This window comes from Eumetopias jubatus, unplaced genomic scaffold, assembly GCF_037043125.1.
Source record: "Eumetopias jubatus isolate StellerSeaLion01/CBP00866 unplaced genomic scaffold, mEumJub1_p1.0 scaffold_3, whole genome shotgun sequence".
In the NCBI taxonomy this organism is placed as follows: Eukaryota; Metazoa; Chordata; class Mammalia; order Carnivora; family Otariidae; genus Eumetopias; species Eumetopias jubatus.
The window spans coordinates 33,430,571-33,545,213 of NW_028274809.1; the positions used below are offsets into that span (position 1 = coordinate 33,430,571).

Consider the following 114,643-nt stretch of genomic DNA (forward strand, 5'->3'; position numbering starts at 1 on the left):
TGTAAGACTGATGAATCACAGATGTGTACCCCTGAAAGAAATAATACATTTTATGTTGATAAAAAACAAGAAAAAAAGAATAAAGGGTAAAAAATGAAAAAAAAAGAAGATACAAATGTAGTGCTCCAAAGGGGTACTTGTACCCCAATGTTTAGAGCAGCTATGTCCACAATAGCCAAACTATGGAAAGAACCCAGATGTCCATCGACAGATGAATGGATAAAGAAGATGTGGTTCATATATACAATGGAATATTACTCAGCTATCAAAAGGATGAATACTTACCATTTACTTCGATGTGGATGAAACTGGAGGGTATTATGCTGAGCGACATAAGTCAATCAGAGAAAGACAATTATATGGTTTCACTCATATGTGGAATATAAGAAATGGTGCAGAGGATCATAGGGGAAGGGAGGGAAAACTGGGAAGAAATCAGAGGTAGACAAACTATGAGAGATTCTTAACTATAGGAAACAAACTGAGGGTTGCCGGAGGGGAGGTGAGTGGGGGGGATGGGGTAACTTGGTGATGGGCAATTAAGGAGGCCACGTAATGTGATGAGCACTGGGTGTTATACGCAACTGATGAATTACTGAACTCTACATCTGAAACTAAGGATGCACTATATGTTGGCTAATTGAATTGAAATTAAAAAAAAAAAAATTCTAGAAACATATACTTACCAAAACTAAAGCAGGAAGAAATAGAAAATTTGAACAGACCAATTACCAGCAATGAAACTGAATCAGTAATTTGAAGTCTCCCAAAAAACAAAGGTCCAGGACCAGACACCTTCACTGGCAAATTCTAACAAACATATAAAGAAGAGTTAATACTTATTTTTCTCAAACTAGTCCAAAAAATACAAGAGGAAGGAAAACTTACAAATTCATTCTATGAGGACAGTATCACCCTGATACCAAAACTAGATAAAGACACCACAAAAAAGGTAACTATGGGACAATATCGCTCATGAATTAAAGTTGCAAAAATCCTCAACAAAACAGTAGCAAGTCAAATGCAACAATACATTAAAAAATCATACACCATAATCAAGTGGGATTTTATTCTCAGGTTGCAACGGTGTTTCAATATTTGCAAATCACTCAACATGATACATCACATAAACAAGAGAAAGAATAAAAATGATACAGTCATTTCAACAGATGCAGGAAAAAGCATTTGACGAAGTACAACATCCATTCATGACAAAAACCCTGAACAAAGTGTAGAGGGAACATACTTCAAAATAATAAAGGCCATATATGAAAAACTAAGTTAAAATCATACTCAATGGTGAAAAACAACTTTTCCCCTAAGGTCAGGAACAAGACAAAGATATCCACTGTCACCACTTTAATTCAACATAGTATTAGCCACAGCAATCAGACAACAAAAAGAAAAGGCATCCAAATTGGTAAGAAAGTAAAACTTTCACTATTTGCAGATAACATGATACTAAATATATATATATAAAACCCTAAAGACTTCCCCAAAACTCTATTAGAACTGATAAATGAATTTGGTAAAGTCATAGGATACAAAATCAATGTACAGAAATCTGTTGCATTTCTACACTAATAGTGAAACAGTAAGAAGTGAAATTAAGAAAACAATCCCATTTACAATTGCACTGAAAACAACAAAATATCTAGGAATAAACTTAACCAAAGAGGTGAATGACCTGTACTCTGAAAACTATGAAACACTAATGAAAGAAATTCCATGTTTATGGGTTGGAAGAACAAATATTGTTAAAATGTCTATACCACCCAAAGCAATCTATAGATTTAATGCAATCCCTATCAAAATACCAACAGCATTTTTCAAAGAACTAACAAATAATCCTATAATTTGTATGGAACCACAAAAGACCTTGAATAGCCAAAGTAATCTGGAAAAAGAAAAAACTGGAGGTATCACAATTCCAAATTTCAAGTTACATTACAAAGTGGTAGTAATTAAAACAATATGGTACTCATAAAAAAACAGATCAATGGAATAGAACAGAAAACCCACAATTATTTGATCATTAATCTTTGACAAAGGAGGAATGAATATACAATGGGAAAAAGTCTCTTCAACAAATGGTCTTGGGGAAACTTGCAGCAACATGCAAAAAAAGAAACAGGACTACTTTCTTACACCATACACAAAAATAAACTAAAAATGGATTAAATGTGAGACCTGAAGCCATAAAAATACTTGAAAAGAACACAGGCAGTAATCTCAAGGACAATGATCATAGCAACACTTTTCTAGATATATCTCCTGAGGCAAGGGAAATGAAAACTACTGGAACTATATCAAAATAGAAAGTTTCTACACAGGACAGGACACAGTCAACTAAGTTAAAAGGCAACCTACTGAATGGGAGAAGATATCTGCAAATGTCATATCCGATAAAGGGTTAGTATCCAAAATATACAAAGAACTTACAAAACTCAATACCCACAAATAATCCAATTTAAAAATGGGCAGATACATAACAGACATTTCTTTTTTTTTTTTAAGATTTTATTTATTAGAGAGAGAGAGCGCGTGAGCAGGGAGAGGGGGAGAGGAAGACAGAGAAGCAGACTCCCCGCTGAGCAGGGAGCCCGATGTGGGGCTGGGTCCCGGGACTCCAGGATCATGACCTGAGCCGAAGGCAGCTGCTTAACGACTGAGCCACCCAGGGACCCCGTAACAGACATTTCTCCAAAGAAAACATCCAGATGGCCAACAGACACATGGAAAAAGGCTCAACATCACTCATCATCAGGGAAATGTAAATCCAAACCACAATGAGATGCCATCTCACATTTGTCAGAATGACTAAAATAAAAAACACAAGAAACAAACATCCTTGGCAAGGATGTGGGAAAAAAAGGAACCCCTCTGCCCTGCTGGTGGGACTGCAAACTGGTGCAGCCACCGTGGAAGACAGTATGGGGGTTCCTCAAAAAATTAAAAATAGGGGGCGCCTGGGTGGCTCAGTCAGTTAAACATCTGCCTTCAGCTCAGGTCATGATCCTGGGATCCTGGGATCGAGCCCCACGTCTGGCTGCTCAGCGGAGAGCCTCCTTCTCCCTCTCCCTCTGCCTGCCACTCTGCCTACTTGTGCTCTCGCTCTGTCAAATAAATAAAATCTTTAAAAAAAATTAAAAACAGAACTACCGTATGATCCAGTAATCACACTACTGTGTATTTACCCTAAAAATACAAAAACACTAATTCAAAGAGATACATACACCCCGATGTTTATAGCAAGCATTATTAACAATAGCCAAACCATGGAAGCAGCCCAAGTATTCATCAATAGATGAATGGATAAGGAAGATGTGGTATATATGTGTCCGTGTGTGTACACAATGGAACATTATTCAGCCATAAAAAAAGAATGAACTCGCCATTTGCAACAACAATGCGTGGAGCTAGAGAGTATAATTCTAAGTGAAATAAATCCGTCGGAGAAAGACAAATACTGTATGATCTCCCTTATATGTGGAATTTAAGAAACAAATGATCAAAAGGGAAAAAAGATAAACCAAGAAACAGGGGCTTAACTACAGAGAACTGATGGCTACCAGAAGGAATGTGGGTGGGAAGAATGGGGGAAATAGGACATGGGGATTAAGGAGTACATGTATTGTGATTGATTAAATAAATAAATAAATAAATAAATAAATAAAAATCAGTTTCTTCCTCGAAGATCAGGTTAAAAGAAAATCCACCAAAAATGTGATCGAAGTCAGCTCTGCCTCTCTAAAAGTTGTGCTCCCCAAGTTAAAAATATTTCTCTGGAACTTCTGCAGCTATGCAACATAAAACTAACAGCTTGAGGATGTATGTCAGTAACTTCTCTGGTAAGGAACTGGTGTCTAACTAGCATACTTTCTCTTCACCGTCTGAACCAAGCTGCCAGTAGCTGAAGTAATGAAGAAGATGGCAAAGGAAACAAGGCAATGGCTCAATGGCACGTAATCTGCAATGATGCTGAACACCTAATTTAATGTCACTGTAATGGAGGAAGTAGCAGTAAGGCTTTGTGTTTGAGTCCTACAGTCAGACTTGGTTCAAACCCAGACTTTGACATTTCCTGGATGGCCATGAAGAGCTCCTCTAATTCCAATCTGGTCATCTATAAGATAGTAAAAGTAGCAGTGTTTGGCTTTATAGGGTTATTGTAAAGATTAGGGTAAATGGTTATCATATAAGGTGCCTGGTACTGGGTAAGCTATCAATAGAGTTACCTATTTTTAAGATGATTTCAGCTCAATATCCTTGACTATACAGTTGTCCCTCAAACAATGCAGGGTGGTTAGCCAATCCCCCCAACACACAGTTGAAAGTCCGAGTGTAACTTCTGATTCCCCCAAAACTGAATTACTAATAGCCTACTATTGACCAGAAGGCTTACCAATAACACATTTTGTATGTATATTATATACTGCATTCTTAGAATGAAGCTGGAGAAATGAAAACATTAAGAGATAAGATACATTTATAGTACTGTGCTATAATTTATTGATATGTGTTTACAAGTTCAATCAACTGTCAGCACCTACATCAATAGTCTTATACAAGACACTGTAGATGCCCTGTATTACTAACACCAGACATCAAAAATGAAGATAATGTGAAAAAGAAATTTATATTTACTCAAAGGCATAACAATTCATGCACTGATAATGAAGCCTCAGTCTGATTGCTCCACAGTGGCCTGGCCTGTACACTAATGAATGGATTGTTCTATTTTTATGGCACACATTAAGTAGGAGTGTCATTCATAATATGATACTGGAAACAGTACTTTTTAAAAAATACCACTTCCCTGTGATGACAGGCTGACACAGTTGCTCCAATATGCTCCAGTATGAGACGCATACTGTATGGTAATGTAATTCTTGAAAACAATGTTAAAAAGCAAAACTAACACATTAATTTTATATTAAATATCACTCACCTTCTGCCTCTGTAAGGACAGGCTAGCCACTTGAAGTCTTGCACATGACGTTCTACACAATGAATACTTAGGCAATATGACGATGCCACAAAAATCTCATGCAGTTCCTGCCATACAATTACTAGGTTTTCACATGAAGATACAACATACACAACAGTTAAGTTTATTAACAGCATGCCCTACTGATTAGTTACTATTAAGTGGAAGCATCATAAAGGTCTTCATCCTCACCCTCACGTTGACAGGGGAGCAGGGGGAGGGGCTGATCTCAGGTCTCGGGGGCGGCAGAGGAGGGACAACGAGGCGGGGGGGCAGGTGCACTCAGCGCCAACTTTATGGAAATACACTGTCATTTCTGATTTTGCTTTTCCGTTTCTCTAAAAATATTTCTATTTGGTATCAAGGCTCCTTCCACCATCTGCTTTAGTTTCAGTGCCTGTATCACAAAAGGTCGTCTTGAATAAGTAGAACCCTTCTGCTACATTGTCGAATGTCGATTTGTCTTCTGGCGCTGCTGCTTCTACATCTCCTTCCTCATGGTCTGGCACTAGTTCGGAGGCACTCCTCTCCCTCAGATCTTTCATTAATTCCTCTCGCGTGGTGTCTTTTAGCTCTTTAATTTCTCCAGGATCCATCTGTTGAAACTCTTCACACACACACTTTTGCCACATCCACAATCTCTCATTATTTCCTTGATTGACTGTCCTAAGTCCTGTGAAGTCATATGCAACAGGTAGACACAATTTTCTCCAGTAGGAATTTATTCTTTTGGGTTTCATGGCTTTCACAGCTTTTTCTGTAACAGTGATGCCATCCATCTTCAGTGGTATAACCCTTCAAGCCTTTCATGATGTTCTGTTGGGGTTCTCTTCCATGGCGTTGACAATGTTTTCCATTCAGTACAGTGTGTAATGAGTCTTAGAAGTCCCTTGGGATGCCCAGGTGGCTCAGTGGGTCAAGCGTCTGCCTTCGGTTCAGGTCACGATCTCAGGGTCCTGGGATCGAGCCCCACATCGTGCTCCCTGCTGAGCGGAGAGCCTTCTTCTCCCTCTCTCTCTGCTGCCCTCCCTGCTCTCCAGCATATCTCGCTCTCTGACAAATAAAATCTTTTTAAAAAAAAAAAATGTCCCTACAGGCTGAATTAGAGACACTGTGTTTGGAGGCAAGACCACTTTTATGTCTTTGGTGCTGAACTCATGGGGTCTTATGGTGGTGAAGGCATTGTCCAATATCAAAAGAACTTTAAAAGGCAGTCCCTCATTGGCAAGGGACTTCCTGACTTCAGGGACAAAGCATGAGTGGAACCAATCCAAAAAGAGTTCTCATTGTCCAAACCTTCTTGTTGCACAACCGGAAGACTGGCTGCTATTTATCTTTTCCCTTGATTGGGGATTAGCAGCTTTATAGAGAAGGGCAATCCTTATCATAAATCCAACTACATTTGCACAAAAAAGTGGAATTAGCTTATCTCTTTCTGTCTTCAATCCTGGTGCTCACTTTTCTTCCTATTAAATGTCTTTTAATGGCATTTCCCCCCCAAGAAGAGGGGACTTTCATCTGCATTAAAAACCTGTTCAGGCAGATATCCTTTCTCATCGATTATTTTCTTAATGATGTCTGGGAACTCATCTGCTGCCTCTTGGTCATCGGAAGTGTTCTGTTATCTTGACATTTTTTAAGCCAAACCACTTCCTAAAATTATCAAACCATCCTTTCCTGCCATTAAATTCTCCAGCTTTGGATCCTTCATTTTCTTTTTGCTTTGACATATAATAACTTCAGGTTTTCTCATATTAGTCTATAGGTATGCCTTTCTTACAGCAATTCTGCACCCACATAAAAGCTGCGTTTTTAATACAAGATGAAAAGGTGTTTTGCAAGGTTTTCATGCCTGCTGATGTAGCTACAATGGCTTCACGTCTTTTTTTTTTCCAGTGGTCCGTATACTGTATTAATTTATCTTGAAATGGTTGCTACTACAGCTTCAGATCTCAATCTACGGTACATTACCAAGCAATTCTACTTTTTTTTCTTTGCTTCTTGGGAGAAATTCCAGCATATCTAGTGGCACTTTGTATGGGTCCCATGGTGTTACTCAAGGTTTATGGTATTGCACTAAACATGAAAAATACATGAGAACTGCAAGATCACTTTTTACTGCCATATGCAATTTACTGGAAAGATGAACTGTTCGTGATGATTAGTGTCACAGAGCATTTTAAGAGGATACTTTCAACACTTGAGCTTACTGCAATAGGAACAGGTATATATGAAAAGTTACTATAGCAATACACTATGTACTAAAGTAAATTTTATGCAGTTATGATTTTATACTGCATCTTTACACTTGTTTACATTTCTCTTGACTACAAATGGCACCATGTATGGTTGTGTGTGCAACTAAGTTTTGATAAATTTTAACTTACAATAGATTTGTGTATATTTGATGGTAGCAAATGATAAAATAGACTATCTACATATATTTTATGCATTCATCAGATACCTTTCATAATTTTTTTATAATTCTAAGCTATGCAGTTCATCTGTGAGATTTTTCAAACTGTCAAAAATCTTTAAAAATTTTTCCAATATTTATTGAAAAAAACCTGTGTTGTTCAAGGGTTAATTGCATTATAACTTTATAAGCTAAAATGAATTACATGGGACCATTTCCTAAGATTGAAAACTTTTGGCTTTCTTAAGGCATGAATAAACTTAACTAACAAAATATAAAGGAGATAACAAGTGTTTGCTTCCAGTTTTTTAAGTTAAGCTATTTTAATTCAGTAGTCACTTACCGGGCGGCACTATTCCCTTCATCTCACCAATAAGAAAACTGAAGCTCAGAAAGGTGACATCTTTGCTCAAGATCCGATGACCTGAGCTTTGCAAATTGTGGCCCTAAATTCAAGGCTTTTTCTGCACCTCCTCTGAATTATCCCAATGATCTCAAAAATAACTTTGGAGAAAAATAACATGGAGAAGACTCCATGAGAGTCATCTATAAAACATAATGACTTAGCAAAACTAATCCATACTAGTGTACAAAATCAAACAAGGAGTATATGGAGGTGAATTCTCAGTTTGAGGAAGATGCGAACTGCAGAAAAGACGAGTATTTTATTTCTACAAAACCAGCAATTTGGAGATACTTATTAAAGGGAATTAGAAACAATGCCTTAAAGACTCTAGTCTCATCTCTGTGTTAAGATACCAAACCAACCCAAAGGCATATAAACAAAAGCTGTATTGGGACGCCTGGGTGGCTCAGTCAGTTAAGTCTCTGCCTTTGGCCCAGGTCATGATCCCAGGGTCCTAGGATCGAGTCCCGCATCGGTCTCCCTGCTCAGCGGGGAGTCTGCTTCTCCCTCCTTGCTGCCCAGCCTGCTTGTGCTCTGACAAATATTAATAAAATCTTAAGAAAACAAAAGCTGTATCTAAAGCAGTATTTTTCAAATCATTTTGATTCCGACTCACAAGATTTTACTTTACAACCTAATGTGTATCTATGTCTAGCAAAAGTTTTACACACAAATAATACTCTCCTTTACGTATGAATACTTTTTTCCTATTCTGCTTCATTAAAAAAAAACAAAATATTGGCTAGACCCATTACATTCATTTCAAGACCCAGTTTGAAAAACACTAAACCAAAGAGATACAAAGGCTATTTGTATTATCGCACCATGCTCTAGAAGCTTAAAATAAATTTATTTTAAAAGCACATCTTATCTTAGCAAGGAAAACAACTGATATTGATATATTGGCAGGGAACTGCTATGAAGAGGATACTGTATCTCACACCCAACCACTGAAAAGCAATTGAAGGAGAAAAGATTATAGACCTAAAAAGTTTTGTGTGTGTGGTATATTTAATGAATCAAAGAAAAAAAAATCAAATAAATGGGAGAAGAGAGGAACACCCAACTTGAGACCTAAATTTTCTCCTCTTGGGGTGACTTGGTGGCGCAGTCGGTTAAGCAACCGACTCTTGGTTTCAGATAGTGATCTCAGGGTCATGAGATCTCTCCCTCTCCCTCTGCCCCCTCTCCATGCTTGCCAGCTCTCTCTTGCTCTACTAAAATAAACAAATCTTTAAAAAAAATAAATTTTCTCCTTTCAAACTCTTTAAAGTTGGAGGGGAAAGACTAAGAGAAAAAAAAATGGAAGATTTGGAACCAATTTGAGATTTTCTTTGCATTTGATGCTATGTTACATTGTAATGTAAATATACATTCATTAGCTATCCCCAAATTCTAGTCAATTTTCCCCCCCCAAATAGTTTTTAGAATTTCTTACAATGTAATTTGATGACCACTTTTTATGACTGACTGCTGTCGTGACTTTTACTTTCTGTTATATATACACCGTATGCAACCTTCATTGGGGGCATATCTAACTAGTTCTGTGCATACTGACTAAACCCCTGAGCCTAAACAACTACCTTGCATGTATAAACCACTGTATATATGGAAGAACATGGCTGATTTAGAAGTGAATTACCAAACAAAAGGAAAAAATCCTCTATGTGTACCTCAGGATAAAATTAAATGACTGTACCAGCTAAATGTCTAACTATGAAGTAATGAATTACTTATAAACATGTATTATCTTTCAGTGTGTTTATCACTTACCACAAGGTACTTTAAGTTCCAGAACAAGTAAAGAGAAGCAAGCAAGTAACAACTGACAATATTATATATCCTGCTACTTAGACACACTCATTTTTCTATACATTTGTGAAAAGGAATATACTATTTATAAGTTATTTCAGGCTAGGGTGTCTGAAAAGAAAATGTGAAAAGAGGCAACAGCATTCATAAAAGTACACGAGAAAAAAAACTCTCAAGAAGAACAGACTTTATTTTTAACATAAAAGTTCTATTTTCTTGTGAGGCAGCAATAAGTGTCAGTGTCAGATACAGGGAATACATAAGTACATAATAACAATATTTATCACCATTGGAAATGCTGTTTTTTGGGAGATTTTTGTTAGAAAAACAAAATTTTTAAAAATTGCATCTTAAAAAGATTTACACAGCTTAAACAGAGATGAAAGATACAGACTTCAAAAAAAAACATAAATTATATTCAACAGGATTGTATAAACAAAATATTGTTCAGGGCTGCTCTGCTTATCATTAATTTAAGCAGAGCAAAACTTAAACCTTAAAGTGCGAAGTATTCTTAGCTTTTTTTAATGCAAATTCAGCACTTCCACTGGTCCGGTTTTGAGACATCAAAATTCCAAGCATTAAGGAATGAATCTTAAGTTTAGAATAGTAAACTGAATTCAGTAATGGCAATTTTTCTTTTATTTCCTTTAACAGAAGAAAATCTTGACAACCCAGTCCTAATCTCGGACATACAGAAGGCTATAAATTCTGCCCTTTTTTAAAATATCTCTTTTCCAGTAAAAGCCAACCATTAAAAAGAAAAAAAGGGGGGGGGGAACGCCTTTCTTGTTGCCAGTTACTCCACAGTTAGCAGTAGCACCTTCTAAAAGGCTGATTTGGCTTAAGTAGTAAGAAATATTTTAAACAAAATGAAGACTCTAGTTCAAAAATAATTTTGGCATCCATGCTCATCGTATTAACCAAAGAGGCAGAACAGGTATTTTAAAAATATAACTGCTAACAAAAGCCATGACAAGTAATAGACTTAGTCATGATCAGAAACAATAATGTTCTATGTTTTCATCATCACAAGGAAGAAATCAAGAGTAAAAAATAACTTAAGAAACTTAAGACGAAGTAAATAGCCAGAGAACAGCTCCTTTTGCCAAAATATACATGTCACCTATTTCTTTTACTGCAATGGAAGTAAATTTATTTAAAACTTTTAAAAATTTAAATTATATTCCCATTGAAGCTATTCTAATTTAACTTCTGTACAGTTTTCTACAGAATAACAAGATAATTATGGAATGTAGTTTTAGAAAATATTCTTTTGAAAGTAGATCCATTTTTTTAAAAAAATCAGCCATCTGTGAACTAAGGGTTAAGCAAAAGAGCTGAATGGACCTATGGTTAATATTTTTTCAGGACTGCAATAAAGCTCATATGCTTAAAAATTAGCCCTTTGGCACTGGCAGTTAGAGTTGTTTGTACCTTGTACCTTTTTGTCTTTCTTTCAAATCTCAGGCTCTATTTCTCCCAAACCCAAGGGATATGTTTGGTTGCCATACAATTAATTTACCTGCAAATTCACATTCTCCTTACAACCAAACATTAAAAGTTCCACTTATAAGACTATGTAAATAATAACTCTTAAACTTGTTCTCCCATTCTGGTTTTAAATTACTTTAGATTAAGGATATATGAAATTCTACAGAAAGATGTGAATTACACAAATATACACAACAGAGTAAAGGGAAAAGCTGTTTATAAAGTGGCATTTTAGTTATAAAATACCCTTGTGATTTACAGGAATGGACAGAAGAAAGTGTAAGGTAAAGAAAAGAACAGATTTAATGGAATTCAAGTAATCAAAAAACTGAGGGTTTTTTAAAACTTGTTTTTAACTTTCTCCTCCTCCCATTCATACCAACTCTCCTGACGAGTTTTACCTTTTCTTCTGTACTTTTGATAGAGCAGTTCTCAGTGGTGAAATGGTAAAGTCAAGACACGTAACAAATAAGGCAAAGAATCAAGGTTCTCAAGAAACCAACCAACCAGAAAATTTAGATCCTGAAAAACTGAGTTTTACTGATTGAGAAGCCACAATGTACTAATTCCAAGTAAATTAGTTTTGGATGGAGAAGGTACCAAAATTCATCAGTGCTACCAGCTGAAACCTGACAGACTTATTCAAATGTTTGAATTTATCTAATTTGCCTAAATACATCTCCATTTTAAACTTCACAGGACATAATTTTAATTATTTGCATGTTTTAAAGGTGCATGAGTATAAGAAGTCCTTTCAAAAGATTTATTGCTACCACTAGGTTTCCTCTGATGGTGTATGTCCGAACAAACTGACATATTAAACCTTCTAAACTGTATCCTCTTTACAAGTATTTAAACTTTTTTCTCCCTATAATACGTATAGGAACATTAAATTATTGCATCATAGGTAGTATATGAAGATCTTAGAAGGATGCTTTTTATCAATACTGTTTGCAGAAACTCATTTTTAAAAAGAGTGCTCCTCAATTTCACTACCACAGACACAAACAGGAAATACTGTTGTCGTGATACCGGCAGTGACTGTATTGAGATGAGCCAAAATCCAAAACTGTATGGATTTTTCAAAGATCCCTGTTGTTTATATGCTCCAAAGCTCTCCTGGCCTGTCTTCCCCACTGTGTGGAATGCTGGAGGAAAACCAGCAAAATCTGTAAGCAACGTATCTCAGTGCCAACCACCATAAAGAAAATGTCAGTCGCAAGATTCTGTGACTACAGATTGCTATTCAATGGATTACACTCCTGGCAAACTACTAACCCTGACCAATTCCACAAGACAACAACATCACAAAAGCAAAGGAGGAAATCCATGCACAGTCATTTTAGGACCTCTTGGAACTATGATACAGTGATGATAAAGGGAGATCATGGGATAAGTATTTTGTAGAAAACCAAAGGGGCTCCTTACTCCTAGCTAGCAATCAACACTGGGTAGTTTCCTTTTGGCTCACTGACTTTTCAACCAAGTTCCAATGATGGGTGAGAACATATTAAAGCACTTGTCTCCAGACTATAATTTTTCTGACCACATGGTGAAATGTGTACAGGTATAGTGAAGAAAACAGCAGTTTACAAGTATTTCACCCAAAGCACAAACTTCTGACATCAAAAAACATAAATCACATAATGTACTAATATTTAATATTGCTTTTTATCTCTTGTTATATATTTGTTCAATGCATTTACCTATCAATTCTTGTTTGGGAGAAGAACATAGTCATGAGATTAAGATTGCTGGGAAAATGTCAACAATCCCTTTGGTCCCAAAGCTGAAAACAGCTGAGAAAAGCACACACCTAGAAAGGGAAACAAGAAACAAGGGGCCACCAAAGAATCTTTGAACATCCTGTTTGCTCCGTTTCAGAAAATGTAACATTGGTATTATAAAATAGTCATTTTCATATAAAAGATGGTTCTTGCAGCATCATTCATGTCTCCCTTCAGGAATTATGTTTGCAGGGATCAGTTGTTTGTTTTTTTTTAAGAAGTTTAATTTGAAAACAAAAAACGATGTGATATTGGCCCTCCAAAAGTAAATAATGAGACCTTTCTTGTTTCAACCGGTGCTTTAAGAAAAAGCAGGCTAAGCAATGAGGACTGGCCTTCATGAGTGAGCAAAGCCATCAGAGGGCGCTGCCTTCTTCCAGAAGTCACACTGTGACTCGTCACCGCAGAAAGCTGGAGCACTTCACAGCCAACTGGGAGCGTGTGATGCCTTCACAATGAAATGATCTGAGGAGGTTCTCAGTTGCCCAGAAAAACGGCCACACTGCCCTGTGACCTATCCTTCAGCTTCCTCAATGGGTTCTGGTGGTGGGAGTAGAGAGGCTGATGGCATGACTGTACTCGTTCCTCGAGAGACTCGGTCTTGCTCTGTGTTTGTAGACAGGGAAGCCACAGCAATAGGCTGCAGCAGAGTGGTGGTCATACCAGTGGTAACTGTCAGACTGTGACCAGAGCCCTTGAGGGTGAGATCTGGTGTGGGAAGGAGTGGCTTGAGGATGCTGACGAGGCAGAAGGCAGAACCGCTTTTAGGAATGAAATTCACTTTGTTTTTGTCAGGACAGTAAAAGGCTGGGATTTCATGGAGTTGTTTTGGCCTAGGCACAGAACAGACAACCCGGTAGTTTTAAGTCACAGATCACCGGAAGTAAGTTCTTTTATTATTTTTTTTTCTAAACAGATATGTTATAGATACATGAATACAAAACTCAAATTATATCAAAAGCTTCAAATGCTATGGGCCCAAGTGGAATGAGACACATAATTCAAAATATGTATCTTAGAATGCCAAAAGGACATCATTCATCTTTGCTGCTTTCAATTCCCTGGAGAGCCCGGTACACCACACAGGGGACTCAGGCTGATGACCACTGCATCTCAATGAAGATCTAAGACAGCCATTAGGAATAAAGAATTTCCTAAAGCAAAAGAAATTCTAGATGTTTAAAGACAAAAATTTGTTCCACTACTACAATTTTTCCAAAGCCTATACTATCTTGAAAGGAATGACATACAATATCCATCTTTGCTAAATTCCACCAGTGCATGACTAAACTTTGGCAGGCATGAGTTTTCTCTTCAAGTGTGCTTAAAAATCTCTTGGACTGAAAGAAATTTTTTGAATTAACCATGATGGTTTTCTGAGAAACATAATGGAAATGTAAAATCAAAATAAAACTAATCACTGTCCCTTCCTGTTCCCAGGTACTCCTGAAAATTAACTCAAAATGTTTGGAAATGGATACTAGTATTAATGGTATTCTATGAAACTAAAGATATTAAAAAATTAAATTGTTAAAGTAACATGGAAGTGACACAAAATTAAAAAGAAATTAAGGTGGGAGAACCTAAGTAAATCAAGATTCAGATAGGAAAAGGTAATATGATCATATGATAAAAGTATGGTTCTCATGTCTCCTAATGAAATTTAAAAAATTAAAATTCAAGTGTGCCAAGTCTGCACTGGATAGATTCTGGGGACCCAAAAATGAAACAATCTATAAGGAGACAGATTAAATATGTAGTTCTTAGGGGGAGGGAGATACTGAGAATAGAACTGTATTTCAATATAATTAATCCCATTTGTAATCTTACATGTTTTCTGCATTTAAAACATTATTCAGAGAAGTTATGAATTACTTCAAGCATCCCTAATCTTGGTCACACTGCCAAAGGTGCCCACAGCACAAAAAAAGGTCAAGAACTCCTATCAAGGGTCTGACAGATGTGATAAAAATGGCTTATAAAAGGTTTAAAAATAGCACAGGGGAGTGGATAACCTGTGGCACAGAGGAAGAGGGAGAATTTGGTAGAAAGAAGGCTTACAAGGGAAGTAACATCTGAGCTGGGTTGTAAAAAATTAATAAACAGGGGCACCTGGGTGGCTCAGTCGGTTAAGCATCTGCCTTTGGCCCAGGTCATGATCCCAGGGTCCTGGGAGCACGTCCCACATGGAGCTCCTTGCTCAGTGGGGAGTCTGCTTCTCCCTCTGCCTGCCAATCCCCCTGCTTGTGCTAACAAACGAATAAATAAAATCTTAAAATAAAAAAGAAATGAATAAACAACAGACCTGGGGAATGGGAATGGTGCCCCCCGCCCAAAAAAGCTCCAAGTAGACAATGTTTTTGGTGGGCAGATTTTATTAATAGTGAGTACTACCCAAGGACAGCTTTGACAAATACAATAATTTAAGAACAAAGAAATCATTTAACTGATGTTTTACTTGTGCACTGTTCCAATACACAATGGAAACATCAAGTACTTTTAGGGCTACAAGTGTATTTGGATAGATTAGTGATAAGAAGGGCACACATTCCTCTATTTTTACTATATGAGAGTACGGTTTTCAATTCCTTAAAGAAGATAGGAGGTCAAGGTTAGGTTTCTATAATTAGAAAATGCTTGAATTTTCTTCTGAAGGTGCAATTATTAGAAATAACTTTCATTTTTAGGGGAAAAAGGCCAATCCTCCTTAATTAATTTTTGGGGGGTTATCTTGTTAAAAATTACTTAATTTCCTTACTGCTTTCATTAAAATAGATCTCACACAAAATAATATAAACAGTAATAAGTAACTAGCACCAAGATCAAACAAAACTTAAGTAACAGTAAAAAGCACCAAACTTCCCCCCAAAAAACCCCCCAAAAAAACAAAAAACCTTCCTTAATGTCTCGTCTTCCAGTGGCCACCCCAACCTAGCAAGAGGAATCACTCCTAATCCCTAACATTTTTCTAGATGCATACTACCCAAGAAACATATTAACCACCACTGGAGTGGAAGATCGGTATATACTTATGTTAATTGAAGCTGCAAGAACTAATACTACTTCAAAGCTTTCTTCAACTTAATAACCATAAATAGAAAAAAAAATCTCAGAATTTTAAATTTTTATTTTTCCTGAAGAAATTATTCCAAAAGGATTGTGTCTCAAAGTGGATATAACTGTTTGCAAGCTAACTTTCTGAAAAACTGATGGATGGGCTGCATAGTAATTCTAGGTATTCTTATACTGATGCAAAGAATTCTTTCCTGTCTTTTTTTAAAGGCTTGTGTATTTTTTTTAATGCAGGCATAAATTATCAGCCAAGAAAATGGTGGGTCCAAGTTACTTATAATCGAAAGGAGGGAGACAAGGAGGGTCATGTTATATTTTTAATAATACCTCTATACTGCAAAGAGGCCATAATATCTAGGACTCTAAGGTAACTGAGGCCAAGGAATTCATTAGTTTGGAGGAAGAAATAACATATTTGACTTTCTTTAAAAAAGGACTAAGTACAAACGATATGGCTATGGTATGTACTGTATCACAAAGAATATAGAGACAAAGTACAAAATGTGGTTTAAATTCTGGGTCTAAATTCAACCACCTATTTTCTTTCAGGTAAATAAACGTGCATTTCTAGAAACCAGAGATCAACCCTCCAATCTCCAGGTCAGGTCAGAGTTACTGCTTTTAGACCAGAAGAGTTAAAAATATTCTAGAAGAATGATTAGATAAGCCTAAAATTTTTAATTAGGACCAACAATCTATGTGTGTTTGTTGCTAGTGTGCCCAGTGGGTTTTGCTCTCATTTTGACAGAGGTAGGGCAAAAGAGACTAATTTTTTTAGACCTTAAATAATTTGTTTTATTGGCAGAAAGTTAAAATTACTTCTAAGGAATCCATTCTTGGGTTACTGCTGTTCATTTGTTTTTGAAACATAATGAAAATGCTTAAAAAAGAGTAAGTTTTTGTATGCTACACATCCTATATATCAGTATAATGTATAACAAACTATGTATATTTTATTTTTGTTTTAAAGATTTTATTTATTTGACAGAGAGACACAGCCAGAGAGGGAATACAAGCAGGGGAGTGGGAGTGGGAGAAGCAGGCTCCCGGCCGAGCAGGGAGCCGGATGCAGGGCTCGATCCCAGGACCCTGGGATCATGACCTGAGCCAAAGGCAGACACTTAATGACTGAGCCACCCAGGCGCCCCTAACTATGTACATTTTAAAAAGAGTAAGTTTACCTTCTAATAACAGATGGATATGCCATAAACCATGTAAGATGTTAGGGTTTACCTTCTATTTCTTTGATCTAGCTATCCCCATCCATATACACACACAACTCTATCCATTTTTCCCTCCCTTTAGATACAAATAATGTAGCAGTATATACATAGTTCAGACATTAAGTCCTGAGAAATTTTCCAAATGCAAGAGTTTAAGGCAGATACCACAGGACACCAACCTATACAACAAATATTCACTCAAAGTCATTTATAAAAGGAATTCAAACTGCTTTTGAGCGAATCAACGATTTCTCTGCATTTGGACAATCTTTTTTTTAAAAGATTTTATTTATTTATTCAGAGAAAGAGAGTGAGCACACGAGCACAAGCGGGGGGGCGGAGGGGGCAGAGGGAGAGAGAATCCCAAGCAGACTCCGTGCTGAGTGTGAGCCCCATATGGGGCTTGACCCCAAGACCCAGAGATCATGACCTCAGTTGAAATCAAGAGTCGGGTGCTTAACTGACTGAACTACCCAGGCACCCCCGCATTTGGGCAATTTTAACTACCAATGAGTAAATCAATGAGCTCAACTCCAAAAAGGTCCATTTAGACCATTTGATTTTTACTTAGTAGAATGATTCCACGTCTTAAGAACTCTCATGGAAAAGTCCAAGCCAGCATCTGCAAATTGGGCATAAAAAATATGAGGTATTTGTTAGAGATGCATAGTCCAGGTCCTACCTCCATATTTATGCATTAGGCCTGGGATGGGAGCTGGGAATCTGCAGTTCCAACTCATACCCCAGATGATGATGATTCAGGGAGTCCGTGGAACAGATCTGGAGAAATTCCGCTTGTACCAGTCAAGCTTTTAGACTAACATAGTAGGCATGGGGGGGGGGGGGCGGGGAAGCAGTTGCTAAAACGGAGTTTTCAATTACTGTCACAAAAGCAGATAGGAGACTGACATCTGGGATTTCCTAGTATAGAAATTAAGGGAATTCAAAAACAATGCTCTTTGTGTGGCAAAATTATTCAGAATTCAGGTTAAAGGAAACACTGACAGGAGGAACACACAGAAGAACAAAAGGATGTCATATTTCAAAACGATTCCAAGATGTTCATAAAGGAGGAAAAAGATCAATGACGTGAGTCAGACAAGGCTGGACAATCTTCACATTGTGTTTCAGGTTTCACAAGCGAGAAAAAGCCAGAAGGTGACTCTTAAGATGTGCAGCCATAATGAGACTGGAAGGGGAGGGCTCAGTACTACCATCACACCCCCAAATAATGTTCATTACCTCATCTGCTATCTCACACATACCTACAATCCTGTAGCCATCACTTACAAAGCCAGGGGGCATGGCTACTGAAAATACTAAGGCTAATTCTGAGCAAATTTTGAGTCTAAAATTATAGTACTTCCCTAGAGTACCAGTCAGCAGAAATATGAGCAAAGGAGATCACATACCAACAGTACTAGACACTATTTAAAATCCTGCTTCTTACATTACCTTCATCACAGTAACCTGATTCTACAAAGTTGTAGAATTCTATTTCCAATACGGACAAAATACTTCTAATACCGTTTAAAGAACTAAAGACCAAAAGTACATAAAATCTGAAGGGAATTCAATCTGTGAAAGAAGGAAACCACACTAGGTGAGATCCATGGTCTACCTTGAATAAAAATACTGCTAAATTCAATGTGTGAAGTTGACTGTATACAGATTCAAAAATAACAGCCACAGAGGACACATTGGGGACAAGGGAGGAAACGTGAAAAACAACTGGATATTAGTTGATATTAAGCATTGCTGTTAATTTTCTTTGGCGTGATAATGATTTTGTGGTTATGTAGGAGTACTATGGTTACTTTTAGGAAACAAATATTAAATTGTAGTTACGGTTAAGTGTCACGATGTCTGCAACTTATTTCCACACACTTCAGCAAAAACTACCACCACCATGCACAGACAAAGCACATATTAACAGAAAGTTAACTACGGAATCCAGGTTGTGGATATATAGGAGTGATCACTGTACTCCAACTTACTTGAAAATTCTCATAATAAAAGTTATTTCAGGGGATACTTACGAGCATTCCTCAAAGACTTTGACTCTTTCACAGCCCTCAGGAGGTTCCCTTTTGAACATATAACTGTTGTTAGGTTTTGGTGAGGTTGCATATTTGGGCAAAGGAGAGTTGTTCCCATTCTCTGCAAAAAATGGCATGCTGGATTACTAAGAAATACTACCACATAAATGCAGTCATACTAAATTTTAATTTTACATGGCCTCCCCCAACACCACGAACTACTTGAGGGTAAGAACAGTGCGTTACTCATCAACACCACCCCCCAAGATCTGGCACAATACCTGCTAAAGAGCAGATAATTAATGTTTGCTAAATAAATGCATAAACAAAAAAATTTTATTTCTTTTCCACTTGCAATTACTACAGCTTAGGTCTATCTCACTTAATTCATGGCACTTAACACTGATATCTTGCTCCCTTATTTCTTTTTTTTTTTTTAAAGATTTTATTTATTTATTTTACAGGGAGACACACAGCTAGAGAGGGAACACAAGCACGGGCGTGGGAGAGGGAGAAGCAGGCTCCCCACTGAGCAGGGAGCCTGATGTGGGGCTCGATCCCAGGACCCTGGGATCATGACCTGAGCCGAAGGCAGACGCTTAACGACTGAGCCACCCAGGCGCCCCTTGCTCCCTTATTTCTGATATATACCCAGCAATCAGACTCAAATGCCAGTTCCTTTCTTCCCAGTAAATGTAACTGAGATGGCTCTTCACTGGTTGCTTATCATTTACTCCCGGCCCACCCTTCAGAATTTCTCAATTTGATTTCTCTGCTCCTCTAAGTTACAATCTTTGCTCCAGCGGTCAGGAGCCATCTTGCACTGTACGCCAAAGGCTTCTCCTTACTTAAGAGGTCCATCTCTATTCATTTGCCAAAACTTCCTTCAAAGTCTAGCTCGAAGTTTTGAAATCTTTCCAAAATCACCCTATCAAAGCAAATACTTCTTTAACTCTGGCATTCCTGTTCAGTGTTGATATCCTCAGTTTCTACTACATTAACTTAAAATTCCTGATATGTTACCTAAGTGTTCTAAATTTTCAGTCTGTGTCAACTAAGCTACAAATTTTCTTTGCGGGCAGTAGCCCTGTAGCCCTGTTTTCTTATAAAAGAAATTCAGAGAAGCTAACCAGTCACCAATCTCCTAAAGTCAAATAAAGCATTACACAAAATTCACGGAGTTCCAACTTGTTACTGAAGTAAAAGTAGAAAGTATGGGAAACAAGGGGCAGATTTTAACAGCCATGTTTTTTTAAAGGGGGGGGGCAGTGTTACATTTGATTGAGCACTAAGTACCAGGAGCTGTGCTAAAATGTTTGCATTTACCATTCCTTTTAATCCTAACAATAAGTAGTAGTTAATTATGCTGATTCCTGATAAGAAACACACAGCCCAACCAAAGGATTTAATTCTGTTGAGTGTCTGACCTCGGTGCACACCGGAATCACCTGAGAGCATTAAAAGCTATTGGTACCTGTGTCCAACCCCCAGGGGTTGTGATTTAATTGGTGGAGGGTGTTGGAATAGCCATATTTTACTTAACCTAGAAGCTGGTAAAAAAGGGTTCCAATAATAACATTTACAACTGCCCACAGCTTTAACTGACTTCTTCAGGAAATCTTACATTCTTTTCAGTTGTTACAGTCTCAATAATTTAGATGATTGATGGTAATGACCAATTGTAACTTTTTAGGACATTCAACACACTTGTGAGTAGTAAGTTCTCAATAAATTACTACTAAACTGAGCTGCAGAATTTACAAATGTATTATTGCTCTCAAGTACACAGAGTAACTTGGATTAGGCTAACAAAATATTGTCCTGATATAGACAAATGACAGGTCATGTTTGTTTTAAAAGTCAAGAACATTAGTAATTAATATTCAAACAGCTTAAGTCTCCAAATTATCTTTTAAGTTGCATAGGTAGTTTAGTACTCTAAGTAAGCCTTCCAACCTTTTACTATATAGGCTTGCCTTCAATACTCATCTTGCATTAACATAAATCAGCTTAATTCTTGTTAGAAATTTCACAAGAAGTGATTCTAAAAAACATTAATTTGAAGGTTTCAAGTTCAATTAAAAATACTAAGGTAGTAAAAACAAGACAACTAAGGTGAAAGAGAACAAAGTGCTTTTCAAGACAAATGTTCATTTATACCAAAAAGAATGTTTCTCACTAATAAGGAACTTGCATTAACAAGTGAAGAAAAAAGAAAAAAAAAGGTACAAACAGAAGTCCATAAATCCACACTAGACCATCACTTGAGCACTATAGTAAAACTTACTGTTTTGTACTTCAATTTTAAAAATCTATGTTAAGAACGTATGTCAAAGTAATTACCTTAGTTGCCTTAAGTGTGTGTGTTCTACTACAAAATGAACAGAATGAACAATACAATAGGTGGTGCTGTGCTCATTTCTCTGGTAACAGACTCCCCCCGCATTGTACCTTTATCCCTGGGATCAACAAGCAGGTCATCAGCTGAACAAGGGCTCTCTTCGCTACCTTCGTTTGAGATGGTGAGGAATGATGTGGGGGACACAGACTGAGAGCGGCTGCTATTGTTGCTCCCCCTGTCTGCCCCACCAGGGGTCTGCGTGTCGATGCTGCGTGTGCTGCTACTTCTCTGGACGAGGGGGGGAGGTGCACGATGGCCATCTGGAATATCTTGTGGCTGTGATAAAATTTTAAAAACATACACGTATTTATCATCGATTTCAAAATTCACCAGAAAAGCACCCAAAATCAACCTTCCCCTATTGTGCCAGATGACTCACAGATCAGAAATGCCCCATTAGGCCTGACGAGAAAAAAGCCTTTGTGTTGCTCCATAAGTGACATCCCTGTCTAATATGACTGCCCTGCCAAACAATGAGCAGCATATGCAAAGACCCTGTATTCCCAGGGTTAGGCCCAAGACAGGTGGTCAATGCTCGCTGAGTGATCAATTGTAATGAATTAGTTATCATGTGCTAACTATTTTTAAGCTTGTAAAGAACTGCCACGGCAAAAGAGAAAAGAGGAGCTATCTAGGTGTAACCCTAAGTTCCATATCAGAAGAGAAGGTTATCCATTGTGTGAACCAGTGATACTTGATGACAGGTCCTGTTACTTTCTCCCTCTGCCCACATACATCCCCCTGAAAGAGTTTTTCCAAAGAAACCTTCCTTAATAAGGGAAAGGTTAATGGTAGCAATGGTAATTATAGGGGGAAATCAAGAACATTCAGAGGAAATCTTGTGTGGCTCACTTGGCAGGAAAACCAGCTCCCTGTACACCTTTGGTTCATTTACCTTTATGACATCAGGAGGTTACTCCCATCCTGCAGGATGGACAAGACAAGAGGGTATGGGAGCTGTGTTTTTCTAAGCTAAACCAACCTTTAATCTTCATGGAGAGGATATCTTAAGCATCAATAACTACTTAAACTCCCCAATTCCTCTTTCACTGAAGAATGAAAGCTTAAATATACTCTGTGACATGCTTTTAAATATAAAAAGGAATTTTCTGTGTCTTACATAGGAATCATTCTTATATCTGATATGTTTTTGTTTTTTTTTTTTTTAAGATTTTATTTGAGAGAGAGAGGCAGAGGGAGAGGGAGAAGCAGGCTTCTCATTGAGAAGGGAGCTGGATGCAGGGCTCAATCCCAGGACCCGGGATCCTGACCTGAGCCGAAGGCAGACACCAACAACTGAGCCTCCCAGGTGCCCGGTGTCTTATGTGTATTAAAGGTAAGCAGAACTACACTTCATGATCATAAAGCCAACCAATCAAACAATAAGGAACAGGAAGATTCATGCTTAGAAAGTATTTGAAGTCATATCCCTCCCTCCCAACAAATTTGGAATCTAAACTTTTGTTACATGGAGTTATAGCAAATGAGAAGTGTATCACCTGTCTAGTGATTTTTAAATATGTATAAACAAAAAGTAGTTTCTGTTCAAGGACCTAAATTTAAGTCATATCAGTTGTGTCTATGAGATGCAAAGAAATGACAACTTTTCATTCACTTGCTAAGATAAAAGTTTTTCAAGAGAGACATATTTTCATTGTCTCTCAACGAGGAAGGAACATAAGTAAATATGGAAACTGAAATTGTAACTTTTTAAATAATTAGAATAGTTAATGTGTAAGGACAATTTTAAGATACAGAATTACTTACTATAAGTTGTTCTTCCTTTTCCCCAGTCTCTTTAATGATTATTTCAATCTCCTGATTCAATCCTTCCACACTATTCCGGAACCGGGAGCCTGTTGATTTGGTGATGGGAATTACTGGAATAAGTGCACTCTTTGGAACAGGAGCCTGAAGAAAAAGCAGTGGAGGAGGGAGAAGAAAGCTTTAATATGTTTCCTTTAAATTCTCTAGTTTGAAGCATACTTCCCATTGACATGCATAACTAAAATAAATCAAAATTAAGTTTACAGGCCTCACAAAAAGCGTGAGTAACCATCAAACATGCTCTTTGGTATACACAAAATATAATTTAAAGCCAAAACTCCAGACAAGCAAGGTAGAATTTAGAAGTTTATTCACATCTATGAGGACTGTAAAGAGAGGAATACTAAATGGATAAAGGGAAATACTAAAAGAATGTATCAAAAATTCTTTTATGACTGTAATAGAGTTCAGATTTTAGAACATAACTTAAAAAGTCCTCCAGTGTCACAATTATCTATAGTCCAGGGAAAAAGTTTTTTGTTTTTTTTAAAGGTTTTATTTATTTATTTGACAGAGAGAGACATAGCGAGAGAGGAAACACAAGCAGGGGGAGTGGGAGAGGGAGAAGCAGGTTTCCCGCCGAGCAGGGAGACCGGTGCAAGGGAAAAAGTTCTTTCTCCCCGGGAAAAAGTTTTTTAAAAGGTGATTTATCAGAAAAAAATATTTTGGGGGCGCCTGGGTGGCTTAGTCATTAAGTGTCTGCCTTCAGCTCAGGTCATGATCCCAGGGTCCTGCGATGGAGCCCCACACAGGGCTCCCTGCTCAGCAGGAAGCCTGCTTCTCCCTCTCCCACTCCCCCTGCTTGTGTTCTTGCTCTCGCTGTCTCTGTCAAACAAACAAACAAATAAATAAATAAAGTCTTAAAAAACAGAAAAAATATTTTGGTTGGAAAAAACAAAATCAGTCTCAAAGTCCACATATAGCAGCAAGATTGTAGAAATGAGCATAACTTCCCTGTGATGATTTTAATATGTTAAGGGAAAAAAGATATAATTCATTTTCCTCTTTTTCCACTGGCACAGCATTACTTTTGAAAAGAAATAACTGATTACATAATTAAAGGATAAAACATGATTTCCTGACAAGATAGCTCAAAGTAAAATATGAAACAAGAATGATAGAGTTATCTGCTAAAGTTAATAGCAACAGCGTGCCAGAAGATCATCGCACTTACTGTCCTGCTATCTAGTAAAGAAATGTGATTCTTCATTTAGGGGGGTTTCTTTGAAAAACCTCTTTCAGGGGAAGGTGGGCAAGGAGACAAAGGTAACAGGGCTGCCAAGCATCACTAGTTTCCATTCAGTGGGTACAACCCTGTTGTATGATATAGAAACTTCGTGTTAAACCTGTATTTCTCCTCTTCTGTAAATAAAAATATTTATTTATTGTAATAATAAAATAAATAAAAAAATTAAAAATTTTATAAATAATAAAAATTTTTATAAATTAAAATTTATAAATAAAATTTTATAAATAAAATTTATAAATATTTATAAATAAAAATTTATAAATAAAAACTTCTAAAAATAAGCATAACACAACAATCTTTAGAAAAGGCAAATTTCCATCCTTGGAAAGTTTGTGAGGAAAAAAGCCAAGAGGAAGCTTCAATCTGGAGTGGACAGAAAGAAGAGATGGAAGTGCAAAGGGAATAGTAACATGGGAAGCTTGAGGGTATAGAGAGAATATTGGGGAACAGAGGGACTAAAAAGGGGGAAAATGAAAAGATACTACTAGAAGAAAATAATACCTGAAAAAGACTGTGAAAAGACAAGAAATTATTTTAAGAATAAAATACCTAATAGGGAAGACACAAAATACGTTGTAGCTACCATTTATAGAGCATCCATCCACCATGGGCCAAACACCACAGGTCCTCTGTCATTTTCAGAACCACTCTCTGAGGTGGTTGCAGTGTTCCCCAGGTTACATGCAGAGAAAGTGAGACTCAGGGGCCCAAGAATAATGAAGCAATGTTGCCTCTTAGGCATCTCCTTATCGCCACCGCCTAAAAGAGTCTAGATCAGACATGAGGCTTATTCAACAAGGCTGGTGCTATGAACAATGTCTGCGTCCCCTTTTAAAAATCTCTAACCCCAACGTGGCTATTATTTTGGAGCTGGGGGCTGTAAGGAAGTAATTAAGGTTACAGAAGAATGGGGACCTGATCCCATCTAAGAAAGGAAACCGTGAGGTGACAGGAAATGGATTCAGGCTAAAGCAGTTAGAGGTTAAAAGAAATCTACAGCTCATGAGCCTGTAGTGGAGAGCATATTAGAACATTTCTGTCATGCACTCATCCTACCTATGCCTGAACTCTCCCCGTGTCAGGAAATAATGGCAGACCAAGAAAGATCTCAGGACTTAGTACATATTTAACAAATAGGTTTTTTTTTTTTTTTTTTCAACTCTAAGCTTAATTTCCTTTTCTGAATGTCACAAAAAAAGTAATAGCTTGCACTGGATGCCATTTTCAGATATGGCATTTGGTTTATAACTGTTAAGTTACTGAAATGAAGAAGGAGACCAGAAGGGAAGGATGCTCTGACAAGGTTTTTGCAAAATGTTGACCTTCTTGGATTTAGAACTATAAGTATATTCAGAACAGAAAGCTTAAGTTTTCTGGCTATTATGCTGGGAAACGCACATACACAGAAACCTGCCAGTATCATAACCAACTGTACATCTAGTTACTGCTTGTCAAGGTAGCTAAGAACTCATGCCCTACACAGCTGGTAGGCTTTTCTCAAGTATCATCTAAAGAGCAGCAAGTATTTAACAATAGTTTAGTCTATTTAAAGCAAAGGAAAGAAAAGAAGGAAAAGAAAGAAAACTGCCACTTCCCTAAGGTCAACAGAGCATTTTAAGTAAATGAAGCAAAGGTTCAACTATAATTAATTTAACTAGTTATATAATTAGAAGAAAAGTAATCCACTCAAGCTGCCTAGGAAAGATTTTCTTCATTAAACACACTATTACTGTTCCAGAAGTAGAAGGTAACAGGCTTCTGATTTCATTCCTCACATAAACCATACTCTAAAATATCTAAAAATTAAAAAAAAATTAAAAAAAATAAAATATCTAAAAATTTTAAAAAAATGATTATACTTAAACTTTCATGCTTCATTTCAAGGACTCTTAGGGAATTTTATGTGCATGTGTGTATAATTTATTTTTCCCATATCTATACATGTTTCTGTAATATAATTTGTATTTCTAAATATAAATCAGTATATGCAACTATAAGTGAGTTATCATAATAACAGAGATCATCTTTAGACAGCACTGAAAGATTAAAAGTTCTTCACTGTATTAAGGTAAATCTCTCTTCTAAGATCTATCCTTTGGAAACATCAAGAACAAGGACCTCCTATTTTCTCAACTTTTGTTTCTTTCTCTTCAAATCAGAATATTTTCCAATCAATTAAGGGTTTTAATTAATCTCCATTATAAGGATTTATTTTTCCATTTACATTCTCCGTATGTCTATATACATTACTGTTTAAAGATCAAATTCTGCCTGGGGCCCCTGGGTGGCTCAGTAGTTAAGCGTCTGCCCTTGGCTTGGGTCATGATCCCAGGGGCCTGGGATGGAGCCCCACGTTGGGCTCCTTGGTGAGCAGGGAGTCAGCTTGTCCCTCTGCCTCTGTTCCCCTCAACTCATTTTCTCTCGCGCGCACGCGCTCTAATAAATAAAATCTTGAAAAATAGAACAAGATCAAATTCTGTCTAAAAACTGAGAGTTAGCCAATAAAGAAAGAAAAGATCACCCAAAGGTTTGGCCACTACTGAATCTTCTAAGATCAATCTATATTACAACTTAAATACCTGTTTCAAAGTGTGGAGGTAAGACTGCGCACAATAGAGAGATAGGAAAGATGGGAAGAATACCCACTCAAGCAGTAGCTGAATAGGGAAAAGAAATACAGAGTTAAATTTTCAAAGGAAGAAAAATGTGCCTTGAGAGGCAAGTAGGATAGAAAAAGATCTGGTCAGCAATTCAACATAGATCTAGGAGAGAAATATGTGCCAGAATATAACAAATATGAGCCCAACATAACAAAAGGGAGGGGAAAACTGATGTCTACAATGGTTAAAAAAAAAGAAAAAAAATTTAGAACACATCGGGGCTTCCGCGTGGCCCTGATCCCTCTTGCCCTGTCCCCATTACTTTCGTTCTGTCCTCCAGCAGTCACTGTTCTCAGCTGGTATCCGCCTTAGTTCTTCTAAGCTGCAGTGGTACTCTTTAATAAAGGACGTGGCAGAAGTACCTACTCTTTTGATTTCTAAGTGGTAAGATCTTTAAAAATTTAAGAACAGCAATCACTTCCCGGCATATGAAGATTCCAGTGCAGAGCAGCAATTTCATTTTTAAGGTGCAATGCCCCTGATTCCTCAGATGAAAATAAGTTTTTTCCTTTTCTACATTTCCATCCATCCTTTTCTACATTTCACCATCCCTTTGCTCTCAAACCCACCTAGGCTGCTACAAAACTATAGTGTCCACAGCCCGTATAAAGTAAGAAAATCCTAGGGGAGGCCTTTCTTGCTTGAGGCTGTTAACAAACAGCCAGAAAACACCTGCATGATATTTTAATTCTCACCTCTAAATTATTTTATGTGGCTGTGAAGATGCCAGCATCTCCCACTCCTCTGTTTCTAACATCTGATTCTAATCCCTAAACAATTCTGAAATGTGTTGGCTATATTTTCTAATGAGAGTATTTCTTGAAATACTCCTTAAAAATATGACATTTTAAGCATCTGAGGGCTTTGTCAATTTTGGAAACCAATGAAATGTGAAAGATTCTCTTCTAAGAAACTTGGCAGCATTTATTCTTCATAACAAATAATTCCCCCCCTGATTTTCCAGGGAAAGAACCACTCAAAAAAGTATGTGAGAATTCTTTTCTAACTGTAATAAATCCATTGTAAGCCCAAGAAAAAGACCTTTTGTTAACTAGTGGTTGTGGACTATAGTACTATCAGAAGAGCAATACTGTCCCTTGATTGTTAAGGAATACTAAAGGAATTTCCCCAGTAAAAGTAACCTACATTATCATGAAATACAAACAAAAAATTTTAATAACTTGGAAAGCCCAAGAGAAAAGTCAAAGACTCCTCCCCCAAAATATCAAAGTTCTTAACCAAATAATGGAAAATCTATCCCTAGAAAAGTAAAAATATAGAAAAAGCTTTAAGCACACACAGATACTTGACCCAACTAAATGGCCGAAACTTGGGAGATGCTCTACAGATTGTTAAATATTAAAAATATTCCTGAAGCATTTGTAGTAACATTTTTCCATGTTAAATACCAAAAAAAAAAATATATAAAGAAGAAAATATGGTATGATCTCAACAAGAAATGCAAAGAAAAAAAGAAGAAAATGTCTTTACAGGATGAGACTCTGGATGATTCTTTTGATTTTTTAAAAAAATAACACTTTTATTAAGATATAATTTTTCTATTTGGTATTTTTTGTTTCTAAAATTTCTGTAATAAGCATATAAATACTTTTATTTTTTTTAAAGATTTTATTTATTTATTTGACAGAGAGACACACAGCAAGAGAGGGAACACAAGCAGGGGGAGTGGGAGAGGGAGAAGCAGGCTTCCCACCGAGCAGGGAGCCCGATGCAGGGCTCGATCCCAGGACCCTGGGATCATGACCTGAGCCGAAGGCAGACGCTTAACAACTGAGCCACCCAGGTGCCCCTAAATACTTTTAATAATAAAAGCTTGGGGCACCCGGCTGGCTCCGTCAGTAGAGCGCAACTCTTGATCTTGCAGTTGAGTTCGAGCCCCATGCTGGGTGTAGAGATTACTTTAAAAAAATAAAAATAAATTAAAACAAAATATAGCCCAAAATTTTTAAAAAAAATAAAAGCTTTAAAAAATAAGTTCACTATGAAATTGGCAGAAAAACCTGGTGAAAACCCAACTGGCTCATTACTTCGTTTATTTTAGGTCCTACCTCAAACAGCCTAAGATTTACTAAGCAATTATTATGCACCAAGAATCGCATTGTTTTATAATATTCTATCCCATTTAATCCTTAGGACAACACAACAGATATTATAATGCAAAGAACCTGAGGAACTTCATACAGTTAGCAAGTGGCAGGACTCAGATCTAAGCTAAACCAGTCTGACTTCAGAGCACCTGTACTCACTCTCTATACTGTTATATGACCTCCTAGTTTACTTTTTGGTTTCTACCATATCATCTAATTTCTAGACAAACATATTTGTATTTTATGTATTTGTTTTTAATGTTGGTTGGTAGGTGTTTTTTATAAGAGCTTATGAAATATAATTCACAATACCATACCATTCACCCAATTAAAGTGTAAAACTTTTGCTTTTTTAATGATTATTGAACAGAGATGTACAACCATTACAATTAATTTTAAAGAATTTTTTTTTATTTATTCATTTGAGACACAGAGATAGAGAGAGAGAGAGAGTGCATGAGCAGGCGGAGAGGCAGAGGGAGAGGGAGAAGCAGGTTCCCTGCTGAGCCAGGAGCTGGACATGGGGCTCAATCCCAGGACTCTGGGATCATGACCCGAGCTGAAGGCAGATGCTTAACCATCTAAGCCACCCAGGCACCCCATTACAATTAATTTTAGAAGCACACTAAAAAAAATCCCTCACCTATTAGCAGTCACTCCATTTCCACCCAAGCCTCCTCACCACCAATCTATAAAGTGTCTCTTCAGGTTTGCCTATTCTGGACATTTATGGGGGAATCATATGTGTTCTTTTGCGTCTGGGTTCTTTCACTTGGCGTAATGTTCTCAAGGTTCCCCCATGCTGTGGCATGTATCAGTACTCCCTTTTTATGGCTGGATAATATTCCACTGTAGGATACACTACATTTTATTTATCCATTCACCAGTTGATAAACTTCTGGGTTGTTTCCAAATTTTATGAACCATGCTGCTATGAACATTTGTGTACAAGTTGGGTTTTTTTTAAGATTTATTTATTTTAAAGATTTTATTTACTTATTTGAGAGAGTGTGAGAAAGAGCACAAGCAGGGAGGAGGGAAAGAGGTAGAAGCAGGCTCCCCACTGAGCTGAAGGCAGACGCTTAACTGACTAAGCCACCCAGGCACCCCTACCTTTATTTATTTTAGAGACAGAGACAGCATGCATGAGCAGGGGTTAGGGAAGAGGGAGAGAGAGAGTGAGGGAGAGAATCTCAAGTGCCGGAGCCCGATACTGGGCTCAATCCCAACCCATGAGACCATGACCTGAGCTGAAATCAAGAGTCAGACCACTCAACCAACTGAGCCACCCAGGTGCCCGTGTGTACAAGTTTTTATGTGAACATATGTTTTCAATTCTCTTGGGTACATACCTTGGAGAGGAAGTGCTGAGTCATATGGTAACCCTATGTTCAGCCTTTCTGAGAAACTGCCAGACTATCTTCCAAAGTGGCTGTACCACTTTAAATTCCTATCAGCAATATGTTAAGGGTTCCAATGTCTCCACATCCTCTCCAACACTTAGCAGTCTTTTTAATTTTAGCCATCCTAGTACGTATAAAGTACTATCTCACTGGAATTCTTAATTTCATTTCTCTATTGAACAGGGAATGATGGTGGGCATCTTTTTCAAGTGCTTAGTGGCAAATTGCATATCATCTTTGGAGAACTCTCTATTTAGAACCTTTGCTCATTTTTAAAATTGGGTTATCTTTTTATTACTGAGCCACAAGAATTCTGTATATATTCTAGATACAAGTGCTTTATCAAATAACATGATTTGCAAATATCTTCTATTTTGTCGGTTATATTTTCACTTTTTTGGTAGTGTCCTTTGAAGCACAAAGGTTTTTAATTTTGATAAAATCCAATTTATCTACTTTTTCTTTGTACTTTTGGTGTCATGCCTAACAAACCACAGCCTAATCCAACCCCACATTTATGCCTGTGTTTTCATCTAAGAGCTTTTAGTATTAGCTCTTACATTTAGGTCTTTGATCCATTTTAAGTTACTTTTGTACATGGTGTGAGGTAGGTGGATGTATTTTTTTTAACTCATGTTTTAAAGGCTAGAATTGGCATTACCCGTTCACTCCTATCTCTCCATCATTCCCTTCTAACCAATCATCAGCTAACACAGATTTTAAAAACTCAGAATCTGAAGTCAAAATGCCTGGGTTAGAGTACTAGCTCTGTCTCATATGACCTAGAACAAGATTCCTAAATTCTCTGGGCCTTAATTTCCTTGTCTGTAAAACAAAGACAGTAACAAACCCAACCTCAAAAATGAGGATTAAGTGCTAATAATACATACAAATGCTGAGTAGAGTGTTTGCCATATTGTAAGCACTTAATAGACTTCAACTATTAATTACTGCTTTCTAAGTATCATTCAGGTTTGGCCATTCTCTCTAGTACCATAGCTTCTACCTTAGTTTAGGTCACCATCATTTCTTACTTGGATTATAAACCCTATTCTTTTTTTTTAATATTTTATCTATCCATCCATCCGAGAGAGTGAGCGAGAGTACAAGCAGGGGGAGCAGCAGAGGGAGAGGGAGAAGCAGGCTCTCTACTGTTAAGGGAGCCCAATGTGGGGCTCGATCCCAGGACCCTAAGATCATGACCTGAGCCGAAGGCAGATGCTTAACCGACTGAGCCACCTAGGATTCCCTATAAACCCTATTCTTAAATGGTTTTCCTGCCTCTAATCTTGTCCTCTTCCAAATTCATTCTCTACTCTGAACTTATAATAACCACTATTAAAATCAATCCCCTGCATTTAAAAAAAAAAAGTTCTCTGGTGCTCTAGGACAAAGTCCAAACTTCTTAACAACTGAGACATGAAGACTTTTAGGTTTGGCTGCTATTTAACTCTAGCCTAATCTCTTACTATTATTCCTACCTGGAGGCATGATTTCTTCCACCTCTAGAAGACTGGTTAAATCAGCTTTCAGGGATCCGCTTAGATACCACTTTCTCTGACAAGCCTTTATAGATGGCTCCAGAGCCAGTCCAAGGATAATACCCCTTCTATATCAGTGTAAACTCTCCCAAACACTACCAACACATTCATTACACTGTGTAATAATTTTTTTACTTATATCTATCTGAGACTTGGTGGGGGGCAAGCCCCAATATGTATCACTGCATCCCGCTAATGAGTACTACAGTATGAGCCATACAATAGATATTTAAATAAATGTTGCATGGATGGAGGAATGACCTCAAAAGTACATAATCTCAAAGTGGGGTACTTTTCTCCACTAGAGAGAGAACCAACTAAAACAAAACAAAATCCGTAACTTCGTAATATTTTCATGTTCCAGAGTCTGAAAGTTTCAATTAAACATGAATACCACTGTCAGAGCTATCATGATGCACATGTGTTTCACCTCTGGTTGGCTATGAGCACTCAGAAAACTCAAGATGTTTGCTGTGTCAAGTGTACAAAACTTAAGTTACATAAATTTATTTTTCAAGTTACTCTATTTTCTAGTCCTTACCTTCTGAGAAGAGATGTTTTAGAGTTAAACATGAACTTTGTGCAAACACCAATAATGTTATTAAACAAATTCAACTTACAAGAGGGGAAAAAAAGAAATTTTGGTTAATTTTACTACTTTAATTGCTAATTTTAATGCAACTTTTAAAAAAATCACTTCAGAAACTTAACTAACTCCTAAAACATAACACTTAATTCAATGAGGTTCAATCTTTACCCCTATTCTACTTGAGGATAAAAATATGAGTTTGGAGATAAAAAGTGGCCTTATCCTTAGAAATGCATACAAATTATTAATGGATAAATTAGAGTAGAAGGTTGGCAAATTCACCTATAAAGCTACCTGTGTCTATAGCCTTTTGAAAGTGAAGAAATTTGGTTTTTAATTAGTATTCCAATTTTGACAGTTATTAGTCTATTCAAATTATTTTCTTTTTTGTCAATTTTACATTTTCTATTTCTCCAAACATAAAACCAATTGGTTTAGGTTTTTAAATGTATTAGCATGTACTCACATTTCATAATTAAAATACCTTATAAATGGAAAAAAAGCTATCAGAAACTACAACCAAACTATAAATTTATGAAATCAAATTTGACCCATGTATCAACATTTAAGGGCAAAAATAATTTGAAAAAATATATACCTCTACTTAAACTTTCTCTTGAAAAAAATCCACATATACTTGGCTATCAGAAGCTATCGACCTATAAAAGGGGTTGGCAAACTTTTTCTTGCTCTTTTTGCCAAGGATGCCATCAAGGGCAGTTCATAGGGTTCTATAAAGGAATCAAAGCAGTTAAAGGTTTTCCCCTACCAAAAGATTTTGTGAGATGTATCATTATTATCCTTAATCTTCAGATGAGGAAATTGAGACTGAGAACAGGTTGTTCATCCAGGGTCTGATTCTATAGCCAATGCATATCTCTTATTATTCTGCCTCAATATACTGAATTGATAAAGACAAAAATATGATAAATCAAAATATGTAATTAGCTATGCCTTCTAAAAGTCAAATCACAGATCACTAAAGGAAAGTATCATTTATCGACAGTATTCCGAGTTTTTTTTTTTATTAAGGCTGATTCAGTATTTAATCACTGTTTCAAATATGCTTTTGGACATTTTTGTTCTGAAGAGTTACCTATAAAATAATATATCACCAGGAAAACAATAAATCCCTTGTTTGGATTTTGTGGTATTTGTGCTCCTACCTGACACTGGTTAATAGCTGCATGGTTGCCATGAAATGGAGACTGTCTTTCTTTATCTCGATGATGTCGACTGCTGTGTTTACTTCTCTGCAATTGCTGGCGTAATTTTGCAATCTGAAAAGGGGAAAAATAAAAAGTGCATCAGAGTTTTCCAAGCTACATAAAACATCCTTGCTTAATAAGAACCAGTAAAATTCACCCTTAATAAATCTTTTGACTTTTAAAACCCTGTCAAAAAATCTGATTTATTGTACAAAATTTATATATATACACATACATTATGTGTGCACATATGTGTATCTTTCTTTTGGAGACAAAAATTATGTTCCAACACTGTTCAGAGCCTTCAAGCTTCCCAAGTACTAAACCAATGAAGTTTTCAGCACTTAGAATAAATTACATTATAGCTGTCAGAAAGAATTTAAAAATAATGAAAATTATTCCCATGGTCCTAAAAATGAGTCATTTTATTTAGATTTCTTTAAACACCTAACCTTCAATAGCTCCAAAAATTAAACAATATTTAAAAATCAATTCAAGTTTAAACTACCAAAACTGAACCAAGGAGAAACAGAAAACCTGAATAGACCCATAACCAGTAAGGAAATTGAAACCTTAATCAAAAATCTCCCAGCAAACAAGAGCCCAGGGCCAGATGGCTTCCCAGGGGAATTCTACCAAACATTTAAAGAAGAATTAACACCTATTCTTCTGAAACTGTTCCAAAAAATAGAAATGGAAGGAAAACTCCCAAACTGATTTTATGAGGCTAGCATTACCTTGATTCCAAAACCAAAGACCCCAACAAAAAGGAGAACTACAGACCAATATCCCTGATGAACATGGATGCAAAATTCTCACCAAAATACTAGCCAGTAGGATCCAACAGTACATTAAAAGGATTATTCACCACGACCAAGTGGGATTTACTCCTGGGCTGCATGACTGGTTCAACAGCCGCAATTCAATCAATGTGATACAATACATTAATAAAAGAAAGGATAAGAACCATATGATCCTCTCAATAGATGCAGAAAAAGCATTTGACAAAGTACAGCATTGTTTCTTGCTTAAAACTCTTCACAGTGTAGGGATAGAGGGAATACATCTCAGTATCATAAAAGCCATCTATGAAAAACCCACAGCGAATATCATTCTCAATGGGGAAACACTGAGAGCTTTTCCCCTAAGGTCAGGAACACAGCAGGGATGCCCACTATCACCACTGCTGTTCAACATAGTACTAGAAGTCCTAGCCTCAGCAATCAGACAACAAAAAGGAATAAAAGGCATCCAAATTGGCAAAGAAGTGAAACTCTCACTTTTTGCAGACGATATGATACTTTATGTGAAAACCCAAAAGATTCCACCCCAAAACTGCTAGAACTCATACAGGAATTCCGTACAGTGGCAGGATATAAAAATCAATGCACAGAAATCAGTTGCATTTCTATACACCAACAAGAAGACAGAAGAAAGAGAAATTAAGGAGTCAACCCCCTTTACAACTGCACCCAAAACCGTAAGATACCTATGAATAAACCGAACCAAAGAGGCAAAGGATCTGTACTCAGAAAACTATAAGAATACTCATGAAAGAAACTGAGGAAAACACAAAGTGTAAAAACGTTCCATGCTCATGGATTGGAAGAACAAATATTGTGAAAATGTCTATGCTACCTAGAGCAATCTACACATTGAATGAAATTCCTATCAAAATACCATCAACTTTTTTCAAAGAAATGGAACAAATAATCCTAAAATTTGTATGGAACCAGAAAAGACCCCAAAGAGCCAGAGGAATGTTAAAAAGAAAAGCAAACCTGGTGGCATCACAAGTCTGGACTTCAAGTTCTATTACAAAGCTGTAATCATCAAGACAGTATGGTACTGGCATAAAAACAGACACACAGATCAATGGAACAGAATAGAGAACCCAGAAATGGACCCTCAACTCTAGCGTCAACTAATCTTCGACAAAGCAGGAAAGTAAATTCAATGGAATAAAGTCTCTTCAACAAATGGTGTTGGGAAAATTGGACAGCCACGTGCAGAAGAATGAAACTGGACCATTTCCTTACACCACACACAAAAATAGACTCAAAATGGATGAAAGACCTAAATGTGAGACAGGAGTCCATCAAAATCCTTGAGGAGAACACAGGCAGCAACCTCTTCGACCTCAGCCGCAGCAACTTCTTTCTAGAAACATCGCCAAAGGCAAGGGAAGCAAGGGCAAAAATGAACTATTGGGACTTCATCAAGATAAAAAGCTTCTGCACAGCAAAGGAAACAGTCAACAAAACCAAAAGACAACAGACAGAATGGGAGAAGATATTTGCATATGACGTATCAGATAAAGGGCTAGTATCCAAAATCTACAAAGAACTTAACAAACTTGACACCCAAAGAACAAATAATCCAATCAAGAAATGGGCAGAAGACATGAACAGACATTTCTGCAAAGAAGACATCCAAATGGCCAACAAACACATGAAAAAGTGCTCAACATTGCTCGGCATCAGGGAAATCCAAATCAAAACCTCAATGAGATACCACCTCACACCAGTCAGAACGGCTAAAATTAACAAGTCAGGAAACAACAGACATTGGCGGGGATGTGGAGAAAGGGGAACCCTCCTACACTGTTGGTGGGAATGCAAGCTGGTGCAGCCACTCTGGAAAACAGTATGGAGGTTCCTCAAAAAGTTGAAAATAGAGCTACCTCACGACCCAGCAATTGCACTACTGGGTGTTTACCCCAAAGATACAAATGTAGTAATCCAAAGGGGCATGTGCACCCCAATGTTTATAGCAGCAATGTCCACAATAGCTAAACTATGGAAAGAGCCTAGATGTCCATCAACAGATGAATGGATAAAGAAGATGCGAGGTGTGTGTGTGTGTGTGGGTGTGTGTGTGTGTGTGTGTACGCACAAAACCTAGGAATATTATGCAGCCAACAAAAAATGAAATCTTGCTGTTTGCAACAACATGGATGGAACTAGAGGGTATTATGCTAAGCGAAATAAGTCAATCAGAGAAAGACAAGTATCATATGATCTCACTGATATGAGGAATTTGAGAAACAAGAGAGAGGATCATAGGGGAAGGGAGGGGAAAATGAAATAAGATGAAACCAGAGAGGGAGACAAACCATTAGAGACTCTTAATCTCAGGAAACAAACTGGGGGTTGCTGGAGTGGACGGGGGTGGGAGGGATGGGGTGGCTGGGTGATGAACACTGGGGAGGGTATGTACAATGGTGAGTGCTGTGAATTGTGTAAGACTGATGAATCACAGACCTGTACCCCTGAAACAAATAATACATTATATGTTAATTTAAAAAAAAAGGTTGACTAGCCCGCAATTGAAAAAAAAATCAATTCAAGCCATGAAATGCATTCACAGACACAATCTTTACATAACAAATACAATTTCAATCAATATCTTGTATTATTCCTTGAGTAAATCTTTATTTCTATATTATATGTAAAGTGCAAATATCATAATTATAAGCACAGAAAATGGTAATTAACATGGGGCCATAATCAACTTGGTTGTATTGGGTTACTGAATTTCAGAAACACTACCATTATATATAGAAATAATAAATGTGAATTTGTTGTATCATTACAATTTTATACATCTGACGCTTAGGTTATGTTAACAGGTATGGACACTCATTTAATAAAACAAAAGGACAAAGAAAACCAAATAATCTGGTAAGTAATGTGTACATTTCCCCCATTCAAATCTTTATCCAAGCAATGTAGTAACTATTTTTCTGTTATTTTTCAGGTAAACAAAACCACCAAAAAAATAAAAACAACACAGAACAAAACAATGGAAACTGACAAATCCTTGTTGCCTACAACTTCAAGGAACTAGGCAAGGAAGGGATCAAACTTCCACACCAGTTCTTTGGAATTATTTTCCTGACCTCCTTAAGTTGATCTGTACTGCCCCACGATGCTGAACGCTTGTGAGACCCTTTCTTCTTTTCAGAGTATTCTTCGGCCCATGCACTCTCTGTCTATAATGGGAAAAAGAGGGAAGGGGTAGGTTAATTGCAACAAGATGGACAGACCTTGAGGGCATTATGCTCAAATAAGTCAGGCAGAGAAAGACAAATACCATATGATCTCACATGTGGAATCTAAAAAACAAACTCAGAGAAAAAGAAATCAGATTTGTGCTTATCAGAGGCACCAGAGGGGGAGTTGGATGAAGGTGGTCTAAAGGTGCAAACTTCTAGTTATAAGATAAATAAGTACTGGGGATGTAATGTATAATATGATGACTATACTTAACACTACTGGTATAGTATATTTGAAAACTGTTAAAGAGTAGATCCCAAAAGTTCTCATCATAAGAAAAAAAAAATTTAACTATATGAGGTAATGGATGTTGACTAAACTCACTGTGATAATCACTTCATAATATATGTATTCCAAGTCACGCTGTACAAAAACTTATACAGTGCTGTATATGTTTTATCTCAATAAATATGAAAAACAGTTTCATTTCTAAAAATAGTATATACTTTTCTATTATACAATACATTCCCATTAAAGAAAATTTAGTACTAGAATATTTAAAAAAACACAATGACCCAAAATTCTTCCAGCACCAGTTACTTTAACTATAATATTTTAGTCTATTTCCTTCATTTTTATTAATAAATTCTTAGTTATTATTTTTACATAATTATAAGTATAGCATTTCATTGAACAAATGTATACTAATAATAACCAACATTCCTGGGGCGCCTGGGTGGCTCAGTCGTTAAGTGTCTGCCTTCAGCTCAGGTCATGATGGTCCTGGGATCAAGCCCCACACTGGCTCCCTGCTTGGCGGGAAGCCTGCTTCTCCCTCTCCCACCCCTGCTGCTTGTGTTCCTTCTCTCTCTGTGTCTCTCTCTGTCAAATAAATAAATAAAATCTTTAAAAAAAAAATAACTAACATTCCTGTGATCTTATTATGTGCTAGGCACTTTGCTTTATGGAAGTACAGTGAAAGGTCTTCACTGTATTATCTGATTGAATATATACGAGAAGCTCTACAAGTTCTGCAGATAAGGAAGCTTGATAAGTTGCCTAATGTCTCACAGCTAAGAAGTGGCAAAGCTAAGATAAAAACCTAAGCCTCTGGAATTCATAATCTTAACCTCTACACTATGTCTAGTCTTGATTTAGATATCTGCAAAATATAGCCTCAAAAATGGCAAATCCTTAGTGGTTATACAAAATCCGGAATTTAAAGACACTGTATTAGGAAAAAAAAATACAAATGAGTTCTTAGTATGTGAAAATATGCCCAATCTCACCCGTTAGAGAAATCTAAGTTAAAACTTCACTGAGACTGGGCAATTTGATATCATACTCTTTCCTGTATTTTTGGTGAAGTGTAAATTAAATTAGTACAGCCTTTATGGAAGGGGACTAAGCAACTGCTGTCAAAGTTACAAATGCACATACTGTTTCACTCACCTTCTTTTGTAATTTATCATGCAGATGTACAAAATATATATCTTTATGCACAAAATAATACAGCATATTATTCCCGGTAGCACTATTTTTACAAGTAAAAGATTAGAACAATGTAAACAAAGGATTTGTTAAATAATGGTGTGTCTTTACAACAGAATACTTATTCTGCTATAAAAAATGAGTAAGGAAATTCACAATCTCTGTGAGATTGTTAAGTGAAAAACTTAAGGTTCACTACAGTATGTACAGCAACTTCATTTAACCAGTGCCACTAGAAAGAATATACACATATGTAAAGTATCTCTGGAAGAATATACATAGTAACAAAAGAAACGTAACAGTGACTGCCTATTGGGAGGAAGATCCTTCCTTCACTGTATATACTTCTGTACCTCTTAAATTTTGTACTGTAAAAATGAATGTATAGCCTATTCAAAACAATACCTCTCTATATATGGACGGGGGTGGGGGCAGGACTTTTAAGGGAGAATCTTTCTATATGGATGGAGCAATCTTTCTATATGGATGGAGCAATGTCCGTAAGTAAAAAACAAGATTGTAGAAGTATATATACACATCACATATATAATATTCCTGCCAAAAATGTAATAACTTGAATCTAATTGTGAAAAAACAGACTCAAGTTGACAATACTCAACAAAAATACTGGCTTATACTCTTAAAAAATTTCAAGGTCAGGAAAGACAAAGAAAAGCTAAGGAACTGTTTCAGATTAAAGGATACTAAAAAAAAAAACATAACATCTAAATGCTTCTTGACTAGATCCTGGCTTACAGGAGAAAGTACTACAGAGAACATTATTGAGGAAACTTAAAAGCACTGTATTGATGTTAAATCTCCTGGATGTGGTAATCACTTTGGTAATTTTTATTTAAATCCTTGTTCATATACACGTTTAAGTATTTGAAGAGTCAGAATGTCTGCAACTTACTAATGATTAGTAAATAGTAACAAAAGCAATTATATCTGCACCAAAAAATAAAGAAAAAACATAAAAATGTTTATTGGTGAATATACGTGAAGAGTCTACTGGTATTTAATCTACTGTTCTTACAATTTTTCTGTAAGACTTTTTCCAATAAAAAGATTTTTAAAATTAGGGAAATCTAAATATATTAAGTATAAAATTTAACTCAAGGAAAAGCAAAGGAATATAAAAGCTTCCTATAGATTTGTTAAGAACAAATTAAAGATAATGAGAAGAGTATTAAGAAAAATAAAAGTAAGCATGAAGAGCAATAAACAGCTTTGCTAATTTCAGTTATAAGATATTCAAACAGGAAAAAATACTTACCAAAAGTCACTAATTTTAAACTCCTAACTCAAAAGACAACTGCTTTCTTTGTTCCACTTAGATGTTAATAAAAAGTAAAACTGAGTTTTAATTAAGTACATTTCAACTTTGTTCAATCTTGCACTGTATACCAGAAAACTATTAATTAAGCATCTACTGCCAATGCATCAGGCACTGGACTAGGTACTGGGGTTAAGGAAGAAACACACTTTTTATTCTCAAAAGGTTTTTTTCTAGGAGAGAAAGGACAAATAGCCAATTATGATACCATGTGATGAAGAGGTCCCCCCAAGAAAGGCATCTAACCCAGAACCAGAAAGACAGGGAAAGAGGTAGGCAAAATTTTATGGGATGGGGGGAGGCTGCTATGAGCATTAGAGTATAAGTTATCCAAGCAAATGGTGGGGAGGCATTCCAAATAAAATAGAAAACGTGAGAAGCATCAGTGAAGAGAGTACAGGGCACTGCAAGTTCATTATTGAGAGCAGGGGTGTTTTTCCTAAATTATTTTTAGTAGGTAAAAAAAATGAGTTACACAGTAACTGTATTTGTTTTAAAGGATTCCATGATATAATCCTATTTTATTATACTATAGCCCAGCCTGTTTAAAAAACAGAGAGAGTCACTGTCCTAAAGAAATCTGATCTAAAATGTGAAAAAAGGACAGGAACACCAGTCAAGTGGTAAAATATCTAGAAATCTAGATTATTTCAGAATCCTAGGCTTAACCAAGAAAGGCAAAGCTACTGAGAAGCCAACCAAAGAGCTTATACAGAGGTCATTAGATTTAGGTCTGGAAAAAAAAAAAAAAAGATTTTAACACTTTCCTTCCCTCTTAATATTACCAATTTTAACCAGTGGACCAAGGTTTTATACAAAATAGCAAGAGTTACTCAAAGAGTAATTTAAAAAAAAATTTTTTAAAGATTTTATTTATCTGACAGAGAGAACAAGAGCGCACAAGCAGGGAGAGCAGCAGAGGGAGAGGGAGAAGCAGGCTCTCCGCTGAGCGGGGAGCCCGATATGGGACTTGATTCCAGGACCCTGGGATCATGACCTGAGCTGAAGGCAGCTGCTTAACCGACTGAGCCACCCAGGCGCCCCTCAAAAAGTAATTTTTTTAAAAAAAAGCTGATCTACCTCTTCAGTACTTTCATTTCATAACACTAAGACACATTGTAGTGTTGCTTATATCAAATATATAAAAGTTATTTTTAAAGTCCAGATCATTCTTTCAAAAAAAAAAACCACCTCTAAACAAGTTTAAACTTATAAACAGCTATCTTCAGTAATTCAACATTATTTTAGTCTCTAATTTACTAAGTATTTAATTTTCTTAGGTTTTTTTTAAAAAGATTTTATTTATGCATTTGACAGAGAGAGAGTGAGAGAGAGAGAGAGCACAGGCAAGGAGAAGGGCAGGCAGAGGGAGAGGGAGAAGCAGGCTCCCCGCTGAGCAGGGAGCCGGATGTGGGGCTTGAACCCAGAACCCTGGGATCATGACCTGAGCTGAAGGCAGACATTTAACTGATGGAGCCACCCAGGAGCCCCTAATTTTATTAGGTTTTAATAAGAGACCATCTTATAGTTTCTGAACTTGGATTACAATTTCAAGCCAGTGCATAAAATGGAAAAACAATAAGCTCTTAATCAAAATCAACCCCTGAAGAGGGAAAACAGTCTCTGAAACGTAGAAGTTCCAAGAGAAAATAACATTAAGATTTTTAAAAGCAAAAGATGACTGGTTTATGTAATAAAAAAAACAAACAAAAGAAATAGTAAAGAAAACCAGACACCAATCACATGAGTCACAAATTCACATACTCATACATGCCACCAGTAAGGTAAAGAAGCCTAGGTAGTTAGGAAAGTTGGGAAGAGAATACCTTTTGAGTCAAAAGAATGTCAAATAATCCAACCACACATACACATTTCATTTTATCTCACACACAAATTGGTATAGTCAGAAAATTCAAAAGGTATCCCTTACTAATTAAGTGAATTAAATTAACAGAACTGCAACACAGATAATGGTGGAAATATAAATTAGTCTAAATTGGGAGGGCAAACTGATAAATGGTCAGTTTTTAAAGGAATCTTTAAAAGAACATGGGAGGTGGGGGGACAGGAGGCAGAGGCTGGGGACAATGTAGTATTAAGGAGTGTACCAAACTCTAAAGCAGAAATGGTAGACCAGCCCCGATCCACTGGCAATGGCAAGCTAAAGCACTGCACTAGAGAGACTCTCAGGCTATTTGAGTTCACAGGGAATGAGCAATGCCTGCCAAAGATACAGAAAAAAAGAAATGATGCCGTATTTTTGCTATCTTTGTGTCAAGTTATTAGGATGACAAATAATCATGTACAATAAAATTTTAATCATCCACTCATCCTCATGACCAAAGCAAATAATGGGGTGGGGGGAGGGGAGGAGGGGAGATTAACATCTTTAAAAACTTGCTGCCATATTCCTAAACTTTTTTGATGATGCCTTTCTCTGTATTTTCCAGAACCTCTTCTTTCCATTCTCACTCATCCCTGAGATACTTACACAGACCTTAGACTCACACATAATTTTTTTTTTTTAATGAAGAACCAGGGCTCACAGTGGTGACATGATGTTTTGTCAAAAGTCTAGGAGGAACTTCCTGGAAGCACCCATCTATAATATAAAATAAATTACTTCCATCATACTTACTGCTCTAGCACTATATGGACTGACTGATAAGAGCCCAGGGCCTCTCAAATACGGCAAAATAGCCAATCAGGAATCGTTAGCCTGAATCTTTTTCAACATAATGCTCCAGGAAGCTAAAAGCAATTGACAAACTGCCTAAGATAGAAAACCAACATGCCATCCTTGTTCTGACGATAATCAAAGGTAGTAATTTTAACGGCAAGCATTTACTAAATGCTTACTATGTGCCAGACACTGTTCTAAGTGTTTTACACATATTTCCTTGTTTAACCCTCATAATAATCTTAAAAGATAGGTACTATTCTTTTCCCATTTTACAAAGAGGAAACAAAGGCACAAAAGCGACTGAACTTCAAAGATACACAAAAAGCACATGAAAAGATGCTCAAGATCATTAGTCATTAGGAAAATATAAATAAAACCCATGAGATACAATTTCATACCTATTACGATAGCTATAGTGAAGAAAAAAACAGGAAAATAAGTCTTGGTGAGGATATGGAAAAACTGGAGCCCCTTTACATTGCTGGAGGGAATATAAACTGGTGCAGATGCTGTGGAAAACAGTTTGGCAGTTCCTCAAAAAGCTAAATATATGACTCAGCAATTTTACTCCTACATATGTACCAAAAGGAATTGAAAGCGGAGATTCAAACAGATACCTATAAAGTAATGTTCATTTCAGCATTGTTCACAATAGCCAAAATGTGTAAAAAACCCAAATGTCCACAAATAGATAAATCAATAAACATGTTTACCCATACAATGGAATATTATTCAGCCATGAAAAAGAAATGGTTCAACATGGATAAATCTTGAAAACATAACGCTAAGCAAAATGAGTCAGATATAAAAATACAAACATTGTATGCTTCTACTTATATGAAATATCTAGAACAGGCAAATTCACAGAAACAGAAAGTTGAATAGTGGTTACAGATACTGGAGAAAGAAAGAGGAGTTACAGAGTTCTTGTTTGGGGTGATGAGAAGTTTTGGAAACAGATAATGGCAATGGTTGCATAACATTGTGAATGTAATTAATGCTACTTAATTGTATACTTAAAAATTGTAAATTTTATGTTAAATACATTTTACCAATTTTTAAAAAGCTGATTTAAGGGGCACCTGGAATGGCTCAGTCAGTTAAGCATCCGACTCTTGGGTTTTGGCTCAGGTCATGATCTCCGGGTCATGATACTGAGATCGAGCCCCCTCATCGGGCTACATGCTCAGCAAAGAATCTGCTTGGGACTCTCTCTCTTCCTCTCCTTCTGCCCCTCCCCCCTGCTCATGCTCTCTACCTCTCTCTTTTAAAAAAAAAAAAAATCTTTAAAAAGCTGACTTAATTAACTAGCATACATATATTAGGGAATCCAACATCTACCAATAGAGAATTTGAGAACTTATGTAAATGAAAGATTAGAGTGCCCAGCTATTGCTGCATTATACCTTAGGGGATTCTAATGTGAACTTTACAAGCAAGATTAACAGTATGATAATTATAAGTTTTCTTTATATTTGTACCCTTAACATTCCCAATTTGGGGGTCCTTTAGAAAAAGGTGAAGAGAGTATGGGGTTTAACTTTAATTCAATATAGTCAGAGTTAGGTGGGCTCCCAGTGGATTCTAAGATTGTTTATTCTTACTGTTAAGACAAAATATCTGAACCCACTGAACCTGAAACTGCAGAGGAGATAACAAGGGTTGCAGAAATGTTCAAGGAAATATACCCAGAGTAATTTAAACATGGCATGTGGATTAAGCAGAAAGCAAGTAGGAACTACTCATTTTCCATACTATATTGACCTAATCTCAGCAAACTTACAGATTTTGAATAAATGGAGACTCTTCTATAACTCTTTGGTTAAAGTCAGTTTCTCAAAATATTCGTAAATTTGAGGAGCCCAGACTGTTTTCATTTCTGTATTTGCCACTGGGATATAAACCTCAAGGTAATCTCATATCCCAAGCATCTATCCTAACAGTGGGACTCCATTTCAAGAATATCAGAACACAAAACAAACTAAGCCCAACAAGAATATGTGGAATTTTGGGAACCAAAATGCAAATCCAAAAACCACTACAAAGTATGTTTACTTGGTTCTATAAAAGGACATTCTCTTCATAAAGTGCTGGGATCAAGCTACCATCAGTGATGTAAATTTGAAGTCTAAATCGAGATATACCTTAATTGATTTTCAACAGTCAGTATAAAGAATCTTTTAACTCTTTAACTGATTTTCATTCTTCACTAGCAATAAAGCTTTAACTATTCTGCTCATTCATTCCTTTGCAAACAATCCTTGAGTGTTTACTCTTTCAGGTACAGTACTAAATCCTGGAGATGAAAATACAGAAATGGATGAGCTAGGCCATGGGCTCAACATCTAGTAACTATGAGAAATATTAAATAAATGATTAGACAAATATTAATTATAGTAAGCGTTACGAAAAAAACTAAACCATAAGTGCTATGAAAGTCATCACCTGGCTTCATGATCTTGGACCTCAGCTTCCTCATTTGTAAAATCAGGAAGTAGATCTAAATGATCTCTTAAGAACCTTTTTTTCATTTACTTTTAGTAATCTCTATACCCAGCATGGGGCTTGAACTCACAACCCCAAAGATCAAGAGCTGCATGCTCTTCCAGCTAAGCCAGCCAGGTGCCCTTCTTAAGATCCTTTTAATTAAAAAATTTCATAAATCTAAAAGTATAAAATTCTGCTTCCAGGGTCTCTTTGTCAGGACATTTACATTTACAGAATCTATCTGCAACATAATATAATCCCTATCTTCCAACATGTGACGATTTTTGGCACAAAAATATAAGGTTAGATGGAAAGTAAAGTAACCCTTACTGTTAAAAATTCAATATATTAAATCTATTCTGATGTTCTAAACTAACAATAAAGAGGAAGTGGGTGGGGGGGAAGTGTGTCCATAAATTATCCTTATGTATTGGAATTACTTTGGGAACTATTTAAAATGCACATTCCCAAGCCTCAACCAAAGCCTACTGGAGTATCTGCACTTTTGATAAGCTTCTCAGGTAATTCTAATACACACTAATGTTTTAAGAATTTGAGCACAGCATAAAACAAATAATGTTATGAGAAACGGTTTCAGAGTAAAACACTTCAGGATAAGAATTTTAATACACCTACCTGTGTAGCCTTGTCCCTCATGCAAGGAGCAGCTTGCCCATGACTATCACGAGGCCAGTGTCCTGCAAGGTATGGAGCAGCAAGTGTATCCAGAGAGGAAGTCCGGCGGATAATACTAGAGGGGCTCGAGGATGGTGGTCGTGTTTTGTCACCTAGATTTAAAACAAATATATGTATTTTTAAAATAGATTAGGAAGGAAACAAAGTAGAAACTAAGTTTTAAACGATGTGGAAATAACTTAAATATAAAAAAACAAGTGAATAAGCTACTGATTCACACAAACTTGGATGAATCTCCAAGGAATTACACTGAGTGAAAAAGTTAATCTCAAATGGCTACATACTGTAGGATTTCCTTTATATAACATTACTGAAATGAAAAAATTTTAGAAATGGAGGAAAGATTAGTAGCTGCCAGAAGTTAGAGCTAGGAGAGGGAAAATGAAGTGGTAGAAGAGAAGCAGGCGTTATAAAAGGGCAACGAGAGACCCTTGTGATAAGGAGCTGTTCAGCTTGACTGCAGTGATGGATATACAAACATACAAAGGAGATTAAACAGTACAGAATTATATGCATGCACAAACGAGTTCAAGTAAAACTGGAAAAATCTGAATTAAGAGCAAATCATACAACATCCATATCCTGGTTGTAATATTGTACTACCGTTCTACAAAATGTTATCATTGAGGGAGATGGCGGCAAAGTATACAAGACTTGTATTATTTGTTACAACTGTAATCATCTCTACAGAAAAACAGAAAATAAGACAAATGTATATCTACCCATTTTAAAAATGTTCATCTTGGTTTTAAGATTAAATAGGTATAACACACAAAATACTTATCATTACACCACCTATACTCAAAATGATATAAGGCAGTTAAGACAGTCACAGGAAAATTCCATTTTAATCAGCTCTATACACACATATCTCAAGGAGATTTTGTTACAGTAAAACTATATTAACCAGGCTACAGGAGCTATTGTTGAAGCCACAAAGGCAAAGTCTTTTCCATTGCAAGCTACAGGATATGTATATTTAGATGTAAGCAAAAAATAAAAACTAAAAAAACTAGAGGTAATGGGAAGTGAGAGGTGACACAGGAAAAACACCTTTATATCTCCTTTTTTTTTTAATGGGGCAAGGAAATAGGCTTAGCTAATTTATGCTTTAAAAGGAAAGAAAGCAAAAGAAAGAGAGAAAGAGAAAGCAAGCAAAGAAGCAAGCAAGCAGGCAAGGAAGGAAAAGAAAAGCTTTAAAAATAATAAACATAGAAAGAAAAGACTTGAGAAATATTAAATATAAATATATGCATAAGTAAGACTGTATTATAATGGTATCATTCCAGTTCTATATAACAAATACTTTGCTCTTCTTAAGCTCACATATGAAAACACTTTGAGACACCCCCCCATTTGTATTACATTATGTCTTAATAAGAGTCTTGCATAGTTACAAGTATAAAAGTTCAGTTGCTGGTTATGTGACCCATGTAACAAAAGATTCAATTCCACTAACATAATAGTTACAGCAGCTGTGTTGCTGATAATCATAAAGCTGCTTCAGATATGCCTGATACATAATTTGCTTTCAAAACGGCACAATTATTTCACTAAAACAATGCCTAATTGTTGCAAATGCTAACCATCCCTGTGTAGTCTTTCTTTTATAATAAACAGAAAATAGAGTACATATCCACAAGTTCAAGAAAGCATGTTCTCACATTATGACAAGTGAAAAGCAATAAATGTACAAGTTCACAATTTTCCTTTAACTAAAAAATTAATCTCTATTGGGACAGTCACAAGAAGATTGTTCTCAGCTAGGAAAAAAAAAAAAAAGACACATATACTCTGTAAACTGGGGTGTATTCATCAAAATGAAACTGCCAGAAGCTGTCTGGTACTTTTTTCCCCTACTGTGATGCTGCTTTAGTCACCCACGAGTACCCTAATCAAATAGTCCTTACTAATGGGTCTAATTCCATTTTGAAGATTTTTAATTATCCAAGAGTTGACTTTTCAACTAGGTCTCCTAAGATTAAATTTTCCATAATGAAATGGGAGAATAGAAAATTACACATGGTCACATGTAAAAATACAAAACATTTTCTCTTTAGAACTCCCTTCCTGTAACCCATTAATTTTGAACATTTATTAAAGGTCTGTGAGCCAGTGCAAAGCCCTAGAAATTAAAAAGACTAAGTTACAGTCTCCTGTAAAGAGCACAGTCTACATTAGCTTGTCATTATTCCATTTCAATCCAAGTCCCCAAAATTGACAGGATTTGGTGCCTAAATATGAGGGAGTTTAAGGGATGGGAGGGAGCCTCAAGAGTCAAAGATGACTCAAAGATTCCCATCCTACCTGAACAAAGGCTGTATTTATAAGGAAGTCCAGAGAAAGAACCTCTTTGACAGCTGACAAGACCCTTCTTGATCGGGCTTCCCCAGCCTCACTCCAATGCCTGCACCACCTCAATCCCTACCGGCTGAATGACCTGCAGTTCCCAACAAGTGCCATGCCCTTGCATGCCTCCACGCCTTTGTCTCCACTTAGATTTCCCTAGATACCCCTTTCTTTGGTTTGGCTAATTCGTGTTTAACCTTTGAAAACTTCAGCTGTCTAAACTGAAATTCAAAATTCAGTTCAGATATTTCCTCTGGAAAATCTTCCTTGAACAACTACCCAAGCCCAAGAAACACATCAACTTCTAAGTCAAAAGTCCTACTGTGCGCTGCCATAGCATGGTTCACAGAAATAGTCCCTTGAATGCTCCACTAGAGAATAAAACTTTGGAGGGCAGGAATTCTACCTCCCCTCCATCCCAATGATTAAGACAGTACCTGATATACATGCAGAGAAGAGAATGACTTCTAATGTTACTATTCTTCATCAACAAGGGCAAGTGTGCACAATAAACTGTGATACACTTATTAATCCAAAGTAAAGCAACAAAGTCAAATATTGCCTAGTATTAATTACATGTGGAATCTTAAAAAAAAGTGAAACTCATAGAAAACCGATTGCCAGGTCATAAGAAAATAGGGGGAAGTTCATGAAAGGGCACAAACTTCTAGCTATACAATAAATAAACAAGGTCTGAAGCTCTAACATGTAACATGGTGGCAGGGCTGATTAACACTGCATCGCACAATTAAAATCTGCTGAGTGCAGAACTTGGAAGATAAATATGTAAGGTGATGGATGTGTGAATTAAACAGACTGGAGGAACCCTTTCACAATGTATGTGTTTATCAAATCATCGTGGTGTGCACTTTAAATATCTTACCATTTTGTCAATTATATGTCAATAAAGCTGAACAACAAAAAAAGTCAATCAAAACAACAAAACAAAGGTTTAAACTTGACTTTGTTTTTTAACAGTCCAGTCTTTAAAGAAGTTAACCACAGCAGGGTGTGACACTAAAAAAAACGGCAGTCAGCGCCTTGGGCTCTGGAGTTCAGAACTCCCCAGCTATCTGTGACCAGTTCTACTGGTTCCTGAGTGACTTCAATGACATAGTAGAGCATCCCAAACCACAGCCCCTGGGTATTACATTAACAGGTTCTACAGACCTTGTTAGATTTAGGTATTTGCAGAACTTAATCAGGTACCACCTTAAAAGGCTGTATTCATATTTGTTCAGAAAGGGGAAAAAAAAACTTTTTCAAGTATAAAAATGATAAATACTCCTCATAAAGAAACTGAACAGTACAAATAAAAGCAACCCCAACAGGCGACCACTCAAGAGAGAACCATTTTAATGAGTATTTATTTCAGAAATTTGTCTACCACTCACACACACAATTTTATATAAATGAGGCCCCATTAGGCGTGCCATTACTTATTGTTGAGAAATGAAACGGACTTGTTGAGGACCTATTTCCATGGCAATAAATACAAATCTACAATACATTACCATTTTTAATAGCTGTATAGGATCCTACTGAATGGATATACCTTGACTTAATCCCATAAACGATGGACATTTCCAGAGGCAGATATGTATCTTTTTACATTTAATTATCTCTTAGTGAAAAAATGTCTAGACATCAAATTATATATCCAAGGACATACATAGGTTAAAATTTTAAGCACTGCCACATTGCTTCTCACCAGAAAGTATTTTGCCCTCAAAGAATACTCATTTGCCCACATTCTGCAGTGTACTTGATCAATTGCTGCCAATCCAAAAAAAGATGAGGGGCGCCTGGGTGGCTCAGTCGTAAAGTGTCTGCCTTCGGCTCAGGTCATGGTCCCAGGGTCCTGGGATCAAGCCCAGCATCCTGCTCCCTGCTCGGTGGGAAGCCTGCTTCTCCCTCTCCCACTCCCCCTGCTTGTGTTCCTTCTCTCACTGTGTCTCTCTCTGTCAAATAAATAAAATCTTTTAAGAGAGATGAAAAATATCAAAAAGCATCACATGCTACAGAGAAATCATTCATGACAGGAAAAGTCAATCAATGTGGCAAACTTCCCTATTGTTTTATTTTAAGAAACTTCCATAGCCACCCCAACCTTCAGCAACCACCACCCTGATCAGTCAGCAGCCATTAACATCAGGGCAAGATCCTCCACCAGCAAAAGATGACTCGCTGAAAGCTCATGTGATGGTTACCATTTTTCAATTAAGGTATATACCTTGGCTTTTATATATATATATATACATGGTGCTATTGCACACTTAATAGGCTACAGTGTAGTGTAAACATAACTTTTATATGCACTGGGAAATTAAAAAACTAATTTGACTCATTTTATTGCAACATTCACTTTATGGTGGTGGTCTGGAACCAAACTCGCAATATCTCCAAGGTATGCCTGTATTCGGGACACAAGTCCTTTATCAAATATATGTAGGTGAAAATTTTTGTCTAGTCTGAGATGTGTCTTTTCATTTTCTTAATGATGTTTTTTGAAAAGCAATTTTTAATTTCAATATAATAAATTTATCAACTACTTCTAACAGTTTATTTCCTAAGAACTCTTTGCCTACTCTAAGATCAAGAAGATTTGCTCCTAAGTTGTCTTCTAGACATTTTTCAATTTTAGCCTGACATTTATTTTTTTTTTTAGATTTTATTTATTTATTTATTTGAGAGAGAGAGAGAGAGAGAGTACGCATAAGCAGGAAGAACAGCAGAGGGAGAGAGAAAAGCAGACTCTCTGCTAAGCAGGGAGCCCAAAGCGGGGCTTGATCTCCTGTACCCAGGGATCATGACCTGAGTTGAAGGCAGACGCTTAACCAACTGAGCCACCCAGGTGCCCCAGCTTTGACACTTGATCTTTGATCCACTTAGATTTCATTTTTGTGTATAGTATGAGGTACAGATCAAGGATTATCCACACACACACACATCTGTTCCAGAACCATTTCTTGAAAATATACTTTCCCCACTGAACTTAGGAACATTTACTGAAACACATGGGCCATTTCTGGATATTCTATTCTATTCCACTGAGCTATATCTCTGTCCACAGGCAGTACAGTGTAAGTTCTTCAACTTTAAATTGTTATTTTTCAATATTGTTTGTCTACTTGCATTTCAATATAAATTTCAGGTCTTTGCAATTTCATATAATTTTTAAATGTAATAGTAAAAAATCAAATTTTATGTACTGTTTTATTTTTTCAAATTTTATGTACTGTTAATGTAAATTTTAAGATGAGAATAGGAGTCACAGGGGCTAAAATCCTTGATTTATTCCTGATCTTATGGGGGAAAAAAAGATGTTAGCTGTAGACTTATGTGTGTATGTATATATATATGTGTATATATAATAAAGCAGTCTTTCAGTAATAAAGTTCTCCTTCAGTCCTAGTTTCCTGAGAGTTTTTAACAAGAAGGGATGTTTAATTTTGTCAAATACAATTTTCTGCATAAGCTGAGATAATCATGATTTTCCTTCTTTGCTCTTAGGAAACAGGGTGAAATACAGTCGATTCTCATTATTTGTAGTATTTACATTCTGTACAGTATCCAATGAACACTGAAATAGTGAACACTGAACCACTGTTCCTAAGGGAAATCCAAGGATAGACCCCTATGAGCCTCTGATCACAACATTTTCATCAACCAATTAATAAACAGCTTTGTTTTATGGATTTCTGTTTAGACACCTTATTTAATACATAGGACTGATTCATAAACATTGAAATCATGGCCAACACCACTATAACTCATGCTTAACAAAGTTTACCTAACACACATATTTTCTCCATAAAGCACATAACAACCTTCTTATGTTTAGAAACACTGGACAGCACATCAGCACTTACTTGGAGACCATTTTAAAGAAAAAAATTAACAAAAAAGCAAAAAATGAGAAAAATGTAAAACTAAATAGACTGTGAAAAGAATACTTGTTTACAATATGAGAACTGAAAGAAGGCAGAGTGCTTTGTTCTACCTTAGCTGGGAATATGTGCATCAGGTGACTCAAATTTTTCATTTATAGTCCAAAGTATCACAAGTATTGATTTTAGAGTTACAAATAAATTTTTAGCTAGTGGGCAAATTCTCAAATATGGAATCTCTGAATAGTAAGGATTCACTGTATATTGATTTTTTTTTTAACTATTAAACCAAACTTGCATACTTGGCATAAATTCCACTTAGTAGTCCCAATATATCATCATCATATTTATATTGCTGGATTTGACTTAATAATGATCTGTTAAGGAGTTTTGTGTATTTATGAAGGATATTGTTACGTAGTTTTCTTAAAATGGCTTTGATATTGGAGTTACACTACCTCATAAACTGAGATAGTGAAATATTTTCTATTTTCTGAAAGTACTTAGGGACAATTCGTATTATTTCTTTCTTAAGAGTTCTATAGAATTCACCTTTGAAGATATCTGGACAGTTTTCTTTATGAGGTTTAATTATGAATTCAATTTCTTTAGTTGATAATAGCGATAAAGGAATATTCAGATTTTCTATCTCCTCTTGTGTCAGTTTTGGTAGTTTGTCTCATAAGGAATTTGTCTAAATTGTTGAATTTACTGGCATAAAGTCCACAATGATCCTTTATTATACTTTTATGTAGAATGTGTAGTAATACCCTTTCATTCCTGACATTGGTAATTTTGAATCTTTTCTCCCTTCATCAATCTAACTAAAGGTTTATCATTTTTATCCTTTCAAAGAACCAGCTTTTTATTTCATGGATTTTTCTCTATTATTTTATCAATGTTCTAAGTCACCAATTTGTTTTATTTCCTTCCACTACTTTCTTTGAGTTTAATTTGCTTTTTTTTTTTTTTAAGATTTTATTTATTTATTTCACAGAGAGAGACACAGCAAGAGAGGGAACACAAGCAGAGGGAGTAGAAGAGGGAGAAGCATGCTTCCCCCTAAGCACGGAGCCCAATGTGGGGCTCGATCCCAGGACCCTGGGACCGTGACCTGAGCAGAAGGCAGACACTTAACGACTGAGCCACCCAGGCGCCCCTGCTCTTTTTCTAACTTAAGATAAGACACTTAGAAAATTATTGATTTTGGATTTTTCTTCCTTTCCAATATAAGCATCTTTCAAAACTATACATTTCTCTCTAAGCATGTCTTAGCTGTATCCCAAATAATTTATGTTGCTTCACCACCATTCAAAATATTTTCTAATTTCCCTTGTGGTTTCTTCTTTGACACATGGATTATTTAGAAAGTTTTTTCAATTTCCAAATATTTCCCATACAGCTTCCTGTTACTGATTTCTAATTTAATTTTGTTGTGTTCAGAGAACATTTCTATTATGATTTCACTCCTTTTGAAGTAAATGAGACTTATCCTATGGTTCAGCCTATGGTTTATCTTACTGAATGTTCCATGTGCAGTTGAAAACAATGTGTACTGTGCTGCTGTTGAATGCTCTATAAATGCAAATTAGATTGTTTGTTGATAATGTTGCTTAAGTCTTCTAACTGCTTACTGATTTTTCTCTCTACTTCTATTATCATTACTAGGAAAAGAATGTTGATCTCAGCTTCATGAATTTTGAAGCTTTACTAATGGAAACACACTTAAAAAATACATTATTAAATTGATCCCTTGTCATTATGAAATCTCTCTTTTCCTTATTCTTAAGTCTACTTTAAATAGTAATCAATACTCTAGCTTATGTTCAGTTCCGTACAGTGCCTATTTCCCCACTCTCTACTTTTAACCTACCCATTTCTTTAAAGTCTTTAGGTTGCATATAATTGAATCTTGCTCTTTGTTAGTTCAGTCTGATAATCTCTGTGTTTTAATTAAAATGCTACTCTATACATTAAAAGGCCTGTCACAGGACTCACAGCCTACTAAGAAATACAGGTAATTAAGTACATACAAGATAATATGACAAATACTAGAAGAGTGGTTATGTCCAGCGTTAAGAGAACTCACAGGCACCTCACATTTTACTAGAGGCAACAAGAAGAAATCTGTTCCACACTTTGCTTAGAAAGCTCCACAGCTAGATCACCCTGTTCATTAGGCACATTTCCTACTTTCCATACTACTGAAGGCAAGAGTGTTGCTAAGACTTCTGCCTCAGTATAACAAGAAACCCCCTTTCCTTCAGTTTTGAACATTTCTCATTTCCTTTTGAGCCCTCACTTGCAGCTTCATCAAAGCCCAAATTTATAGTCTGTTCAAAGAAACTTCTCTATCATGATCAACAAAATTCTTACAACCTCCATTCACTGCCTGGTTCCAAAGTCACTCTCACATTTATATATATTTGTTATAGCAACACCCCACTTGTAGTTTCCAAAACCTGTATTAGTTAACTATTGCTGCAAAACAAGTTACTCTAAAACTTTTGGCTTAACACATCAAATACTCATTATCTCATGGATCTCATGGGTCAGAAATCTAGGTGTGAATTTATCTGAGAGTCTCTGATTTGGTATCTCACACAGATGCAATCAAGGTGTCGGCTGCAGTTACCAAGGTTTAAGTGGAGAAGGATCTGCTTCCAGGCTCTTTCATAGGGCTAATGGCAGACCTCAGGTCCTTGCTGACTTTTGTTGGCCAGAGACATCAGTTTCTTTCCACTTGGGCCTCTCCCTAGCACTACTTAAATATAACAAGTTGCTATCCAACAGAATGAGAACTCACAGAGAACAAATGAGGGAAGGCAAGATGCAAATGACAATCTTTTGGTAACCTAATCTCAGTAATGGCAGCCCATCATTTCTGCTGTATTCTTTTGTCAGAATTGAGTCACTAGATCCAGCTCACAATCAAGGGGAGGGTATTACACAAGGGCATGGATACCAGAAAGTGGGACCAATTGAGAGCCATCTCAGAAGTATGACCAAGGTAGCAGTAATCACAAATGAGGGATACCCAAGAGAAGAAATGTCTAGAAGAGCAGAGGTTTTGTAACAGAGGTAGCACTTGAGTCAACTCTTAAAAATGGGATTCTAATGGATATGCCAAAAGAAAAAAAAAAGGTGAAATATAGCTATAGGAACTACATGTACTTTATAACAGCTGAAACAAAAGGACAATGCAATATGACCACGAATTGTCCAGAGAAGGTCTTGAATGTTATGCCAAAGATTTTGGATTTTTTTCTTTCTTTCTTTCTTTATTTTTAAGAGAGAGAGAGCGCGTGCATGTCTGTGCATGCACACAGAGTGGGAGGAGGGTGGCAAAGGGACAGGGAAAGGGAGAGAGAGAATCTTAAGCAGGCTCCACATCCAGTATGGAGCCCGAAGCAGGGCCTGGGCTCACAGCCCTGAGAGATCATGACCTGAGCCAAAATCAAGAGTCGGAAACTTAACCGACTGAGCCACCCAGGCACCCCCAATTTTGGATTTCTTAAGGGAAATGATATAATCAGCATTTTAGAAGCAATTTTTTAGGCAGCAGTATGGATGGAGAGTAAATTAAGTCAGGAAAATATGTCAAGCGGCTATTGCAATAATCCAAGTGAGCAAGGCAACTAGAATCAAGACCTTGAAATATTTCTGAGCAATTCAAGAGACTGATAGTACTGAGTCCTCTTAGGGGTGTTTACACACTGCTCATGATGAAAGGACGAGGACAGAGTGCAGCAGATTGGAAAGAATATGGAATTTGGAACTATCTAGACCTTGTTCAAATCCAACTCCATCAGCTATACTGCCACCGCGTTAAGTTACTTAACTGTTCTGAACCTCTCTTAATGCATCTGTAAAATAAACAGAGTTGTTGTGAGGAGGAAATGACAACGCTTATGCACAAAGCCAGGACACAGTGAACAGCAACTAGCATTATTATGACTTTCAAAAGTTTCAGGCTTGGGCAACTAGACTATAATTAGTTCAGTTTCAAATCCACTAAGTTTCATATAGGTATAGAATGTTTTACACATTAGTGTGTCTACAGAGTGTGTCTGAAGTTCTATGCCAGAAGGACAAATTTGGAAGTAATCTGTGTAAAAAGATATTGGTACACAAACAGTTGATGACACGTAAGAGAAGTGAGTACTGACTGGAACCCTAGGAAACAAGAATATTCCAGGGACCTGCAAAGAAAGAGAAGTTTGAGAAAGACACTGCCACTGGATCACTGTGAGGATTAAAAAGAAAAAATACAGAAAACTCCTAGCACATAGAGGATACTGTACTCCCTTCAAAAGTCAAAAGCCATTTCAATAAAGCCAGCAGGCAGAAGTCACACTGAATAGTCTGAGGCATGAACAGGAAGCAAAAAGTTAGACATGATTCTTTAATAAAAGTTCCTTATGAAGGGAAAGAAATGAGGTGAAAACTTTATGAAGGAATGATTGGCCTTTAATTCATCACTCTAAAGCCGGCACTAGCAACTTTTTTTTTATACTAAAATCAAGTCCAAAACAAGCAGTGAGAGGAAATGCTTTGTAGTGAAACAAGGACTTAGCCCTCTAACATATACAATATCAGCCAGCTGTAAACAAAATATATGCTACTTCAGTTCATAAATATGCCATAGCTCTTTTCTGGGCTCCACTGTAGTCTTTCACTTCTCTTGAAAACAAACAAACAAACAAACAAAAAACTCCCAACCCAAACTAAAATAAACAGATCCATCTGCAACTAATAAACACTTGCTAATAACAGTCTTCAAAGAGAGACAATAAAGGAACAAAATACAATAAGTAAAAAGAACTTAAGTTTCATATTTCAAAAGGTACTTTAGAATTTTAATATCAATCAGTACATACATGTTGTACTTACTAACATCCATACCATTAGCTCTCTCTTTCCTTTGCATGAGACATAAATTTAGAACTCCCTACCATATATGTTTAGAGAGGTAAACCACAAGCAATTCTGAACCTATCATTTCTATTGCCTTCTCTATCCAAACTATGTTGCCTACCTTCAACAACATTCATTCAATACACATGTACTAAGTATCTATTATAGATACAGGAATGAAGAAAAGAGAAAGGTTGCTGCTATTGGAAAACCTATTCTAATAGGGAAAGTGGACCATAAAACCAACAAATACATTAGATACTAACAACAGAGAAAAACAAAGTGGAGTGAAGGAGTTAGGGAGCATGCTGTAGGGGGTTGCCATTATTTTTTTAAAAAGACTTATTTATTTATTTTAGTGAAAGAAAAGAGCACAGTGTGGAGGGGCAGAGGGAGAGGGAGAAAGAGTCTTCAGCAGACTCCACCGGGAGCCTGATGTGGGACTATCTCACGATCCTGAGATCATGACTGAGTTGAAACCAAGAGTCAAATGCTTAAGAGACTGCACCACCCAGGCACCCCTGAGGGGTTGCCATTTTATACAGAAGTTAGGGAAAGCCTTTCTGGTAAGGTGACATGTAAATAGAGACCTTAGAACAAACACAGGAGAAAGACCAGGGTATCTGAGGAGTAATCCTGCTGGAAAGAACAAGATGAAAAAGCCCTGAGGTAAAAGCACTCTTGGCCTCCCCAAATCACTTAACCCTCTCCTCTCCTCTTAACCCTCCAACCAAAACTGTAAGATTCACCAAGACAATACCTTTCTAGCCATTCCTTCCTTTCAATACCCATTACTACAGTCCTAATTTCAGCTTTCCATCACTTCTTGAACTATTGCACCAAACTAGCCTGCCTTCAGCTTCTCCATCCCTCCATCCTACACTCTGCTATCATTTGTTTATGTTACTAATTCCCTCAAAACTTTTCAATGATTCCACAATACACACTGAATAAAATCTATAATCTTAACCCGGCATTTAAACACTCCTCCAAATTTGCCCCAGCCTGTATTTCCTATTTTTCCTATTGTTCCTAGAAAGAGCCAGTAGAATATAGTGGTTAAAAAAGAGGTTCTGCCCACCAGACTGTATGGATTAAAAACCTTGACCATTTACCAGATGTATGATTTTGCATGTTATTTACATCTCTGTACTTTCAATTTCCCCATCTGTAAAATGGGGTAGTTATGATACTCTGTTTAAGATTTGTTGCAAAGACTATTTAAAAAAAAAATCAATGCAGAGCATTTAGAACCATCCCTGGTACATCATACATATTTTATAAAAAAATAATTTCAAGTATTAATCTAGATATAGTTTATGTATTAAGATTTATTAAATCATGATACATCTACATAGAAAATACAATTTCAATAAAATGAGTGAGGTCTATTCTACATAATTTATACCTAAAAAAAAGTTAAACATACAGTCTTTCTGAAAGAGAAACAGCTCTATGTATAGAAAACACTCCAAGTTTAACAAAAATGTGTAATTTTGTATACAGTATACCATTCTACTAAATTTGCTAAAAATTTATAAAATATGTATGTATGAAGGAACGCCTGGGTGACTCAGTCAGTTAAGCTTCTGCCTTTGGCTCAGGTCATGATCCCGCGTCCTGGGATTGAGTCCCAAGTCGGGCTCCTTGCTCAGCAGGGAGTCTGCTTCTGCCTCTGCCTGCTGCCCCCCAACTTGTGCTCTCTCTCCCTGCCTTTCTCTCTGACAAATGAATAAAATATTTAAAATAAATGAATAAAAAGTAAATAAAATACATGTATGCATGTGGGGTATGTGTACAGGAATGTATCACTATATAAAAATTCTGCAAGAATATCCAAAAAACTGTATATAAGGGGCCATGGAGAAGTATATATACTTTCCATTTTAAATCCTTCCATGAAGCATGAGCTTCTTTTAATCATGTACACATATTATTTTTAAAAATTAAAAATATTTGAAACCAACATATTGCCAGGCGCTATGCTCATTTACAATCTGTTGGGATAGGCAGGTTCTAAACAAGCAATCAGAAACCTAATGAGTCTTAAGAAGGGAGAAGAACAGATTGCTCTGAAAGCTTGTGAAACAGGAAGCGTCATCAAGCTGAGACCTGAAAAATTAGCATGAGTTAGCTAGGTAGGAAGAGTTCTTCAAGCAAAGAAGAAAGAATGTGCAAAGGACATGAGGCAGTAAAGAGTATTTTTGCTCAAGAAATCAAAATACAGTCAATATGGGAAGGCCACAGAGAGAGAGTATGGCTAACTTCCTTTCTTCTTATCCTGAGGAAAGCCCACCCACTCTGAAGACCCAGTTCAAGTATCATATCCAAGAAACTTTCCCTAACTTTCCGGGCCAAACATATTTCCTCTGTGTTGCTATCAGCCCTGAGTATACACTTGAGCACTTGCCACACAGTCTACTGAACTCAACTGTTTATCTCTCACACTAGCCTCTAAGAACCTTGAAGGGATTCCTTATCTCCTTTGTCAATTATAGAATACAGCAGTGGTCAGCAAACTATGACCACGGGCTACCTTAGCTACCTAGCTAAGGGTACTTACATTTCTATAAGGTTGGAAAAAACACCAAGAGTATTTTGTGACATGTGAAGATTATATGAAATTCAAGTATCAGTGTAAATAAAATTTTATTAGAACGTAGCCATACTCATTCATTTACATGTCACCTATGGCTGCTTTCTTGCTACAATGTCAGAGATGATTGTTGTGACAGAAACTATATGGCATATAAGTTCAAAATATTTACTGTCTGGCCCTTTCCAGAAAAGGTTTTACCCACTCCTGGTAAGCCTAATATCTGGCATAAAGTCCCTGAGCTTTCTTTATAGTCTTCCTATTTGGGGCGCCTGGGTGGCTCAGATGATTAAGCGTCTGCCTTCGGCTCAGGTCATGATCCCAGGGTCCTGGGATCGAGTCCCGCATCAGGCTCCCTGCTCCTTGGGAGCCTGCTTCTCCCTCTGCTTCTCTCTCTCTCTGTCTCTCATGAATAAATAAATAAAATCTTTAAAAAAAAGAGACTCTAAAAAAACTTTAAAAAAAAAAAAGAAAGTTGCATAGGCTAGGGAATATCAGAAATTCGAAGGCAATAATGTACACTTAATATTATAATTTCTTATTTGGAACATAAACACCTATTGTCTTCTTAACTACAGTCTCTACAGAAACCAAAATTCTACTAAAATTTCGACAATTTATATTTACGTTTTTTTTTTTTTAAGTAGGCTCCACACCCAGCATGAAGCCCAAAGGTGGGCTTGAACTCACAACCCTGAGATCAAGACCTGAGCTGAAATCAGGAGTTGGTGCTTAACCAACTGAGCCATCTAGGCGCCCCAACAGTTTATACTTTCTTAACATAATTACAGATATTTTCTATTTTGAAGAGAACATGTTTCATTTAAAAATAAGATTTAATGTTGAAGTCATCTAAAAGAAACACAAAAATGTAACCTGAGCTGAGGCCTCTTATTCAATATGCTCTCCTCTACTGGCTGTTTTCCTGCAATCATTTTTTAGCTTAAACTGAGGAGGATTTTCATGTATATTGGACAAAGGTAAGGTGTTCACTTCCTCAGCATTGTGTGTTTGAAAATGTTAAGCACAGAGGCCTTCTATCTAAATCCCCTGTGATTAAACTAACACAAACCTTATTTAAAAAAATTTTTAGATTGGATTAGAGAACATACTGGAATCCATGAAATGCATTAAAGTTTTAAATGAAACTGTACTTTTAATCATGTAGAATAAATTAGCCACTGGAAAAACCTTTTTTTTTTTAAGATTTTATTTTTTTAGAGAGAGGGAGAACAAGCACAAGAAGGGGGAGGGGCGGAGGGAGAGAAGCAGACTTCCTCAGCTGAGCGGGGGAGCCCTAAGTGGAGCTGGATGACCCTGAGATCATGACCTGAACCAAAATCAAGAGTCGGAGGCTTAACCAACTGAGGCCTCCAGGTACCCCTGGAAAAACCTTTTTGAAAACTTTTACACTAAGTAGTGCCAAAACTTCATTTAAAAAGAAAATTACGAAATTCCACTGCATTTCTTTGCTGGACGATAAACTAATGACTTAGGTAAGAATCTTCAGTTTTGTGAACACTAACTGCCCTTATTTTTACTGTTTGCGATGTATCCATCAATAAAGGAAACATTAATTAGTTATACATGCTCAATATACAATTAAGGGGGAAAAATGCAATTTACAGGTCTTAGAGACCACCATTAAAATTAATGAAATCTTGAGGTGCCTGGGAACCCAAACTAGAACACCATGTAACATTAACTTCTAAAACTATGTCTTTATACTCTACAAGACTACAACTTTCCTGTCAAATATGGCAAATAATGTGGGAAACAATACACTGAATCATTAAATTATTTGTCTGGCTCTTCCGGCATCAAACTGAAGACTGCAATTACCCTTGATTTAGAAACTAAGAGAAAACTAACACTTTCAAGCTTACAAAGCTAGTAAAGTGTTGGCATATTTGTTAAGTTATTTGAAACACTGAATACAAGGACTCAAACTTCAAAATGTAAACATCAGAGAAGAGCTACCATCTGCCTGCCTAGTATATACTCACTCCCCACCCTTCTCCTTCTTTTGGTAACAGACTCTTGTCTCTGAACAGCATGTATAAATGACCCAGACTTGGTTACAAATAGTACCTCATCTTTTTGGGTGCAGTAACTGGTTCTGGAATGGGCACAAAACCTAAGTCCTTCCCTGGAGTTTTTTTAGCTGGAGTTGGTAAGGAAGAAGCCTATGTGTCTCATGGGTCTTACAGATGAAAATACAAGTCTGGAATGGTCTGTGGCCTTGTTCCCAGCTCTGGAGAGAAAGTTCCTACACTAGAAAATATGATCCTTCAGGATACAAACTTACTGTTTTATTTCATTTATTTCATATTTGTTTCTCCAGCAACTAAAATTGTGTCTAGCATATGGTAGATACTCAATAAATAATTGTTAATTTGAGATAGAACAGAGTGAAGCTAACAGACACAGATGAAAGATTAAGGAATTATTACAAAGTATCCTGAAAACATTTCATCCTTGTGGACAGATCTATCCAAGTTCTTGGTTATTCAGAATTTTATCAATGCTGTTGCCATTCTACTTAGAAGTTGGGTTGTTATTTGCAACCAAGAGTCCAGAAAAATACTACTTCAAGCAAACAAAGTAAAAAAAAAATGGATAAAGCAACTTGGTGCTTTTAACATTTCTTCATCTTTGACCTAATAAAACACTGAAAGATAAGGATTCCAAAGGAAAAAAAGCAACAGTCATCTACTGTTTTTTTCTGAAGGATGATTTAAGAAAATACTTTCACGATGACATGCCTGAAAATTCCATTTGAAACAATGTGAGGAACATTTCTCTTAGTTATGTTCCCTCTTGGCCAAAATATCCCCCAGAATAGTTTTTATAATTTAAGCTTGATTCAGTTAACAGACCAACTTTCAAAAAAACAATCTGAATAATTTCGGCAGAAAATATCTTCTGGTTCATCTCCCCTCCCTCTGCTTTCCAAAATAAGCAAACTTTATCCTCTCTTGATTATTTATTTTGCAAAGCTGGTATTTTTTATTGCACTTTTGACAATAAAAAACAAAGATTTCCATAAGTAAAAAAACTCACTGATTTCCACACTATGTGGGACTGACAAACCTGTTGGCAAGTAAACACAGATATGACGTCGTAACTGTTAAAAAATACATACTTTTCTTTTTCAACTACAATTTTTTCTCCTTGAATCACCACTGCTTTATTTTTGAAATCATGTCTGTTTTGAAATTTCTATTATAGTATGTGTTTACCAAATACTGATGTGATTTTAAAACACTGAAAATAATTCTACTTGAAATGCCCTGTTTTCCAACCTGTTCAATCCATTTTTCCAGATCACTCTAACCATTGATTTATCAGTGTATTTATTCTCTATGTTTCCCCTAAAACTACTCCTATATTAGACAATCTTACAGGCACTCACTACTAGATACTCCTCCAACTAGAAGCAAGAAGGGAGGAACTTCTGGTATATACTATGACTTATTTTTGTGTCCTTTAAAACCATCCAGCCTAGTATGATATCTATTTGTAATAATTACCCAATGTCGGCTAAATTACGTTACATAATATCGTGACAACATTTAAAAACACAGGCCTTGGGGTGCCTGGGTGGCTCAGTCAGTTAAGTATCTGCCTTCAACTCAGGTCATGATCCCAGGGTCCTGGAACTGAGCCCCACTTCTCCCTTTCCCCCTGTCCTTCCCCCTTCCCCCGCTCATGCTTGCTCTCTCTTGCTCTCTCAAATAAATAAAATCTTTGAAGAAAAAAAAAAAACAGTTCTCGAAATGAAATAGGAGTCGAAATCCCACATTTAGTTACTCTCTGAAATACAAAATTACTTAACTCTTTGGGCCCAAGAATTCTCATTTATGAAATGGGAATAAATACAGCCTACTCTGGAGGCAAGCATCCAATACAAGAGGCATACATTCGGGACGCCTGGGTGGCTCAGTCATTAAGCGTCTGCCTTCGGCTCAGGTCACAATCCCAGGGTCCTGGGATTGAGCCCTGCATTCGGCTCCCTGCTCAGCAGGAAGCCTGCTTCTCCCTCTCCCACTCCCCCTGCCTGTGTTCCCTCTCTCACTGTGTCTCTCTCTGTCAAATAAATAAATAAAATCTTTAAAAAACAAAAAAACAAAAAAACCAAGAACCATACATTCAGACATACTTCCTTTCCTCTTTGATTATACAGAAAATAAAGAAAACTGCACCCCAAATCCAATGCTCTGTACTACACTCTAAATAATGCCTCTTTTAAATAAATCCTTACGTCGAATGAGAATTATTACTAATCTCTCTTTAAAAATATAAAACAGAGTATTTTAAAAATTGTATTTCCTAAATGTTTAGATATTTCTAGATAAACTAAGTTTATGCATGTAGGGTAGTTCTGCCCATTGATGTGACAGGTGTCTCTCAATAAAATCTTTATAACCTAGTTATTTTGACCAGTCATATGTATGCTGATTTGATAGTGGTTTTATTCTAACTCTACCACTATCCTCTGTATTATTCCATCACCTCATCCACTACTCTTTTGTGGTTCAGACATGCCAGATTCCACTGCCCTACCTATCCTCACCCACCACTATCCCAAGGGCCTCTAAAGATGGAAACCTAGCAGAAATAAACACAGCCAGCATGCCTCTTCAACTAGAATAATCCAATGTAAGTTATTTACTTTAACTTAGACCCCTAAATGTCATAGTGGGGCCCAATGGCTAAGGTTCATCTTGAGATTGGTCTCAAGAAGTACCAACCAAGGGCACCATGACAAAGCTGTTCCTCTAGATGTAATCACTTTCTTCAGTGGATTTAAGAACAGAACATACTTCTTCGAAAATAGAAAACACATACATAGAAGAAGCTTTTTCTGAGCCAGCTCAAAGAGAAAAACTTACCAAAACAGTCCAAAGAGAGGTCTGGAGCAAGGGGAAATAACATTAATCCTGTATTTTTTTTAATAAAGATTTTATTTATTTGACAGAGAGAGACACAGTGAGAGAGGGAAGACGAGCAGGGGGAGGGGGAGGGGGAGGGGGAGAGGGAGAGGGAGGAGCAGGCTTCCCGCTGAGCAGGGACCCTAATGCGGGGCTCAATCCCAGGACCCTGGGACCATGACCTGAACCAAAAGCAGACACTTAATGACTGAGCCACCCAGGCGCCCCTAATGCTGTATTTTTAATCTTTTTTTTTTTTAACATTTAACTCCATCGTAAATCACTGCTACAATACAAATAGATTTTTTTAAAAAAACAAAGAAAGCGAGATTTGTGCACGGGGGTTGGAGGGAGAGGGAAAGAAAATCTTAAGCAGGTTCCATACCCAGTGCAAAGCCCCACGCAGGGCTTGATCTCATGACCCTGAGATCATGACCTGAGCAGAAATCAAGAGTCGGATGCTTAACCAACTGAGAGACCCAGGTGCCCCCAAATAGATATTTTATAAGCCCTTTTATTACAGAAATGAAACATTCTATTTCAAAGTATTCAAAAAACAGAACTGTTTAAGTAGAAAGTGAAAGTTATCTGTACTGTATTCCCCCGTCCCATCAGTGGAAACCAGGTTAACAGGTAAAAATGCCTGACACTTTTCAGAATTTAAATGTACATACATACACACTCAGATACAATTAAAAAAAAAAAATGTGCCAGGTAGAGCTTCTCTAACTCTTCAAGTCTTTTGTCCCTACATCCTCACCCAAAGCTATGAGTGTATGTATACTCGTGTTTGTAACAAGTTTTTTACAAAGTATTTTCCAGCACAAACTCTACTGAGTCAACTTAGTTTTTGATTAATTTATTGAAGACCAAAAGTTATTTTTCCAATCTTCATGTTTATTTTGCTAAAATAATTTTCTTCCATTTCAATGGTTTTTAATAGAGAGCTTACAATAAAGACCCAATCTGCCTTTGTCTATATCAAATTTTAATCAATTAGAACCTTTATCATCAAGAGTTTTCTTCTGAAACAATCATTACTATCATATCAAATTTTATAAGGGCAAATGGTGCAGATACATACACACAATCATATATATGATCTATAGGGCTTTCAACACATGAAGATGTAATATATATGACTATAACATAAAAGGCAGAGTCTAAAGAGACACAAATGATTAAAGAATTTCTACTTTTACTTGAAGTATATAAAAAGTTAGTTGTCTATATTGTAATCCCCATAGCTACCAACAACAAAAAATCTATACGAAGAGATAGCCAAAAAGCCAGTATTTAACTTAAAATGGATTACTAAAAAATAATCAACTAATCCAACAGAAGATAGATAAGAGGGTGACACAAAAAACATAAGGGAAAACAGAGAGCAAATAATAAAACAGCAGACCTATAGCCAAACATCATAATTGCACTAAATGTAAATGATCTAAACACATTAAAAAACAGGGATCAGACTAAATTAAAACAAAACAAAACAAAAAACAAAAAACACCAGGCCCTGGGGCCCCTGGCTGGCTCAGTCCCTAAAGCATGTGACCCTTAATCTTAGGGTCATGAGTTAAAGTTCCACACTGGGCATAAAGCCTACTTAAAACAAACAAAAAAACCAAGACCCAACTATATGCTGTCTATAAGACAAACCCACCAAATACAATGCAGATAAGATGGAAATATAGAATAATATAGAAAGGATGGAAAAAATAGACCACACACAAACATTAATCAAAGTAGATTTCAGAACAAAGAAAATTACCAGAGATAAAGAAAAATGCATAATGATAAAAAGGTCAATCCCAAAAGGCATAAGGATTCTAAATGTTTCTGCAGATTAAAAAATAAGTGTCAAAATACACAAAGCCAAAGCAAACAGAAATGGAAGAAAAATCCACTATTATATTTGGAGAATTCAACTTCTCTCAGGAAATGATAAAACAAGTAGCCCGAAAATCTGCAAGAATATAGAAGAGCTGAAAACTATCAATCAATTTTACCTCATTTAAATTTATAGGACATTACACTCAACAAGAGCACAATACACATGGGCACATTTGTCAAGGTAGATGAAACATTTGTCGAGGCAGTTCATACCCAGGGACATAAATACAAACCTTAAAATATTCAGAAGAAATGAAATTATAGAAAGTATGTTCTCTGACATAGAATCAAACTAAAAATCAACAAAAGAAAGCAATCTAGAAAACCCTCAAACAAAATTTTTATAAATAACTCATGAGCCAAAAAGAAGTCTCAGGGAAACTAGAAAATGTTTTGAACTTAATTAAAATGAAAATACAAAACATCAAACTTTCACAGTATGTTACAATTTAGAAGTTAATTTAAAAAATTAAAATTTTTTTTAAAGATTTTTATTTATTGAAAGAGAGAGAGAATGGTAGAGAGCATGAGAGGGAAGAAGGTCAGAAGGAGAAGCAGACTCCCTGCTGAGCAGGGAGCCCGATGCGGGACTCGATCCTGGGACTCCAGGATCATGACCTGATCCGAAAGCAGTTGCTTAACCAACTGAGCCACCCAGGCAAAGATGCTTTCTACACCGTGTTGGTGCAGAGTTAAGAATATAGCACTTTCCTTATGCTTCCACACATACATTTGAAAACACTTCTTTCTTCATGAAAGACGATGTTAGTTGAAGGATGCTTTCTACAACAGTGTTGTTTCACAGAGTTAAGTACTAAAAAAAATAAAAACATTTTTTAAAAATCAAATTTTGTGGGATGCAGCTAAATTGCTCAGAGAAAAATACACAGCATTAAATGCTATTAGAAAAGAAGGTCTCAAATCAGTAATTTAAGCTTCCATCAGAGAAGCAACTAGAAAAAGAGCAAATTCAACCCAAAGCAAGTAGAACAAAGAAAATAATAAAGACAGGAACAGAAATCAATGAACAGAAAAATAACAATGTAAATGAAACCAAAACCTGGTTCTTTGACAAGATCTACAAAAATGATAAACCTAAGACTGACTATTAAAAAAGAGAGAGCGAGAAGGCACAAATTTCTAATATCAGGAATGAAAACCCCCAAATATCCTTCAACTGGTGAACGAATAAACTGGGGTACATTTATGTAATGGAATACTACTCAGATATAAAAAGGAATGAACTACTGATACATGCAATAACATTAATAAATCTTTTTTTTTTTTTTAAGATTTATTTGAGAAAGAGAGAGACAGTGCAGGGAGGGACAAAGAGGGAGAAAGGCAGACTCTGCTAAATGTAGGGCCCAATCTCACAACCCTGAGGATCATGACCTGAACCGAAATCAAGAGTCAGACCCTCAACCAACTGAGCCACTCAGGCACCCCACATTAATGAATCTCAAATGCATTACGCTAAGTAAATGAAGCCAGACTCAAGAAACAAAGTACTGTGTAACTCATTTATATGATGTTCTGAAAAACATAACACTACAGGAACCAAAAACAAATCAGTGGTTGCTGTGGCCTAGAGGTAAAAGGAGGGGCTTTTGGCTTAAACAGGCTTGAGAAACATTTATGGGTAAGAGAAACATTCTATACATTGATCACGGTTGTGGTTATATAACTGTGTTATTTATCAAAATTCACACAGCAGTATATTAAAAAGGATGAATTTTAGTGTATGTAAATTATACCTCATTAAACCTGATACCCCACACACCTGCCAATGAGGCAAGCCTTTTAAAAACAGGAATAGCAGGCACCTGGGTGGCTCAGTCAGTTAAGCGTCTACCTTCGGTTCACGTCACGATCCTGGGGTCCTGGGATCAAGTCCCTGTCAGGCTCCCTGCTCCACGGGGAGTCTGCTCCTCCCTCTGCCTCCACTCGTTCTCTCAATCTCTCTCTCTTGCTCTCGCAAATAAACAAAATCTTCTTTAAAAAATTAAAATAAAAACAGGAGTAGCTAAAAATGTTAGTTACAACGTCAATGAATAAAGGGTCAATTAGGAGAGTTAAAAGACTCCACATAAACAGTGAATAAGCATTTTAAAAGAATATTCAACCCTATTATTAGTAACAGTATTATTTCTTATTAAATGGTATTAAGTAGCTACTATATGAGGATGATTAAAATATTCAAATACTCACTATGACCACAGGAAATATGTAAGGAAATACAAATGAAAACTTGTATGCTATTTTACACAATGAATTGGTAAAACTAAAGAAAAGGCATGAAGTCTAATTCTGACAAGGCTTCACAGCAACAGGAAGATACTGTCCCTTCTGTTGACAGGGTAAAGTGATTCAATCCTTTTTTGGAAAGCAATGCTACAAAGCATCACATTATTTAAAACTTCACTCAATAATCTCAATCCTGGGACTTTCTTCTAAAGAGGATACATATAAATGTATACTCAGACTAGTTCCCAAATACAGAAGTTTACAAAGATTTTTATTAATTTATAAGGAGGAAAATAGAAACAAATGTCCACTACAAAGCCAAAATTTATAAATTTTGGTAGAGATTTCAACCTTATATACAATACTTTATATGCAAATAGCATATCATACTTTCTTACCTCTTATTTGAAGGTTCAGACTCATTAAAAAGAATGGCCCTTCACACATATTTTTTTAAATGGTACAAGTCTGACATCTATAGAGGTTTTTAGCTTTACTTTAAAAGTTTAACATTGGGGGCGCCTGGGTGGCTCAGTCATTAAATGTCTGCCTTCGGCTCAGGTCATGATCCCAGGGTCCTAGGATCTAGCCCCACATCGGGCTCTCTGCTCAGCAGGAAGCCTGCTTCTCCCTCTCCCTCTCCCTCTGCTTGTGTTCCCTCTCTTGCTGTCTTTCTCTGTCAAATAAATAAATAAAATCTTTAATAAATAAATAAATAAAAGCTTAACATTACATGGAGTGACTAGGTGGCTCAGTCAGTTAAGTGTACAACTCTTGACTTCGGGTCAGGTCATGAACTCAGTGTCGTGAGATCAAGTCCTGCATCAGGCTCTGCGCTGGACATGAAGTCTGCTTAGGATCCTCTCTTTCCCTCTCCCTCTGCCCTTCGCACCCCACCCACTCTCTGAAAAAGAAAAAAAAGAAAGAAAGAAAGAAAGAAAGAAAAGAAAAAGCTTAACATTACATTTTTATGTGAAGTGTTCTATATTTTTTATGACCTCACTGATATGAGGAATTCTTAATCTCAGGAAACAAACTGAGGGTTGCTGGAGTGGTGGGGGGTGGGAGGGATGGGGTGGCTGGGTGATAGACATTGGGGAGGGTATGTGCTATAGTGAGCACTGTGAATTGTGTAAGACTGTTGAATCACAGACCTGCACCTCTGAAACAAATAATACATTATATATTTAAAAAAAAACAGAAGAAGAAAATAGCAGGAGGGGAAGAATGAAGAGGGGGAAATTGGAGGGGGACACGAACCATAAGAGACTATGGACTCTGAAAAACAAACTGAGGGTTCTAGAGGGGAGGGGGGTGGGGGGATGGGTTAGCCTGGTGATGGGTATTAAAGAGGGCACGTTCTGCATGGAGCACTGAGTGTTATGTGCAAACAATGAATCATGGAACACTACATCAAAAACTAATGATGTAATGTATAGTGATTAACATAATAAAAAAATTACATTTTAAAAAGCTTTACAAAGGGGGAAAACTGTTCCACAATCTCTTACTATACTTAGCTTTAAACCCAGTTAGCAATTAAAAGTATACTATCAATTTAAAAAATATCAGTTAAGTGTAGATGGACCAGAATAATCTAATGATCTGTTACTAGAAATATGCAACTTTCCAGTATTAAAGGAATTTCCAACAGGAAGACTCCAAGGATTTTTGAAGATACTATACTCGATAGTGAGCCAGCAGTATAATCTTCATACAAAAAGTTCATTTATAAGACAAAAAAATAGTACTCAAGCCAGGCAAAATCTGGTGTACCAAGGCTTCCAAATAAATAGGAAAAAAATAGACAAAAGACAAATAGAGGATGGGGTGTGGGTCTTTACAAATATTTTTTAATGACAGGAATCCATCCATTCACTCATTTGAACAAAATTTGTACTGGGTCTCATTTAAATCTTGCAAGTTCTCCCTACCCCAATTCCCCCCAGTTGAAGGGAGAAAGGAACAGATTAATTGTAACAGAAGCAATGGGTGGGCCACACGGTATTTAAAAAAAAAATTAATTGGTAGGGAGACTGTCCAAAGATATGGGTTCTAAGCCTTTCTTACACAAGAAACATAACATTTCTAAGTAGATCAGGTGCATTCTATGACACTAAATCAATTTCCAGAAGCAGACATTCCAAGAATTCTTAGGGATATCATTAATGCAACTGCTTTCTAGAGAAGTGAAGAATGTCTACCTAGAAATCACCTAGCAATCCATGTCTACACATAAAGCACTCTGACTCACGAGAGAGAGTTCCATATGGCCATTATCAGACTTTTGCCATTAAATACTACTCTTCTTAGTAACGTTATATATTTTCTTGTTTTTATTAACCCTTGAATATTGCAACATTCTATATTGCCTCTCTAATTCTAAAGCCCATTAAGGCCAGGGATGTCATCTTAATACCTTATAAGATGCTCTGCACAGTGAGCTTAAGTTCTAAAAATATAAAGAGACATCACTCATCCTTATCTTTAGAAATATCAGTACATGCACAATAGGAAAACATAAATGATGTGAAATGGTTTTCCAGAAACTACTAGAGCTCAGTAAATCCCAGTATAACACCAAGTAAAATAACAATTTTTAAGAATGCTAAATTAGAAGGGTAAGTGTAAAAAAAATTTTTTTATCTTCCAAAATGTCCATGTTATTATTAAAAGTGTTAGTGCACCATGCTCCAAAAGTGTATGGTCTACTCTGTATGCATACAGAATATAGTAGCATTTATGAAACCAGTTATCATTAACATTATTAACTTAATCACCTAACTAGGTCAAAAATATTCAACCATCATTATGCTCTCATTTCCCTCATCCCTCAAATGTAATCAGTTAACAAGTCCTATCAATTATTTGCTTCTCAAATAAGTCCTTTTTCATTCACACCACAACCACTCTATTTCACACAACTTGAGAGAGTGTTGTAGACAGTAAAAACTGAGTAAAAAGATTTTTTCTTATTTTTAATTTCTTATAAAAGATAATCATCTAAAGTAAAAACAGTAACAATGTATTGTAGGATTTATAACAGAGAAGCAAAATATTTGACAATGAGAGCACAAAGGATGGGAGGCAGGAAATGGAAGTATATTAATAGAAGATTATAACATGAAATATTAGACAACACAGATACAGAACATAGCCATCACTGCAGGAAGTTCTCTTGGACAGCGCTGCTCAAGTGCAACCACTAAGCATATTAAAACAAGATATAACTAATAACTAATGGTGGAGATAAAATGGAATCATAAAAAAAATAGTAATCCAAAGGAAGGGGAAAAAACATAGGCTCCTGGAACTCAAGTATGAACTGATATCAAGTCCTGAAATATATTTGACAACAGAAAGAAAAATGTGTATCTCTGGCCAAGAAATTTCATTTCTAAGAACTCATCCTACAGATAAACTCATAAGTACACAAAGAAGTATAAACAAGAATATTCAACATAATATACCACTGAACAGCAAGATTGGAAATGATCTAAATATTCAAAAAAAGCCTGATGAAATAATGAGTGGTAAATAAACTTGTAAGCATAGTCACATATATATGTATTTGTATATGCCATAGAATAACTCTGGAATAATAGAAGGGAAACGGCTAAATGAATTTTCTCTAAGAATAATGAACTTAAAGACAAGTATGGAGAAGACACCATATTTTCTTCTACCGTTTATAATTTTTAACAGAGCGGGGAGAATACATGCTGGTAGGTAGACTAGAACATACAACTACAAAATCAGCCCTTTATTTTTTATTTTTTTTAATATTTTATTTATTTGAGAGAGAGACTGAGAGAGAGCGCACATGAGAGGGGGGAGGGTCAGAGGGAGAAGCACACTCCCCGCCGAGCAGGGAGCCTGATGCGGGACTCGATCCCGCAACTCCAGGATCATGACCTGAGCTGAAGGCAGTCACCCAACCAACTGAGACACCCAGGCACTCCAAAATCAGCCCTTTAAGAGCAAGAACTCCAAAAAAATATTTAAGTTTACTTCCAAAAGAATTTAACACTAGCTTATAAAGAAGAATGGTCAACTAAAAATTTCATGTAGTCTTTTTGGAATAAACTATAGGTAATTTCACCTCCACTGTATGCAAGCCTTTAACAGAAAGCTGTTCTATTACTGTATTACTGAAGAAACAGAAAGGTGTAACCCACAAGGACAACAGACAGGAAAAAAGACAACAGCAGAAAAGATGTCTCAACCAAATTTTGAAAAATATATTAAGTGATAAATTAGCTGCAATCTGATTATAAACTCAACCCAAGATTTCCTGTACTGTCCAACAGAAGTTCTAGATTTCTGTGCAAAGTGTCTTGCCATTCACAGGAAAGCAATGAATAATTTGCTGCATTTTCAACTTCTTATATGAATAAACAAACTTTTTCTTGTTTAACAAGCATCAAGAGCAGGGAAAGAAATGTTTCATTTCATTTGAAAATGAAATGTGGGTGTGCTCATTTCAAGCTCAACCCAGAATTGAGTATTTGGATAGCAAAACTGTACATGTATTGCCTTAAGGAGATAAATTTTGTTTTTATTTTTGAAACATCACTTTTTATGTATAAGTCTATAAGAGAGATCAAGGAACCAACAGATGTGTACGATTCTGCATAACTTATATTTGAGACAGATCATGTTACTCAAAGAATTCTTTCAAACTCTTACACAAATTGTGTCTCAGGCTCAATTTTTTTCATATTATCTTAGCTTATGGTTTCCATAGCTTTATTATACAACTTTGTCAATAAATTTTCATATTGTAAAAACTAACTTTACTAACTTTATTTAAATTAAATCTAATGAGTCTACCTTTAGAAAAATTAAATCTCATTTGGTTTAGGCCAATTATCTAAGCAAAATGTACTGTGGTTGTCTCAGGCATTATCTAAGCAAAATGTACTGTGGTTCTCTTAGGAATTTTAAAAATCTATGAAAGGGAAAGAGATTGGGGTGCTTGGCTGGCTCAGTCAGTGAATCATGCAACTCTTGATTTTTGGGGCATGAGTTTGAGCCCCATGTTGGCCATAAAGCTGGAAAGAGGGGGGCGGGGCGCCGGGGTGGCACAGTCGTTAAGTGTCTGCCTTGGCTCAGGTCATGATCCCAGGGTCCTGGGATTGAGCCCTGCATCGGACTCCCTGCAGGGAGCCTGCTTCTCCCTCTCCCACTCCCCCCTGCTTGTGTTCCCTCTCTCGCTGTGTCTCTGTCAAATAAACAAATAAAAATCTTAAAAAAAAAAAAAAAAAAGAAAGAGGAAAGGGAGGAAAGAGGAGGGGAGAGGGGAGGAAAGAAAGGAAGGGAGAAAGAGGAAGGAAGGAAGGAAGATTGATTTCAAGAAACGTGAACTAAACTGTTTTTCCCCAAGAAGAGGAAGAGGGAAAATGATACAAAATGAATAAAATTATAATACATTGGTCAAATAGATCCACAGAGAAATCAGTCTGTACTGAGAAGAGCATTTACCATTTATATCTCAGCTTAGTGATCATGAAAGCAGGGGTTCCTTGAGAAACAGAAATTATCTCCAGAGCAAAAAGACTGGGAAAAACTGCTTTGGAGAGATTAACTTGGCAGGCTCTGGACTTAAAGACACCAGACATATCCTCAGGCATGATACTGTAGAACTCTTCCCTGGGAAACCTGGCAGGAAAAAAAAACCCTACATTAGAGAGTCCTTTCGTCATCATTCTCTTATAAGATCCTCCAGTCCACCATCCTGACCTAGCCAGACTGAACACCTAATCAGCGTTTCCAGGTCCTATCTGAATATTAATAGAAAACTAATGACACTTTTCAACATGACAGACAAAGCTCAAGACAAAAAGAGCTCTGAAGATAATGCAAAGGGCAAAAAAACAACTTTGAGGGTATTTATACCTTTTATAAACATTTTCAGAAGACCCTGACAATCAGACAGCAAACGTAAGTTCTCTTGAAAAACGAAAATATGACCAAGATTTAAAAATCAACTGAAAGGACAGAAGATAAAATAAAGCCACTAGAAAGAAGAACAAAAAGATAAACTAGGACAGAAATAAGAAAAGTATTAGTTCAATTCAAGAGGTCCCACATAGCAGGGGTTCCAAAAAGATACGACAACAGAAAGGAGAAATGATAGAAAAAATTTCCCCAGAAACAAAGAGTACTAAGAGTTGAAAGGGACTGTCTCTAGGGGCAGGAAGTAGGAGTAGAGAGAGATGTTTCGGGAAAACATTTTATTTGATTATAAGTTCAGTGTTATTTGATTTTTTTAAAATATTTTTTAAGTAATCTCTACACCCTACATGGGGCTTGAACTTACAACCCCAAGATCAAAAGTCGCATGCTCTTGTGACTGAGCCAGCCAGGTGCCCCTGTGCTATTTGATATTTTTAATTACATAAATGTACTTTGATAAAAATAAAATTTAAAAATATAGTATTAGGACAAATACGCGATTTTTTTCTTCAAGGAATTTGGACATGGAAGTAGCTGACTTTCTCAACTTCCTTCCCTTCTACTGCTTCCGTCCCTTGCTAAGTTATCTGTCATTTTAACCTAACCTTACCACCTTCTCATCCACAGAGAAAGAAATGTCCTTAGTCATTTCTGAGATTTCCAGACTCTCCACGTGCTGGATCCCACTGCCGCTCACATTTTCCATGACCTTGCTCCATCTACTATTTTCATCTTCTCCTACACTTGCAGTCTCATTCTCCTCTGAATCCTTTCCCCACACCTAAAACACATGCTTAAGTTTTCCCCATCCTATACACAAATGAACCTTAGCTCAACTTTTCATCCTGTTTCATCACTTTCCTTCCTTTCAGTGACATAAGAGTAATTTGTACTCCTTAATAGTAATTTCTAATCATTACCCTTACTTAATAACCCTCACCTACCACTTTAATCCAATTTCTGTCCCCCACAAACTACTCTCTCAACAATCATCAACTGACGGAAATGCCAAATTTAAAAGCCTATTCTCCAGGGTCACCCTTCTTATTCTCGTCACAGAATGTGAAAATCTTTATCATCCCCTCCTTGAAATCTAATCTTTCTTCCAGCTTTCTCAACACTATTCTACCGTTTCTCCTTCCTTTGTCAGGCTCCTTCACTGGCTTTTAACTTTCAACCCTTAAAATGCTTGTTTTCTCCCGGAGTTCTAGCCTCAGGATTCTCCCCATCATCTTATCCATTCTGATCATTTCAAGCATTGCCCACATGCAAATGCTTAGCATGAAGTACATGGTAAGTGAATGTTTACTGAACTGAAATCAATGAGTCCCAATTTTTTTGCCCCTAATTCAAACTGCACCCCTGAGTTCTAAAAACTGTATCTGCCACAGTCTAAGAAATTGCCTGGATTTCCTGAGAGCACAAACTAAACATGTCTAAAACTTCATTCACTTTCTTTTCACAAGCTTGCATTCCCTCCTGTGTTGCTTTTCAGAATTAGTACCACCTACCAACCAATTATCCTGAACTGCCTTTCTCAATCCCTGTGTCTAAAAGGTTACCACACTCTCCTCACTCTCTTTTATCCTTGCCATTTCCACTTCCATAGCACCTAAACTCAAATGCTTGATGCCTTAGTTACTATCCTACAGTCTCTCCCATCTCAAATTCATGTTCTACTCCTCCTAACTATAAATGCTACACATCTTAAGAATGTAAATACTACTACCACTACAAATTACCCCAAATGTCCAAACCCTTGGATGATGAGGATGATAAAGATATGAAAATAGCTAATACTGGGAGATTTCTATAACCACACAGAGATTAAAAGGATTTTATCCTTCTAATAATCCTCTACTGTAAACACTACTAGTATCCTCTTCTTTTTTGGGGGGGGGAGAGGAGCAAAGGGAAAGGGAGAGAGGGAATCTTAAGCAGGCTCCACGCCCAGTGCAGAGCCCCAACATGGGGCTCAATCTCACAACCCTGAGATCATAACCTGAGCTGAAACCAAGAGTGGGATGCTTAACCAAATGAGCCACCCAAGTGCCCCTGTAATGAGTTTTCAAACTATTTTTCTTTGGTGTTTCTAGTGCCTGCTTTTCAAATTTGGAGCACAGCAAAAATCACACGGTGTGGTGGGGGGACTTTTAAAGTCTACATTTTTAGCAAGGACCCTAAGTAATTCTGAGGAACCACAGACCACACTTGCGCTCCAGTTCTGGATGCTCACAAGCAATGTTCTCTCCAACCTGAAATTTCATACAACCATGAAAACTAAGCCTACACTGGCAATTTATGTTACATCCACTAAAACTAGAAGCAAAACTAATATGATACAATATCTAACTTTTATACTGAGGTACTGTGCTGAGTATTTTTCAATTTCCTTTCATTTAATTCTTACCACCATATGAAGTAGATATCATCACCACCTATTTTACAGATAAGAAAGTTAAGGGTTAGAAAGTTATTCACATTCCCATATCACATGGCTCCTAAGTGGTGGAAAACAGATATTAAACCCAGACTGTCTATCCAAAGCCTATGCTAATATGCCACCTCTCCATTTGTAATATGCCTATTTGACATTTTAAGACAAAAGGAGGGAAAGCACAAAAACAAACCTCACCTTCTTCCCCATTTTATCTACAGTTAACACTGTTGCCTAGTTACCTTCTCTAAGCATTTCTCAGTTCCTAATAGCAAACCAGTTTGCCATGGAGATGGCAGGCACTGAAGGTGAGAAGTTTAAAATATGTCAGGGATAGGTGCCTGGATGACTTTATAGTAGGCAAGAGAAGGAAGTTCTGGATTAACAAATGATTACCTTTAACCCTGGGGGAATAAAGCAACTGGATAGGGATGCGGCAGAATAGGGATGCCCCTCTAAAGATTCTGAGACCTCAACTCAGAGGCATTCGGGCCTAACAAAGGTTAGGGCATCCAGTTCATTTAACAGACACCCTGAAGTTGGCAGCCTTATCTAGAGGGTCCCTGGAATTTGAGTCATATGAGGTTTACAGAACTACAGACGCTTCCCCTCTACCAGTCAAGATTTCTACATTTCACTGAGGCTGGAAACTGGTGATCATTTTCCTTTAATCAAAATGGGAGTTCCAGGGATTAAAAAGATTGTCCTTTTTCCCTCTTCTCTCCTTCCAGATTTAGTCTGAAGAAAACAGCAAATTATCTTCTTTGTGTTATGAAGACTTGAAATCTGAAATCTGAAAGTCCTACTCTGCCACTAGAGTGAAACAAGACATTCCTGGGAAGGAAGCTATCAGCCATCCACTTCAGTGTAACTTAATGACAGGCACTATTTCTTTCACATCTAGTTGAGCGTGCTGCACTAGAGGAAAAAGTTTTTATTTTCTGGGTTTTTGTTTTTTGATTTTGGTGGGGAGACATGGGGGAAGCTTTTGAGAAGGGTTAATTTTACAGCATAAATGTAATGACAGATCTGAGAGAAAGGAGCTTTGGGAAACACGAAGATTGGGCAAATGAGGAGACCGAGATCCCAGAAAATAGAATCCTAAAGAGCAGAAGAAAAGAACACCTTCCTCCACTTTTTGCCAATACTTAATTTAACCGTGCTCTCCTCAGGCTGCTGCTCTGCTTTAAGGGGCACACAGTTGAGAGGGTAGCCACATTCTGTTATCAGACTGGGGTCACCACCTCCTCCTTCCCCTTCCACTTTCCACACTATGCGGCCTCCAGAAGGCTGAAGGCAAACTGAAGTAATTATGTTCACCAGATACATCTGAGTCGCTTCAAACCCTAAGCACGTGTAATTTTGCTATGTTATATATATCCAGGTTCTATCTTACATATCATGAAGCTACCTTCTTAATATAAAAGACATGGTTTTGGAGTACCACCCAGCAGAATTCAAATATCAATTTTACCACTTGTTACTTAACCTCTCTAAAACCTACCATGAGAGTTAAAATGAGATCTTGTAGGTAAATCACCAAACGTACAGCAGGAGCTCAGTAAAGTGATAACTATTATTTGAGGGGGAGGAGGATTCTAGTACTTTTAACAATAGAAGTGAAAAAAATTGCATTTTCAAAATGTTTAAAACAGTATTCTTTTTCTAATTAGAAAACACTATTGATCATTTTCCAGGGCAATCTCTCTAAAAAACGTATCCATTGTCTAAAACCTTTGATAAAATAAACAGTAAGAAAGATTCATCCTGCTCCTTGCGTTTCTGAAGGGACCCTTGAAACCACTTAACAATCTCTTTTATTTGGTTGAGAAGTACTGTACTAAGTTTCCTGAAATTTCCAGTAATTCTGCCTGAAAGACTCTAAAGAAATTCTCTAGACAAGGGAAAGACAAAGGTAAATGTCTATAGTATTACTGCATAAACTAAAAACCACCCATTTCTTTTTTTTTTTCAGTAGATTCTAAAACGAAGGCAATCAGATGACAAATCTTATCTCTCCACTTTCACAATTTGAATTTCTTTTTGAGTTAGTCTTTATGAATGACTCCAGGGGAACCCAACAGCTCCATTCAGAACCTTTTCCAAGAAAGCTCCCAAGTACATAGAAAAACAACAGGGTTTTTTGGTCCCTAAAATAGTAACAAGGAGACAATCGGTGGATTTTTTTTTAATAAAACAAATCGTTTTACATCTAAACAATATTAGAATTTCATTTTTTTAAGATTTCATTTATTTGACAGAGAGTTAGCGAGAGAGGGAACACAAGCAGGGGGAGTGGGAGAGGGGGAAGCAGGCTTCCTGCCGAGCAGGGAGCCCGAGGCGGGGCTCGATCCCAACCTGAGCTGAAGGCAAACGCTTAACGACTGAGCCACCCAGGCGCCCTCACTATCAGTATTTCAGAGAGACACCCAGACTCTAAGATAAAGCCCATAAACCTTCCAAAGGCATCTTCCTTAACTTCTTGCTACCCACTTATCAAGCCTTAGGAAATGCTAACACGCTCCCAGCCTCACGTCTCTTCAGGGATCCAAATCTGCTATGCTAATGAATTCGATCTTTACAATCTGAAACTGTTCTGCGAAAGAGAAATACTTAGCAACAGACATGTGCTATATTAACATTAACCATGTCACTTAAAGTGACAAACCACTCCTACCCTCACCCCCAAGGGAGGGTAAGCAGTAACCGGTCGGTGCCCAGAATCCCAGGTTTATCATTAACAAGTCTCAGCCCAACTACAAGGTTAGCGGCTGCACCTGCACTGTGGTGGACCCGCGCAAGGTCGGCAGAGCAATGAATGAGACGAACAGGGAGTGGTGGAGAGGGCTCGGGGCTCGCCGGGGAAGGCGGCACCGCACCACCCGGGCCCCGCCCCGGCCCCGCCCCCGGCCGCCCCGCTCCCCGGTAGCGCCGCAGTCCACGCGCGAAAGCAGCGCGCGCCCGGGACCTCTTCCCGCCGCCTTCCCCTCGCCGCGCAGCACGTACCTGCTTTGCAAACCGGGGCGCTTGGGCTTCTCCTCTCCGGGGAACTACGGCTCTGCTCCGGGGACCTTCTCCGGTGCCGGACGCGGGATGGGGGTGGGGCTGCGCTCACCTCGCCAGTCCACAGGTGGGTGGGCGACGAGCAAGGCGACGACACGGTGCCCAGCAGCGGCGGCGGGGGCTGGGGCCGTGGGGGGCTCCCGCGAGCCCCGGGCGCGGCGCCGCGCGTGGGGCTGGTGCCTCGCGTGGACGTCGCGGACGCGCCCGTCTGCGTGGCCACTGTGGGGCTGGTGCGCGCGGCCGCACTCCCGCCGCCGCGCGTGGGGCTCGTGCTGCGCGAGGCGGTGCGCGGGCCGCCGCCGCCGCCGCCGCCGCCGCTGCCGCCGCCGCCTGAGGGGCCTGAGGCGCCACCACAGCAGCCGCCGTTGTTGCCGCCGCCGCCGCCGTTGCTCCGCGTGGGGCTGCCATGTTGCTGCTGCTGCTTCAGCTGGAACGGAACCGTCGCCCTCATGGGTTGTAGGCGGCTCCCGGCTCCCCCGGCCGTGGCGACCGCACCGCCCCCGAGGGAGCCGGCCGGCGTGGGGGACCCATTGCGCCTCACCCGCTGGGACATGGTCCCCCCCTCCCCGGTGACTGGGCGAGACGGGGGGGGTTGTTGTTGTTGGGTTGCAGGGGTTGGATTCTCGAGGCCAAAGGGAAGGTCCCTGCGACGGGGTGACGAAGCCGGAATCCGGGGAGCAGGGGGCGCCCGGGCCGCGGCCGGCAGCAACGAGGTGGTGCAGCCGCCGCCGCCGCTCCTCCTCATCAACAATAGTGTCTCCTCCGCTGCCCCCGCCCCCCGCGAACGTCCATTGGTGTAGCGTCAGCCGCGCTCGAGCCGCTCCACCGCGCCCATTGGCTGCTAGCAGCTCGGGTCCCGGGCCCCCGGGGCCTTAGAGAGCCTGGGTTTGCGCGGAGACCGTCTGCTCTTTAAAGAGAAAGAGACCCCGCCCCCCGGGGAAGGGGGAGCGGAGGAAACAGGCTGTGTGTATGTGTAATGTGTGCGCGCGCGCGTGTGTATGTGTACACGTGAATGTACGCGTACGCGCGCCTGGCCACGCGCGTCTTTCCCTTCCCACTGGGGGGAGCCCTGGGGACTCAGACTCTGGAATGTTGTGAAAGGAAATGTCCTGAACGAGAGCGGTCCCCAAGGATGTCTCAAGTCTTTTCCCCATAACTCACTTCCTTACCTCAGTTTTAACGCACAGAGGATATGTAAGTTCATCTCTTTTTGTTCTGTCCTAATTCCGTCAACGTTTGGACAGAGCTCAAAGAAGAAATTTAATTAACCTTGTTGGCATTTTACACCTCGTCTCCTTTTTTTTTTTTTTGGTTCAAATCTCTACAAAGAGCCAAATCTCAGAAAGATTAAAATTGCTTGTTAGAATGTGGTTTTAGATCCTATCTATGAAGTCCAGTTACCAAGTGCTTTCGCCACCTTCCTGTATCTCAAGTCATCAAGAATTTACTTTAATCAGCTACTTCACAGTTCCTTGATACTTTGGAAAGATGTGTGCTAGCTTACAAGTTTGTAAAGTGCCATAGTTTGCAAAGGGATTTATTTGATACATCGTAATTTGAGACAGAACTGGACCAGCCATTCATTTTTTGTCTAATGAAGGAAACAGGTCTTTGTAGTATGGGCAAGGACTTAGGAAGACAGGCAGTAACACTAGTCTAAAATAATCTTAGGAGCTCCTTATCAAGACCAAAAGAAAGGTAGACCCATACAGCACATATTGACTTCTCTGGCTACAAATTGCCTGTCCATGACCTCTTTTTACTAGGTTATTAGATGTGCATTATAAACAGACTTCGTCTTGTAAAAATGTGAGAGTGGAGGGCACAGTATGATTCACTCAGGACCTGAAATTATACTGGGACCCTGTGCACTGTGGAGGAAAGCCTTCGAAGACCCCAGACCCACCACTTACTCTGTAACCTTAGATAGATCACTAGCCAGTTTCCTTATCTGTAAAATGCAGAACCATCTCCTTCATACAATTATGATTGTTAACCAAGGGTTAAAGGAGAATACAGTGTGTAGAAGATACTCAGTAATTCCAGAGTCTCAATGTGATTCAGAGGCCCACATCTCTCCTTATCACCCATTCCTCCTCTCTCCCCCACCACTAAAAGGACCCCAAGCCCTTGACCCATGAGCCTGCCTTAAGTTCGCTGGTGCTCTGGATAGATCTGACATCACTACCCATCCCAACAACCTGTGGTAAGATAAAAACAGTGCTCATGAGACAGGACACACAGGAAACTGCCAACAAGATCCACACAGATAGTGAAGTCCCATCTTAAAACAATGAGTAAGAAAATAAACCTTTAAATAAAGATGTCATGGACACTGTATATGACACTTCTGTCCTGCACAAAGCAGGAGCTCAATACATACTTAACTGAATTAAACTGAGGGAGTTCAGCAGCCCTCATGTTTGGGCCTTCCTGATTAATTTTCTTTTCCTGATGAGTTCGAGATTATATTTTTGCCTACCCTTTTAATTCATCCCTCCATCCTCAGTGTGTTTATTTTTTTTAATTAAAAATTTTTTGAGTATAGTTAATACGCAATGTTATATTATTTCAGGTGTGCCTTATCAATTACTTTTGATGTCACCAAACCAGAGAGCTATTTGTAGGGGCAAGAGACTTTTAGCTTTTCTGAGCTGTGCTGATTTCAGCACATAATTTCATTAGATCAAAGAGTTAAAATGTCCTTGGCTCAATCATGAGTTCACCTTCTGCTTCTAGTCGTGTTTCTTATAGAAAAAACTCTATAGTTCCAGAAAATGTTCTTAGGATGTCATTCAAGTTATGTATGAAGTTGAAAGAGCATCATATTGAAATTGGTTTATCTGTGTTTAAACTCCAGAAGACAACATTACTGATAGGCTCATTTGCTTCTGTGTTTCCTTAACTCTTTAAAGTGATCTTATTGGGGTGCCTGTGTGGCACAGTAGGCCAAGTGCCCAACTCCTGATCTCAGGGTCATGAGTTTGAGCCCCACGTTAGGCCCCATGACCTGTTGGGCCCCATGTATGTTGGGCTCCATGCGGGGTATGGGACCTACTTTAAAAAAAATAAAAAATAAGTAATCTTGTTATAGTAAAGGAGGGTGGATTCTGAGAAAAAGTTTATCTTCCTATAGTTTTTTTCTTCTTATAGTTTTAATAGAGTCAGCCATATCCTTTTATAAATCTCTAAAATGTCATCTAATGGAACCTTACACAGCCACTAAAATGATAATTATGAAGTCATAAATTCCTTTCACTTTTAAAATGGAAAAAATAAAATGCATCCATTATAACTGCAACAATACAAATTTGTGCATTATAAACATATATTGAAGGATAAAATACTAATATGAAAATAAAATAGTCATTTTTAACATGGAATTTGAGGAGGTGTTTCTTTCCCTAAGAAATACTGATACAGGGCGCCTGGGTGGCTCAGATGGTTAAGCATCTGCCTTCAGCTCAGGTCACGATCCCAGAGTCCTGGGATCGAGTCCCACATCGGGCTCCCTGCTCCTTGGGAGCCTGCTTCTCCCTCTGCCCCTCTCTCTCTCTCTCTGTCTCTCATGAATAAATAAATAAAATCGTTAAAAAAAAAAAGAAATGCTGATACAATTAAAAAAAAAAAAAGAAATACTGATACAATAGCCCTGCCTATCTATGGTTTTGCTTTCCATGGTTTCAGTTACCAACAGTCAACCTCAGTCTGAAAGCAGATGATCCCACTTCTGACAAATAGTCAGAGGTCAATATTAACCTTACTCTATGTCACAATGCCTATGACATCCATGTCACTTCATCTCATCTTGTAGGCATTTCATTTCACATCATCACAAGAAGTGTAAGTACAGTCTATTTTGAGAGAGAGACCACGTTCATATAACTTTTACTGCAGTATATTGTTCTATTTTATTACAAGTTACTGTTGTTAATCTCTTACTTTGCCTAATTTATAAATTAAACTTTATCATAAGTATGTATGTATGCGAAAAAACATTGTACATAAGGTTTGATACTATCTGCAGTTTTAGTCATCCACTGGGGGTCTTGGAGTGTATCCCCCTTGGAGAAGAGGAGACTACTGTATACAATTTCCTAATGAAGGAGGAGAGTTATCAGAACTTAAGTTGCTGAGTGATGTTCTGTACTCAAAATCTGACTGCTACTTCACTGAGACTTTTGTCTAAGACCATTTCTTCTATTTTTTTTAAGATTTTATTTATTTATTTGTCAGAGAGAGAGAGAGAGCACAGCAAGGGGAGTGGTAGGCAGAGGGAGAAGCAGGCTCCCCGCTGAGCAAGGAGCCCTTTGCGGGACTCGATCCCAGGACTCTGGGATCATGACCTGAGCCGAAGGCAGACGCTTAACCGACTGAGCCACCCAGGCGTCCCTATCTAAGATCATTTCATGAAGGCTTTCCATAGCATCACACGTTCTGGTGTTACTCTTACCTCTCTACTCCTTGGTCATTTCCTGGCTTCTTCTCAATCTGACCTTAAATGGTGAGAGTACCTCAGGACTCTCTCCCAAGCCTTGGGCTCCACTCACTCCCTAGACAGATGGCATTTGTATGCAGAATTCCACTGACCAACACACTGCCATCTATTTAGCTGCCTGCTTGGCATCTCACCTTGTATACCTCGCAGGTGCCTCAAACCTTGTCCACAGCTGAATTCATCATTTTCCCTCCACTCACCCACATACAACAACTGGCTCCTCTTCCAGTTTTCCCTCATCTAAATAACCGGTGCCACTATCTACTCAGCAGTCTAAATCAAAACCCTGGAAGTCATCGTGGCTCTCACACTCCATTATGGCAAGTCCAATGACTCACCATATCTTAACTACCCTAGCTTTTAAATATTTTGTGAATCTACCTCTCTTCTCCAAATTCACCACCTCCTCTAGCCATGCCTCTATCTTCTCTGGTTTGTATTCTTAAACTTACCTAGGCAGTCACCCTAGATCATCTTTGCCCCAGCCTACTTCTCCATGCTCCCCATTCCTCACCTGTAATCCATTCCCCACACATCTAGAGTAGTCTTTTAAAACCACAAACTTAATCACCTTGCTCTACTGTCTGAAGCTTTCCATTTCTCTTAGAATAAAGCTCCCAGTCCTAAGGTTTATCACACATTCCATGGGCCCACCTCTTCCTCTCTATGCTCCAGACATACTGTCTTCTTTGGTTTCCCCCAAATACTTCATACTCCCATCCTGAGGCCTTTACACTTGTTATTTCCCCTGCATGGAACACTCCTCACTCTCATCACTAGGCCAATTCCTGATCCGTTCTTAGATCAGGGAGGCCTGGATTGTCTTCCTCTCCACTTAAATTAGTTTCCTTTTTTTAAAAAAGATTTTTAAAATTTATTTATTTTTGAGGGAGAGAGAGAGCACGAGCAGGGGAGAGGGGCAGAGGGAGAAGCAGACTCCCCACTGAGCAGGGAGCCGGATGTGGGACTCGATCCCAGGACCCTAGGATCTTGACCTGAGCCAAAGGCAGACACTTAACTGACTAAGCCACCCAGGCGCCCCTTAAATTAGCTTCCTCAGGTTTACAGTAACACCATACTTCCCTGTTGTAGTCATCATAACACATTATCTTCAGTATCTGTATTTTCTTGTCAATGTTAAGCTCTACAAGAGCTTGTTTGTTCACTCAACAAATAGTCATTGGCAGCCTTCTCTGTGCAGAGCACTGTGAGGCATTGGCTCTGTAGCAATGAACAAACCCACAAGCTCATTGTCTTCTTGGATTTACATCTGCAGGAGAGAGACAATGAGCAAAACAGGCATGTGTGCACACATGTATAACCACACATGTAAATAAATTACCACCTGCAAAGTTCTATAAAGGAAACCATAGAATGCCATGAACAACAACAACAATGGAGATCTAACTAAGCTAGGTGGAAAGCACTCTCTGAAAAGGTAACATTTTAGATGAGACCTAAAAGATAAGAATGGGTCATCCACGGAAAGAACATTCCAAATGGAACAGCTGTGTAGAGACTAAGAAAGGAAAAGATTCTGTGTGCTTGAGGAACCAAAGGAAGACCAGTGTCAGCAAAGGGGAGACGAGTTCAGATAGAAAATTGGAGAGGTAAATAGAGGCTAGATGATTTAGAGATTTTTAGGCCCTCGTAAGGGATTTAGATTTTATCCTGAGTGCAATGGTATATTTTGAATAAAGCTGAGCCCACTCATTGCCCCTATCAGCATAAGATCTCATTCACAGGAAACAACAGATACCGAATACAAAAATGAAAAGCAGTCTAATATTTACTGAAGTCTATGAAATAAGCATAAAATGGAAATTTCTGTGTATAAGTCTCAGTAAACAAAAAAAAAATCTTGATCTATCTCTCTAAGTTCTACTCAGCACAGCACAGCAACACTCCAATCTCTCTTCTCTCTTAAGTATTACCCCCCAAAAGTAGGCCAGATCTGGACTTGGCTCTTCTTTGTTTGGCTTCATTCTCTCCAAGATTCCGTTCCCTGCCCTTGTTAATGTAAGTCAATCAATCCTTTCTGATCTAAATCTGCACCTCAACCAATTTATCCTGATCAGCACAACTGAAGCTCCAGACTTGGGGCAGGGAAAGTGTGTGTGGGGGGGTGGGGGCTAGGGATTGGGAGGATGGAATTCTTCCCAGAAAGATGTGGGAATGAAAGAATTCTTATATTTTCAGTTTTGTTGTATTTGTTTTGTTTGTGTCTTTTTATAACTACCATTGCTGTTGCTTTCATGCTGGGCATCTACTCTGGCCACTGTGGCCAATGGCTTGTCAGGGAAGCAGGAAGTAGCAAGGAAAATGGTGAGGAGTCTATTGCAAAGAAGCAAGGGGGATGGGGCACTTGGGTGGCTCAGTTGGCTAAGTATCTACCTTCCGCTCAGGTCATGATCTCATGGTGCTGGGATTGAGCCCGCATGGGACTCTCTTCTCAGTTGGGAGTCTGCTTCTCCGTCTCCCTCTGCTCCCCCCGCCCCGGCTCATGCTCTCTCTCTCTCGCTCTCTCTCTCTCTCTCAAATAAATAAAATCTTTAAAAAAAGAAAGAAAGAAAGAAAGAAAGAAGCAAGGGGGATTTAAGAGAGAAAAACAGTGGATGGATTCAAGATCTACCTTCTGGGTAGAACTAATTTGTCTTCCAGGTGGTGGGAGGTAAGAGAGAGGAGCTGTCAGGGATGTTCCCCAGATCTCTGGCTTGAAACCTTGGTGGTTGGTGGTCTGTTTATAAAGATGGGGAAGAGAGAAGGGAGGGATAGCCTTTGGATCAAAATCAGTCTAGGTTTAGAAGTATTATGTTTGAGTTTCTTATGAATTATTTAAAAGGAGTCATTGAAAAGGCAGTTGTATATGTAAGACTCAAGTTCAGAGAGGTCAGGCCAGGAGGTATAAATTTGGGAATTTTCAGCTGTAATCTGTAGCTGTGTGAGCAAATGAGACTGCCTAAGGATTTACCACTACTTCTTGGTTTTAGCACAGTGCTGGCCCACACTGCTCAAAAACAATTTAAGTTCCTATCTGTCTCATTCACCTTATATCCTCATGCCTAGGACAGTGTCTGCAATATGGCAGATACTCAATAGTTTCCTGCGAATGGATTGAATGATTTAGCAACTGCACCATTCGTAGCAGCTGAACAGTGATTTCAAACCTATGTCCCTTAGACTCCAGAGACAATTTGCTTTCACCATAGGACAGTACTTGAGTTCAACAGATAGTCTCAAAAACCTGGTGAGAAACACAAGCACATGGTATCCCCATTATATAAATGAGGAAACTAAAGAGGTCACATAACTTGCCTAAAACTACAACCCAGGTCTTTGGATTCATATTCTAATATTCTTTCACCCTAGTAGAGATGACTTTCAACAAACTAGCAGCTGCTCTAGATATTTTGTACCTGCCAATTGCCATGAAGAAAGAAAAAAAGAAAACCCAAATAAATCAGGTCTGGAATTGGTAAGTGTCACCATTTAAAACAATCTTCTACTTTTCTGCCACCTAGGCGTTTCCATGAAGATTCAGCTCAAATATCATATGGCTTTTATACTTCCCAAAAGCAAGATATTGGCTCCCTCTTCCCTGTGTTCACTGATGTTGTGCTGTTAGAGATATAGTTCCCCTATACCAGCAGTTTCTGTGCCTTTTCAGAAACTCTTCGATCTGATCTGTGTATTAAAAGATACAGTAATGAACAAAGGCAGGGTAGAAAACAGTGTGCACTGCCAGCAGGGTTTTTCTTTTAAGGATTATAGTTATGTACATGCTTGTATGTGCATGCAGAGAGTATTTCTGGAAATTGTCTCAAGAAATTGGTCGCTGAAAAGAGGAACTGGGTGGGGAGGGGAAGGAAGATGTTCTTTTTTTATGCACACTCTTTGTACAATTTTTGAAGGTTTTTTTTTTAAGATTTTATTTATTTATTTATTTATTTAGAGAGCATGAACAGGGAGAGGGGCAAAGGGAGAGGGAGAAAGAGAATCTCAAGCGGATTCCACACTGTGTGCGGAGCCCGACACGGGGCTCTGATCCCACAGCCCTGAGATCCTGACCTGAGCCAAAAACAAGAGTCGAATGCTTAACCGACTGAGTCACCCAGGTGTCCCTGATTTTTGAAGTCTTTAAGGCATGTTTATTTATTAGTTTTAGCCAAAAAAATTTTAATGTAAAAAAAATCTCAAAATCAGGTTATTTTGGTGAACACTAAAGTTTGAAATTAGGACCTGTAAATGATAATTGCAGATCTGTATAAGTTTCAATATCCAAAATATTTCTGTATTTTGTTTAGATTGGATAATATTGAAAAACAAAGGTGATCAACAAAGCTAAGTGATTACAAATGGCAATAGTTCTTTTAATTGCTCTTCAAATAGGCAGATTCAGAAACCTGAAATGGGAGTAATAGAAAATGTTTATTGGAAAAAATTATCAAGTGGGGAAACAGATGGAGATTTGGATGACATGAGAATGATAGAATATTCGTAATTGGGGCACCTGGGCGGCTCTGTTGGTTAAGTGAATGCCTTCGGCTCAGGTCATGATCCTGGAGTCCTGAGATCGAGTCCCACATCAGGCTCCCTGCTTGGCAGGGAGTCTGTTTCTCCCTCTGACCCTCCCCACTCTCATGTGCTCTCTCTCTCTCAAGTAAATAAATAAAATCTTTTAAAAATATATTCATAATTGTTGAAGCTGGGTGAGAAGTATAAAGTTGTTCATTATTCTGTTGTTTACTTTGTGTCTATTTCAAAGTGTCCATAATAAAGTCTTTTAAAACTCAGTTCACAAAAATAAGCAACTGTTCATATCTTTTATTATAAAAGTCAAATACTGGAAACTTATAAAGCTCTAAATTTAAGAATCTGCATAACTCTACCTATGCTACCTGACATGTTATCCATTTATTTGTTATTGCACATAAGAATGTATATCAGGGGGTGCCTGTCTGGCTCAGTTGGTAAAGCATGCAATTCTTGATCTCAGGGTGTGAGTTCAAATCCCACACTAGATGTAGCATTTACTTTAAAAAAAAAAGAACATATTTCAGGCAGATGAACTCTGCTGTGTATTTAATTGTGCTCAACACTTATGGTTGCAGGCACATGTAGATTTTTCTAGAAGCAGACATATGCACATTGGATTTTAAAAAGACCAAGGTAAGGGGCTCCTGGGTGGCTCAGTTGTTAAGCGTCTGCCTTCGGCTCAGGTCATGATCCCAGGGTCCTGGGATCGAGCCCCACATCAGGCTCCCTGCTCAGCCGGGAGCCTGCTTCTCCCTCTCCTACTCCCCCTGCTTGTGTTCCCTCTCTCGCTGTGTCTCTCTCTGTCAAATAAATAAATAAATAATCTTAAAAAAAAAAGACCAATGTAAAGCTACAACCTTTCTATGTAATGACATGTTTATAATAAATTCAAATATATGCTTTAAAATGACAGGAAAAATTTATGTCTGACAAAAACAACAGTTCACCCGACAATAGACATTAACAAGGGGTGGTCCCTTGGGGCACCTGGGTGGCTCAGTGGGTTAAGCATCCGACTCTTGATTTCAACTCAGGTCATGATCTCAGGGTCGTGGGATTGAGCCCCATGTTGGGCTCCCAATACTCAGTAGGGAGTCTGTTTGAGTTTCTCTCTCTTTCCCTGCCCAGCTCACATGCACACACACTCTGTCTCTAAAAGAAAATAACAAATCTTTAAGAAAAAAAAAACAAGTGGTGGTCTCAATGTATTAAAATTTACTATATTAAATTATTTTGTTACAGATGTTTTAATATTTAAAATATATTTTGAAAATGAAACTCAGATCATTTATTCTACCCGTGAAGCACAGGGCAGTTTAAAAACCACCAGACTGTGATAAAATTGAAGGCAGAAAATGTATTTTACTTATCTCTGTCTCTCCAATACCAAACACAATAGTTTGATGAATGAATATTGTTAAATGAAGGTATAGAAAAATTGATTTCTAAGCCCCAAAATAATCTTATTAAAAATTCATCTGTGTTGGGCGCCTGGGTGGCTCAGTCGGTTAAGCGACTGCCTTCGGCTCAGGTCATGATCCCGGGGTCCCGGGATTGAGTCCTGCGTCGGGCTCCCCGCTCAGCGGGGAGTCTGCTTCTCCCTCGGGCCCTCCCCCCTCTCATGTGCTCTCTCTCATTCTCTCTCTCAAATAAATAAATAAAATCTTTAAAAAAAAATTCATCTGTGTTGATTTTTTTTGAGTTCACAAAGTCCATCCTCATTAAAACAACAATTCAATAAAAAAATTTAATTAGAAAGTAAAAATCCACACTTCCCCGATCTTTTGTTTTTCTATGTATAAGGTAATGTATACTTATAAGAATTTTTTTACTTTAAAAAGTAGGATCACATTATGGGTACAAGTTTTGAAACCTTTTTTTTTTCCCCTTAAACATATATCTAAGATTCACTCAGTATACATCTAGATTCTCTCTCCTTTTTTTTTAAAGATTTATTTTATTTTAGAGAGAGGGAGAGAGAGAGAGCATGAGAGCAGGGTTGGGGGAAGGGGCAGAGGGAGAGAAAGAATCTCAAGCAGACTCTGAGCTGAGTGCGGAGCTGGATGTGGGACTCGATCTCACAACCCTGAGATCACAACCTGAGCTGAAACCAAGAGTTGGATGCTCAACCAACTGCACCACCCAGGCACCCCTCTCCTTTTTAAAGGATACATAGTATTCTATCATTTGGCAATACCATAATTCAATCATTCTCCTGCTGATGGACATTTAGGTTATTTTCAATTTTGTGATATACAGTGATATAATGATATCTTTGCACTTACACTTTGCATTCTTGTGAGAGTAGTTTAAAGTTAATGTTGTATGAAAGCAATATGTATACACAAATTAAGAAATCAAATAGCTTTAGAAGGCTGATTTTCTTAAGCAGTCATTTGCTTCATTTTCATTGCCCTTCCAAACCCTCCAAAGAATTTTTAAACCTCTCTGAAAATGATTAGTGATTTCTTTTTTCCCTTAAAGACATCTTAATGGAGGCTTCTTTTCTCCTGCTCTGTTTTAACTAGATATGTTCTAGGATTTCTGCACAGCTGTCATCTCAGGATTTACATTCACTTCTTGGCTGTGCATATATCATGTTCCCTCAACCCAGAGTCTTCCATTTGTGTTTGTTTGTTTACTCTGTTATTTTGTAATAGCTTCCTAAGAAATCGTGTATAGAAGGTAAACTTTTTAAGACGTTGCATGTTTACAAATGTCTTTTTTCCACCCTTGCACTTGATTGACGATTTGGCTTTGGAAAGGATGTTGCCTCAGAAATGTGAAGACATTGCTCCATTGTCATATAGCATTCAGTGTTGCTGTTCATTTATCCAATGCCATTGCCTTTATATATGATCTGTTTTTTCCTCTCTGGAAGCTTTTAGGATCTCCTCTTTGTTAATGGTGTTCTGAAATTTCATTGTGCTGTGCCTTATGTAGGGCGCTGTTTTATTTTGTTTTGTTGTGTTTTGTTTTTTTAAATACCCTGGGATAGACACCAGATGTTTTTCAGATGGGAAAATGTTGTTGTATTATTCTTTAATAATGTGTTTCTCTTTGCTCACTAGCCCTGCCCTGCCCTGAGAGAATGATTCCTGTGAATTATAATTCTATCAGCTGGTTTCTAGTTAGGTTTGGCCAACGTGAGATCAGATCAGAGGAAGAGAGAGAATCTCTTCTCTGCTGTATCCCTTATGTAGAACCACATCTCTCGTGTGGTAGCTGTATCTCCCCCCGGGAGGCCCTTTCTCCTGGGCTCAGGTTGTCACTGCGCTCCATTTATACCACCTGCTCTGACCCAGTCCCTTCTGCCCTGGGACTCTAAGTTTCTCACTGAGGCTAGTCTCTGGACACTCTACCACCCTTGTGTATTCCCTAATCCTTCCTGCTCACTGTTTCTTTAAGTAGTCACTTGGTAAAAATCTCTTTATCTGCACCATATGGGGTGAAGTGGGTTTGCTATAGGGACTCTGATATAGTCTGTCTTTCTCTGTATCTCTGTCTCTCCATTTTCCAAGAAATCTTGAGCTTCCTGGACTAACCCTCTTACTTTCTCTTTTATTTTCCATTTCTGTCATCTCTTAGATCTACCTTCTGGGAAATTTCCTTGTCTTCATCTTCCAACGCTTGTATGAATCTCTTATTTCAGCAATCATATTTTTCATTTCCAAGAGCTCCCTTTATTCTCTGATCACTCCTTTTTAATATAGCATTCCATTGTTGTTTATTCATGTTTCATGGATATAATTTATTTATCTTCCTGCATTGTCTCTGCTTTCCAAAAATTCCTTTGTTTTGGTGTCTGCGTTTCATGATAGAGACATTCCTCAAATGTCAAGTGACTTTCACATAATAGGTGATTGTTAGTTCTGTGTACTCACATGGGGCTTCTCCTTGGTGGGTTTTACTTTGGGGTCATCAAGCAGGAATCCACCCGCTTTATTGTAGGGCCTCCAAAAATCATTTCTCTTGTGCTGTTAAATTTTTTCAGAAGAGAATCTGCCAAACTCTTGTCTGGCATTCATTGAGCCAAGGGCAGAAATTAGGCTGAGCAGCTTCAAGTTCAGAATGGACTTTCATTTAATGGGAATATTTTTCTGGAAGAAATTCCTTGAAGGGAAATTGTGGTATCCAAGGATATGCATTTTAAAATTTGATAAATTCCAGTGCAATTTTGGAAACATCCAAAGAAAAAAGTTCAATATGATTTAAAAGAACCAAGCAAATGCATTTTATAAGCTTTAAATGCCAGCAGAATTTAATAAAGTGTTTTCCTTATGGAATTAATGTTCCGAGTGGTAAAATAGACTGAAATAAATTCTTCTTTTCCATGGGTTCTACTTTGCTTCAGAATTAGTATTAACATAGCCTGTTTGAAAAAGTAAATTCTTCATCTTTCTTGAAAATAAAATTAGATTCTCAAAAAAAGCCATTTAATTGGCATAGCTGTAGAGACAAAAATGGAAACCTATCAAGAGGTGCTAGGTGTTATTTATCTATAAGGATGTAGCAGGTAAAAAAAAAAAATTGCCTAAACCAGATGATCTTTGGTAACTGATACTGAGTTTATGACTTGAGTGTTTACAGGAGATCTAATCTCAAGGTGGTGATTGCTCTGTAGGTTATGAAAATAATTAGGGCAAGAAACTATTCAACTACACTCTAGTAGAGAGAGGCAGGTCACAGAACATGAAGATAAGTTACTTCTAGTACCTAAATTATGTTCAGGTCATGTCTGACCTGTAGGACCTAGCTCTATGCTCATCAAAGTGGGTTTTTTCCTTTTTATAATTGCTAATCATTTCCCCCACAAGGTTCCTCCTTATTTTGTGCTCAATTTCTCACTACATAGTAGACAATAAGAAACTCTTCATAAACTCTACTTTGGAGAGGCCAAATCTCAGCCAGAAATAGACATTTCCCTTCCAAATTGTAAAGAAGTATTTGATTGTAAAGAAGTCTTTAAGTTTTCTGTCTCTATGGTGACAGCTTGATGGAGATAGTTGAGGACTAGTACATGAAATATGCCTTGCCCTTTCAAATTCTGTAACAACCACTCTACAGGAGCTCACAGACACCAATCATGGCTGTGTAATAGCCATCACTTTACCACAGCTGGACTGGAGCTGGGATTTCTTCACAGAAGGAAACAAAAGTGAGAAAATACATCTAATCTACATTGTACCTAATCTTTCCTACCTGTAGATAGAGTTGAATTTTGCTTAAAGAAATGCAGTTAAGGGGTGCCTGACTGTCTCAGTCGATAGAGCATGCAATTCTTGATCTCAGGGTTGTGAGTTCAAGCCCAAGATTGCTTAAAAATAAAATCTTAAAAAAAAAAAGAAATGCAATTAAATGCTGTATATTGGCAAATGTGCAGTCCAAGCACCAGCTCATAGTCAACACCATATAACCTACTATGTACCAGATATTGTATTCTATACAAATACTCATCATTGTCAATAAATATTTACAAATGAATGACTTTGAGAGCACTAATATTACCAATGATTACTCTGTCTTTTCTCAGTATCACTTAGCCACGCCAGAATACAGAGTGAATTCAAAGGGTAAAATGTCAAATCACTACTTCCTGTTACGCTCAGTGGGAAGTAGCTTAGCCCCCCATTTATGCTGTCTCTGCTCAGTTGAGAGAATTAACTGAGCCATGGTACCCTGTGAGGTGACTTAGGCAGCTAACATGTGAATTAGCTTAACCACGTACCCCACCCATGCAGTGAAAACACAGACCTGCCCAGACTTGGTATTTAGAAAAGTTGGCTAAGATCAAGTGTAGAAAACTAAAATAAGACTCCTTGTTTGACTCAGCTCCTAAGTAGTCATTACGTGTGGGGCACAAAGACTTCTTGGAGATCTCTCTAAGAAGAAAAGGACTTCAGAGGGCTAGCACTCTGATCTATGAACAATGACTGTCACCTATCATGTCATTGCTTTTTGTATTTTTCCTTAAGCAATGTCCTTTTAAAATCTCCCCTACTAACTGCATTTTCAGGACATACAGTTCTGAGGAAGAATGGCAGCATAGATTACTTCTCAATAAATGCAAAGACTATTAATAGTGAGGGTGAAAAAGAGGAAACAAAAGTGAAGTTAAATTCATGCTCATCTATAAGTTAATAAAATGGCAATCCCATTCCTCCCTGCCTACAACCCAAGAGACTCTACACTAACCAAAGTCTTAGCCTCCCTCTCTTTCCCTCACTTCTAGCATGATTTTTCTTCAATGCTCTCTAAGACTGGCATTTTCTTCTCTTAGGAACATCGCTACATTTCTCATCACTTCCCTCAGGGTGATTCTACTGATCCCTAAATCTTCTTAACTCAAGAGCAAAGGACTTGTGAGAGGAAAATAACCTTAAACCAAATTTCCCCTTTTTCTTATTCTGGCAATTATAACTCTATTTTGCCAGGATCCCAGACATAGGATGATAACAACAATTTTATTGGTGGCAATTATGGCTCTATTTTGCCAGGATCCCAGACATAGGATGATAACAACAGTTTTATTGGTGGTTAACATTTATTTAACACTCATTATGTGTCACGCACTGGGATGAGTAGAGTACATACTGCAACACGTTTATGCTTTATAGCAGTCCTATACACAGGTACTATTTATCCCCAATTTTTAAAAGATTTTATTTATTTATTTGAGAGACTGAGCAAGAGAGAGGGAGAGAGGGAGGGAGCACGAGCAGGGGGAGGAGCAAAGGGAGAGGGAGAAGCAGACTCCCCACCGAGCTGGGAGCCCGATGGAGGGCTTGATGGAGGGCTCGATCCCAGGACCTTGAGATCATGACCTACCTGAAGGCAGACACTTAACCGACTGAGCCATCCAGGCACCCCTATTTATCTCCATTTTTATAGACAAGGAGAAGGAGGGGTAGAATTTTCAGTGGACTATCCAGGAGTGGCTAGCTAGTGTCATAAGACAGGATGAAATCCCAGAGGGTCTGAATCTGAAGGGCAAACCACTCAACCACTGCACTAAGGTAATTTTCTCCCTTCCTGTTTGACTTCAGAGATGCAGTCTAGCATAGTAGTTAAGTTGCTTTAGAGCCAGAGTGTCAGTTCAGATTCCAGTTCCTCACTCATGTTGTATGATCTGGAGCAAGTTATTTAATTTCTTCTCATATAGTTCTAAGTCATGTGACAAGCCCTCAGCCCTGTTGCCAGCACACACAACGCAACCAGTGAATGTTGGCTGTTATTGTCCAAACCTAGGTCAAGCCCTGCTGATGGGTTCCATCTCATCCCACCAGCTTATCTTCACTGTATTTCCACAGCCACAGGCCTGACCTGGGTCCTGCCACTAACTTTTCTATATTAGTTTATACACAGCAGGAAGATTAATCTTCCTTAGAAGATTTCATACGCTATTTCCATTTTTAAGAACCTCCAGTGGCTCCCTGTTGCAAATTTGATCAGATCGAATTCCTCAGCTTGGCATTCAGGTATATTTCTACAAATCAGCTGTTTAGCTTCCTCAGTCACTCTCTACTCAAGCCCTTCTCACGTATTTGCCATGTGACTTTTTTCATTTGTGTCTTTGGTGTTCTCTAGAATATGACTAGGTGGGGCTTTCTGTAATCATTTAAGTCCTTTGTAAAATTGTCCCTGGGTTCTCTAGGTAAGTATGTTAGTATATTCAGTTAAATTTGCCGTGACTGTTCTAAGAAGCTAGAAGTCTTCTCCTGACTAACTTCACTCTAGCTTGATCATGCTAGTTAACTCCTAACCATGTCTGGAAATACTCTCCATTATGTTCATTTATACTTGTTTATGTAGTACTTAGTGTTTTTATGCATTCTCAAGTCTTCTCTCAGCAATTTTTTAGTCCTCAAGGCCAGAGATCATGGTTTGTCTTCCTTCTCAACCTTCCTTTACACTTAAGGCAAGGGCTTCATAAATGCTGTTGAGTGATTGATGGTGTGAAACAGTTGATGCAAAAGAGAAAGGTCTGTTAGAGGCAAACCAAGTAATGCAACATTGGGCCTTATGTTCCTTTAGGTGCAGGTAACAAACAGCTGTGCATTCTGCAGCTTTGCACATCAGGGTAATTTTCAGGATAAGTCAGGCCACTCGCCTCTGACGAACAGGGCATCCTTTCAACTGCAGCCAGAAAAGCTGATCTCTTGATTCTCCATTCCAGGGCGTGGAGGCATGTAAGCAGAAGGCAAGGGATAGGCTGCCATGACATGTCTAGGGGGCTTTGCTGAGACAACACAAAGCCCATAACCCCACAGTGGGGAGAGGAGTCATATTGCAAATAACTCCTTATCACCTGCTCCAGCAGAGTCAGCAACCTGGCAGCTCTCCCTTCCTCTACCTAATGTTCCCCCTTCCGGGCACCTCACAGGACTCCTGGTCCTGAGGAGACACTATGCCCTCTCTCCCAATTCCACAAGAAGCAAAAGAAGACAGGATCCATAGAGACCATGTAACTCCAGATGAGTGATAGCTAGAAGAAGAGATTTAGAGATTTTCAAAGTAACGCTGGAACTAAGACTCGAAGTGAGTCATAGATCACTTTAACACTTGTGCCAATTACTTCTTTGGTAGAATGACAAATGGAAGATAGTAATTGAAGCCATTGAAATTAAAAAATTAAATCATTCCAGTTATACCAAAGAGAGCAGAGAAGGCCTGTCAACATTCACATAAAAATGGAAGGGTGACCAAATTCCACTGGGCTTGGGTGTGGCTCTTACTTTAAAGGTAGAAAAAAAGTTTTTTAAATGTTTATAAATCAGAAGTGGAAACAGGTAGAATCATACAATTTTAGAGCTCATTTGGTCCAAGTTCTATATTTTACAAATGAGGAACTGAGGCCCAGGGAGGAAAATTAAGTTTCCAAAGGCCACAGGAATGGTGACAGAGCCAAGATGCGAAATCCGTCTCCTGACATTCCAGGGCAAGGTACATCCGCTGAGCAGTAAAGATGTCTGCACTTGGGTAAGTTCTCACATTCAACCATGGCCCAGAGAACATGAGTAAATATAATACCTTTCCAGAAAGACAAAGTTCCACCCCCACCATGCTGGTCCACAACACAATAGAGCCCAGTTTTTCTAAAAACGTCCAAGTTCTCTGATTTGCATGCTGCTCTCATGTCCAAGTTGGGGGTGGGGGGGGAATAAAATAAAACAAAACAAAACACACACACACACACACACACACACACACACACACACACACACACACAACATGTGAAGAGAGGTAGAGAAAAAGGAAAGAAAAAAACAAAACAAACAGTATAACCTAAAGCAGAAGCAGTCTTCTTAGTGGCTTAGGAGTATTTAGTAACACCTGGGAGCCAGGAGGACCTGAATTATCCTGGCTTTATCTCTGCCACTAACCAGCTTTGAAAAGTCATTTAATCTCTCTGGACTTCAGTTTCCCATTTGTGAAATGAAGGCATTCTGTAGTAATTATCTCTAAGGTCTCTTTCATCTCTAATGTTTTTAAAAAATATTTATTTATTTGGGGCACCTGGCTGGCTCAGTCAGTAGAGCGTGTGACTCTTGTTCTTGGAGTCACGAATTCAAGCCCCACGTTGGGCAGAGAGTCTACTTAAAAAAAAAAAAAGGGTATGTGTTTGTTTATTTTTTTAATTGAAGTGTAGCTGACACATAACATTACATTAGTTTCAGGTGTGTCATTCATCTCCAAAATTTCAAGTATATTAGAATAATATTCAAGTCTCATGACCCTAATAGAATTTTATCATATCCCAGGTTAGGAACAGAAAAATATGTATAAAATGAGGGTGATAAGGAAGTAAGTGGTTGATTGCGAATTAAATCAAAGAGATATATATTATGTGCCTGTTCTATGCCAGGCCTAGAATTCTCAAGACAAAGACATGGCCCATGCTCTTGAAGAGCTGTCAGCCTAGAGGAAAGACCTATAAGACTCTATATTCACAGATAATCTCTTATCTAAGTACTATCCAGGTCTGACCAAAGATCAAACAACTATTCAGGAGAGTTTTGCCAGAGACAACTTGGTAGGCAATTTTCTGGTTTATTTCCCCTCTTAACATTTTCACCAACTCCCAAGTATTACAAGGTAGTAAGGGCTGACCGGTCACTGCAAGAACCAACCTGAAGAGCATCCCTAATTCATACTTACTGGCCAGGAGCATGGAGGTCAGACACTGTAATCAAAGCTGCTCACTGAGAGTAGTCTAAATAATAAATGTAAATAGTTATTTAATCAAATTTTATTCTGGATCAAAGCAAAATGCTAGGAATCTGGAGTGCATGATAATTACTCTGAAAATGGACAAATCAGCATAAGCAGCTCTATTTGTTTGATAAGTTGAGGGCAAGAAGTGGTCTATGAAATATGTGCCTCTTGAGAGGCTTCTTAATTTTAGAGGTATTGTTAAGACTTGCCAGAGGTGTAAACAAGGTGCTCACTACAAGATACCCTCTTTATTACAAGACTAAATTTTCAAGTTCTGCTCTTGTTGTATACCACCTACTTACACAGGTAGAGTGATACTAAATCCATTACTACTCCATGTAACAACCTGGGGAGCAGCTACATTTCAGGTCACTAAAAATTTCAATGGCCAGGTAGGTATATAATGCAAAGTGAAAACTTAACATGTGGAATCCTGTATACAAGTAGCCTTAAATTACTTCATCATGTCTCAACTTAGGTGTTGTCTTTTTATTCAAACATTATTTATTTTGTGCATAAATTACCCAAGCTACAGAAGTGGCGGGGGGAATGGGGAGCAGACCTAGAAGAAAGTAATTTCTCAGTCTCTGAAGAAATAACAGACTTTAGAAGAAAAATGACTACAGTTTACTCTCCCATGAATGAGGTGTGAATAGGCACCCTCTGCCTCCTAAGCTAGAAATCACAGAATCAGGACTCTGAACATATTTCACCCTCCTCTCTTTTTGGGAACCCACTCTATTTTTTAAAATTTTCTCTATAAATTTAAAAATAGAGTTCAGAGCCTCTCTGATCATAAGCCCTAAACCAAGATGAATCATTTTGTCATAATGTCACTGGCTTCAGCAATGCCTTATGATTAAACAAAAACCTTTCCAAATAATCTCCAAAAAAGAATTAAGTACATTGAGCACTTCACTGCACATTAAATGAGCAGGCTATTACTATATAGGGACAAAAAGAAACAGCGAGCTTTAGTATTCCACTAGATAGAACTCAGCTTTGGAGCAGGAAAGGAGAATGGCTAAAGGAAAATAACATGGCAAGAGAATTGTTATAAAAAAATACTGGGGCACCTGGGTGCTCAGTCAGTTGGGCAGCTGCCTTCAGCTCGGGTCATGATCCCAGGGTCCTGGGATTGAGCCCCACATCGAGCTCCCTGCTCAGTAGGGAGTATGCTTTCCCCTCTCCCTCTGCCTCTCTCCCCAGCTCCCTCTCTCAAATAAATAAATAAAATCTTAAAAAAAAATACTTAGGTATAGGGTAGATTTTCCCCTCTTTTTGGGGGGGAGGTGTTTGTGTCATGAGAGGTTTCTTTTAAAAGAGTGCACAAACCTACTGTAGAAAAAAATGTAAATGCACAGTTAAGCAATGAATAAGTAAATAGAAATAAAACAAATTAAAATCATCCATATCATCTCCCAAATGTAACTGCTATTAAGCTTTTTCAGCTATTTTTCCATGCACTTGTGTATTTATTTCACACACAGAAAGAACAAGAATCAGGGGCCTGGGTGACTCAGTTGGTTGAGACTCGGTCTCTGCTCAGGTCATGGTCTCAGGGTTGTGAGTTCAAGTCCTGCATTGGGCTCCATGCTGGATATGCAGCCTACAAAGAAAGAGAAAGAAAGGAAGGAAGGAAGGAAGGAAGGAAGGAAGGAAGGAAGGAAGAAAGAAAGAAGAAAGAAAGAAAAGAAAGAAAAAGAAAGGAAGGAAGGAAGGAAGAAAAGGAAGGAAGGAAGGAAGGAAGAAGAAAGAAAGAAAGAAAGAAAGAAAAGAAAGAAAGAAAGAAAGAAAGAAAGAAAGAAAGAAAGAGAGAAAGAAAGAAAGAAAGAAAGAAAGAAAGAAAGAAAAAAAGAAAAGAAAGAAAGAAAGAAAGAAAGAAAGAAAGAAAGAAAGAAAGAAAGAAAGAAAGAAAGAAAGAAAAAGGAAGGAAGGAAGGAAGGAAGGAAGGAAGAAAGAAAGAAAGAAAGAAAGAAAGAAAGAAAGAAAGAAAGAAAGAAAGAAAGAAAGAAAGAAAGAAAGAAAGAAAAAGAAAGAGGAAGGAAGTTACAACCCCTATTATTTTGTAGCCCATTCCTTTCACTGAGCAGCATATATCATGAAATTCTTTCTGTGCCATATAAATTTCTAGGGCTATTTTTAATGGCAGTATTATAAATTCATACATGAACTAAAATGTATGGATGTGTGACTACATCATAATTTATTTAACTAATTCCCAATTCTTGGAATAGGTTGTGTTATAGGATGAATCATGTCACCCTAAAATTTATATGTTGAAGTCCTAACCCCCAGTATCTCAGAATGTGATTTTATTTATCGATTGGATTTTAAAGAGGTAATTAAGTTAAAATGAGGTCATTAGGGTGGGCCCTAATCCACTGGGATTAGCCCCCATATAAGAGAAGGAAGTTTGGACACAGACATATGCAGAGGGAAGACTATATGAAGACACAGGGACAAGAGGGCCATCTAGAAGCCAAGGAGAGAAGCCTTAGAGGAAACCAATCTTGCTGCTACATTGATCTTGCATTCTAGTCCCCAGAATTGTGAGAAATAAATTTCTGTTGTGTAAGCCACCCAGTGTGTGGTGCTTTGTATGGCAGCCCTAGCAAACTAACATAGGTGGTTTCTAATTTTTTCCAATTAGGAACATCCTTGTATTTAACTCTCTGGGCACACATCCAGTTATTTTCTTGGAATACATTTCTAAACAAGGATTGTTGGGTCAAAGGGTGGGTATCTTTTTTAGGCTTCTGAAATGTATTGTCAAATTGCCCAGGCCAAGGGTGTGGTTTCCAGATACTCCCAAGGCCACTAGTCTTCTAGGTGCCAGAGTTTTTCACAGGATTTTCCTCTCTTTCCTAATTATGTGTTTTTCAAATTTTCCATTAGGAATACATATTCCTTTTGTAATAATAAAATATATTCATTGTTGAGGTACCTGGGTGTGGCTCAGTCAGTTGAACATCTGCTTCAGCTCAGGTCATGATCTTGGGGTCCTAGGTCCTGGGATTGAGTCCTGCATTAGGCTCCCTGCTCAATGGGGAGTCTGCTTCTTCCTCTCCTTCTGTCCCTTCCCCCTGCTTGTGCTCTCTCTCTCTCTCTCTCTCTCTCTCTCTCTCAAATAAATAAATAAATAAATAATCTTTATATATATATATTCATTTTTTTTTTATTTGAGAGAGAGAGCATGAGAGAGACAAAGCACAAGCAGGGGGGAGGGGCAGAGGGAGAGGGAGAAGCAGACTCCCTGCTGAGCAGGAAGCCCAACGTGGAACTCAATCCCAGGACCCTGGGATCATGACCTGATCCGAGGCAGACATTTAATCGATTGAACCACCCAGGCACTCATATATATTCATTTTTAAAAAGAGAAAAGAAAGCCTTATACAATATAAAAGATTTCCACATTTGAATTAAAGTGAAGCAAGAAACAGTGGTTTGAAGAAATACAACTGAAAATTAATCAAGAGCATGAGAAGACAAGCCAGACAGGGAAGAAATATTTGCAAATGACATATCTGATAAAGAACTGTTACCCAAGGGACTTCTGGGGAAGACAGTAGAGTAGGAAGACACTAAGCTCACCTCCTTCCACAGATGCAACTAGATAACACCCAAATCTGTATAAATAACACAGAAAATGACCTGAAGACTGGCAGAACTGACTCTCCAGAACTAAATGTAGAGAAGAGGCCACACTGAAAAGCATGGTAAGGGTGGAGACCCAGTCAGGAGCCAAAATGGCCCATTGGACTGTCCACAGGAAGGAGGGACATGATGGGTGTGGAGTGGGGAGAGGAGATGAGCCCCTCACCCAGGCACCCTAGGCATGGGGGACCTACACTGGGAAGACAAATCCCCATAATATTGGGCTTTGAAAATCAGAGGGGCCTAACCTTTGGGATTCTTACACTCAGTGGGGCTTAACACCTGAGAGAGCCAGATAGCAATAGGAAACTGAGTCCCTGCCCTTAAAGAGACAGCACAACAAAGAGCCCCACTGAGATACAGCCTAGGCCCAGCCATTTGAAAAATGCCTGGGGTCTATGGGTAGACTCATTTACTAATCTCAGAGCTGGAGGGGCAGGTATCATTGGGAAACTTCTCCAAGAACAAAAGACCTGGTAAGTGCCATTTCCCTGCCCTGCCCCCTACCTAGATATGCAGATAACTGCTGGAACAAACACAGCAGCATACTCTCCACCTATCTTGCTAACAGGACTGCCCCACCCTTCTGCAGATCTGCCACCTCCAACCTAGCTGGCCTTGACAGGAATTTTCCTAAGAGGCTGCAGGTCCCCCCCTGCAGTGGACCAACATGGATTTCTCTGGCACCTCACACCCCACTCCCACATTCTCCTGTAGATCTCCCTGATCCAATAGGCCCTTGGCCAGAGCTCATCCAATGCGGTGCCACAAGCCTGGGAGTATGCAAGCAGCCCCGACAGGGACAGAACCACTCCAAAGTGATTCCTGTCCTGGAGAGAAAGAAAAATAACCACACACACCACTCCAGCTGTGGCCCCGCAGTGGGCTGGGGGCAGACATTGAGTCTGACTGCAGGCCCTACCCACCAACAAAAGCTTCTCAGGGAAGATAGAGGGAAAGCGCCCTGCAGTTCAGTGTTATTGCATCTCTGGAAAATGCCTGGTCTGATGGAACTCAAGCCAAAGGCAGACCCATCCTGCAACACAGGGACCAAACCCTGCCCACAACAGGCAGAGAGAGCCAATGGAGGTGACTGGACTGAAGGCAAATGCAGCTCAGCCATAACAGTAGGGCACATGCAACACACATAGCAGACACCCCAAAAGCCCAGGTTCTATTGAACATGTAGTGCATGCAGGGCACTACAGAACTTCTTCAGAAGGCCACTACTTTCAAGAGCAGGAGACATTGCTGATTTTCCTACCACATAGACACAGTTACAGAGAGTTAGACAAAATGAGGAGACAGAGGAGTATGTCCCAAATGGGCAAAATCACAGCAAGAGAGCTAAACAAAACAGAGATAAACAATATGCCTGATAGAGAATTTAAAGTAATCATCATAAACATACTCACTGGACTTGAGGAAAGAGTGTTGGATTTCAGTGAGATCTTCAACAAAGAGACAGAAAACATAAAAAAGAACCAATCAGAGATGAAGAACTCAATAGCTGAAATTAAATATATACTAGACAGGAATACCTAGTAGACTAGAGGAAGCAGAAGAAGGGATCAGCGATCTAGAAGACAAAGTAATGGTAAGCAATCAAGCTGAATAGGAGAGAGAAATAAAGAATAAAAAATGAAAATAGACTAAGGGAACTCAGCAGCACCATCAAGCATAATAATATTCTCATTATAGGGATCCCAGAGGAGAAGAAAGAGAAAAGGGGGCACAAAATTTATTTAAATGAATAACAGCTGAAAACTTCCTAAATCTGTGGAAAGAAACAGAAATCTAGATCCAGGAGACACAGAGAGCCCCCAACAAAATCAATCCAAAGAGGTCTACAGCAAGACACATAGTAATTAAAATGGCAAATAGTGATAAAGAGAGAATTTCAAAACTAGCAAGAGAAAAGAAAACAGTTACATACAAGGAAAATCCCATAAAGCTATCAGCTGATTTTTCAGCAGAAACTTTACAGGCTAGGGCGCCTGGATGGCTCAGTCGGTTGTGTCTGCCTTTGGGTCAGGTCATGATCCCAGAGTCCCCGGATCAAGCCCCACATTGGGCTCCCTGCTCAGCAGGGAGTCCTTTTCTTCCTCTGCTCCTCACTCTGCTAGTGTTCTGTCTTGCTTACTCACTCTTGCTCTCAAATAAATAAATAAAATCTTAAAAAAAAAAAAAACTTTGCAGGCTAGAACAGAGTGACATAGTATATTCAAAGTGATGAAAGAAAAAAAAAACCTGCAACCAAAAATATTCTATTCAGCAATGCTATCATTCAGAAGAGAAGGAGGGATAAAGAGTTTCCCAGAAAAACAAAAGTTAAAGGAATTCATCACCACTAAACCAACCCTACAAGAAATGTTCAAAAGGACACTGCGTGGAAAGAAAAGACCATAAGTAGGAATTTAAAAAGTAAGAAGCACAAAAGCAGTAAAATTAAGTATATCTATAAAAATCAGTTAAGGGATTCACAAAATAAAAGGATGTAAAGTATGACACCATATATTTAAATCATGGGAGAGAGAGGAGTAAAGAATGGGTTCAAACTTAAGCAGTCATCAACTTAATATAGACTGCATATGCATAAGATATTATATGTAAACCTAATGGTGACCACAAATCAAAAACTGGTAATAGACATGCAAAAAAATAAAAAGAAATTGAAGTATATCACTAAAGAGAGGCAGCAAACTGTGAGAGAGCAAGAGAAGAAAGAAACAGAGAAACAAAACCATAAAAACAACCAACCAGAAAACAAGTAACACAATGGCGATAAGCACATTTGTATCAATAATTACTTTGAATGTAAATAGACTAAACGCCCCAGCCAAAAGACATACAATGACTGAATGAATGAAAAAGCAAGACCCATCTATCTGCTGCCTACCAGAGACTCATTTCAGACTTAAAGACACATACAGATTGAAAGTAATGGAATGGAGAAATATTTATCAAGCAAATGGATGTCAAAAGAAAGCTAGAGTAGCAATACTTATTCAGACAAAATAGACTTTAAGATTTTATTTATTTATTTTTGTGAGAGAGAGAGCATGAACAGTGGGAAGGGCAGAGGGAGAAGCAGACTCACCACTGAGCAGGGAGCCACATGCAGGACTCGATCCCAGGACCTTGGGATCATGACCTGAGCTGAAGGCAGACACTTAACCAACTGAGCCACCCAGGCACCCCAGACAAAGTAGACTTTAAAACAAGACTATAATAGGAGACAAAGAAGGACACTAAATAGTCATAAAGGGGACCAATCCAACAAGAAGATATAACAATTGTAAATATTCATGTACTCAAAATGAGAGCACCCAAATACATAAAGGAACTCATAACAAACATAAAAAAGAGTATTACAGCTAATAGTAGGGGATGTTAACACTCCACTTACATCAATGGATAGATCATCCAAACAGAAAATCAACAAGGAAACAGTGGCTTTGAATAACACACTGGACTAGATGGATCTACCAGATTCTCTATTCAGAATATTCCATCCTAAAACAGCAGAATACACATCCTTTTCAAGTGTACATGGAACATTCTCCATAATAGATTACATATTAGGTCACAAAACAAGTCTTAACAAATTCAACAAGACTGAGGTCTTACCATGCATCTTTCCTGATCACAACATTATGAAACTAGAAAAAAAACACAAGAAAAAATCTGGAAAGAACACAAATACATAAAGGTTAAATAACCTGCTACTAAGCCATGAGTGGCTCAAACAAGAAATCAAAGAGGAAAGAAAAAAATACATGGATATAAATGAAAATGAAAACACAATGGTCCAAAATCTTTGGGATGCAGCAAAACTTATTCTAAGAGGGAATTTTATAGCAATTTAGGCCTACCTCAAGAAGCAAGAAAAATCTCAAATAAATAATTTAACTTTAAACCTAAAAGAGCTAGAGAAAGAACAAACAGAACCAAAAACAAGTGGAAGGTAGGAAATAATAAAGACTAGCAGAAATAAATGACATAGAAACTAAAAACAAACAAACAAACAAACAAAAACAATAGAACAGATCAATCAACCCAGGAGCTGGTTCTTTGAAAAGATCAACAAAATTGATAAAACTTTAGCCAGATTTATAAAAAAAGAGAGAGAGAGAGGACTCAAATAAATAAAATCAGAAATGAAATAGGAAAAATAACAACCAATACCACAGAAATACAAAAGATTATAAGAGGATATTATGAAAAATTATATGCCAAAAAAATTGGACAACCTAAAAGAAATGGATAAATTCCTAGCAACATATAAACTCCCAAAACTGAATCAGGAAGAAATAGAAAATTTGAACAGACTGATTACCAGCAATAAAATTGAATCAGTAATTTAAAAACTCCCAACAAACAAAAGTGCAGGAAAAGATGGTTTCACAGGTGCATTTTAGCAAACATTTAAAGAAGAGTTAATTCTTATTCTTCTAAAACTATTCAAAACAATGGAAGAGGGAAGAAAATTTCCAAATTCATTCTATGAGGCCAGCATCATCCTGATACCAAAACCAGATAAAGACACCACAAAAAAGAGAACTACAGGCCAATATCTCTGATAAACATAGGTGCAAAAATCCTCAACAAAATATTAGCAAATCAAATCCAAAAATACATTTAAAAAATCATTCACCATGATCAAGTGGGATTTATTCCTGGGATGCAAAAGTGGTTCAATGTTTGCAAATCAATCAATGAAATATATCACATCAACAAGAGAAAGGATAAACCATATAATCATTTCAATAGATGCAGAAAAAGTGTTTGACAAAGTACAATATCCACTGATGATAAAAACCCTCAACAAAGTAGGTCTAGAAAGAACATACCTCAACATAATAAAGGCCACAAATCAAAATTCCACAGCTAATGTCATACTCAATGGTGAAAACTAACAGCTCTTCCCCTAAGGTCAGGAACAAGACAAGGATGTCGACTCTCACCACTTTTATTCAACATAGCACTGGAAGCCCTAGCCAGAGCAATCAGACAACAGAAAGAAATAAAAAGTGCCCTAATTAGTAAGGGAGAGGTCAAACTTCTGCTATTTGCAGATGATGTGATACTATATATAGAAACCCTAAAGACTCCACCAAAACCCACTAGAACTAATAAATGAATTCAGTAAAGTTGCAAGATATAACATTGATATACAGAAATCTGTTACATTTCTATGGACTAATAATGAAATAGCAGAAAGAGAAGTTAAGAAAACAATCCCATTTACAATTGCACCAACAATAATAAAATACCCAGGAATAAACTTAACCAAAGAAGTGAAAGACCTGTATTCTGAAAACTATAAAACACTGATGAAAGAATTGAAAATGACACAAACAAATGGAAAGATATTCCATGCTTATGGATTGGGAGAACAATTATTGTTAAATGTCTATACTACCCAAAGCAACTTATTCAATGGAATCCCTATCAAAATATCAACAGCATTTTCCACAAAACTTAGAACAAACAATGCTAAAATTTGTATGGAACCACAAAGACTGAATAGCCAAAGCAATCTTGAAAAAGAAAAGCAAAGGTAGAGGCCTCACAATTCCAGACTTCAAGTTCTATTACAAAGCTATAATGATCAAAACAGTATGGTACTGACACAAAAACACACAGATCAATGGAACAGAATAAAAACGCAGAAATAAACCCACAGTTATATGATCAATTAATCTTTGACAAAGGAGGCAAGAATATACAATGGGAAAAAGACAACCTCTTCAACAAATGGTGTTGGGAAAACTGGACCGCTACATAAAAAAAAAAAGGAAAGAAAGAAAGAGAGAGAGAGGGAGAGAGAAAGAAAGAAAGAAAGAAAGAAAGGAAGGAAGGAAGGAAGGAAGGAAGGAAGGAAGGAAGGAAGGAAGGAAGGAAGGAAGGAAGGAAAGAAAGAAAGAAAGAAAGAAAGAAAGAAAGAAAGAAAGAAAGAAAGAAAGAAAGGAAAAGAAAGAAAGAAAGAAAGAAGAAACTGGATCACTTTCTTATACCATAGACAAAAATAAACTCAAAATGGATACAGCTAGAGGGTATAATGCTAAGCAAAATAAATCAGTCAGAGAAAGACAAATACCATATGATTTCACTCAAACCAAGTGAACAAAGGGGAAAAAAAGAGAGAGAGGGAGACAAATCAAGAAATAGACTTTTAACTATAGAGAACAAATTGATGGTTACCAGAGGGGAGGCAGGTGGGGGAATGGATGAAACAGGTGAAGGGGATTAAAGACCACACTTATCATGATAAGCAGTGAGTAATGTATAGAATTGTTGAAAGACTATATTGTACACCTGAAACTATTATAACACTATATATTGATAATCATGAAATTAAGATTTTTTTCTTTTTTCTTTATTATTATGTTATGTTAATCACCATACAGTACATCATTAGTTTTTGATGTAGTGTTCCATGATTCATTATTTAAGATTTTTTTTAATGAAAAAATATATATACAAAGAACTTTTTAAAAAGCTCTAAAAAATAAAATACACACAGGAGTGCCTGAGTGGCTCATGATCTCAGGGTCCTGGGATGAAACAATATCTGCGTTGGGCTCCCAGACTCAGGGAGTCTGCTTCTCGCTCTGCCTCTGTTCCTTCTGCCCCTGCTCGTGCCTGCCTCTCTCTCAAATAAATGAATTAAATTAAATTAAAAACGATTGAGTAGGAAATACTCAAATAAATAATTAAATAAAAATCTTTAAAAAAAAATGGGCAAAAGGCCTGAACAGATACCTCACCAGAAAAGATATACAGATGGCAAATAAACATATGAAAAGATGCTCAACATATATGTCATCAGGGAATTGCAAATTAAAGCAACAATGGGATACCACTAGACACCTAATAGAATGGTGAAAATCCAAAACATTGACAACGTGAAATGCTAGCAAGGATGTGGAGTAACATTCATTGCTGATGGGAATGCAAAATGTTACAGCCGCTTTGGAAGGCTGTTTGGCAGTTTCTTACAAACTAAACATACTCTTAACATATGATCCAGCAATTGTGCTCCTTGGTATTTACCTAAATGAGTTCAAAACTTATGTTTACCCAAAACCTGCACCTGATGTTTACAGATTTGTTCAGAATTGCCAGGGCTTGGGAGCAACCAAGAAGTCAACCAAGAATAAGTAAACTGTGATACTTCCATATAATGGAATATTACTCCAGGTTAAAAAGAAATGAGCTATTAAGCCATGAACAGACATAGAGAATACTTAAATGCATTTACTAAGGTAGAAACCAAATTGAAAAGGCTAAATATTGTATAATTCTCATGATAGGACGTTCTGGGAAAAGCAAAACTATGGAGACAGTAAAAACTCAGTGGTTAGCAAGGGTTAGGAAGAGGGAGAGATAAATAAGCTGAAGCCAGAGGGTTTTTAGGGCAGTGAAACTATTCTGTTTGATACTGTAACAGTGGATACATGTTATTATACATTAGTCAAAACTCATAAAATGTACAAGAAGAGTGAACCTTAATGTAAAGTATTAATTTGGGATGATAATGATGTATGAATGTAGATTAGTCAATTTTAACAAATGTACCAGTCCGATGTGAGATGTTGACAGAGGGAGAAGCTGGGGGTGGGGAGGCAGGGAGGAGAGGTAGGAGGTATATGGGAATTTTCCTACTCAATGTTTCTGTGAACCTAAAACTGCCGTAAAAATAAAGTTTATTAAAAACAAAACTACTAAATTTCACAGAGAGATGCATGTTGGATCAAGTTATCATTAGGAAACCTGTCCCCTACTAAACTTCTCATTTAAGTAAAAATCAGCATTTTCCTAGTTATACAAGTCAAAAACCTGGGCATCATTCTTGACAACCTCTCTTACCTCATTCCCCACTTTCATTCATTCCTACTGAAAACAGCTTACTATTTTTTCCATCACCGTTGCCATCTCTTGAGGCCAAACCACATGTATCTTTCTCTAGGACTAGAAATAGTCTAGCAGGTCTTCAAGAATCTGTTTTTGCCAGATTTCAATCTGTTCTCAATCTGGTAGCCAATGTCATCTTTTGGAAACATAAGTTTATGTCATTCCACTGCTTAAAACTTGGATTTATGTGTGTGTGTGTGTGTGTGTGTGTGCCCTTTGAATAAAAGCCTAACTCTTAAAAGATGGTCAGATATCGGCCTATCTGCCGACTTCAATTCACACCCCTCTCCCTCGCTCATCAAGCACCAAGAATGTGAGCCTTCCTTCACCACTTTGCCTAATAGACTTCTTATCATTCTCTGTCTCTGGATCTGATTAATTTCCTCCAGAGCTCTTTGAATTTTGTAAATTCTTATTTGTTTACTTATTCTCTGTTGATCTCCCATGAACTTGGAAGAACCATGAAAACAGGAGTTTATTTGTTCTGCCCAACATGGCATGCCAACATTTGACAGCATGCCTGGCTCTGGTCAGTAGCTGGGTAACAAGGACACAGAAGGAGGGGTAGTACTTTCCTAGCTCAGGCAATAAGGGGCTGTGTTTAAAAACAATAATAAAGGGCGCCTGGGTGGCTCAGTTGTTAAGCGTCTGCCTTCGGCTCAGGTCATGATCCCAGGGTCCTGGGATCGAGTCCCACATCGGGCTCCCTGCTCAGCGGGAAGCCTGCTTCTCCCTCTCCTACTCCCCCTACTTGTGTTCCTGCTCTCGCTGTCTCTCTCTGTCAAATAAATAAATAAAATCTTTAAAAAAAATAAAAAAAATAATAAAAACAAACTAGGAGTTGGTTTGCTTTTTATTATCACCATTAGTCTTTAATTCTAATAATGTCAATGATGGAATACTCCTTCCCAAATTCTTTTGTTGGTATAAATTCTGTACCGATCGTTGCTATTACTGAGTTTTGCTAATGAAAACTTCAAATTAGCACATTTGTATTACTTATGCTTCAATAAACATTTTATTTTACATAAAAGTTAATTCTTAGAATTCCCAGTTATACAGCAGGCTCTTGAGACATGCAGATTAATCTACACAGAGGCATTTTAAGAGTAAATTCACAACAGTTCAGAATTGTAGCTTATTTGGGGACCAGTTTTTATCTCAGACTCCTGTAGTATGACATATTCTTGAATTTAAACAGTAGATTAAAAAAATGATACCATGACTGTAGAGATTAAGATACACAATGATTTCTATTCTCTCATTCTATATAATCATTTAAAGTTTCATTTATGGGGGCACCTGGGTGGCTCAGTCGTTAAGCGTCTACCTTCAGCTCAGGTCATGATCCCAGGGTCCTGGGATTGAGCCCCACATCAGGCTCCCTGCTCAGCGGGAAGCCTGCTTCTCCCTCTCCCACTCCCCCTGCTCATGCTCCCTCTCTCGCTGTGTCTCTTTCTGTCAAATAAATAAATAAAATCTTTAAAAAAAAGTTTCATTTATGTTTAAAGTTTAAAATTATGAAATAGAGTACACACTACAGGATATAACATTTTCATCTGGTTAAGTGCATATTTTAGTTCATATATGAACTATTTTAATGAATTGAAATTTATTTGAAATTGAAATTTATTCTTCCAAAATTATTATTCTTGTATTTAATAAGCTAAAATATCACTATTCATGAACAAACCAATATATAGGCATAGGTTTTTCAATTTTTTTCAGAAAACACATTAATGGGGCACCTGGGTGGCTCATTCAGTTGAACATCTGCCTTTGGCTCACGTCATGATCTTAAGGGTCCTGGGATCAAGCCCCACATTGGGCTCCCTGCTCAATGGAGAGTCTACTTCTCCCTCTCCCTCTACCCTCTCTTTGCTCATGCTCTCTCTCTCTTTCTCTCTGTCTCTCTCTCTCAAATAAATTAATAAAATCTTAAAAAAACCAAAAAATCCAACATTAATGTAAATAAAAACTATCAGTTACTTCTTTGCTTCCTTGTACTGTGATATTCATTTTATTATTACTTTTTTTTTTAAAGATTTTATTTATCCATTTGACAGAGAGAGACACAGTGAGAGGGAACACAAGCAGGGGCGTGGGAGAGGGAGAAACAGGCTTCCCGCGGAGCAGGGAGCCCGATACGGGGCTCGATCCCAGAACCCTGGGACCATGACCCGAGCCGAAGGCAGACACTCAACAACTGAGCCACCCAGGTGCCCCTCATTTTATTATTACTTATTAATGTCATGATTACATTTATACAAAGTCCAATAAAACAAAATTTTTACTCTCATGTTCTCATGTTCCTTTTCTGGCCATTTTATTGTTCATCTCATTGTTCTTTTTTTTTTTTTGAGATTTTATTTATTTGAGAGAGACAGAGTGAGAAAGAGAATACAAGCAGTGGGAGGGGCAGAGGCAGAGGGATAAGGAGGCTCTCCACAGAGAACAGAGCCCGGTGCGGGGCTGAGCTGAAGGCAGAGGTGCTTAGCCAACTGAGCCACCAGGGCACCCCTCATTTCATTGTTGATTCTTATTAAAAATAAATTAATTATATAGGGACGCCTGGGTGGCTCAGTCAGTTAAGCTTCCGACTCTTGATTTTGGC

At 37.8% G+C, this 114,643-nt stretch overlaps 1 protein-coding gene across 1 annotated transcript; it reads right to left on the reverse strand.

The window, feature by feature from the left end:
- Positions 1–9,848: 9,848 nt before the first annotated feature.
- Positions 9,849–81,956, reverse strand: FAM117B (family with sequence similarity 117 member B). The gene is made up of 8 exons (XM_028112257.2): positions 81,147–81,956; positions 46,857–47,008; positions 38,127–38,219; positions 34,184–34,297; positions 23,408–23,551; positions 21,691–21,916; positions 19,240–19,360; positions 9,849–13,738 (listed from the first exon to the last, which is right to left on the reverse strand). Exons 1-8 carry the CDS (start codon positions 81,946–81,948, stop codon positions 13,420–13,422), a joined length of 1,971 nt encoding a protein of 656 aa, XP_027968058.1. The 5' UTR covers positions 81,949–81,956; the 3' UTR covers positions 9,849–13,419.
- Between the last annotated feature and the right edge of the window lie 32,687 nt (positions 81,957–114,643).

Excerpts from the sequence above, each read along its gene's own strand:
- FAM117B (XM_028112257.2), bottom strand. The coding sequence starts at position 81,948 with ATGAGGAGGAGCGGCGGCGGCGGCTGCACCACCTCGTTGCTGCCGGCC. Across the intron at positions 38,220-46,856 it reads TGAGGGACAAGGCTACACAG|ACAGAGAGTGCATGGGCCGA; the intron begins GTAGGTGTATTA and ends TTCCCATTATAG. Across the intron at positions 23,552-34,183 it reads CAGCTATTAACCAGTGTCAG|GCTCCTGTTCCAAAGAGTGC; the intron begins GTAGGAGCACAA and ends CTTTTTCTTCAG.